The sequence below is a fragment of the Oncorhynchus keta genome, chromosome 20 (genome assembly GCF_023373465.1).
Source record: "Oncorhynchus keta strain PuntledgeMale-10-30-2019 chromosome 20, Oket_V2, whole genome shotgun sequence".
NCBI lineage: Eukaryota > Metazoa > Chordata > Actinopteri > Salmoniformes > Salmonidae > Oncorhynchus > Oncorhynchus keta.
Window position 1 is genome coordinate 43,557,037 of NC_068440.1, and position 132,557 is coordinate 43,689,593.

General features: G+C 41.6%; 2 protein-coding genes and 2 long non-coding RNA genes across 87 annotated transcripts in view; 1 reads left to right on the top strand and 3 right to left on the bottom strand.

The window, feature by feature from the left end:
- Positions 1-28,293: 28,293 nt before the first annotated feature.
- On the top strand, positions 28,294-81,832 carry pip4p2 (phosphatidylinositol-4,5-bisphosphate 4-phosphatase 2). 3 transcript variants are annotated; one of them, XM_052472987.1, is made up of 8 exons: positions 28,294-28,754; positions 64,204-64,352; positions 70,217-70,336; positions 71,193-71,299; positions 73,019-73,142; positions 75,523-75,575; positions 76,032-76,122; positions 80,472-81,832. In XM_052472987.1, the coding sequence occupies exons 1-8, from the start codon at positions 28,646-28,648 to the stop codon at positions 80,613-80,615; spliced, it is 897 nt and encodes a 298-aa protein (XP_052328947.1). In that variant the 5' UTR covers positions 28,294-28,645; the 3' UTR covers positions 80,616-81,832. The 3 variants fall into 3 exon arrangements, with proteins under 3 accessions (XP_052328947.1, XP_052328948.1, XP_052328949.1); XM_052472988.1 differs by lacking the exon at positions 70,217-70,336 and adding an exon at positions 74,931-74,993 and having other exon boundaries at positions 28,299-28,754; positions 80,472-81,622; XM_052472989.1 differs by lacking the exon at positions 70,217-70,336 and having other exon boundaries at positions 28,303-28,754; positions 80,472-81,619.
- On the bottom strand, positions 74,099-74,922 carry LOC127910050 (uncharacterized). 3 transcript variants are annotated; one of them, XR_008073795.1, is made up of 4 exons: positions 74,533-74,922; positions 74,422-74,495; positions 74,274-74,384; positions 74,193-74,236 (listed from the first exon to the last, which is right to left on the bottom strand). It is a non-coding gene; the product is annotated as an uncharacterized LOC127910050 (long non-coding RNA). The 3 variants fall into 3 exon arrangements; XR_008073796.1 differs by having other exon boundaries at positions 74,099-74,495; positions 74,533-74,643; positions 74,718-74,922; XR_008073793.1 differs by having other exon boundaries at positions 74,099-74,495; positions 74,533-74,643; positions 74,681-74,922.
- LOC127910049 (uncharacterized) lies at positions 81,308-85,499 on the bottom strand. 49 transcript variants are annotated; one of them, XR_008073792.1, is made up of 9 exons: positions 85,313-85,499; positions 84,733-85,007; positions 84,603-84,647; positions 84,238-84,487; positions 83,423-84,037; positions 82,925-83,039; positions 82,375-82,724; positions 82,070-82,329; positions 81,469-81,608 (listed from the first exon to the last, which is right to left on the bottom strand). It is a non-coding gene; the product is annotated as an uncharacterized LOC127910049 (long non-coding RNA). The 49 variants fall into 49 exon arrangements; XR_008073781.1 differs by having other exon boundaries at positions 84,238-84,522; positions 84,598-84,647; XR_008073791.1 differs by having other exon boundaries at positions 83,423-83,707; positions 83,958-84,037; positions 84,238-84,522; positions 84,598-85,007.
- Positions 85,500-106,055: 20,556 nt separating this feature from the next.
- The window catches only part of necab1 (N-terminal EF-hand calcium binding protein 1), a 147,128-nt gene continuing 120,626 nt past the window's right edge, over positions 106,056-132,557 (bottom strand). The window contains exons 10-16 of one of the 32 annotated variants that reach the window (XM_052473005.1): positions 120,518-120,630; positions 114,402-114,479; positions 114,018-114,109; positions 108,319-111,033; positions 108,101-108,190; positions 107,711-108,010; positions 106,056-107,620 (exon numbers count right to left, since the gene is read on the bottom strand). In XM_052473005.1, the coding sequence (XP_052328965.1) occupies positions 111,005-111,033; positions 114,018-114,109; positions 114,402-114,479; positions 120,518-120,630 (312 nt within the window). In that variant the 3' untranslated portion in view covers positions 106,056-107,620; positions 107,711-108,010; positions 108,101-108,190; positions 108,319-111,004. Of the gene's footprint in view, positions 107,681-107,710; positions 108,191-108,318; positions 111,034-114,017; positions 114,110-114,401; positions 114,480-120,517; positions 120,631-132,557 lie in introns of all 32 variants that reach the window. The other 31 variants (XM_052473003.1, XM_052473007.1, XM_052472999.1 and 28 more) reach the window with 31 other exon arrangements.

The window sequence follows — 132,557 nt, forward strand, 5'->3', positions numbered from 1 at the left end:
ATGGTAACTATTCTCTCAGTCCTCACATAGTTAGTTGGTGGTATTATTTTCAGTCTCTCTGCCTTTCTCTCCTCCTATCGAATTCCTTGGATGGCAAGTCTGTGTGTATGCAGGGAGTCTTCATTCCACAGAACGGAACATTCTAATGGAAGCAGTAGCAGCTTGGCCCATTCCACAGAACGGAACATTCTAATGGAAGCAGTAGCAGCTTGGCCCATTCCACAGAACTGAACATTCTAATGGAAGCAGTAGCAGCTTGGCCCATGACACAGAACTGAACATTCTAATGGAAGCAGTAGCAGCTTGGCCCATTCCACAGAACTGAACATTCTAATGGAAGCAGTAGCAGCTTGGCCCATTCCACAGAACTGAACATTCTAATGGAAGCAGTAGCAGCTTGGCCCATTCCACAGAACTGAACATTCTAATGGAAGCAGTAGCAGCTTGGCCCATTCCACAGAACTGAACATTCTAATGGAAGCAGTAGCAGCTTGGCCCATTCCACAGAACTGAACATTCTAATGGAAGCAGTAGCAGCTTGGGCCATTCCACAGAACTGAACATTCTAATGGAAGCAGTAGCAGCTTGGCCCATTCCACAGAACTGAACATTCTAATGGAAGCAGTAGCAGCTTGGCCCATTCCACAGAACTGAACATTCTAATGGAAGCAGTAGCAGCTTGGCCCATTCCACAGAACTGAACATTCTAATGGAAGCAGTAGCAGCTTGGCCCATTCCACAGAACTGAACATTCTAATGGAAGCAGTAGCAGCTTGGCCCATTCCACAGAACTGAACATTCTAATGGAAGCAGTAGCAGCTTGGCCCATTCCACAGAACTGAACATTCTAATGGAAGCAGTAGCAGCTTGGCCCATTCCACAGAACTGAACATTCTAATGGAAGCAGTAGCAGCTTGGCCCATTCCACAGAACTGAACATTCTAATGGAAGCAGTAGCAGCTTGGCCCATTCCACAGAACTGAACATTCTAATGGAAGCAGTAGCAGCTTGGCCCATTCCACAGAACTGAACATTCTAATGGAAGCAGTAGCAGCTTGGCCCATGACACAGAACTGAACATTCTAATGGAAGCAGTAGCAGCTTGGCCCATTCCACAGAACTGAACATTCTAATGGAAGCAGTAGCAGCTTGGCCCATTCCACAGAACTGAACATTCTAATGGAAGCAGTAGCAGCTTGGCCCATTCCACAGAACTGAACATTCTAATGGAAGCAGTAGCAGCTTGGCCCATTCCACAGAACTGAACATTCTAATGGAAGCAGTAGCAGCTTGGCCCATTCCACAGAACTGAACATTCTAATGGAAGCAGTAGGAGCTTGGCCCATTCCACAGAACTGAACATTCTAATGGAAGCAGTAGCAGCTTGGCCCATTCCACAGAACTGAACATTCTAATGGAAGCAGTAGCAGCTTGGCCCATTCCACAGAACTGAACATTCTAATGGAAGCAGTAGCAGCTTGGCCCATTCCACAGAACTGAACATTCTAATGGAAGCAGTAGCAGCTTGGCCCATTCCACAGAACTGAACATTCTAATGGAAGCAGTAGCAGCTTGGCCCATTCCACAGAACTGAACATTCTAATGGAAGCAGTAGCAGCTTGGCCCATGACACAGAACTGAACATTCTAATGGAAGCAGTAGCAGCTTGGCCCATTCCACAGAACTGAACATTCTAATGGAAGCAGTAGCAGCTTGGCCCATTCCACAGAACTGAACATTCTAATGGAAGCAGTAGCAGCTTGGCCCATTCCACAGAACTGAACATTCTAATGGAAGCAGTAGCAGCTTGGCCCATTCCACAGAACTGAACATTCTAATGGAAGAAGTAGCAGCTTGGCCCATTCCACAGAACTGAACATTCTAATGGAAGCAGTAGCAGCTTGGCCCATGACACAGAACTGAACATTCTAATGGAAGCAGTAGCAGCTTGGCCCATGACACAGAACTGAACATTCTAATGGAAGCAGTAGCAGCTTGGCCCATTCCACAGAACTGACACAGAACAGAACTGAACATTCTAATGGAAGCAGTAGCAGCTTGGCCCATTCCACAGAACTGAACATTCTAATGGAAGCAGTAGCAGCTTGGCCCATTCCACAGAACTGAACATTCTAATGGAAGCAGTAGCAGCTTGGCCCATTCCACAGAACTGAACATTCTAATGGAAGAAGTAGCAGCTTGGCCCATTCCACAGAACTGAACATTCTAATGGAAGCAGTAGCAGCTTGGCCCATGACACAGAACGGAACATTCTAATGGAAGCAGTAGCAGCTTGGCTCATTCCACAGAACTGAACATTCTAATGGAAGCAGTAGCAGCTTGGCCCATTCCACAGAACGGAACATTCTAATGGAAGCAGTAGCAGCTTGGCCCATTCCACAGAACTGAACATTCTAATGGAAGCAGTAGCAGCTTGGCCCATTCTACAGAACTGAACATTCTAATGGAAGCAGTAGCAGCTTGGCCCATTCCACAGAACTGAACATTCTAATGGAAGCAGTAGCAGCTTGGCCCATTCTACAGAACTGAACATTCTAATGGAAGCAGTAGCAGCTTGGCCCATTCCACAGAACTGAACATTCTAATGGAAGCAGTAGCAGCTTGGCCCATTCTACAGAACTGAACATTCTAATGGAAGCAGTAGCAGCTTGGCCCATTCCACAGAACTGAACATTCTAATGGAAGCAGTAGCAGCTTGGCCCATGACACAGAACGGAACATTCTAATGGAAGCAGTAGCAGCTTGGCTCATTCCACAGAACTGAACATTCTAATGGAAGCAGTAGCAGCTTGGCCCATTCCACAGAACGGAACATTCTAATGGAAGCAGTAGCAGCTTGGCCCATTCCACAGAACGGAACATTCTAATGGAAGCAGTAGCAGCTTGGCCCATTCCACAGAACTGAACATTCTAATGGAAGCAGTAGCAGCTTGGCCCATTCCACAGAACTGAACATTCTAATGGAAGCAGTAGCAGCTTGGCCCATTCCACAGAACTGAACATTCTAATGGAAGCAGTAGCAGCTTGGCCCATTCCACAGAACTGAACATTCTAATGGAAGCAGTAGCAGCTTGGCCCATTCCACAGAACTGAACATTCTAATGGAAGCAGTAGCAGCTTGGCCCATTCCACAGAACTGAACATTCTAATGGAAGCAGTAGCAGCTTGGCCCATTCCACAGAACTGAACATTCTAATGGAAGAAGTAGCAGCTTGGCCCATTCCACAGAACTGAACATTCTAATGGAAGCAGTAGCAGCTTGGCCCATGACACAGAACTGAACATTCTAATGGAAGCAGTAGCAGCTTGGCCCATTCCACAGAACTGAACATTCTAATGGAAGCAGTAGCAGCTTGGCCCATTCCACAGAACTGAACATTCTAATGGAAGCAGTAGCAGCTTGGCCCATTCCACAGAACTGAACATTCTAATGGAAGCAGTAGCAGCTTGGCCCATTCCACAGAACTGAACATTCTAATGGAAGCAGTAGCAGCTTGGCCCATTCCACAGAACTGAACATTCTAATGGAAGCAGTAGCAGCTTGGCCCATGACACAGAACTGAACATTCTAATGGAAGCAGTAGCAGCTTGGCCCATGACACAGAACTGAACATTCTAATGGAAGCAGTAGCAGCTTGGCCCATGACACAGAACGGAACATTCTAATGGAAGCAGTAGCAGCTTGGCCCATTCCACAGAACTGAACATTCTAATGGAAGCAGTAGCAGCTTGGCCCATTCCACAGAACTGAACATTCTAATGGAAGCAGTAGCAGCTTGGCCCATTCCACAGAACTGAACATTCTAATGGAAGAAGTAGCAGCTTGGCCCATTCCACAGAACTGAACATTCTAATGGAAGCAGTAGCAGCTTGGCCCATGACACAGAACGGAACATTCTAATGGAAGCAGTAGCAGCTTGGCTCATTCCACAGAACTGAACATTCTAATGGAAGCAGTAGCAGCTTGGCCCATTCCACAGAATGGAACATTCTAATGGAAGCAGTAGCAGCTTGGCCCATTCCACAGAACTGAACATTCTAATGGAAGCAGTAGCAGCTTGGCCCATTCCACAGAACTGAACATTCTAATGGAAGCAGTAGCAGCTTGGCCCATTCCACAGAACTGAACATTCTAATGGAAGCAGTAGCAGCTTGGCCCATTCCACAGAACTGAACATTCTAATGGAAGCAGTAGCAGCTTGGCCCATTCCACAGAACTGAACATTCTAATGGAAGCAGTAGCAGCTTGGCCCATTCCACAGAACTGAACATTCTAATGGAAGCAGTAGCAGCTTGGCCCATTCCACAGAACTGAACATTCTAATGGAAGCAGTAGCAGCTTGGCCCATTCCACAGAACTGAACATTCTAATGGAAGCAGTAGCAGCTTGGCCCATTCCACAGAACTGAACATTCTAATGGAAGCAGTAGCAGCTTGGCCCATTCCACAGAACTGAACATTCTAATGGAAGCAGTAGCAGCTTGGCCCATTCCACAGAACTGAACATTCTAATGGAAGCAGTAGCAGCTTGGCCCATGACACAGAACGGAACATTCTAATGGAAGCAGTAGCAGCTTGGCTCATTCCACAGAACTGAACATTCTAATGGAAGCAGTAGCAGCTTGGCCCATTCCACAGAATGGAACATTCTAATGGAAGCAGTAGCAGCTTGGCCCATTCCACAGAACTGAACATTCTAATGGAAGCAGTAGCAGCTTGGCCCATTCCACAGAACTGAACATTCTAATGGAAGCAGTAGCAGCTTGGCCCATTCCACAGAACTGAACATTCTAATGGAAGCAGTAGCAGCTTGGCCCATTCCACAGAACAGAACTGAACATTCTAATGGAAGCAGTAGCAGCTTGGCCCATTCCACAGAACTGAACATTCTAATGGAAGCAGTAGCAGCTTGGCCCATTCCACAGAACTGAACATTCTAATGGAAGCAGTAGCAGCTTGGCCCATTCCACAGAACTGAACATTCTAATGGAAGCAGTAGCAGCTTGGCCCATTCCACAGAACTGAACATTCTAATGGAAGAAGTAGCAGCTTGGCCCATTCCACAGAACTGAACATTCTAATGGAAGCAGTAGCAGCTTGGCCCATGACACAGAACTGAACATTCTAATGGAAGCAGTAGCAGCTTGGCCCATTCCACAGAACTGAACATTCTAATGGAAGCAGTAGCAGCTTGGCCCATTCCACAGAACTGAACATTCTAATGGAAGCAGTAGCAGCTTGGCCCATTCCACAGAACTGAACATTCTAATGGAAGCAGTAGCAGCTTGGCCCATTCCACAGAACTGAACATTCTAATGGAAGAAGTAGCAGCTTGGCCCATTCCACAGAACTGAACATTCTAATGGAAGCAGTAGCAGCTTGGCCCATGACACAGAACTGAACATTCTAATGGAAGCAGTAGCAGCTTGGCCCATGACACAGAACTGAACATTCTAATGGAAGCAGTAGCAGCTTGGCCCATGACACAGAACGGAACATTCTAATGGAAGCAGTAGCAGCTTGGCCCATTCCACAGAACTGAACATTCTAATGGAAGCAGTAGCAGCTTGGCCCATTCCACAGAACTGAACATTCTAATGGAAGCAGTAGCAGCTTGGCCCATTCCACAGAACTGAACATTCTAATGGAAGAAGTAGCAGCTTGGCCCATTCCACAGAACTGAACATTCTAATGGAAGCAGTAGCAGCTTGGCCCATGACACAGAACGGAACATTCTAATGGAAGCAGTAGCAGCTTGGCTCATTCCACAGAACTGAACATTCTAATGGAAGCAGTAGCAGCTTGGCCCATTCCACAGAACTGAACATTCTAATGGAAGCAGTAGCAGCTTGGCCCATTCCACAGAACTGAACATTCTAATGGAAGCAGTAGCAGCTTGGCCCATTCCACAGAACTGAACATTCTAATGGAAGCAGTAGCAGCTTGGCCCATTCCACAGAACTGAACATTCTAATGGAAGCAGTAGCAGCTTGGCCCATTCCACAGAACTGAACATTCTAATGGAAGCAGTAGCAGCTTGGCCCATTCCACAGAACTGAACATTCTAATGGAAGCAGTAGCAGCTTGGCCCATTCCACAGAACTGAACATTCTAATGGAAGCAGTAGCAGCTTGGCCCATTCCACAGAACTGAACATTCTAATGGAAGCAGTAGCAGCTTGGCCCATCCACAGAACTGAACATTCTAATGGAAGCAGTAGCAGCTTGGCCCATTCCACAGAACTGAACATTCTAATGGAAGCAGTAGCAGCTTGGCCCATTCCACAGAACTGAACATTCTAATGGAAGCAGTAGCAGCTTGGCCCATTCCACAGAACTGAACATTCTAATGGAAGCAGTAGCAGCTTGGCCCATTCCACAGAACTGAACATTCTAATGGAAGCAGTAGCAGCTTGGCCCATTCCACAGAACTGAACATTCTAATGGAAGCAGTAGCAGCTTGGCCCATTCCACAGAACTGAACATTCTAATGGAAGCAGTAGCAGCTTGGCCCATGACACAGAACTGAACATTCTAATGGAAGCAGTAGCAGCTTGGCCCATTCCACAGAACTGAACATTCTAATGGAAGCAGTAGCAGCTTGGCCCATTCCACAGAACTGAACATTCTAATGGAAGCAGTAGCAGCTTGGCCCATTCCACAGAACTGAACATTCTAATGGAAGCAGTAGCAGCTTGGCCCATTCCACAGAACTGAACATTCTAATGGAAGAAGTAGCAGCTTGGCCCATTCCACAGAACTGAACATTCTAATGGAAGCAGTAGCAGCTTGGCCCATGACACAGAACTGAACATTCTAATGGAAGCAGTAGCAGCTTGGCCCATGACACAGAACTGAACATTCTAATGGAAGCAGTAGCAGCTTGGCCCATGACACAGAACGGAACATTCTAATGGAAGCAGTAGCAGCTTGGCCCATTCCACAGAACTGAACATTCTAATGGAAGCAGTAGCAGCTTGGCCCATTCCACAGAACTGAACATTCTAATGGAAGCAGTAGCAGCTTGGCCCATTCCACAGAACTGAACATTCTAATGGAAGCAGTAGCAGCTTGGCCCATTCCACAGAACTGAACATTCTAATGGAAGCAGTAGCAGCTTGGCCCATGACACAGAACGGAACATTCTAATGGAAGCAGTAGCAGCTTGGCTCATTCCACAGAACTGAACATTCTAATGGAAGCAGTAGCAGCTTGGCCCATTCCACAGAACGGAACATTCTAATGGAAGCAGTAGCAGCTTGGCCCATTCCACAGAACTGAACATTCTAATGGAAGCAGTAGCAGCTTGGCCCATTCCACAGAACTGAACATTCTAATGGAAGCAGTAGCAGCTTGGCCCATTCCACAGAACTGAACATTCTAATGGAAGCAGTAGCAGCTTGGCCCATTCTACAGAACTGAACATTCTAATGGAAGCAGTAGCAGCTTGGCCCATTCCACAGAACTGAACATTCTAATGGAAGCAGTAGCAGCTTGGCCCATTCTACAGAACTGAACATTCTAATGGAAGCAGTAGCAGCTTGGCCCATTCCACAGAACTGAACATTCTAATGGAAGCAGTAGCAGCTTGGCCCATGACACAGAACGGAACATTCTAATGGAAGCAGTAGCAGCTTGGCTCATTCCACAGAACTGAACATTCTAATGGAAGCAGTAGCAGCTTGGCCCATTCCACAGAACGGAACATTCTAATGGAAGCAGTAGCAGCTTGGCCCATTCCACAGAACGGAACATTCTAATGGAAGCAGTAGCAGCTTGGCCCATTCCACAGAACTGAACATTCTAATGGAAGCAGTAGCAGCTTGGCCCATTCCACAGAACTGAACATTCTAATGGAAGCAGTAGCAGCTTGGCCCATGACACAGAACTGAACATTCTCATGGAAGCAGTAGCAGCTTGGCCCATTCCACAGAACTGAACATTCTAATGGAAGCAGTAGCAGCTTGGCCCATTCTACAGAACTGAACATTCTAATGGAAGCAGTAGCAGCTTGGCCCATTCCACAGAACTGAACATTCTAATGGAAGCAGTAGCAGCTTGGCCCATTCCACAAAACTGAACATTCTAATGGAAGCAGTAGCAGCTTGGCCCATGACACAGAACTGAACATTCTAATGGAAGCAGTAGCAGCTTGTCCCATGACACAGAACTGAACATTCTAATGGAAGCAGTAGCAGCTTGGCCCATGACACAGAACTGAACATTCTAATGGAAGCAGTAGCAGCTTGGCCCATTCCACAGAACTGAACATTCTAATGGAAGCAGTAGCAGCTTGGCCCATTCCACAGAACTGAACATTCTAATGGAAGCAATAGCAGCTTGGCCCATTCCACAGAACTGAACATTCTAATGGAAGCAGTAGCAGCTTGGCCCATTCCACAGAACTGAACATTCTAATGGAAGCAGTAGCAGCTTGGCCCATGACACAGAACTGAACATTCTAATGGAAGCAGTAGCAGCTTGGCCCATTCCACAGAACTGAACATTCTAATGGAAGCAGTAGCAGCTTGGCCCATTCCACAGAACTGAACATTCTAATGGAAGCAGTAGCAGCTTGGCCCATTCCACAGAACTGAACATTCTAATGGAAGCAGTAGCAGCTTGGCCCATTCCACAGAACTGAACATTCTAATGGAAGCAGTAGCAGCTTGGCCCATTCCACAGAACTGAACATTCTAATGGAAGCAGTAGCAGCTTGGCCCATTCTACAGAACTGAACATTCTAATGGAAGCAGTAGCAGCTTGGCCCATTCCACAGAACTGAACATTCTAATGGAAGCAGTAGCAGCTTGGCCCATTCCACAGAACTGAACATTCTAATGGAAGCAGTAGCAGCTTGGCCCATGACACAGAACTGAACATTCTAATGGAAGCAGTAGCAGCTTGGCCCATTCCACAGAACTGAACATTCTAATGGAAGCAGTAGCAGCTTGGGCCCATTCCACAGAACTGAACATTCTAATGGAAGCAGTAGCAGCTTGGCCCATGACACAGAACTGAACATTCTAATGGAAGCAGTAGCAGCTTGGCCCATTCCACAGAACTGAACATTCTAATGGAAGCAGTAGCAGCTTGGCCCATTCCACAGAACTGAACATTCTAATGGAAGCAGTAGCAGCTTGGCCCATTCCACAGAACTGAACATTCTAATGGAAGCAGTAGCAGCTTGGCCCATTCCACAGAACTGAACATTCTAATGGAAGCAGTAGCAGCTTGGCCCATTCCACAGAACTGAACATTCTAATGGAAGCAGTAGCAGCTTGGCCCATTCCACAGAACTGAACATTCTAATGGAAGCAGTAGCAGCTTGGCCCATTCCACAGAACGGAACATTCTAATGGAAGCAGTAGCAGCTTGGCCCATTCCACAGAACTGAACATTCTAATGGAAGCAGTAGCAGCTTGGCCCATTCTACAGAACTGAACATTCTAATGGAAGCAGTAGCAGCTTGGCCCATTCCACAGAACTGAACATTCTAATGGAAGCAGTAGCAGCTTGGCCCATTTTCCTCAGTTGTGATCGGTAGTGTAGCTAGCTAGCCAACAGTTATCTTGGGTGCTTGGTTGGGACAGGCTTGCGTTGGCAGGCAAGCTGCAGAAGGACGAGCAGTCTACTATTCCCCATCATTTATAAGTGCAATTTTGACGGGCAACTAGCTGAAACAGTTTGAGAGGGTTTTTCTAATGTTCCTTAATTAGATTTTAGCTCATATTGTTCTGGCTAACGTTAGTTGTTGATCTTGTTGTTGTTGATGTGCATAACAGAGGGAGAGAGACCCTACCTTTTTATGGTTGTTTTATCAATAGGATTATGAAGTTCTCCTGGGGGTGTTACAGGTTTTAATTGCTAAAATGCTGTCAGTTCCAATTTAAAGGGACAAAGTACTTTTTCCCAGAGAACTGGACAAAAAGAATTCCCTAGCTCTGTCGGTGCCTGTTCGGTACCCACAACACAGTCATGTGAGCGCAGATTTTTAAATCTTGTCGACTCCGGGATTCGAACCAGCTGACATTCGGTTATAACCAAGTAGCCTTACTATTACAGTATGTAACCCAGGGGTTCCTAAACTTTTAAGTCCGGCGAACCCATTTTGTTATTTAAAAAAAAAAATCGTAACCCACCATGTGAAAAAAGTGAGGTAATCAACGAACAATGTTTTTTTCATTTGGACTTTTTTTTTTTTTCATTTGGACTAATGACAGGCTAATTACAAATCAGACAGTACCTTTTGACAGTATAACAATCCGAACGAAGAATGGTTTTGAAAGGTGTTGGGAAGTTCAGTTTGATCTTCTGTGTAGAAAAGATCATCATTTTGTTATTTTTCCCCCAGTCTGATGTCGTGCCTAGACGTGCCCACTCGAGTCCTCCGCAGCTTGTGGACATTGTACAGGGAAACAATAGTATAAAATATAACTATTTAACAATAGTATAAAATATAATTATATAACAATAGTATAAAATATAATTATATAACAATAGTATAAAATATAACTATATGACAATAGTATAAAATATAACTATATGACAATAGTATAAAATATAACTATATAACAATAGTATAAAATATAACTATATGACAATAGTATAAAATATAACTATATAACAATAGTATAAAATATAACTATATAACAATAGTATAAAATATAATTATATAACAATAGTATAAAATATAACTATATGACAATAGTATAAAATATAACTATATGACAATAGTATAAAATATAACTATATAACAATAGTATAAAATATAACTATATGACAATAGTATAAAATATAACTATATGACAATAGTATAAAATATAACTATATAACAATAGTATAAAATATAACTATATAACAATAGTATAAAATATAACTATATAACAATAGTATAAAATATAACTATATGACAATAGTATAAAATATAACAATAGTATAAAATATAATTATATAACAATAGTATAAAATATAACTATATAACAATAGTATAAAATATAACTATATAACAATAGTATAAAATATAACTATATAACAATAGTATAAAATATAACTATATAACAATAGTATAAAATATAATTATATAACAATAGTATAAAGTTTAAACAGTTTAAAAGAAAACAGAAAGCTCTTTATTACAACCACATCTTCTGGAGGTTACTGACGTAACCCCGGTACTATGAACCAAGCGTGACTTCATTTATTTTATTTCAGAGGTTCTCTCGCCACCCCATTTTTACAGTAGTCATATGGCCATAACACTAGTCTACAGTAGTCAAACCTCTATAACACTAGTCTACAGTAGTCAAACCTCTATAACACTAGTCTACAGTAGTCAAACCTCTATAACACTAGTCTACAGTAGTCAAACCTCCATAACACTAGTCTACAGTAGTCAAACCTCTATAACACTAGTCTACAGTAGTCAAACCTCTATAACACTAGTCTACAGTAGTCAAACCTCCATAACACTAGTCTACAGTAGTCAAACCTCTATAACACTAGTCTACAGTAGTCAAACCTCTATAACACTAGTCTACAGTAATCAAACCTCCATAACACTAGTCTACAGTAGTCATACCTCTATAACACTAGTCTACAGTAGTCAAACCTCTATAACACTAGTCTACAGTAGTCATATGGCCATAACACTAGTCTACAGTAGTCAAACCTCTATAACACTAGTCTACAGTAGTCAAACCTCTATAACACTAGTCTACAGTAGTCAAACCTCTATAACACTAGTCTACAGTAGTCAAACCTCTATAACACTAGTCTACAGTAGTCAAACCTCTATAACACTAGTCTACAGTAGTCAAACCTCTATAACACTAGTCTACAGTAGTCAAACCTCTATAACACTAGTCTACAGTAGTCAAACCTCTATAACACTAGTCTACAGTAGTCAAACCTCTATAACACTAGTCTACAGTAGTCAAACCTCCATAACACTAGTCTACAGTAGTCAAACCTCTATAACACTAGTCTACAGTAGTCAAACCTCTATAACACTAGTCTACAGTAGTCAAACCTCTATAACACTAGTCTACAGTAGTCAAACCTCCATAACACTAGTCTACAGTAGTCAAACCTCTATAACACTAGTCTACAGTAGTCAAACCTAGTCTATAACACTAGTCTACAGTAGTCAAACCTCTATAACACTAGTCTACAGTAGTCAAACCTCTATAACACTAGTCTACAGTAGTCAAACCTCTATAACACTAGTCTACAGTAGTCAAACCTCAGTATAACACTAGTCTACAGTAGTCAAAGTCTATAACACTAGTCTACAGTAGTCAAACCTCTATAACACTAGTCTACAGTAGTCAAACCTCTATAACACTAGTCTACAGTAGTCAAACCTCTAGTAACAGTAGTCTACAGTAGTCAAACCTCTATAACACTAGTCTACAGTAGTCAAACCTCTATAACACTAGTCTACAGTAGTCAACCTCTACACTAGTAACACTAGTCTACAGTAGTCAAACCTCTATAACACTAGTCTACAGTAGTCAAACCTCTATAACACTAGTCTACAGTAGTCAAACCTCTATAACACTAGTCTACAGTAGTCAAACCTCTATAACACTAGTCTACAGTAGTCAAACCTCTATAACACTAGTCTACAGTAGTCAAACCTCTATAACACTAGTCTACAGTAGTCAAACTCTATAACACTAGTCTACAGTAGTCAAACCTCTATAACACTAGTCTACAGTAGTCAAACCTCTATAACACAGTCTACAGTAGTCAAACCTCTATAACACTAGTCTACAGTAGTCATATGGCCATAGTCACTAGTCTACAGTAGTCAAACCTCTATAACACTAGTCTACAGTAGTCAAACCTCTATAACACTAGTCTACAGTAGTCGTATGGCCATAACACTAGTCTACAGTAGTCAAACCTCTATAACACTAGTCTACAGTAGTCGTATGGCCATAACACTAGTCTACAGTAGTCAAACCTCTATAACACTAGTCTACAGTAGTCAAACCTCTATAACACTAGTCTACAGTAGTCAAACCTCTATAACACTAGTCTACAGTAGTCAAACCTCTATAACACTAGTCTACAGTAGTCATATGGCCATAACACTAGTCTACAGTAGTCATATGGCCATAACACTAGTCTACAGTAGTCAAACCTCTATAACACTAGTCTACAGTAGTCAAACCTCCATAACACTAGTCTACAGTAGTCATATGGCCATAACACTAGTCTACAGTAGTCAAACCTCTATAACACTAGTCTACAGTAGTCAAACCTCCATAACACTAGTCTACAGTAGTCAAACCTCTATAACACTAGTCTACAGTAGTCAAACCTCTATAACACTAGTCTACAGTAGTCAAACCTCTATAACACTAGTCTACAGTAGTCAAACCTCTATAACACTAGTCTACAGTAGTCATATGGCCATAACACTAGTCTACAGTAGTCAAACCTCTATAACACTAGTCTACAGTAGTCATACCTCTATAACACTAGTCTACAGTAGTCAAACCTCTATAACACTAGTCTACAGTAGTCAAACCTCTATAACACTAGTCTACAGTAGTCAAACCTCTATAACACTAGTCTACAGTAGTCATATGGCCATAACACTAGTCTACAGTAGTCAAACCTCTATAACACTAGTCTACAGTAGTCAAACCTCTATAACACTAGTCTACAGTAGTCAAACCTCTATAACACTAGTCTACAGTAGTCAAACCTCCATAACACTAGTCTACAGTAGTCAAACCTCTATAACACTAGTCTACAGTAGTCAAACCTCCATAACACTAGTCTACAGTAGTCAAACCTCTATAACACTAGTCTACAGTAGTCATATGGCCATAACACTAGTCTACAGTAGTCAAACCTCCATAACACTAGTCTACAGTAGTCAAACCTCTATAACACTAGTCTACAGTAGTCATATGGCCATAACACTAGTCTACAGTAGTCAAACCTCTATAACACTAGTCTACAGTAGTCAAACCTCTATAACACTAGTCTACAGTAGTCAAACCTCTATAACACTAGTCTACAGTAGTCAAACCTCATAACACTAGTCTACAGTAGTCAAACCTCTATAACACTAGTCTACAGTAGTCATATGGCAGTCTATAACACTAGTCTACAGTAGTCTACCTCTAGTAACACTAGTCTACAGTAGTCAACGTGTCAGTCTCTATAACACTAGTCTACAGTAGTCAAACCTCTATAACACTAGTCTACAGTAGTCAAACCTCTATAACACTAGTCTACAGTAGTCAAACCTCTATAACACTAGTCTACAGTAGTCAAACCTCTATAACACTAGTCTACAGTAGTCAAACCTCTATAACACTAGTCTACAGTAGTCATATGGCCATAACACTAGTCTACAGTAGTCAAACCTCCATAACACTAGTCTACAGTAGTCAAACCTCTATAACACTAGTCTACAGTAGTCAAACCTCTATAACACTAGTCTACAGTAGTCAAACCTCTATAACACTAGTCTACAGTAGTCAAACCTCTATAACACTAGTCTACAGTAGTCAAACCTCTATAACACTAGTCTACAGTAGTCAACCTCTATAACACTAGTCTACAGTAGTCAACATGTCAGTCTACCATAACACTAGTCTACAGTAGTCAACATGTCAGTCTACTAGTAACACTAGTCTACAGTAGTCAAACCTCCATAACACTAGTCTACAGTAGTCAAACCTCTATAACACTAGTCTACAGTAGTCAAACCTCCATAACACTAGTCTACAGTAGTCAAACCTCCATAACACTAGTCTACAGTAGTCAAACCTCTATAACACTAGTCTACAGTAGTCAAACCTCTATGTCAGTCTACAGTAGTCACTAGTCTACAGTAGTCAAACCTCTATAACACTAGTCTACAGTAGTCAAACCTCTATAACACTAGTCTACAGTAGTCAACATGTCAGTCTAACAGTAGTCACAGTAGTATAACACTAGTCTACAGTAGTCAAACCTCCATAACACTCAGTCTACAGTAGTCAAACCTCCATAACACTAGTCTACAGTAGTCAAACCTCTATAACACTAGTCTACAGTAGTCACATAGTCATAACACTAGTCTACAGTAGTCAAATGTCAGTCTATAACACTAGTCTACAGTAGTCATATGGCCATAACACTAGTCTACAGTAGTCAAACCTCATAACACTAGTCTACAGTAGTCAAACCTCTATAACACTAGTCTACAGTAGTCAAACCTCTATAACACTAGTCTACAGTAGTCAAACCTCTATAACACTAGTCTACAGTAGTCAAACCTCTATGTCACTAGTCTACAGTAGTCATATGGCCATAACACTAGTCTACAGTAGTCAAACCTGTCAGTAACACTAGTCTACAGTAGTCAAACCTCTATAACACTAGTCTACAGTAGTCAAACAGTCTCTATAACACTCAGTCTACAGTAGTCAAACATAACACTAGTCTACAGTAGTCAAACCTCTATAACACTAGTCTACAGTAGTCAAACCTCTATAACACTAGTCTACAGTAGTCAAACCTCAGTAACACTAGTCTACAGTAGTCAAACAGTCTAGTAACACACTAGTCTACAGTAGTCAAAGTCATAACACTAGTCTACAGTAGTCAAAGTCTATAACACTAGTCTACAGTAGTCAAACCTCAGTAACAGTAGTCTACAGTAGTCAAACCTCCATAACACTCAGTCTACAGTAGTCAAACCTGTCAGTAACACTAGTCTACAGTAGTCAAAGTCTATAACACTAGTCTACAGTAGTCAAACCTCTATAACACTAGTCTACAGTAGTCAACCAGTCTATAACACTAGTCTACAGTAGTCAAACCTCTATAACACAGTCTACAGTAGTCAAACCTCTATAACACTAGTCTACAGTAGTCAAACCTCCATAACACTAGTCTACAGTAGTCAAACCTCCATAACACAGTCTACAGTAGTCAAACCTCTATAACATGTAGTCTACAGTAGTCAAACCTCTATAACAGTAGTCAACAGTAGTCAAAGTCTCTATAACACAGTCTACAGTAGTCAAACCTCTATAACACTAGTCTACAGTAGTCAAACCTCTATAACACTAGTCTACAGTAGTCAAACCTCCATAACACTAGTCTACAGTAGTCAAACCTCCATCAGTCTACAGTAGTCAAATGTCAGTCTATAACACTAGTCTACAGTAGTCAGTCTACAGTAGTCAACACTCAGTCTACAGTAGTCAACATGTCAACACTAGTCTACAGTAGTCATATGGCCATAACACTAGTCTACAGTAGTCAACTCTATAACACTAGTCTACAGTAGTCAAACCTCTATAACACTAGTCTACAGTAGTCAAACCTCTCATAACACTAGTCTACAGTAGTCAACATGTCTATAACAGTAGTCTACAGTAGTCAAAGTCTCTATAACATGTCTAGTCTACAGTAGTCAATGGCCATGTCAGTCTACAGTAGTCAAACCTGTAACACTAGTCTACAGTAGTCAACCTCATAACACTAGTCTACAGTAGTCAAACCTCTATAACACTCAGTCTACAGTAGTCAAACCTCTATAACACTAGTCTACAGTAGTCAAACCTCTATAACACTAGTCTACAGTAGTCAAACCTCTATAACACTAGTCTACAGTAGTCAAACCTCTATAACATGTCAGTCTACAGTAGTCAAATGTCAGTCTACAGTAGTCAACAGTAGTCAAGTCTCAGTAGTCAACATGTCAGTCTACAGTAGTCAAACAGTCTACATAACACTCAGTCTACAGTAGTCAAACCTCTATAACACTCAGTCTACAGTAGTCAACCTCCATAACACTAGTCTACATGTAGTCAAAGTAGTCAACACTCAGTCTACAGTAGTCAAACCTCTATAACACTAGTCTACAGTAGTCAAGTCTCAGTATCAACACTCAGTCTACAGTAGTCAAACCTCTATAACACAGTCTACAGTAGTCAAACCTCTATAACACAGTCTACAGTAGTCAAACAGTCTATAACACTAGTCTACAGTAGTCAAACCTCCATAACACTAGTCTACAGTAGTCAAACCTCCATAACACTAGTCTACAGTAGTCAAACAGTCTATAACACTAGTCTACAGTAGTCATATGGTATAACACTAGTCTACAGTAGTCAAACAGTCTATAACACTAGTCAACATGTAGTCAAACCTCTATAACACTAGTCTACAGTAGTCAAACCTCTATAACACTAGTCTACAGTAGTCAAATGTCAGTCTATAACACTAGTCTACAGTAGTCATATAGTCCATAACACTAATCTACAGTAGTCAAACCTCCATAACACTAGTCTACAGTAGTCAAACCTCTATAACACTAGTCTACAGTAGTCAAACAGTCTCTATAACACTAGTCTACAGTAGTCATATGGCCATAACACTAGTCTACAGTAGTCAAGTCTCTATAACACTAGTCTACAGTAGTCAAACCTCATAACACTAGTCTACAGTAGTCAAACCTCTATAACACTAGTCTACAGTAGTCAACGTGTCCTCTATAACACTAGTCTACAGTAGTCAACCTCAGTAGTCAACACTAGTCTACAGTAGTCAAACAGTCTATAACACTAGTCTACAGTAGTCAAACCTCTATAACACTAGTCTACAGTAGTCAAACCTCCATAACAGTAGTCTACAGTAGTCAAACCTCTATAACACTAGTCTACAGTAGTCAAACCTCTATAACACAGTCTACAGTAGTCAAACCTCCATAACACTAGTCTACAGTAGTCAAACCTCCATAACACTAGTCTACAGTAGTCAAACCTCTATAACATGTCAGTCTACAGTAGTCAAACCTCTATAACACTAGTCTACAGTAGTCATATGGCCATAACACTAGTCTACAGTAGTCACACCTCCATAACACTAGTCTACAGTAGTCAAACCTCTAGTAACAGTAGTCTACAGTAGTCATATGGCCATAACACTAGTCTACAGAATGACCTTCTTGATCCTAATCAGTCAGGTTTCAAGACTAGTCATTCAACTGAGTCTGCAGTAGTCTCTGTAGTCACGTAGGCGCTCCGCACTGCTAAAGTCTAACTCTCTCTCCTCTGCTCTCATCTTCTAGACCTATCGGCTGCCTTCATACTGTGAACCATCAGTCTACAGTAGTCCACCTCTCAGTCTACAGTAGCATCTCCGGTCAGTCCCACGTAGATTGCGTCCTCACCTGACAGGTAGTCACCAGGTGTCGTGGCGAGAATCTGTCTCTCAGTAGTCGCATGTCAGTCCACTGGTAGTCCCCATGGCTCTGTTCAGGCCCTCTCATTCTCGCTATACACCAAGTCACTTGGCTCTGTCATAACCTCACATGGTCTCTATCATTGTCTATGCAGTCTACACACAATTAATCTTCTCCTTTCCCCTGTCAGATGACCAGGTGGCAGTCGCAGTAGTCTGCATGTCTGTCAGACATAGTCAGTGTGTCTGACGGATCACCACCTCAAGCTGAACCTCAGCAAGACGGAGCTCCTCTTCAGTCTCCAGTAGTCAGGACTGTCAGTCTCCATGATCTCGCCATCACGGTAGTCAACTCCATTGTGTCCTCCTCCCAGAGCGCTAAGAGTTGGCGTGATCTGGACACACCATGTCACGTCTCAAGTAACATCAAGGCGGTGTCCAGTTCCTGTAGGTTCATGCTCTACAACATCCGCAGTAGTCACCCTGCCTCACACAGTCTAGCGGCGCATGTCCTAGTCCAGGCACTTGTCATCTCAGTCTACAGTAGTGCAACTCGCTGTTGGCTGGGCTCCCTGCCTGTGCCATTAAACCCCTAGTCAACTCAGTCCAGTAGTCAACAGCCAGTCTGGTAGTCAACCTTCAGTCTCAGTAGTCACGTCACCCCGTCCTCCGCTCTCTCCACTGGCTTCCAGTTCAGTCTCGCATCCGTCAAGACCATGGTGCTCGCCACGGAGTCTACAGTAGTCAACATGTCAGTCTCAGTAGTCAGGCTCTGTCAGTCTACAGTAAACAAGGGCACTGCGTTCATCCAGTCTGGCCTGCTCGCCTCCCTACCACTGAGGAAGTACAGTTCAGTCAGCAGTAGTCAAAACTGTTCGCTGTCTGGCCCCCCAATGGTGGAACAAACTCCCTCACGACGCCAGGACAGCGGAGTCAATCACCACCTTCCGGAGACACCTGAAACCCCACCTCTTCAAGGAATACCTAGGATAGTCAGTCAGGGTAGGTAGTCCTTCTGTCAGTCTACAAGATTTAGATGCAAGTGGCTGTTCACTGGTCTGTCAGTAAGGTGTATGCACCAATTTGTAAGTCGCTCTGGTAAGAGCGTCTGCTAAATGACTTAAATGTCAAATGTAAGTCTACAGTAGTCAAAGTCTCTATAACACAGTCTACAGTAGTCAAACCTCTATAACACTAGTCTACAGTAGTCAAACTATAACACTAGTCTACAGTAGTCAAACCTCCATGTCAGTCTACAGTAGTCAACTCTGTCTAGTCTACAGTAGTCAAACCTCTATAACACTAGTCTACAGTAGTCAAACCTCTATAACAGTAGTCTACAGTAGTCAAACCTCTATAACACTAGTCTACAGTAGTCAAACCTCTATAACACTAGTCTACAGTAGTCAAACCTCCATAACACTAGTCTACAGTAGTCAAACCTCTATAACACTAGTCTACAGTAGTCAAATGTCAGTCTCTATAACACTAGTCTACAGTAGTCAAACCTCAGTCTAGTCTACAGTAGTCAACATAACACTAGTCTACAGTAGTCAAACCTCTATAACACAGTCTACAGTAGTCAAATGTCAGTCTATAACAGTAGTCTACAGTCAGTCATATGGTCAACACTAGTCTACAGTAGTCAAACAGTCTACATAACACTCAGTCTACAGTAGTCAAAGTCCTCTATAACACTAGTCTACAGTAGTCATGTCAGTCTACAGTAGCCAGTAACACTAGTCTACAGTAGTCAAACCTCTATAACACTAGTCTACAGTAGTCAACCTCTATAACACTAGTCTACAGTAGTCAAACTCTATAACACTAGTCTACAGTAGTCAAACCTCTATAACACTAGTCTACAGTAGTCAAACCTCTATAACACTAGTCTACAGTAGTCAAACCTCTATAACACTAGTCTACAGTAGTCAAACAGTCTCAGTAGTAACACTAGTCTACAGTAGTCAAACCTCCATAACACTAGTCTACAGTAGTCAAACCTCCATAACACTAGTCTACAGTAGTCACGTGTCAGTCTCTATAACACTAGTCTACAGTAGTCATATGGCCATAACACTAGTCTACAGTAGTCAAACCTCTATAACACTAGTCTACAGTAGTCAAACCTCTAGTAACACTAGTCTACAGTAGTCAAATGTCTCTATAACACTAGTCTACAGTAGTCAAACCTCTATAACAGTAGTCTACAGTAGTCACAGTGGCCATAACACTCAATCTACAGTAGTCAAACCTCCATAACACTAGTCTACAGTAGTCAATGTGTCAGTCTATAACACTAGTCTACAGTAGTCAAACCTCTGTAACACTAGTCTACAGTAGTCATATCAGTCCATAACACTAGTCTACAGTAGTCAAACCTCTATAACACTAGTCTACAGTAGTCAAACCTCCATAACACTAGTCTACAGTAGTCAAACCTCTATGTCTAGTCTACAGTAGTCAACATGTCAGTCTACAGTAGTCAACATGTCAGTCTCAGTATAACACTAGTCTACAGTAGTCAAACCTCTATAACACTAGTCTACAGTAGTCAACCTCTATGTCAGTCTACAGTAGTCAAACCTCCATAACACTAGTCTACAGTAGTCAAACTCTATAACATGTCAGTCTACAGTAGTCAAACCTCTATAACGTGTCAGTCTACAGTAGTCAACCTCCATGTCAGTCTACAGTAGTCAACCTCCATAACACTAGTCTACAGTAGTCAAACCTCTATAACACTAGTCTACAGTAGTCAAACCTCTATAACACTAGTCTACAGTAGTCACAGTAGTGGCCATAACACAGTCTACAGTAGTCAAACCTCCAGTAACACTAGTCTACAGTAGTCAAACCTCTATAACACTCAGTCTACAGTAGTCATATGGCCATAACATGTAGTCTACAGTAGTCAAACCTCAGTAGTCAACACTCAGTCTACAGTAGTCAAACCTCTATAACACTAGTCTACAGTAGTCAAACCTCTATAACACTCAGTCTACAGTAGTCAATGTCTCTATAACACTAGTCTACAGTAGTCAAACCTCTATAACACTAGTCTACAGTAGTCAAATGTCAGTCTATAGTAGTCACTAGTCTACAGTAGTCAAACAGTCTATAACACTAGTCTACAGTAGTCAACATGTCAGTCTACAGTAGTCAACATGTCAGTATAACAGTAGTCAACAGTAGTCAAACCTCAGTATAACACTAGTCTACAGTAGTCAAACCTCTATAACACTAGTCTACAGTAGTCAAACCTCTATAACACTAGTCTACAGTAGTCAAACCTCCATAACACTAGTCTACAGTAGTCAAACCTCCATAACACTAGTCTACAGTAGTCAAACCTCTATAACACTAGTCTACAGTAGTCAAACCTCTATAACACTAGTCTACAGTAGTCATATGGCCATAACACTAGTCTACAGTAGTCAAACCTCCATAACACTAGTCTACAGTAGTCAAACCTCTATAACACTAGTCTACAGTAGTCAATGCCAGTAACAGTAGTCTACAGTAGTCAAACCTCTATAACACTAGTCTACAGTAGTCAAACCTCTATAACACTAGTCTACAGTAGTCAAACCTCTATAACACTAGTCTACAGTAGTCAAACCTCTATAACACTAGTCTACAGTAGTCAAACCTCTATAACACTAGTCTACAGTAGTCAAACCTCTATAACACTAGTCTACAGTAGTCAAACCTCTCAGTAACACTAGTCTACAGTAGTCAAACCTAGTCATAACACTAGTCTACAGTAGTCAAACCTCTATAACACTAGTCTACAGTAGTCAAACAGTCTCTATAACACTAGTCTACAGTAGTCAAACCTCTATAACACTAGTCTACAGTAGTCAAACCTCTATAACACTAGTCTACAGTAGTCAAACCTCATAACACTAGTCTACAGTAGTCAAACCTCTATAACACTAGTCTACAGTAGTCATATGGTCCATAGTCTAACACTAGTCTACAGTAGTCATGTCAGTCTCAGTAGTCATGTCAGTCTACAGTAGTCAACATAACACAGTCTACAGTAGTCAAACTCCATAACACTAGTCTACAGTAGTCAAACCTCTATAACACAGTCTACAGTAGTCAAACCTCAGTCTAACACTAGTCTACAGTAGTCAAGTCTCTATAACACTAGTCTACAGTAGTCAAACAGTCTACAGTAGTAACACTAGTCTACAGTAGTCAAACCTCTATAACACTAGTCTACAGTAGTCAAACCTCATAACACAGTCTACAGTAGTCAAACCTCCATAACACTAGTCTACAGTAGTCAAACCTCTATAACACTAGTCTACAGTAGTCAAACCTCCATAACACTAGTCTACAGTAGTCAAACCTCTATAACACTAGTCTACAGTAGTCAAACCTCCATAACACTAGTCTACAGTAGTCAAACCTCCATAACACTAGTCTACAGTAGTCAAACCTCTATAACACTAGTCTACAGTAGTCAAACCTCCATAACACTAGTCTACAGTAGTCAAACCTCCATAACACTAGTCTACAGTAGTCAAACCTCTATAACACTAGTCTACAGTAGTCATATGGCCATAACACTAGTCTACAGTAGTCAAACCTCTATAACACTAGTCTACAGTAGTCAAACCTCTATAACACTAGTCTACAGTAGTCAAACCTCTATAACACTAGTCTACAGTAGTCAAACCTCTATAACACTAGTCTACAGTAGTCATATGGCCATAACACTAATCTACAGTAGTCAAACCTCCATAACACTAGTCTACAGTAGTCAAACCTCTATAACACTAGTCTACAGTAGTCAAACCTCTATAACACTAGTCTACAGTAGTCATATGGCCATAACACTAGTCTACAGTAGTCAAACCTCTATAACACTAGTCTACAGTAGTCAAACCTCCATAACACTAGTCTACAGTAGTCAAACCTCTATAACACTAGTCTACAGTAGTCAAACCTCTATAACACTAGTCTACAGTAGTCAAACCTCTATAACAGTAGTCACTAGTCTACAGTAGTCAAACCTCTATAACACTAGTCTACAGTAGTCAAATGTCAGTCTATAACACTAGTCTACAGTAGTCAAACCTCCATAACACTAGTCTACAGTAGTCAAACCTCTATAACACTAGTCTACAGTAGTCAAACCTCTATAACACTAGTCTACAGTAGTCAAACCTCCATAACACTAGTCTACAGTAGTCAAACCTCCATAACACTAGTCTACAGTAGTCAAACCTCTATAACACTAGTCTACAGTAGTCAAACCTCTATAACACTAGTCTACAGTAGTCATATGGCCATAACACTAGTCTACAGTAGTCAAACCTCCATAACACTAGTCTACAGTAGTCAAACCTCTATAACACTAGTCTACAGTAGTCATATGGCCATAACACTAGTCTACAGTAGTCAAACCTCTATAACACTAGTCTACAGTAGTCAAACCTCTATAACACTAGTCTACAGTAGTCAAACCTCTATAACACTAGTCTACAGTAGTCAAACCTCCATAACACTAGTCTACAGTAGTCAAACCTCTATAACACTAGTCTACAGTAGTCAAACCTCTATAACACTAGTCTACAGTAGTCAAACCTCTATAACACTAGTCTACAGTAGTCAAACCTCTATAACACTAGTCTACAGTAGTCAAACCTCTATAACACTAGTCTACAGTAGTCAAACCTCCATAACACTAGTCTACAGTAGTCAAACAGTCTCTATAACACTAGTCTACAGTAGTCAAATGTCAGTCTACATAACACTAGTCTACAGTAGTCAACGTGTCAGTCTACAGTAGTAACACTAGTCTACAGTAGTCAAACCTCCATAACACTAGTCTACAGTAGTCAAACCTCTATAACACTAGTCTACAGTAGTCAAAGTCTCTATAACACTAGTCTACAGTAGTCATATGGCCATAACACTAGTCTACAGTAGTCAAACCTCCATAACACTAGTCTACAGTAGTCAAACCTCTATAACACTAGTCTACAGTAGTCATATGGTCATAACACTAGTCTACAGTAGTCAAACCTCTATAACACTAGTCAAACCTCTATAACACTAGTCTACAGTAGTCAAACCTCTATAACACTAGTCTACAGTAGTCAAACCTCTATAACACTAGTCTACAGTAGTCAAACCTCTATAACACTAGTCTACAGTAGTCAAACCTCTATAACACTAGTCTACAGTAGTCAAACCTCCATAACACTAGTCTACAGTAGTCAAACCTCTATAACACTAGTCTACAGTAGTCAAACCTCTATAACACTAGTCTACAGTAGTCAAACCTCTATAACACTAGTCTACAGTAGTCAAACCTCTATAACACTAGTCTACAGTAGTCAAACCTCTATAACACTAGTCTACAGTAGTCAAACCTCTATAACACTAGTCTACAGTAGTCATATGGCCATAACACTAGTCTACAGTAGTCAAACCTCCATAACACTAGTCTACAGTAGTCATATGGCCATAACACTAGTCTACAGTAGTCAAACCTCTATAACACTAGTCTACAGTAGTCATATGGCCATAACACTAGTCTACAGTAGTCATATGGCCATAACACTAGTCTACAGTAGTCAAGAGATGCTCGTCTGTCTCTACCTTCTCCATGACTGTATATGGAACATATCTATGTTAACGTTATGATTTTGTTGTTATGTAGAATCAGATCAAATTGAACGTCAGCTGGCCGCCCAGTACAATTTAAACGTGTTGCTGATATAAGAATATATCCACGGCTTTCAGCATTCATGGCACAAACCACCCAGTTTATAATTTATTATATAATCAGGGTTGAGACATGGTAAATCCATTGCCATCAAGTAACTTGGGCAGAAGTTCTCCTATATATATATATATATATATATATATACACAATCCTTTCAGTCCACAGTACAGTGAATCGAGTGGCTAAGTGAAAACTAACAAAGCCTAGTTTCCCAGAGAATTAGCCTTGTAATCCCTGTGCAGTGATTTCCTAAATGGTTAAGAACAGTGAAGTAACTGCTGAAAGAACAGAACCTGTAAATACTTCTCAAATACAGATTGATTTTTGAGCTTATTAAAGTTGGAAATAAAAAAAAAAAGTTTTTTTATTAACAGAATGGGTTATTTTGTCAGTACACAGACAAATCCAAAACAGTTAATAAGGGTAAAATGCCACGTGTTTTATCCAGGCTTATAGCTCATAAAGAGAGAGCTCAGACCTTCAGCAGAAATGAAGCAACCCTCATCTTTCTTCCTCGACATTTGCCCCCAAAACGCTTCCATACTTCTGCGCGAAAGAGGAACATTCATTTCAGAAGGCATTTCTCTACCACTGAATGACCGCTAAAAGGATAATAATTACTTGTGGGGATGACAGATGACACATTTGGGTGATATACATACGCATAGGGATAGAGTTTCAGCAGAACACATGATGAAATATCAAATCAAATTTTATTTATATAGCCCTTCGTACATCCGCTGATATCTCAAAGTGCTGTACAGAAACCCAGCCTAAAACCCCAAACAGCAAGCAATGCAGGTGTAGAAGCACAAATATGTTTATGCTCAATGGTAACATGGGATTTATATAGACATTAAAATGTGTTGAGTATCACGGTAAAGCTGGTGTGTTTTAGTGCCTTAACCCCTTTTAAAACATTGCATTGTATTCGTCTATTTCTTCTGCGATCAACAGCGGCTGAGCTGGAGCTGTGTTTGAGACAAGACAGTTCTCACAAACATGTCTAAAGTCTGAACGGTTTGACTAATAATAAATAATATAATAATATATGCCATTTCGCAGACGCTTTTATCCAAAGCGACTTACAGTCATGTGTGCATACATTCTACTACAAACTTATGACTCCACTATGAAACTCTTGAGATACCTACAAAACATGCACTGTTTTGCTCACAAGCCAAAATAGTCGTTAGAAGGTAAAGGCTCTTCTACATTGATTGGACATCCCAGGACATAGTGTCTATAATACTGTGATAAGCTCACAGTTGCTGCCACAAATTCCACACAGCTGTCACTGAATAGTTGGATATTTTATTTCCAACTGAGAAAACAATTTCTATACTTACAGCAATTTTATAAATTCATTTTCTATAAGGTTTTTGCTTGGTGAACCTTGTTTTCATTGACATTTGTGAATAAAACAACAACAAACAAAAAAATTAAACGTGTTGCGCTGCATACTTCCGGTTATTGAAATATCGCGATTTTCATTGGTCGTCACATCACAACAGGCTCCTTAGTTGATTGGTCAGGTCTAGTTGACGGAGTTCGTTTTAACTTGACGTTCAGTCCACCATTCACGTTCAATTTCAAGTTGATATTCTTTTTTTTTCAGGACTCTTTAAAACGTTAGATTCTCAAAGACCGATTATACGGGATTGGCAATGAACAAAACGACAGTGAAGCTTTAACTAAATAACAAATATGTCCAAAAACTTCATTGCCCAGAAATGTTTTCACCGTTCGAAGACTGTCTTCAACATCAATCACAGAATGATTGATTTTAATGTATCGTTCTTCATGGTTGGTAGATATATGGTCGATACCAGTGGTGTAAAGTACTTAAGTACAATATACTGAACAAAGATATAAACGCGACATGCAACAATTTAAATAATTTAACTGAGTTTCAGATCATATAAAGAAATCTGTCAATTAAAATAAATAGATATGGCCCTTGATGGACATGACTGGGAAGAGGGGCGCATTTTAGGCAGGGTTGAAGACTGCGGCGTTTTCTGAGCTAAACTGACCAAGACGCACCTCGAACAACACAAAAACTCACATAATTCTCCCCAAAAACAATTACAATTTCTCTCAGCTTTTTAGGTGAGAAACAGAGAACATCCTTGGTCCTCCCTACTGCCTCTGATCTGGAGGACTCACTAAACACAGAACATCCCTGGTCATCCCTACTGCCTCTGATCCGGAGGACTCACTAAACACAAAACATCCCTGGTCATCCCTACTGCCTCTGAGCCGGAGGACTCACTAAACAGAGAACCCTGGTCATCCCTACTGTCTCTGATCCGGAGGACTCACTAAACACAGAACATCCCTGGTCATCCCTACTGCCTCTGATCTGGAGGACTCACTAAACACAGAACATCCCTGGTCATCCCTACTGCCTCTGATCTGGAGGACTCACTAAACACAGAACATCCCTGGTCATCCCTACTGCCTCTGATCTGGAGGACTCACTAAACAGAGAACATCCCTGGTCATCTCTACTGCCTCTGATCTGGAGGACTCACTAAACAGAGAACATCCTTGGTCATCCCTACTGCCTCTGATCTGGAGGACTCACTAAACAGAGAATATCCCTGGTCATCCCTACTGTCTCTGATCTGGAGGACTCACTAAACAGAGAACATCCCTGGTCATCCCTACTGTCTCTGATCCGGAGGACTCACTAAACAGAGAACATCCCTGGTCATCCCTACTGTCTCTGATCTGGAGGACTCACTAAACACAGAACATCCCTGGTCATCTCTACTGCCTCTGATCTGGAGGACTCACTAAACACAGAACATCCCTGGTCATCCCTACTGCCTCTGATCTGGAGGACTCACTAAACAGAGAACATCCCTGGTCATCCCTACTGTCTCTGATCTGGATGACTCACTAAACAGAGAACATCCCTGGTCATCAACCAAACCTCATTGTTTTAGAAAACACACCTATATCATTCAGACAGCATACCAGGGACGTCACTAGAGATTCATGGATACGGGGGACGAGGCCTCTTTTAGGGAGGTCTGGCCCTTCTCCCTGCGACGTCCCTGCAGCATAACGTTCAGTGTCGTTCTACTGTTAAACATAGAACATATATCGGACGAGAATAGAATCAAATAGAATGGCTCATGAATTGATTTGGATTTATATCGCGAGTTTTTTTCTAGACACTTACCACATGTTTTTTTTTTTACAAGGGAACTCACCTCGTCTATCACCAAGATCAGAATATAATATTGTAGATTCTTAGGTAGTTTTGTTGAATATTTTAAAACAAAGAATAGAATCAAGGCTATCAACAGTAGTTTATTAGGCCTACAATCGATCTTTTGGAGGATGCAAACTGTATAAATGAGAATTATTATAAGATCTACTTTGCAGGCCTACTAAATGTCATGTCACCACTGTGCATGAGGGTAACGGGTTGGTTTGGGGGGATTTCGCTCTCTCTGCATTCCGTTGCTCATATCCCTCCCACAGCGGGTCCGGTTTAGGTCTCTGTAGCTCCACCTCCGAGGAACTGGTCTCGCCAGAACAGTAGGCTACCGCCGATTAGCTGGCCGCCCCCCTCCCAAGGAAACACTGGCCAGAAGAGAGGCTCTGCCGCAGTTCAGCTCGTTGTTTATTCGTCTGGGTCGGGTGAACTGCTGACGCCATGGCCGAAGAAGGCATGGATGAACGGTCTCCGCTGCTCTCAGCACCGAACTCCGGGAATGTCTCACCGTTGGAACCGCCGGCATACCTGCAGGACACGAGTCCAAGAGGTAAACCAACGTTAGGCTATGACTCCCCCCATGTGTGCTGAATCGTTTTTGGGCGTATCGTGTTGAGCAATGTTTTGCATGGTGCGTTAAATTATAACCGGGAAGAAGACACCGGCATCAGTCTAACAAAATCAATCCGACCGGCAGAAAAACCGAAATCAGAAGGTGGAGTTTGCAGTGTTTAGAAGAACAACGCAGGAGAAGGCCTACTCGAATAATTTCACAACAATTCCTGTTGTAGTTGTGTATTCTGTAGTGATGCATCACGATCTGTTGTTGTTGCTGCTGGGTAATACTGTTTACACCTCCCCTCCTCCCCCCTTTCTACAAATATCTATAAGGATATAAGTGATGTTGTCAGAACATAAACAACGTAGCCATGACTTGAGATGAGCAAGAAGGACATTATCAAATCAGAGGATACAATTATAATTTTTACAATCCCCTCTGAACATTGTGTTTGTTGTGGTTGTAAGACAAGAGGCCCATTCACATTTAACATGGCAGGTTATACCTGAGTCTGTGGTTGTAAGACACGAGGCCCATTCACATTTAACGTGGCAGGTTATACCTGAGTCTGTGGTTGTAAGACACGAGGCCCATTCACATTTAACATGGCAGGTTATACCTGAGTCTGTGGTTGTAAGACACGAGGCCCATTCACATTTAACATGACAGGTTATACCTGAGTCTGTGGTTGTAAGACACGAGGCCCATTCACATTTAACGTGGCAGGTTATACCTGAGTCTGTGGTTGTAAGACACTCGGCCCATTCACATTTAACATGACAGGTTATACCTGAGTCTGTGGTTGTAAGACACGAGGCCCATTCACATTTAACATGGCAGGTTATACCTGAGTCTGTGGTTGTAAGACACGAGGCCCATTCACATTTAACATGGCAGGTTATACCTGAGTCTGTGGTTGTAAGACACGAGGCCCATTCACATTTAACATGGCAGGTTATACCTGAGTCTGTGGTTGTAAGACACGAGGCCCATTCACATTTAACATGGCAGGTTATACCTGAGTCTGTGGTTGTAAGACACGAGGCCCATTCACATTTAACGTGGCAGGTTATACCTGAGTCTGTGGTTGTAAGACACGAGGCCCATTCACATTTAACATGACAGGTTATACCTGAGTCTGTGGTTGTAAGACACTAGGCCCATTCACATTTAACATGACAGGTTATACCTGAGTCTGTGGTTGTAAGACACGAGGCCCATTCACATTTAACATGGCAGGTTATACCTGAGTCTGTGGTTGTAAGACACGAGGCCCATTCACATTTAACATGGCAGGTTATACCTGAGTCTGTTTTATAACCCATGTATCATTCAGTGCTTTCCATTCATTTGATTGGACCATAAAACACATATGAAACATATGTGTTTAGTACAGTATTCCTATCCCTTCAATCCATGCATGACCCATAGACCCAGAGACCCATAGACCCATAGACCCAGAGACCCATAGACCCATAGACCCAGAGACCCAGAGACCCATAGACCCAGAGACCCATAGACCCAGAGACCCAGAGACCCATAGACCCATAGACCCAGAGACCCAGAGACCCATAGACCCATAGACCCATAGACCCATAGACCCAGAGACCCAGAGACCCATAGACCCAGACCCATAGACCCAGACCCATAGACCCAGACCCATAGACCCAGACCCATAGACCCAGACCCATAGACCCAGACCCATAGACCCAGACCCATAGACCCAGACCCATAGACCCAGTAGTGCATGTTGTTGAGGATCATTTCACTGTGTGCTTTCTGGAAACACAATACCCCCGTATAGTGTTGTAATATTCAGATGATTTTCAGATGTGTGTGTGTGGGGGGTGAATGCTCCCATCATTCACCCTGTTTATCACAGTGATATTCAGATGATGAGCCTATAGAGCCATGATACAGTACTATACACGTCCCTGTTGTTCCAGCTGGAATGACTGGACAGTCTACTGACCTACAGTAAACCACACATCTTTGTCAAGAAAGCTTTTCTACTGAGCTGGCTTGATCAAATCTCAGAACACAGAGGCTACGTTCCTCTCAGACAGAACAGAGGCTACGTTCCTCTCAGACAGAACAGAGGCTACGTTCCTCTCAGACAGAACAGAGGCTACGTTCCTCTCAGACAGAACAGAGGCTACGTTCCTCTCAGACAGAACAGAGGCTACGTTCCTCTCAGTTAGAACAGAGGCTACGTTCCTCTCAGTTAGAACAGAGGCTACGTTCCTCTCAGACAGAACAGAGGCTACGTTCCTCTTTAATTTTGAGTGTGACTCCAAATCCAGACCTCCATGGGTTGATAAATTTGATTTCCATTGATAATTCTAGTGTGATTTTGTTGTCAGCACATTCAACTATGTAAAGAAAAAAGTATCTAATAAGAATATTTCATTCATTCAGATCTAGGATGTGTTATTTTAGTGTTCACTTTATTTTTTTGAGCAGTGTATATTTCTGGGTATAGTTTGGATTGGCTCCAGGTCATGTCGTCATTTGTCGTAACATTGTTCTGCCCTGCTAGTTTTCTTCAACAAAACGAGATATTATTCAGGAAAAGGAGTGTAAACTGATTTATTTACACCAGGGATGCATCCCAAATAGCACCCCATTTCATACATGTAGTGCACTACTTTCTACCAGAGCCCTATGAGTCCTGGTGAAAAGTAGTGCACTATATAGAGAACTGAGAGTCAGACATAATGCACCTTCGGTACATTCTGGAGCGCATAGCCAGCCAACAGCCATTTAATGTAGACTGAATGGGTTTATTTTAATGTAGACTGAATGGGTTTATTTTATTTTAATGTAGACTGAATGGGTTTATTTTATTTTAATGTAGACTGAATGGGTTTATTTTATTTTAATGTTGACTGAATGGGTTTATTTTATTTTAATGTACTGAATGGGTTTATTTTAATGTAGACTGAATGGGTTTATTTTAATGTAGACTGAATGGGTTTATTTTAATGCATACTGAATGGGTTTATTTTATTTTAATGTACTGAATGGGTTTATTTTATTTTAATGTAGACTGAATGGGTTTATTTTATTTTAATGTAGACTGAATGGGTTTATTTTAATGTAGACTGAATGGGGTTATTTTAATGTAGACTGAATGGGTTTATTTTAATGTAGACTGAATGGGTTTATTTTAATGTAGACTGAATGGGTTTATTTTAATGTAGACTGAATGGGTTTATTTTAATGTAGACTGAATGGGATTATTTTAATGTAGACTGAATGGGATTATTTTATTGTAGACTGAATGGGTTTATTTTAATGTAGACTGAATGGGTTTATTTTATTTTAATGTAGACTGAATGGGATTATTTTATTGTAGACTGAATGGGTTTATTTTAATGCAGACTGAATGGGTTTATTTTATTGTAGACTGAATGGGTTTATTTTATTGTAGACTGAATGGGTTTATTTTAATGTAGACTGCATGGGTTTATTTTAATGTAGACTGAATGGGTTTATTTTAATGCAGACTGAATGGGTTTATTTTATTGTAGACTGAATGGGTTTATTTTAATGTAGACTGAATGGGTTTATTTTAATGTAGACTGAATGGGTTTATTTTAATGTAGACTGAATGGGTTTATTTTAATGTAGACTGAATGGGTTTATTTTAATGTAGACTGAATGGGTTTATTTTAATGTAGACTGAATTGGTTTATTTTAATGTAGACTGAATGGGTTTATTTTAATGCAGACTGAATGGGTTTATTTTAATGTAGACTGAATGGGTTTATTTTAATGTAGACTGCATGGGTTTATTTTAATGTAGACTGAATGGGTTTATTTTATTTTAATGTAGACTGAATGGGTTTATTTTATTTTAATGTAGACTGAATGGGTTTATTTTAATGTAGACTGAATGGGTTTATTTTAATGCAGACTGAATGGGTTTATTTTAATGTAGACTGAATGGGTTTATTTTAATGTAGACTGAATGGGTTTATTTTAATGTAGACTGAATGGGTTTATTTTAATGTAGACTGAATGGGTTTATTTTAATGTAGACTGAATGGGTTTATTTTAATGTAGACTGAATGGGTTTATTTTAATGTAGACTGAATGGGTTTATTTTAATGTAGACTGAATGGGTTTATTTTAATGTAGACTGAATGGGATTATTTTAATGTAGACTGAATGGGTTTATTTTATTTTAATGTAGACTGAATGGGTTTATTTTAATGTAGACTGAATGGGTTTATTTTATTTTAATGTAGACTGAATGGGTTTATTTTATTTTAATGTAGACTGAATGGGTTTATTTTATTTTAATGTAGACTGAATGGGTTTATTTTATTTTAATGTAGACTGAATGGGTTTATTTTATTTTAATGTAGACTGAATGGGTTTATTTTAATGTAGACTGAATGGGTTTATTTTAATGTAGACTGAATGGGTTTATTTTAATGTAGACTGAATGGGTTTATTTTAATGAAGACTGAATGGGTTTATTTTAATGTAGACTGAATGGGTTTATTTTAATGTAGACTGAATGGGTTTATTTTAATGTAGACTGAATGGATTTATTTTAATGTAGACTGAATGGGTTTATTTTAATGTAGACTGAATGGGTTTATTTTAATGTAGACTGAATGGGTTTATTTTAATGCAGACTGAATGGGTTTATTTTAATGTAGACGGCATGGGTTTATTTTAATGTAGACTGAATGGGTTTATTTTAATGTAGACTGAATGGGTTTATTTTAATGTAGACTGAATGGGTTTATTTTAATGTAGACTGAATGGGTTTATTTTAATGTAGACTGAATGGGTTTATTTTAATGTAGACTGAATGGGTTTATTTTAATGTAGACTGAATGGGTTTATTTTAATGTAGACTGAATGGGTTTATTTTAATGTAGACTGAATGGGATTATTTTATTTTAATGTAGACTGAATGGGTTTATTTTAATGTAGACTGAATGGGTTTATTTTATTTTAATGTAGACTGAATGGGTTTATTTTAATGTAGACTGAATGGGTTTATTTTATTTTAATGTAGACTGAATGGGTTTATTTTAATGCAGACTGAATGGGTTTGTTATTTTAATGTAGACTGAATGGGTTTATGTTATTTTAATGTAGACTGAATGGGTTTATTTTATTTTAATGTAGACTGAATGGGTTTATTTTAATGCAGACTGAATGGGTTTATTTTAATGCAGACTGAATGGGTTTATTTTATTTTAATGTAGACTGAATGGGTTTATTTTAATGCAGACTGAATGGGTTTATTTTATTTTAATGTAGACTGAATGGGTTTATTTTATTTTAATGTTGACTGAATGGGTTTATTTTATTTTAATGTACTGAATGGGTTTATTTTAATGTAGACTGAATGGGTTTATTTTAATGTAGACTGAATGGGTTTATTTTATTTTAATGCAGACTGAATGGGTTTATTTTAATGTAGACTGAATGGGTTTATTTTAATGTAGACTGAATGGGTTTATTTTAATGTAGACTGCATGGGTTTATTTTAATGTAGACTGCATGGGTTTATTTTAATGTAGACTGCATGGGTTTATTTTAATGTAGACTGCATGGGTTTATTTTAATGTAGACTGAATGGGTTTATTTTATTTTAATGTAGACTGAATGGGTTTATTTTAATGTAGACTGAATGGGTTTATTTTAATGCAGACTGAATGGGTTTATTTTAATGTAGACTGAATGGGTTTATTTTAATGTAGACTGAATGGGTTTATTTTAATGTAGACTGAATGGGTTTATTTTAATGTAGACTGAATGGGTTTATTTTAATGTAGACTGAATGGGTTTATTTTAATGTAGACTGAATGGGTTTATTTTAATGCAGACTGAATGGGTTTATTTTAATGTAGACTGAATGGGATTATTTTAATGTAGACTGAATGGGATTATTTTAATGTAGACTGAATGGGATTATGTAATTTTAATGTAGACTGAATGGGTTTATTTTAATGTAGACTGAATGGGTTTATTTTAATGTAGACTGAATGGGTTTATTTTAATGTAGACTGAATGGGTTTATTTTAATGTAGACTGAATGGGTTTATTTTAATGTAGACTGAATGGGTTTATTTTAATGTAGACTGAATGGGTTTATTTTAATGTAGACTGAATGGGTTTATTTTAATGTAGACTGAATGGGTTTATTTTAATGTAGACTGAATGGGTTTATTTTAATGTAGACTGAATGGGATTATTTTATTTTAATGTAGACTGAATGGGTTTATTTTAATGTAGACTGAATGGGTTTATTTTATTTTAATGTAGACTGAATGGGTTTATTTTAATGTAGACTGAATGGGTTTATTTTATTTAATGTAGACTGAATGGGTTTATTTTAATGCAGACTGAATGGGTTTGTTATTTTAATGTAGACTGAATGGGTTTATGTTATTTTAATGTAGACTGAATGGGTTTATTTTATTTTAATGTAGACTGAATGGGTTTATTTTAATGCAGACTGAATGGGTTTATTTTATTTTAATGTAGACTGAATGGGTTTATTTTATTTTAATGTAGACTGAATGGGTTTATTTTAATGCAGACTGAATGGGTTTATTTTATTTTAATGTAGACTGAATGGGTTTATTTTAATGCAGACTGAATGGGTTTATTTTATTTTAATGTAGACTGAATGGGTTTATTTTATTTTAATGTAGACTGAATGGGTTTATTTTAATGTAGACTGAATGGGTTTATTTTAATGCAGACTGAATGGGTTTATTTTAATGTAGACTGAATGGGTTTATTTTAATGTAGACTGAATGGGTTTATTTTAATGTAGACTGAATGGGTTTATTTTAATGTAGACTGAATGGGTTTATTTTATTTTAATGTAGACTGAATGGGTTTATTTTAATGTAGACTGAATGGGTTTATTTTAATGTAGACTGAATGGGTTTATTTTAATGTAGACTGAATGGGTTTATTTTAATGCAGACTGAATGGGTTTATTTTAATGCAGACTGAATGGGTTTATTTTAATGCAGACGGCATGGGTTTATTTTAATGTAGACGGCATGGGTTTATTTTAATGTAGACTGAATGGGTTTATTTTAATGTAGACTGAATGGGATTATTTTATTTTAATGTAGACTGAATGGGTTTATTTTAATGTAGACTGAATGGGTTTATTTTATTTTAATGTAGACTGAATGGGTTTATTTTAATGTAGACTGAATGGGTTTATTTTATTTTAATGTAGACTGAATGGGTTTATTTTAATGCAGACTGAATGGGTTTGTTATTTTAATGTAGACTGAATGGGTTTATTTTATTTTAATGTAGACTGAATGGGTTTATTTTAATGCAGACTGAATGGGTTTATTTTATTTTAATGTAGACTGAATGGGTTTATGTAATTTTAATGTAGACTGAATGGGTTTATTTTATTTTAATGTAGACTGAATGGGTTTATTTTAATGTAGACTGAATGGGTTTATTTTAATGTAGACTGAATGGGTTTATTTTAATGCAGACTGAATGGGTTTATTTTATTTTAATGTAGACTGAATGGGTTTATTTTATTTTAATGTAGACTGAATGGGTTTATTTTAATGCAGACTGAATGGGTTTATTTTAATGCAGACTGAATGGGTTTATTTTAATGCAGACTGAATGGGTTTATTTTAATGCAGACGGCATGGGTTTATTTTAATGTAGACGGCATGGGTTTATTTTAATGCAGACTGAATGGGTTTATTTTATTTTAATGTAGACTGAATGGGTTTATTTTAATGCAGACTGAATGGGTTTATTTTATTTTAATGTAGACTGAATGGGTTTATTTTATTTTAATGTAGACTGAATGGGTTTATTTTAATGCAGACTGAATGGGTTTATTTTATTTTAATGTAGACTGAATGGGTTTATTTTATTTTAATGTAGACTGAATGGGTTTATTTTAATGTAGACTGAATGGGTTTATTTTAATGTAGACTGAATGGGTTTATTTTAATGTAGACTGAATGGGTTTATTTTAATGTAGACTGAATGGGTTTATTTTATTTTAATGGACTGAATGGGTTTATTTTATTTTAATGTAGTGAATGGGTTTATTTTATTTTAATGTAGACTGAATGGGTTTATTTTAATGTAGACTGAATGGGTTTATTTTAATGTAGACTGAATGGGTTTATTTTAATGTAGACTGAATGGGTTTATTTTAATGTAGACTGAATGGGTTTATTTTAATGTAGACTGAATGGGTTTATTTTAATGTAGACTGAATGGGTTTATTTTAATGTAGACTGAATGGGTTTATTTTAATGTAGACTGAATGGGTTTATTTTAATGTAGACTGAATGGGTTTATTTTAATGTAGACTGAATGGGTTTATTTTAATGGAGACTGAATGGGTTTATTTTAATGGAGACTGAATGGGTTTATTTTAATGTAGACTGAATGGGTTTATTTTAATGTAGACTGAATGGGTTTATTTTAATGCAGACTGAATGGGTTTATTTTAATGCAGACTGAATGGGTTTATTTTAATGCAGACTGAATGGGTTTATTTTAATGCAGACGGCATGGGTTTATTTTAATGTAGACGGCATGGGTTTATTTTAATGTAGACTGAATGGGTTTATTTTAATGTAGACTGAATGGGATTATTTTATTTTAATGTAGACTGAATGGGTTTATTTTAATGTAGACTGAATGGGTTTATTTTATTTTAATGTAGACTGAATGGGTTTATTTTAATGCAGACTGAATGGGTTTATTTCATTTTAATGTAGACTGAATGGGTTTATTTTAATGCAGACTGAATGGGTTTGTTATTTTAATGTAGACTGAATGGGTTTATTTTATTTTAATGTAGACTGAATGGGTTTATTTTAATGCAGACTGAATGGGTTTATTTTATTTTAATGTAGACTGAATGGGTTTATTTTAATGCAGACTGAATGGGTTTATTTTAATGTAGACTGAATGGGTTTATTTTAATGCAGACTGAATGGGTTTATTTTATTTTAATGTAGACTGAATGGGTTTATTTTATTTTGAATGGGTTTATTTTAATGTAGACTGAATGGGTTTATTTTAATGTAGACTGAATGGGTTTATTTTATTTTAATGCAGACTGAATGGGTTTATTTTATTTTAATGTAGACTGAATGGGTTTATTTTATTTTAATGTAGACTGAATGGGTTTATTTTATTTTAATGTAGACTGAATGGGTTTATTTTATTTTAATGCAGACTGAATGGGTTTATTTTATTTTAATGTAGACTGAATGGGTTTATTTTATTTTAATGTAGACTGAATGGGTTTATTTTATTTTAATGTAGACTGAATGGGTTTATTTTATTTTAATGTAGACTGAATGGGTTTATTTTAATGCAGACTGAATGGGTTTATTTTATTTTAATGTAGACTGAATGGGTTTATTTTATTTTAATGTAGACTGAATGGGTTTATTTTAATGTAGACTGAATGGGTTTATTTTAATGTAGACTGAATGGGTTTATTTTAATGTAGACTGCATGGGTTTATTTTAATGTAGACTGAATGGGTTTATTTTATTTTAGACTGAATGGGTTTATTTTATTTTAATGTAGACTGAATGGGTTTATTTTAATGTAGACTGAATGGGTTTATTTTAATGTAGACTGAATGGGTTTATTTTAATGTAGACTGAATGGGTTTATTTTAATGGAGACTGAATGGGTTTATTTTAATGTAGACTGAATGGGTTTATTTTAATGTAGACTGAATGGGTTTATTTTAATGTAGACTGAATGGGTTTATTTTAATGTAGACTGCATGGGTTTATTTTATTTTAATGTAGACTGAATGGGTTTATTTTATTTTAATGTAGACTGAATGGGTTTATTTTATTTTAATGCAGACTGAATGGGTTTATTTTATTTTAATGTAGACTGAATGGGTTTATTTTAATGTAGACGGAATGGGTTTATTTTAATGTAGACTGAATGGGTTTATTTTAATGTAGACTGAATGGGTTTATTTTATTTTAATGTAGACTGAATGGGTTTATTTTATTTTAATGTAGACTGAATGGGTTTATTTTAATGTAGACTGAATGGGTTTATTTTATTTTAATGTAGACTGAATGGGTTTATTTTAATGTAGACTGAATGGGTTTATTTTAATGTAGACTGAATGGGTTTATTTTAATGTAGACTGAATGGGTTTATTTTAATGTAGACTGAATGGGTTTATTTTAATGTAGACTGAATGGGTTTATTTTAATGTAGACTGAATGGGTTTATTTTAATGTAGACTGAATGGGTTTATTTTAATGTAGACTGAATGGGTTTATTTTAATGTAGACTGAATGGGTTTATTTTAATGTAGACTGAATGGGTTTATTTTAATGTAGACTGAATGGGTTTATTTTAATGTAGACTGAATGGGTTTATTTTAATGTAGACTGAATGGGTTTATTTTAATGTAGACTGAATGGGTTTATTTTAATGTAGACTGAATGGGTTTATTTTAATGCAGACTGAATGGGTTTGTTATTTTAATGTAGACTGAATGGGTTTATTTTATTTTAATGTAGACTGAATGGGTTTATTTTAATGCAGACTGAATGGGTTTATTTTATTTTAATGTAGACTGAATGGGTTTATTTTAATGCAGACTGAATGGGTTTATTTTATTTTAATGTAGACTGAATGGGTTTATTTTATTTTAATGTAGACTGAATGGGTTTATTTTATTTTAATGTAGACTGAATGGGTTTATTTTAATGTAGACTGAATGGGTTTATTTTAATGCAGACTGAATGGGTTTATTTTATTTTAATGCAGACTGAATGGGTTTATTTTATTTTAATGTAGACTGAATGGGTTTATTTTATTTTAATGTAGACTGAATGGGTTTATTTTAATGTAGACTGAATGGGTTTATTTTATTTTAATGCAGACTGAATGGGTTTATTTTAATGTAGACTGAATGGGTTTATTTTATTTTAATGTAGACTGAATGGGTTTATTTTATTTTAATGTAGACTGAATGGGTTTATTTTAATGTAGACTGAATGGGTTTATTTTATTTTAATGTAGACTGAATGGGTTTATTTTATTTTAATGTAGACTGAATGGGTTTATTTTAATGTAGACTGAATGGGTTTATTTTAATGTAGACTGAATGGGTTTATTTTAATGTAGACTGAATGGGTTTATTTTAATGTAGACTGAATGGGTTTATTTTATTTTAGACTGAATGGGTTTATTTTATTTTAATGTAGACTGAATGGGTTTATTTTAATGTAGACTGAATGGGTTTATTTTAATGTAGACTGAATGGGTTTATTTTAATGGAGACTGAATGGGTTTATTTTAATGGAGACTGAATGGGTTTATTTTAATGTAGACTGAATGGGTTTATTTTAATGTAGACTGAATGGGTTTATTTTAATGTAGACTGCATGGGTTTATTTTAATGTAGACTGCATGGGTTTATTTTAATGTAGACTGCATGGGTTTATTTTATTTTAATGTAGACTGAATGGGTTTATTTTATTTTAATGCAGACTGAATGGGTTTATTTTATTTTAATGTAGACTGAATGGGTTTATTTTAATGTAGACGGAATGGGTTTATTTTAATGTAGACTGAATGGGTTTATTTTAATGTAGACTGAATGGGTTTATTTTATTTTAATGTAGACTGAATGGGTTTATTTTAATGTAGACTGAATGGGTTTATTTTATTTTAATGTAGACTGAATGGGTTTATTTTAATGTAGACTGAATGGGTTTATTTTATTTTAATGTAGACTGAATGGGTTTATTTTAATGTAGACTGAATGGGTTTATTTTAATGTAGACTGAATGGGTTTATTTTAATGTAGACTGAATGGGTTTATTTTAATGTAGACTGAATGGGTTTATTTTAATGTAGACTGAATGGGTTTATTTTAATGTAGACTGAATGGGTTTATTTTAATGTAGACTGAATGGGTTTATTTTAATGTAGACTGAATGGGTTTATTTTAATGTAGACTGAATGGGTTTATTTTAATGTAGACTGAATGGGTTTATTTTAATGTAGACTGAATGGGTTTATTTTAATGTAGACTGAATGGGTTTATTTTAATGTAGACTGAATGGGTTTATTTTAATGTAGACTGAATGGGTTTATTTTAATGTAGACTGAATGGGTTTATTTTAATGTAGACTGCATGGGTTTATTTTAATGTAGACTGAATGGGTTTATTTTAATGTAGACTGAATGGGTTTATTTTAATGTAGACTGAATGGGTTTATTTTAATGTAGACTGAATGGGTTTATTTTATTTTAATGTAGACTGAATGGGTTTATTTTAATGTAGACTGAATGGGTTTATTTTATTTTAATGTAGACTGAATGGGTTTATTTTAATGTAGACTGAATGGGTTTATTTTAATGTAGACTGCATGGGTTTATTTTAATGTAGACTGAATGGGTTTATTTTAATGTAGACTGAATGGGTTTATTTTAATGTAGACTGAATGGGTTTATTTTAATGTAGACTGAATGGGTTTATTTTAATGTAGACTGAATGGGTTTATTTTATTTTAATGTAGACTGAATGGGTTTATTTTATTTTAATGTAGACTGAATGGGTTTATTTTATTTTAATGTAGACTGCATGGGTTTATTTTAATGTAGACTGAATGGGTTTATTTTAATGGGTTTATTTTAATGTAGACTGCATGGGTTTATTTTAATGTAGACTGCATGGGTTTATTTTAATGTAGACTGCATGGGTTTTGTTACCTACCTTTTGTACGGCGTGAGATTTAACTGTGATGTGTAATCCATATTTCACCACTGGATTAACGGTAGACGTTGATCTGTAGTGCGCTGGGGGAAGTGACTGCCTTCTCCAGGGTGGCCTAGTGGTTAGAGCGTTCGTAACCGAAAGGGTGCAAGTTCAAATCCCCGAGCTGACAAGGTACAAATCTGTCGTTCTGCCCCATGAACAAGGCAGTTAACCCACTGTTCCCAGGCCGTCATTGAAAATAAGAATTTGTTCTTAACTGACTTGCCTGGTTAAATAAAGGATAAAAAAATAAACTTCCTGGATCCAGTTCCATACTGTTTCTGAACAGACTTTTCATTTGTTTTCACGCTTGAAGACCAGAAAAAAAAAAAGTTGATCCGGAATTTGTCAGACATTCCCAGCGTATAGTGATGGCCTAGTTATTTCCCCAATCCTTACTCAGGATTATGGCACATTCTCCGGGTTTATTGGGTTCTGGTTAACTACAAACCTCTATCATTCGCAACAGGGATTGGCACGGGTCAGAGAGGGTAGGACTGCTGAACTAGGCTCTAGTCTGTAGGTTAGTGAATACACAGCTGATTGGTGGTTATTTAATGGTTGTTGTAGTGAGTACACAGCTGGGTTATTTAATGGTTGTTGTAGTGAGTACACAGCTGGGTTATTTAACGGTTGTTGTAGTGAGTACACAGCTGGGTTATTTAATGGTTGTTGTAGTGAGTACACAGCTGGGTTATTTAACGGTTGTTGTAGTGAGTACACAGCTGGGTTATTTAAAGGTTGTTGTAGTGAGTACACAGCTGGGTTATTTAAAGGTTGTTGTAGTGAGTACACAGCTGGGTTATTTAAAGGTTGTTGTAGTGAGTACACAGCTGGGTTATTTAATGGTTGTTGTAGTGAGTACACAGCTGGGTTATTTAATGGTTGTTGTAGTGAGTACACAGCTGGGTTATTTAAAGGTTGTTGTAGTGAGTACACAGCTGGGTTATTTAACGGTTGTTGTAGTGAGTACACAGCTGGGTTATTTAATGGTTGTTGTAGTGAGTACACAGCTGGGTTATTTAATGGTTGTTGTAGTGCGTACACAGCTGGGTTATTTAATAGTTGTTGTAGTGAGTACACAGCTGGGTTATTTAATGGCTGTTGTAGTGAGTACACAGCTGGGTTATTTAAAGGTTGTTGTAGTGAGTACACAGCTGGGTTATTTAAAGGTTGTTATTCTAGAATATAACCGTTTATAGGGTTGACACAAACAGTATTGCGATATTATAAGGTATTGTGGCTTGGAAAGAAAACATATAGAGAACTTAATTTCCTGTGGAAAACACTCCTAATGTTGTAAACAAGCAGCCTTACGTTGTCACCCAGATTCACGTTTGTATTCCAACCTATAACACAAACTGTACATACGCAAGGTTGTAAAGGACCAAAGAGTTTAGTCTGCTTTGGGTTTTCCTTTTTGCCATGGAAGATCAGGTATCATGGTATCTGTCACCATACTGGAATCATGACAACCCTAGAAAACAACAATAGAATAACCGATAGAATAGAATACCCGATAGAATAGAATACCCGGTAGAATAGAATACCCGGTAGAATAGAATAGAATACCTGGTAGAATAGAACAGAATAGAATACCCGGTAGAATAGAATAGAATACCCGGTAAAATAGAATAGAATACCCGGTAGAATAGAATAGAATACCTGGTAGAATAGAATAGAATACCTGATAGAATAGAATACCCGGTAGAATAGAATACCCGGTAGAATAGAATAGAATACCCGGTAGAATAGAATAGAATACCCGGTAGAATAGAATAGAATACCCGGTAGAATAGAATAGAATACCCGGTAGAATAGAATAGAATACCTGGTAGAATAGAACAGAATAGAATACCCGGTAGAATACCTTGTAGAATAGAACAGAATAGAATACCCGATAGAATAGAATACCCAGTAGAATAGAACAGAATAGAATACCTTGTAGAATAGAACAGAATAGAATAACCTGTAGAATAGAATACCCAGTAGAATAGAACAGAATAGAATACCTTGTAGAATAGAATATAATACCTTGTAGAATAGAACAGAATAGAATACCCAGTAGAATAGGAATACCTTGTAGAATAGAATATAATACCCAGTAGAACAGAACAGAATAGAATACCCAGTAGAATAGAACAGAATAGAATACCCCGTAGAATAGAATAGAATACCCAGTAGAATAGAATACATTGTAGAATAGAACAGAATAGAATACCCAGTAGAATAGAAAACCTTGTAGAATAAAAAAATAATAGAATACCTTGTAGAACAGAATACCCTGTAGAATAGAATAGAATAGAATACCCTGTAGAACAGAATAGAATACCCTGTAGAATAGAATACCCAGTAGAATAGGAATACCCAGTAGAATAGAATAGAATACCCAGTAGAATAGAACAGAATAGAATACCCAGTAGAATAGAACAGAATAGAATACCCAGTAGAATAGAACAGAATAGAATACCTTGTAGAATAGAACATAATAGAATACCCTGTAGAATAGAACAGAATATAATACCTTGTAGAATATAATAGAATACCCTGTAGAATAGAATACCCAGTAGAATAGAACAGAATAGAATAACCCGTAGAATAGAATAGAATACCCAGTAGAATAGAACAGAATAGAATACCCAGTAGAATAGAATAGAATACCCAGTAGAATAGAACAGAATAGAATACCCAGTAGAATAGAACCAAATATAATACCCAGTAGAATAGAATAGAATACCCAGTAGAATAGAACAGAATAGAATACCCAGTAGAATAGAACATAATAGAATACCCAGTAGAATAGAACCGAATATAATACCCAGTAGAACAGAATAGAATACCTCATAGAATAGAACAGAATAGAATAACCCGTAGAATAGAATAGAATACCCAGTAGAATAGAACAGAATAGAATACCCAGTAGAATAGAACCGAATATAATACCCAGTAGAATAGAATAGAATACCCAGTAGAATAGAACAGAATAGAATACCCAGTAGAATAGAACAGAATAGAATACCTCATAGAATAGAACAGAATAGAATAACCCATAGAATAGAATACCCAGTAGAATAGAACAGAATAGAATACCCAGTAGAATAGAACCAAATATAATACCCAGTAGAATAGAATAGAATACCCAGTAGAATAGAACCAAATATAATACCCAGTAGAATAGAATAGAATACCCAGTAGAATAGAACAGAATAGAATACCCAGTAGAATAGAACATAATAGAATACCCAGTAGAATAGAACAGAATAGAAAACCTTGTAGAATAGAACAGAATAGAATACCCTGTAGAATAGAACAGAATAGAATAACCAGTAGAATAGAACCAAATATAATACCCAGTAGAATAGAATAGAATACCCAGTAGAATAGAACAGAATAGAATACCCAGTAGAATAGAACAGAATAGAATACCCAGTAGAATAGAACATAATAGAATACCCAGTAGAATAGAATACCCAGTAGAATAGAACAGAATAGAATACCCAGTAGAATAGAACCAAATAGAATACCCAGTAGAATAGAATAGAATACCCAGTAGAATAGAACAGAATAGAATACCCAGTAGAATAGAACATAATAGAATACCCAGTAGAATAGAACAGAATAGAAAACCTTGTAGAATAAAAAATAATAGAATACCTTGTAGAACAGAATAGAATAGAATACCCTGTAGAATAGAACAGAACAGAATACCTTGTAGAATAGAATAGAATACCTTGTAGAATAGAACAGAATAGAATACCCAGTAGAATAGAATACCTTGTAGAATAGAATACCTTGTAGAATAGAACATAATAGAATACCCAGTAGAATAGAATACCCAGTAGAATAGAACATAATAGAATACCCAGTAGAATAGAATACCTTGTAGAATAGAACAGAATAGAATACCCAGTAGAATAGAATACCTTGTAGAATAGAATACCTTGTAGAATAGAACATAATAGAATACCCTGTAGAATAGAATACCTTGTAGAATAGAATACCCAGTAGAATAGAATAGAACAGAACAGAATACCTTGTAGAATAGAATAGAATACCTTGTAGAATAGAACAGAATAGAATACCCAGTAGAATAGAATACCTTGTAGAATAGAACATAATAGAATACCCAGTAGAATAGAATACCTTGTAGAATAGAACATAATAGAATACCCAGTAGAATAGAATACCTTGTAGAATAGAATACCCAGTAGAATAGAACAGAACAGAATACCTTGTAGAATAGAATAGAATACCTTGTAGAATAGAACAGAATAGAATACCCAGTAGAATAGAATACCTTGTAGAATAGAATACCCTGTGGAATAGAACATAATAGAATACCCTGTAGAATAGAACAGAATACCCAGTAGAATATAATACCTTGTAGAATAGAATACCTTGTAGAATAGAACAGAATAGAATACCCAGTAGAATAGAACAGAATAGAAAACCTTGTAGAATAAAAAATAATAGAATACCTTGTAGAACAGAATAGAATACCCAGTAGAACAGAACAGAATAGAATAACAAGTAGAATAGAATACCCTGTAGAATAGAACAGAATAGAATAACCTGTAGAACAGAACAGAATAGAATAACAAGTAGAATAGAATACCCTGTAGAATAGAACAGAATAGAATAACAAGTAGAATAGAACAGAATAGAATACCCAGTAGAATAGAATACCCAGTAGAATAGAACAGAATAGAATACCCTGTAGAATAGAATACCCAGTAGAATAGAATACCCAGTAGAATAGAACAGAATAGAATACCCAGTAGAATAGAATACCCAGTAGAATAGAATACCCAGTAGAATAGAACAGAATAGAATACCCAGTAGAATAGAATACCCAGTAGAATAGAATACCCAGTAGAATAGAATACCCAGTAGAATAGAATACCCAGTAGAATAGAACAGAATAGAATACCCAGTAGAATAGAATACCCAGTAGAATAGAACAGAATAGAATACCCAGTAGAATAGAATACCCAGTAGAATAGAACAGAATAGAATACCTTGTAGAACAGAATACCCTGTAGAATAGAATAGAATAGAATACCCTGTAGAATAGAATACCCTGTAGAATAGAATACCCAGTAGAATAGAATACCCAGTAGAATAGAATACCCAGTAGAATAGAACAGAATAGAATACCCAGTAGAATAGAACAGAATAGAATACCAAGTAGAATAGAATACCCTGTAGAATAGAACAGAATAGAATAACCTGTAGAACAGAACAGAATAGAATAACAAGTAGAATAGAATACCCTGTAGAATAGAACAGAATAGAATAACAAGTAGAATAGAACAGAATAGAATACCCAGTAGAATAGAATACCTTGTAGAATAGAATACCCTGTGGAATAGAACATAATATAATACCTTGTAGAATAGAACAGAATACCCAGTAGAATAGAACAGAATAGAAAACCTTGTAGAATAAAAAATAATAGAATACCTTGTAGAACAGAATACCCTGTAGAATAGAACAGAACAGAATACCTTGTAGAATAGAACAGAATAGAATACCCTGTAGAATAGAACAGAATAGAATACCTTGTAGAATAGAACAGAATAGAATACCCTGTAGAATAGAATACCTTGTAGAACAGAATAGAATAACCAGTAGAATAGAATACCTTGTAGAACAGAATAGAATAACCAGTAGAGTAGAACAGAATAGAATACCTTGTAGAATAGAACAGAATAGAATACCCAGTAGAATATAACAGAATAGAATACTCTGTAGAATAGAACAGAATAGAATACCTTGTAGAATAGAACAGAATAGAATACCCTGTAGAATAGAACAGAATAGAATACTCTGTAGAATAGAACATAATAGAATACCCTGTAGAATAGAACAGAATAGAATACCTTGTAGAATAGAATAGAATACCTTGTAGAATAGAACAGAATAGAATAACCTGTAGAATAGAACAGAATACCCTGTAGAATAGAACAGAATAGAATACCCTGTAGAATAGAACAGAATGGAATACCTTGTAGAATAGAACAGAATAGAATAACCTGTAGAATAGAACAGAATACCCTGTAGAATAGAACAGAATAGAATACCCTGTAGAATAGAACAGAATGGAATACCTTGTAGAATAGAATACCTTGTAGAATAGAACAGAATAGAATACCCTGTAGAATAGAACAGAATAGAATACCTTGTAGAATAGAATACCCTGTAGAATAGAACAGAATAGAATACCCTGTAGAATAGAACAGAATAGAATACCTTGTAGAATATAATACCCAGTAGAATAGAATACCCTGTAGAATAGAACAGAATAGAATACCTTGTAGAATAGAACAGAATAGAATACCTTGTAGAATAGAACAGAATAGAATACCTTGTAGAATAGAATACCCTGTAGAATAGAACAGAATAGAATACCTTGTAGAATAGAACAGAATAGAATACCTTGTAGAATAGAACAGAATAGAATACCCTGTAGAATAGAACAGAATAGAATACCTTGTAGAATAGAACAGAATAGAATACCTTGTAGAATAGAACAGAATAGAATACCCTGTAGAATAGAACAGAATAGAATACCCTGTAGAATAGAACAGAATAGAATACCCTGTAGAATAGAACAGAATAGAATACCCAGTAGAATAGAACAGAATAGAATACCTTGTAGAATAGAATACCTTGTAGAATAGAATACCTTGTAGAATAGAACAGAATAGAATACCCTGTAGAATAGAACAGAATGGAATACCTTGTAGAATAGAATACCTTGTAGAATAGAATATAATATAATACCCAGTAGAATAGAATACCCTGTAGAATAGAACAGAATACCCAGTAGAATAGAACAGAATATAATATCCCGTAGAATAGAACAGAATAGAATATCCAGTAGAATAGAATACCCAGTAGAATAGAACAGAATAGAATGGCCGGTAGAAACGAACAGAATTGAAGCTAGCTGTCCTGCATGAGACTGAGACTACCAACTGGCTAGTTGCCCTCCATGAGACTACCAGCTGGCGAGCTGCTCTCCATGATGCTGAGACTACCAGCAAGCTAGCTGTCCACCATTAGACTGCCAGCTGGCTAGCTGCCCTCCATTAGACTGAGACTACCAGATGGCTAGCTGCCCTCCATTAGACTGAGACTACCAGCTGGCTCGCTGTCCACCATGAGACTGAGACTACCAGCTGGCTCGCTGCCCACCATGAGTGTCCCAGGTGGCTTGCTGCCCTACATGAGACTGAGACTACCAGCTGGCTCGCTGTCCACCATGAGACTGAGACTACCAGCTGGCTAGCTGTCCACCATGAGTGTCCCAGGTGGCTTGCTGCCCTCCATGAGACTGAGACTACCAGCTGGCTAGCTGTCCACCATGAGACTGAGACTACCAGCTGGCTCGCTGCCCACCATGAGTGTCCCAGGTGGCTTGCTGCCCTACATGAGACTGAGACTACCAGCTGGCTAGCTGCCCTCCATTAAAGCTATTCAGCCAACTAGCTGCCCTCCATGAGACTGAGACTACTAGCTGGCTAGCTGCCCACCATCAGTGGCCCAAGATGCTAGCAGCCCTCCACGAGACTGAGACTACCAGCTGGCTAGCTGCCCTCCATTAAAGCTATTCAGCCAACTAGCTGCCCTCCATTAAAGCTATTCAGCCAACTAGCTGCCCTCCATTAAAGCATTTCACTTGTTTGTCATCATTTCCAAACTGTGCCACCTAGGGCTGCATAATATGTAGGAAATTAATTGCTGAACTGTTGTAATCATGAAAATGTAATGTATATTCTAATTCTATTGTTGGAATATAGTGGGCTGCACTTTGAATACATTGTTGTTTGACCTGACAGCACATGGAAAAAGCCAGGGAGGAATGATTGTGACAGGGTAGGAACCGAAGTGTTAGTCAGTGTTTTCAGAGGACCCTAATTACATTTACATTACATTTAAGTCAATTAGCAGACGCTCTTATCCAGAGCGACTTACAAATTGGTGCATTCACCTTATGACATCCAGTAGAACAGTCACTTTACAATAGTGCATCTAAATCTTAAAGGGGGGTGAGAAGGATTACTTATCCTATCCTAGGTATTCCTTAAAGAGGTGGGGTTTCAGGTGTCTCCGGAAGGTGGTGATTGACTCCGCTGTCCTGGCGTCGTGAGGGAGTTTGTTCCACCATTGGGGGGCCAGAGCAGCGAACAGTTTTGACTGGGCTGAGCGGGAACTGTACTTCCTCAGTGGTATGGAGGCGAGCAGGCCAGAGGTGGATGAACGCAGTGCCCTTGTTTGGGTGTAGGGCCTGATCAGAGCCTGGAGGTACTGAGGTGCTGTTCCCCTCACAGCTCCGTAGGCAAGCACCATGGTCTTGTAGCGGATGCGAGCTTCACCTGGAAGCCAGTGGAGAGAGCGGAGGAGCGGGGTGACGTGAGAGAACTTGGGAAGGTTGAACACCAGACGGGCTGCGGCGTTTAGATGTTACATTACATGTTCTCCCTTACTTAGATAGCGCTAGCTAACGTATTCATGCTTCGCCTCTTCCTCTCTTGATTTAGAAGATAACGTTGCACAAACAACATGCTGATCTAGACCTGCACAGCACTGGTACCAGAGTGTATTAGCTAGCTACATTTGCTCTGACTATAATAGTATATTTAGCTAGCTGGCTAGCCAGCTAACTGGAGACAATCATTAGTTAATCGCACCATTTATTTTATCCACTATTTGCTAAGAAAAGTCCAACTTGCTGTTTGTGGACAGTAAGACACACATAGTGTAGACGCTTGTGGATTTATATTAAGCAAGTGTTATTATATATATATATTAGCAAGCAAGTGTATTCGGCATTGTTGTCACCAACACCATGTTGTGTTACCACGTAGACAGAGTGAACAGCATGGCATGACGGCAAGGCCTCGTCACAACAGGGTTCCCAGGTTTAGCAAAAATGTTTCAGCAAGAGTTGAGTTGCCACATGGGAGAACTATGTAGCTAGCTATGAGTTGCCATGTGGGAGAACTATGTAGCTAGCTATGAGTTGCCATGTGGGAGAACTATGTAGCTAGCTATGAGTTGCCATGTGGGAGAACTATGTAGCTAGCTATGAGTTGCCATGTGGGAGAACTATGTAGCTAGCTATGAGTTGCCATGTGGGAGAACTATGTAGCTAGCTATGAGTTGCCATGTGGGAGAACTATGTAGCTAGCTATGAGTTGCCATGTGGGAGAGCTATGTAGCTAGCTATGAGTTGCCATATGGGAGAACTATATAGCTAGCTATGAGTTGCCATGTGGGAGAACTATGTAGCTAGCTATGAGTTGCCATGTGGGAGAGCTATATAGCTAGCTATGAGTTGCCATGTGGGAGAACTATGTAGCTAGCTATGAGTTGCCATGTGGGAGAACTATGTAGCTAGCTATGAGTTGCCATGTGGGAGAACTATGTAGCTAGCTATGAGTTGCCATATGGGAGAGCTATATAGCTAGCTATGAGTTGCCATGTGGGAGAACTATGTAGCTAGCTATGAGTTGCCATGTGGGAGAACTATGTAGCTAGCTATGAGTTGCCATGTGGGAGAACTATGTAGCTAGCTATGAGTTGCCATGTGGGAGAACTATGTAGCTAGCTATGAGTTGCCATGTGGGAGAACTATGTAGCTAGTTATGAGTTTCCAAGTGGGAGAACTATGTAGCTAGCTATGAGTTGCCATGTGGGAGAGCTATGTAGCTAGCTATGAGTTGCCATGTGGAAGAGCTATGTAGCTAGCTATGAGTTTCCAAGTGGGAGAACTATGTAGCTAGCTATGAGTTGCCATGTGGGAGAACTATGTAGCTAGCTATGAGTTGCCATGTGGGAGAACTATGTAGCTAGCTATGAGTTGCCATGTGGGAGAGCTATGTCGCTAGCTATGAGTTGCCATGTGGGAGAACTATGTAGCTAGCTATGAGTTTCCAAGTGGGAGAGCTATGTAGCTAGCTATGAGTTGCCATGTGGGAGAGCTATGTAGCTAGCTATGAGTTGCCATGTGGGAGAGCTATGTAGCTAGCTATGAGTTTCCATGTGGGAGAACTATGTAGCTAGCTATGAGTTGCCATGTGGGAGAGCTATGTAGCTAGCTATGAGTTGCCATGTGGGAGAACTATGTAGCTAGCTATGAGTTGCCATGTGGGAGAACTATGTAGCTAGTTATGAGTTTCCAAGTGGAAGAGCTATGTAGCTAGCTATGAGTTTCCAAGTGGGAGAACTATGTAGCTAGCTATGAGTTTCCATGTGGAAGAGCTATGTAGCTAGCTATGAGTTTCCAAGTGGGAGAACTATGTAGCTAGCTATGAGTTTCCATGTGGGAGAACTATGTAGCTAGCTATGAGTTGCCATGTGGGAGAGCTATGTAGCTAGCTATGAGTTTCCATGTGGGAGAGCTATGTAGCTAGCTATGAGTTGCCATGTGGGAGAACTATGTAGCTAGCTATGAGTTGCCATGTGGGAGAACTATGTAGCTAGCTATGAGTTGCCATGTGGGAGAACTATGTAGCTAGCTATGAGTTTCCACATGGAAGAGCTATGTAGCTAGCTATGAGTTGCCATGTGGGAGAACTATGTAGCTAGCTATGAGTTTCCACATGGAAGAGCTATGTAGCTAGCTATGAGTTGCCATGTGGGAGAGCTATGTAGCTAGCTATGAGTTGCCATGTGGGAGAACTATGTAGCTAGCTATGAGTTGCCATGTGGGAGAGCTATGTAGCTAGCTATGAGTTGCCATGTGGGAGAGCTATGTAGCTAGCTATGAGTTGCCATGTGGGAGAACTATGTCGCTAGCTATGAGTTGCCATGTGGGAGAGCTATGTAGCTAGCTATGAGTTGCCATGTGGGAGAACTATGTAGCTAGCTATGAGTTGCCATGTGGGAGAGCTATGTAGCTAGTTATGAGTTTCCAAGTGGGAGAGCTATGTAGCTAGCTATGAGTTTCCATGTGGGAGAACTATGTAGTTAGCTATGAGTTGCCATGTGGGAGAGCTATGTAGCTAGCTATGAGTTGCCATGTGGGAGAGCTATGTAGCTAGCTATGAGTTGCCATGTGGGAGAACTATGTCGCTAGCTATGAGTTGCCATGTGGGAGAGCTATGTAGCTAGCTATGAGTTGCCATGTGGGAGAACTATGTAGCTAGCTATGAGTTGCCATGTGGGAGAACTATGTAGCTAGTTATGAGTTTCCAAGTGGAAGAGCTATGTAGCTAGCTATGAGTTTCCATGTGGGAGAACTATGTAGCTAGCTATGAGTTTCCATGTGGGAGAGCTATGTAGCTAGCTATGAGTTGCCATGTGGGAGAACTATGTAGCTAGCTATGAGTTGCCATGTGGGAGAACTATGTAGCTAGCTATGAGTTGCCATGTGGGAGAACTATGTAGCTAGCTATGAGTTGCCATGTGGGAGAGCTATGTAGCTAGCTATGAGTTGCCATGTGGGAGAACTATGTAGCTAGCTATGAGTTGCCATGTGGGAGAACTATGTAGCTAGCTATGAGTTGCCATGTGGGAGAACTATGTAGCTAGCTATGAGTTGCCATGTGGGAGAGCTATGTAGCTAGCTATGAGTTGCCATGTGGGAGAACTATGTAGCTAGCTATGAGTTTCCAAGTGGGAGAACTATGTAGCTAGCTATGAGTTGCCATGTGGGAGAACTATGTAGCTAGCTATGAGTTGCCATGTGGGAGAACTATGTAGCTAGCTATGAGTTGCCATGTGGGAGAGCTATGTAGCTAGCTATGAGTTGCCATGTGGGAGAACTATGTAGCTAGCTATGAGTTGCCATGTGGGAGAACTATGTAGCTAGCTATGAGTTGCCATGTGGGAGAACTATGTAGCTAGCTATGAGTTGCCATGTGGGAGAACTATGTAGCTAGCTATGAGTTGCCATGTGGGAGAACTATGTAGCTAGTTATGAGTTTCCAATTGGGAGAACTATGTAGCTAGCTATGAGTTGCCATGTGGGAGAACTATGTAGCTAGCTATGAGTTGCCATGTGGGAGAACTATGTAGCTAGCTATGAGTTGCCATGTGGGAGAACTATGTAGCTAGCTATGAGTTGCCATGTGGGAGAACTATGTAGCTAGCTATGAGTTGCCATGTGGGAGAACTATGTAGCTAGCTATGAGTTGCCATGTGGGAGAGCTATGTAGCTAGCTATGAGTTTCCAAGTGGGAGAACTATGTAGCTAGCTATGAGTTTCCAAGTGGGAGAACTATGTAGCTAGCTATGAGTTGCCATGTGGGAGAGCTATGTAGCTAGCTATGAGTTTCCAAGTGGGAGAACTATGTAGCTAGCTATGAGTTTCCAAGTGGGAGAACTATGTAGCTAGCTATGAGTTTCCAAGTGGGAGAACTATGTAGCTAGCTATGAGTTTCCAAGTGGGAGAACTATGTAGCTAGCTATGAGTTTCCAAGTGGGAGAACTATGTAGCTAGTTATGAGTTTCCAAGTGGGAGAACTATGTAGCTAGTTATGAGTTTCCAAGTGGGAGAACTATGTAGCTAGCTATGAGTTGCCATGTGGGAGAGCTATGTAGCTAGCTATGAGTTTCCAAGTGGGAGAACTATGTAGTTAGCTGTGAGTTTCCAAGTGGGAGAGCTATGTAGCTAGCTATGAGTTTCCAAGTGGGAGAACTATGTAGCTAGCTATGAGTTTCCAAGTGGGAGAACTATGTAGCTAGTTATGAGTTTCCAAGTGGGAGAACTATGTAGCTAGCTATGAGTTGCCATGTGGGAGAACTATGTAGCTAGTTATGAGTTGCCATGTGGGAGAGCTATGTAGCTAGCTATGAGTTTCCAAGTGGGAGAACTATGTAGTTAGCTGTGAGTTTCCAAGTGGGAGAGCTATGTAGCTAGCTATGAGTTTCCAAGTGGGAGAGCTATGTAGCTAGCTATGAGTTTCCAAGTGGGAGAACTATGTAGCTAGCTATGAGTTGCCATGTGGGAGAACTATGTAGCTAGTTATGAGTTTCCAAGTGGGAGAACTATGTAGCTAGCTATGAGTTTCCAAGTGGGAGAACTATGTAGCTAGTTATGAGTTGCCATGTGGGAGAGCTATGTAGCTAGCTATGAGTTTCCAAGTGGGAGAACTATGTAGTTAGCTATGAGTTTCCATGTGGGAGAGCTATGTAGCTAGCTATGAGTTTCCAAGTGGGAGAACTATGTAGTTAGCTATGAGTTGCCATGTGGGAGAGCTATGTAGCTAGCTATGAGTTTCCAAGTGGGAGAACTATGTAGCTAGCTATGAGTTGCCATGTGGGAGAGCTATGTAGCTAGCTATGAGTTTCCAAGTGGGAGAGCTATGTAGCTAGCTATGAGTTTCCAAGTGGGAGAGCTATGTAGCTAGTTATGAGTTTCCAAGTGGGAGAACTATGTAGTTAGCTATGAGTTTCCAAGTGGGAGAACTATGTAGCTAGTTATGAGTTTCCAAGTGGGAGAACTATGTAGCTAGCTATGAGTTTCCAAGTGGGAGAACTATGTAGCTAGTTATGAGTTTCCAAGTGGGAGAACTATGTAGCTAGCTATGAGTTTCCAAGTGGGAGAACTATGTAGCTAGTTATGAGTTTCCAAGTGGGAGAACTATGTAGCTAGTTATGAGTTTCCAAGTGGGAGAACTATGTAGCTAGTTATGAGTTTCCAAGTGGGAGAGCTATGTAGCTAGTTATGAGTTTCCAAGTGGGAGAACTATGTAGCTAGCTATGAGTTTCCAATTGGGAGAACTATGTAGCTAGTTATGAGTTTCCAAGTGGGAGAACTATGTAGCTAGTTATGAGTTTCCAAGTGGGAGAACTATGTCGCTAGCTATGAGTTCTTTGGATACACATACTCATTCAAGGGTTTTTCTTTTTGAAAAAATGGCTACAATATATAATGTATAATAATAGTGAAGACATCAAAACTATGAAATAACACACATGGAATCATGTAGTAACCCAAAAAGTATTAAACAAATAAAAAAATATTATAGTTTCTTCAAAGGCCACCCTTTGCCTCGATGACATTTTTGCACACTCTTGGCATTCTCTCAACCAGCTTCACCTGGAATGCTATTCCAACATATGCTAAGCACTCTGCTGCTTTTCCTTCACTCTTTGGTTCAACCATCTCAATTAAATTGAGGTCACAGGTGATTGTGGAGGCCAGGACATCTGATGTATCACCATCACTCTCCTTCTTGATCAAATAGACCTGGAGGTGTGTTTTGGGTTCATTGTCCTGTTGAAAAACAAATGATAGTCCCACTAAGCGCATCTCACAAAGACACAGCGGTTGGAACTAAAAGTCTAAAATTTAGACTCATCAGACCAAAGGACAGATTTCCACCAGTCTAATGTCCATTGCTTGTGTTTCTTGGCCCAAACAAGTCTCTTCTTCTTATTGACTTGCTTTAGTAGTGGTTTCTTTGCAGCAATTAGATCATGAAGGCCTGATTCTGATGGACGCGTCATAATAGCCATAACGTAGCGGCCAAACACGGAAATAGTTTCAAATGTTTTTCCACCATACATTTTCCCCATGGGATTTTAAAACCACTTCAAATAAGTTTTCAAGGTGTCATGTTTTGATAACCGTGTCAATCTCTTCCGGACAAGGTGTTTTTTGTTAATATATATTTTTTAATTTGACCCCTTTTTCTCCCCAATTTCGTGGTATCCAATTGTTTTAGTAGCTACTATCTTGTCTCATCGCTACAACTCCTGTACGGGCTCGGGAGAGATGAAGGTTGAAAGTCATGCGTCCTCCGATACACAACCCAACCAGCCATACTGCTTCTTAACACAGAGCACATCCAACCCAGAAGCCAGCCGCACCAATGTGTCGGAGGAGACACGGTGCACCTGGCAACCTTGGTTAGCGCACACTGCACCCGGCCCGCCGCAGGAGTCGCTGGTGCGCGATGAGACAAGGACATCCCTACTGGCCAAGCCCTCCCTAACCTGGACGACGCTAGGCCAATTGTGTGTCCTCCCTCCCGGTCGCGGCCGGTTACGACAGAGCGCAAACCCAGAGTCTCTGGTGGCACAGCTGGCGCTGCAGTACAGCACCCTTAACCACTGCGCCACCCAGGAGGCCGGACAAGGGGACTTTTATCAATATATTTGATTCTATTTACTGTCAGATTTGAAAAATGCTAATTAGCATCAAACTAAACATAATGCAAGAATAGAAATCCCTGCAAGCTCCTGCAAGTCATCTCTAGCGGACACTTTTCTGTCCGCTAGCAAGCTAATAGCTAACTTGATCCAAAACTAAATATATATATATATATATATTAATGTATGCTATATTTGATCTAATATTTATTGTCTTAATTATGCATTTGGTGTTGTCTTGTACATAATAATAATAATTATAATAATACCCTAGTAGCAGTCAGATATTTACAATGTAACATGAAAACAAGGCTCGTTTTTTGTTGATGTTGCAAAGAAGCTAGCCAGATGATTATTAGCAACATATCCTTATTTTACCAGATCCTCTTCTCCTTCAGCCGGCGGAGGTCTATATTTCACCCCTTATCATTTCTGCCAACTATATGAACGAGGTGAAATGCATTTTAATTTCTTGTGTCAGAATGCACTGCTGCATTAAAGCGATTCAGAACTAACTTGACCTGTTCTGTTGCAGGTTCAATGCCAGATTAACTCATTGTATCCAAGATCATGAATGAATAAGTATATTTATTTGTCAATAATGTACCTAGTCACCCATCAATCACGTCAAAAACCTGAAACAATGCATACACACAGTATGCCATTTATACATAACATATAGACATTTGACTTTGAAGTAAAGATAAAATGATTTATTCATCATTGCCACAAACCTGGGACATTGAAGATTACCAGATGAACTGTGATTACTATCCTGGGACATTACCTATTATTACTATCAGAGAGAGCACAGATTATTCTGCTTTTCCATTTGGGGAATTAGACCAGCACAAATAACACAGACCAGCACAAATAACACAGACCAGCACAAATAACACAGACCAGCACAAATAACACAGACCAGCACAAATAACACAGCATGTAAAATGTATTCATGTCTCAACACAGCTATATCAACACCCTATATCAAATACTCTATATCAACACCCTATATCAAATACTCTATATCAACACCCTATATCAACACACTATATCAACACCCTATATCTACACCCTATATCAAATACTCTATATCAACACACTATATCAACACTATATCAACTCTATACCAACACACTATATCAACACCCTATATCAACACCCTATACAACACACTATATCAAATACTCTATATCTACACCCTATATCAACACCCTATACCAACACACTATATCAACACCCTATATCAACACCCTATATCAACACTATACCAACACACTATATCAACACACTATGCCAACACACTATATCAACACACAATGCCAACACCCTATATCAACACTATACCAACACTATATCAACACACTATGCCAACACCCTATATCAACACTATATATAAACACCCTATATCAACACACTATATAAACATCCTATATCAACACTATATATAAACACACTATATCAACACACTATATAAACATCCTATATCAACACTATATATAAACACACTATATCAACACACTATATAAACATCCTATATCAACACTATATATAAACACACTATATCAACATCCTATATCAACACTATATATAAACACACTATATAAACATCCTATATCAACACTATATATAAACACCCTATATCAACACTATATATAAACACACTATATCAACACACTATGTAAACATCCTATATCAACACTATATATAAACACCCTATATCAACACACTATATAAACATCCTATATCAACACATGTTGCTGCTGTCAATTGTGAGCAGCACATTTACCACTGCATGGAGTCTGAACCTCAGAATGAGGAGGAGGACAGCATTACACAGGTTGATATAAGGTAGCAAAAACAGTACACAGCAACACTGTTCCTCTCCAGGTTCTGTCTTTCAAGGGAGTTTTTCCTAGCCACCCCTCAGAGCCTGGTTCCTCTAGGTTTCTTCCTAGGTTCTGTCTTTCTAGGGAGTTTTTCCTAGCCACCCCTCAGAGCCTGGTTCCTCTAGGTTTCTTCCTAGGTTCTGTCTTTCTAGGGAGTTTTTCCTAGCCACCCCTCAGAGCCTGGTTCCTCTAGGTTTCTTCCTAGGTTCTGTCCTTTCCAGGGAGTTTTTCCTAGCCACCCCTCAGAGCCTGGTTCCTCTAGGTTTCTTCCTAGGTTTTGGCCTTTCTAGGGAGTTTTTCCTAGCCACCCCTCAGAGCCTGGTTCCTCCAGGTTTCTTCCTAGGTTTTGGCCTTTCTAGGGAGTTTTTCCTAGCCACCCCTCAGAGCCTGGTTCCTCTAGGTTTCTTCCTAGGTTTTGGCCTTTCTAGGGAGTTTTTCCTAGCCACCCCTCAGAGCCTGGTTCCTCTAGGTTTCTTCTTAGGTTCTGTCTTTCTAGGGAGTTTTTCCTAGCCACCCCTCATAGCCTGGTTCCTCTCTAGGTTTCTTCCTCGGTTCTCACCTTTCTAGGGAGTTTTTCCTTGCCGTCGTGCTTCTACATCTGCATTGCTTGCTGTTTGGGGTTTTAGGATGAGTTTCTGTACAGCACTTTGTGACATCAGCTGATGTAAGCCGATCAGGGCTTTATAAATACATTTGATTGATTTTTAACGTGTTACTGAGTCAAGATGTTATCACATCAGGAGAAGAACAAGCGAAGGAAGCAGCATAGGGGAAGGTAGGGTGGGTTTATAAAGACAAGATGGAGAGTTCCACAGTGAGTGAAGTTGAGGGACCACGGGGCATAAAAGGGGTAACGAGAGGGATGGTTGGCCGTGGGATTAACATAACATGGGGTGCTTCTGTCTAGAGGGATGGTTGGCCGTGGGATTAACATAACATGCTTCTGTCTAGAGGGATGGTTGGCTGTGGGATTAACATAACATGCTTCTGTCTAGAGGGATGGTTGGCCGTGGGATTAACATAACATGCTTCTGTCTAGAGGGATGGTTGGCCGTGGGATTAACATAACATGCTTCTGTCTAGAGGGATGGTTGGCCGTGGGATTAACATAACATGCTTCTGTCTAGAGGGATGGTTGGCTGTGGGATTAACATAACATGCTTCTGTCTAGAGGGATGGTTGGCTGTGGGATTAACATAACATGGGGTGCTTCTGTCTAGAGGGATGGTTGGCTGTGGGATTAACATAACATGCTTCTGTCTAGAGGGATGGTTGGCTGTGGGATTAACATAACATGCTTCTGTCTAGAGGATGGTTGGCCGTGGGATTAACATAACATGCTTCTGTCTAGAGGGATGGTTGGTTTTGGCTGTGGGATTAACATAACATGCTTCTGTCTAGAGGGATGGTTGGCTGTGGGATTAACATAACATGCTTCTGTCTAGAGGGATGGTTGGCTGTGGGATTAACATAACATGCTTCTGTCTAGAGGGATGGTTGGCTGTGGGATTAACATAACATGCTTCTGTCTAGAGGGATGGTTGGCTGTGGGATTAACATAACATGGGGTGCTTCTGTCTAGAGGGATGGTTGGCTGTGGGATTAACATAACATGCTTCTGTCTAGAGGGATGGTTGGCTGTGGGATTAACATAACATGCTTCTGTCTAGAGGGATGGTTGGCTGTGGGATTAACATAACATGCTTCTGTCTAGAGGGATGGTTGGCTGTGGGATTAACATAACATGGGGTGCTTCTGTCTAGAGGGATGGTTGGCTGTGGGATTAACATAACATGCTTCTGTCTAGAGGGATGGTTGGCTGTGGGATTAACATAACATGGGGTGCTTCTGTCTAGAGGGATGGTTGGCTGTGGGATTAACATAACATGCTTCTGTCTAGAGGGATGGTTGGCTGTGGGATTAACATAACATGGGGTGCTTCTGTCTAGAGGGATGGTTGGCTGTGGGATTAACATAACATGCTTCTGCCTAGAGGGATGGTTGGCTGTGGGATTAACATAACATGCTTCTGTCTAGAGGGATGGTTGGCTGTGGGATTAACATAACATGCTTCTGTCTAGAGGGATGGTTGGCTGTGGGATTAACATAACATGCTTCTGTCTAGAGGGATGGTTGGCCGTGGGATTAACATAACATGCTTCTGTCTAGACGGATGGTTGGCTGTGGGATTAACATAACATGGGGTGCTTCTGTCTAGACGGATGGTTGGCTGTGGGATTAACATAACATGCTTCTGTCTAGAGGGATGGTTGGCCGTGGGATTAACATAACATGCTTCTGTCTAGACGGATGGTTGGCTGTGGGATTAACATAACATGCTTCTGTCTAGAGGGATGGTTGGCCGTGGGATTAACATAACATGCTTCTGTCTAGAGGGATGGTTGGCTGTGGGATTAACATAACATGGGGTGCTTCTGTCTAGACGGATGGTTGGCTGTGGGATTAACATAACATGCTTCTGTCTAGAGGGATGGTTGGCTGTGGGATTAACATAACATGCTTCTGTCTAGAGGGATGGTTGGCTGTGGGATTAACATAACATGGGGTGCTTCTGTCTAGAGGGATGGTTGGCTGTGGGATTAACATAACATGCTTCTGTCTAGAGGGATGGTTGGCTGTGGGATTAACATAACATGCTTCTGTCTAGAGGGATGGTTGGCCGTGGGATTAACATAACATGCTTCTGTCTAGAGGGATGGTTGGCCGTGGGATTAACATAACATGGGGTGCTTCTGTCTAGAGGGATGGTTGGCCGTGGGATTAACATAACATGCTTCTGTCTAGAGGGATGGTTGGCTGTGGGATTAACATAACATGCTTCTGTCTAGAGGGATGGTTGGCCGTGGGATTAACATAACATGCTTCTGTCTAGAGGGATGGTTGGCTGTGGGATTAACATAACATGCTTCTGTCTAGAGGGATGGTTGGCTGTGGGATTAACATAACATGCTTCTGTCTAGAGGGATGGTTGGCTGTGGGATTAACATAACATGCTTCTGTCTAGAGGGATGGTTGGCTGTGGGATTAACATAACATGCTTCTGTCTAGAGGGATGGTTGGCTGTGGGATTAACATAACATGCTTCTGTCTAGAGGGATGGTTGGCCGTGGGATTAACATAACATGCTTCTGTCTAGAGGGATGGTTGGCTGTGGGATTAACATAACATGCTTCTGTCTAGAGGGATGGTTGGCTGTGGGATTAACATAACATGGGGTGCTTCTGTCTAGAGGGATGGTTGGCTGTGGGATTAACATAACATGCTTCTGTCTAGAGGGATGGTTGGCTGTGGGATTAACATAACATGCTTCTGTCTAGAGGGATGGTTGGCCGTGGGATTAACATAACATGCTTCTGCCTAGAGGGATGGTTGGCTGTGGGGTTAACATAACATGCTTCTGCCTAGAGGGATGGTTGGCTGTGGGATTAACATAACATGCTTCTGTCTAGAGGGATGGTTGGCTGTGGGATTAACATAACATGGGGTGCTTCTGTCTAGAGGATGGTTGGCTGTGGGATTAACATAACATGCTTCTGCCTAGAGGGATGGTTGGCTGTGGGATTAACATAACATGGGGTGCTTCTGTCTAGAGGGATGGTTGGCTGTGGGATTAACATAACATGCTTCTGTCTAGAGGGATGGTTGGCTGTGGGGTTAACATAACATGCTTCTGCCTAGAGGGATGGTTGGCTGTGGGATTAACATAACATGCTTCTGTCTAGAGGGATGGTTGGCTGTGGGATTAACATAACATGCTTCTGTCTAGAGGGATGGTTGGCCGTGGGATTAACATAACATGCTTCTGTCTAGAGGGATGGTTGGCCGTGGGATTAACATAACATGCTTCTGTCTAGAGGGATGGTTGGCTGTGGGATTAACATAACATGCTTCTGTCTAGAGGGATGGTTGGCTGTGGGATTAACATAACATGCTTCTGTCTAGAGGGATGGTTGGCCGTGGGATTAACATAACATGCTTCTGCCTAGAGGGATGGTTGGCTGTGGGATTAACATAACATGCTTCTGCCTAGAGGGATGGTTGGCCGTGGGATTAACATAACATGCTTCTGCCTAGAGGGATGGTTGGCCGTGGGATTAACATAACATGGGGTGCTTCTGCACCTCTATTAGATCATTATAGAATAGAGAAGATGAAAATAAGGTTTGCCGTTCGGCATCAATAACATGATCGTAGTTCTACCTCAAAAACAAACATGTGAATACCAATTCATTTCTCATGCGTTTAAATAACTAGACAAATTGACCGGCTAATGTAGCCATCTCGCCAGTCTAAAGTTGCTAACCATGAGCTAGTGTAGCCGATGTGAAATGGCTAGCCAGTTAGCGGTGGTGCGCGCTAGTGGCGTTTCAATCGGTGACGTCACTTGCTCTGAGACCTTGAAGTAGTAGTTCCCTTTGCTCTGCAAGGGCCGGGCAGAGCTTGTTGTGGGAAGTGCCTGCTGGAGGACAGGGAGAGAGACGACTCAAGTAGCAAACGGACAAAACTATAGAAACTGACATTATTTGACCGCTAGGTTTATGACTCAAGCTGTGGTACTCTATATATTTCACCCATGACATCCGAGCCTGTTTTGACAGGAAAACTACAGACATGGCAACCCTGGCGAAAATGTCTCTCCGTAACTGACATTATATATCGGTATATAGTAATATACGGTATTTACCGCCCAGCCTTGCTCTGTAGGGTATAGGTCTCCATTTGGGTGGTGGTGCAATGGGAACCCTCCATGGCACCACCCTGATTGAACTAGCTGTTTAAGGTGACATTGTGCCTGTGTTGTAACCCTGTTATTACTATAAATATATATATAAATATAGAGACAGAGAGAGAGAGAGAGAGAGAGACTCAGATTCTAGTGGGGTCTAGTGTGGCCCAGAGTCTGATGTGGTGTAGTGTGGCCCAGAGTCTAGTGTGGCCCAGAGTCTGATGTGGTGTAGTGTGGCCCAGAGTCTAGTGTGGCCCAGAGTCTAGTGTGGCCCAGAGTCTAGTGTGGCCCAGAGTCTAGTGTGGCCCAGAGTCTAGTGTGGCCCAGAGTCTAGTGTGGCCCAGAGTCTAGTGTGGCCCAGAGTCTAGTGTGGCCCAGAGTCTAGTGTGGCCCAGAGTCTAGTGTGGCCCAGAGTCTAGTGTGGCCCAGAGTCTAGTGTGGCCCAGAGTCTAGTGTGGCCCAGAGTCTAGTGTGGCCCAGAGTCTAGTGTGGCCCAGATTCTAGTGTGGCCCAGAGTCTAGTGTGGCCCAGAGTCTAGTGTGGCCCAGAGTCTAGTGTGGCCCAGAGTCTAGTGTGGCCCAGAGTCTAGTGTGGCCCAGAGTCTAGTGTGGCCCAGATTCTAGTGTGGCCCAGAGTCTAGTGTGGCCCAGAGTCTAGTGTGGCCCAGAGTCTAGTGTGGCCCAGAGTCTAGTGTGGCCCAGAGTCTAGTGTGGCCCAGAGTCTAGTGTGGCCCAGAGTCTAGTGTGGCCCAGAGTCTAACTCTTTGTGTCTTTGTATTACAGAGTAATGGATCATATGTGTCATGTCTGATATTTGCACAGTGTGTGTATCTAATGTGCCTGTAGGGCTGAACCTACATCATGAACCAGCTGCTGTGTCTCTCCCCTCCAGCTGAACTCCCTCCCCCCTACACAGCCATCGCCAGTCCCGACCCAGGGGGGGTACCCGTCATCAACTGCCGGGTGTGTCAGTCTCTCATTAACCTGGATGGCAAGCTGCAGCAGCACGTGGTGAAGTGCACTGTGTGCAACGAGGCCACGGTAAGACTCACCTGCACCTGTGTGTGTGTGTGTGTCTCTCTGTGTGTGTGTGTGTGTCTCTCTGTGTGTGTGTCTCTCTCTGTGTGTGTGTCTCTGTGTGTGTGTGTGTGTCTCTCTGTGTGTGTCTCTCTGTGTGTGTGTCTGTGTGTGATATGTGTGTGTGTGTGTGTGTCTGTGTGTGATATGTGTGTGTGTGTGTGTGTGTGTGTGTGTGTGTGTGTGTGTGTGTGTGTGTGTGTGTGTGTGTGTGTGTGTGTGTGTGTGTGTGTGTGTGTGTGTGTCTGTGTGTGTGTCTGTGTGTGTGTCTGTGTGTGTGTGTCTGTGTGTGTGTGTGTGTGTGTGTCTCTCTGTGTGTGTCTCTCTGTGTGTGTGTGTGTGTGTGTGTCTCTCTGTGTGTGTGTGTCTCTGTGTGTGTGTGTGTGTGTGGTGAACTACAGTAGGGACTGGCAGACCTTTGTAGGCCCACAGATCCATTTTATTTTGGGGAACTCACTCATGGTCAAAGAAATGTGGTTGTTTTTTCTCTCTTGTTTTTCACTGATGATCAGTATTTTGATGAACCAGTTAAAATGATTTAGATTGGTAAGTTAGTCTATTATCTAAACGTGTTATCATGTTTGAGTTACCGTAAGTTAGTCTAGTTGCCAGTTATCTAAACCGGGGAGGGGGGGGGGGCTTCATTGATTTTGTTATTCACTTTCAATCAGATCCAAAGGTAAGTGAACATCTGCTCGTCCAACATCTCTTTCCAAAATCATGGGCATTAATATGGAGTCGGTCCCCCTTTGCTGCTATAACAGCCTCCACTCTTCTGGGAAGGCTTTCCACTAGATGTTGGAACATTGCTGCTATAACAGCCTCCACTCTTCTGGGAAGGCTTTCCACTAGATGTTGGAACATTGCTGCTATAACAGCCTCCACTCTTCTGGGAAGGCTTTCCACTAGATGTTTGAACATTGCTGCTATAACAGCCTCCACTCTTCTGGGAAGGCTTTCCACTAGATGTTGGAACATTGCTGCTATAACAGCCTCCACTCTTCTGGGAAGGCTTTCCACTAGATGTTGGAACATTGCTGCTATAACAGCCTCCACTCTTCTGGGAAGGCTTTCCACTAGATGTTGGAACATTGCTGCTATAACAGCCTCCACTCTTCTGGGAAGGCTTTCACTAGATGTTGGAACATTGCTGCTATAACAGCCTCCACTCTTCTGGGAAGGCTTTCCACTAGATGTTGGAACATTGCTGCTATAACAGCCTACACTCTTCTGGGAAGGCTTTCCACTAGATGTTGGAACATTGCTGCTATAACAGCCTCCACTCTTCTGGGAAGGCTTTCCACTAGATGTTGGAACATTGCTGCTATAACAGCCTCCACTCTTCTGGGAAGGCTTTCCACTAGATGTTGGAACATTGCTGCTATAACAGCCTCCACTCTTCTGGGAAGGCTTTCCACTAGATGTTGGAACATTGCTGCTATAACAGCCTTCACTCTTCTGGGAAGGCTTTCCACTAGATGTTGGAACATTGCTGCTATAACAGCCTCCACTCTTCTGGGAAGACTTTCCACTAGATGTTGGAACGTTGCTGCTATAACAGCCTCCACTCTCCTGGGAAGGCTTTCCACTAGATGTTGGAACATTGCTGCTATAACAGCCTCCACTCTTCTGGGAAGGCTTTCCACTAGATGTTGGAACATTGCTGCTATAACAGCCTCCACTCTTCTGGGAAGGCTTTCCACTAGATCTAGGAACATTGCTGCTATAACAGCCTCCACTCTTTTGGGAAGACTTTCCACTAGATGTTGAACGTTGCTGCTATAACAGCCTCCAAACTCTCCTGGGAAGGCTTTCCACTAGATGTTGGAACATTGCTGCTATAACAGCCTCCACTCTTCTGGGAAGGCTTTCCACTAGATGTTGGAACATTGCTGCTATAACAGCCTCCACTCTTCTGGGAAGGCTTTCCACTAGATGTAGGAACATTGCTGCTATAACAGCCTCCACTCTTCTGGGAAGACTTTCCACTAGATGTTGGAACATTGCTGCTATAACAGCCTCCACTCTTCTGGGAAGGCTTTCCACTAGATGTTGGAACATTGCTGCTATAACAGCCTCCACTCTTCTGGGAAGGCTTTCCACTAGATGTAGGAACATTGCTGCTATAACAGCCTCCACTCTTCTGGGAAGACTTTCCACTAGATGTAGGAACATTGCTGCAGGGACTTGCTTCCATTCAGCCACAAGCATTAGTGATGTCGGACACTGATGTTGGGTGATTAGGACTGGCTCACAGTCGGGGTTCCAATTCATCCCAAAGGTGTTCGATGGGGTTGAGGTCAGGGCTCTGTGTATACCAGTCAAGTTCTTCCACACCGATCTCGACAAACCATTTCTGTGTGGACCTCGCTTTGTGCACGGGGTCATTGTCATGCTGAAACAGGAAAGGACCTTCCCCAAACTGTTGCCACAAAGTTGGAAGCACAAAATCATCTGGAATGTCATTGTATGTTGTAGCATTAAGATTTTCCTTCACTGGAACTAATGGGCCCGAACCATGAAAAACAGCCCCAGTCCATTATTCCTCCTCCACCAAACTTTACAGCTGGCACTATGCATTGGGGCAGGTAGTGTTCTCCAGGCATCCTCCAAACCCATTTTCGTCCGTCGGACTGCCAGATGGTGACGCGTGATTCATAATTCCAGAGAACGTGTTTCCAATGACGAAGAGTATTACACCACTCCAACCGACACTTGGCATTGGTGATCTGAGGCTTGTGTGCGGCTGCTCGGCCACGGAACCAATTTGATGAAGCTCCCGACGAACAGTTCTTGCGCTGACGTTGCTTCTAGAGGCAGTTTGGAACTCGGTAGTGAGTGTTCTGTGTCCTACCACTTCGCCATTGTTCCTCCGAGATGTTTTCACTTCGTAATGACAGCACTTACAGTTGACCGGGGCAGAAACTGACTTGTTGGAAAGGTGGCATCCTATTTATGGTGCCACTTTAAAAGTCACCGAGCTCTTCAGTACGGCTAATCTACTGCCACTTGGTGAACCTGTACTACAGACCCTACTGTACTACAGACCCTACAGTACTACAGACCCTACAGTACTACAGACCCTACAGTACTACAGACCCTACTGTACTACAGTACTACAGACCCAACAGTACTACAGACCCTACAGTACTCCAGACCCTACAGTACTACTGTACTACAGACACTACAGTACTACAGACCCTACAGTACTACAGACCCTACAATACTACAGTATTACAGACCCTACAGTACTACAGACCCTACAGACCCTACTGTACTACAGACCCTACAGTACTACAGACCCTACTGTACTACAGACCCTACAGTACTACAGACCCTACTGTACTACAGTATTACAGACCCTACAGTACTACAGACCCTACAGACCCTACTGTACTACAGACCCTACAGTACTACAGACCCTACAGTACTACAGACCCTACTGTACTACAGACCCTACAGTACTACAGACCCTACAGTACTACAGACCCTACTGTACTACAGTATTACAGACCCTACAGTACTACAGACCCTACAGACCCTACTGTACTACAGACCCTACAGTACTACATACTCTACAGTACTACAGACCCTACAGTACTACAGACCCTACTGTACTACAGACCCTACAGTACTACAGACCCTACAGTACTACAGACCCTACAGTACTACAGACTGTACTACAGACCCTACAGTACTACAGACCCTACTTTACTACAGACCCTACAGACCCTACAATATTACAGACCCTACAGTACTACAGACCCTACAGACCCTACAGTACTACAGACCCTACAGTACTACAGTACTGCAGACCCTACAGTACTACAGACCCCAGTACTACAGTACTACAGACCCTACAGTACTACTGTACTACATACCCAACAGTACTACAGACCCTACAGTACTACAGACCCTACAGTACTACAGTAATACAGACCCTACAGTACTACAGACCCTACAGTACTACAGACCCTACAGTACTACTGTACTACAGACCCTACAGTACTACAGACCCTACAGTACTACTGTACTACAGACCCTACAGTACTACAGACCCTACAGTACTACCGTACTACAGACCCTACAGTACTACAGACCCTACAGTACTCCAGACCCCAGTACTACTGTACTACAGACCCTACAGTACTACAGTACTACAGACCCTACAGTACTACAGACCCTACAGTACTACAGTACTACAGACCCTACAGTACTACAGACCCTACAGTACTACAGACCCTACAGTACTACAGACCCTACAGTACTACAGACACTACAGTACTACAGACCCTACAGTACTACAGACCCTACAATACTACGTCTCAGCTGAGAAGGATTGTCTGTCAGTCGATCCCATCGGCCTGGGGCTGACCTCAATAAGAGGCTATTAGTAGCAGTGCTGCTCTGCTCTGCTCTGTCTAGACTCAACCGAAACCTGCTGGGGTTGATACACTTAAATCCATAGCCATGACTGGGCAGAATTTGGACTAGTCAGAAAGGGACTGGATGTGTCGCAAATGTATACACATGGGATGTAAAATGCCTTAAAGAAAGTATTCATACCCCTTGACTTATTCAACATTTTGTTGTAACAGCCTGAATAAAATAAAATATTCAATATTTCTCACCCATCTACACATAATTCCCCATAATGACATCACAATACCCCATAATGACATCACAATTCCCCATAATGACATCACAATAACCCATAATGACATCACAATACCCCATAATGACAAACATGTCTGTAGACATTTTTCAAAACTTTTGAAAAAGAATTGCAGAAATATCTTCTGGGTAATACTCTAAGAGCTGTGAGTCTTTCTGGGTAATTCTCTAAGATCTTTCCACACCTGGATTGTGCAACATTTGCCCATTTTATTATTTTCTAAATTCTTCAAGCTCTGTCCAATTGGTTGTTGATCATTACTAGACAACTATTTTCAGGCCTTCTCAAAGATTTCCAAGTAGATTTAAGTCAACCTGTAAACATGGCCACTGAAGAACATTCACTGTCTTCTTGATAAGTAACTCCGGTGTAGATGTGGCCTTGTGTTGTAGGTTATTGTCCTGCTGAAAGGTGAATTCATCTCCCATCGTCTGGTGGAAAGCAGACTGAAGCAGGTTTTCCTCTTAAGATTTTGACTGTGCTTAGCTCCATTCCATTTATTTTTTTCATCCTGAACAGTCCTTAATGATTACAAGCATACCCATAACATGATGCAGCCACCACTATGCTTGAAAATATGGAGAGTGGTACTCAATAATGTATTGCCCCAAACATAAAAAGTGAATTGCTTTGGCAAACGTTTTGTAGTATTCATTTAGGGCCCAGTTGGAATCTAATATATATTTTCCCGTTCAGGCTTCCTTCCTTTCACTCTGTCAGTTAGGTTAGTATTGTGGAGTAACTACAATGTTGTTGATCCATCCTCAGTTTTCTCTTATCACAACCATTCAACTCTGTTGCTGTTTTAAAGTCACCATTGGCCTCATGGTTAAATCGCTGAGCGGTTTCCTTCCTCTCCGGCAACTGAGTTTGGAAGGATACCTTTTATCTTTTTAGTGACTGGGTGTATTTATAAGGGCACAGGACGAGACCCAGATGCAGACACGGGAGGCAGATGGTTCAAGTCTCTGATATTTATTAGTATCCAAGGGGCAGGCAAGAGACAGGTTGTGGACAGACAACATATCATGACACGGTCAGAGTACAGGAGGTACAGAGTGACAGGCAGGCTGGAGGTCAGGGCAGGCATTATCACCATGCTCAAAAGGATATTCAATGTCTGTTTTCTTTTTTTTTACCCATCTACCAATAGGTGCCCTTCCTTCCGAGGCATTGGAAAACCTTCCTGGTCTTTGTGGATGAATCTGTGTTTGAAATTCACTGCTCAACTGAGGGACTACAGATAATTGTATGTGTGGGGTACAGAGATGAGGTAGTCATTCAACCATCATGTTCAACACTATTATTGCACACAGAGTGAGTCCATGTAACTTATTGTGACTTTTTCAGACATTTCAGCTTTTCTTTTTTTAAATGAATTTGTAAAACATTACAAAAAAAATCATTCTAATTTGACATTGTGGGGTATTGGTTGTAGGCCAAGTGTCAAACAAAAGCTCCATTTAATACATTTTAATTACAGGTTTTAACACAACAAAATATGGGAAAAGTCAAGGGGTGTGAAAACCTTCTGACGGCTCTGTAGCTACAGCAGCTGTGTTTATTCAATGACATTTGGTGTGAAGGTCTCCATTTGGTGTGAAGGTCTCCATTTGGTGTGAAGGTCTCCACTTGGTGTGAAGGTCTCCATTTGGTGTGAAGGTCTCCACTTGGTGTGAAGGTCTCCACTTGGTGTGAAGGTCTCCACTTGGTGTGAAGGTCTCCACTTGGTGTGAAGGTCTCCATTTGGTGTGAAGGTCTCCATTTGGTGTGAAGGTCTCCATTTGGTGTGAAGGTCTCCACTTGGTGTGAAGGTCTCCATTTGGTGTGAAGGTCTCCATTTGGTGTGAAGGTCTCCATTTGGTGTGAAGGTCTCCATTTGGTGTGAAGGTCTCCATTTGGTGTGAAGGTCTCCATTTGGTGTGAAGGTCTCCATTTGGTGTGAAGGTCTCCATTTGGTGTGAAGGTCTCCACTTGGTGTGAAGGTCTCCACTTGGTGTGAAATCCTCCACTTGGTGTGAAATCCTCCACTTTGATGCACTTTGAGCTTTGATGCAAACCAAAGGAATTGTTGAAGTTTACATAAACGTTTATTTCAATCACCCTTAGGGTTGTTCTCTTTCTTTCAGCCCATCAAAAACCCCCCGACTGGGAAGAAGTATGTACGCTGTCCCTGTAACTGCCTCCTCATCTGCAAAGACTCATCTAGGAGGATAGGATGCCCCAGACCCAACTGGTAGGTGATAGGATGCCCCAGACCCAACTGGTAGGTGATAGGATGCCCCAGACCCAACTGGTAGGTGATAGGATGCCCCAGACCCAACTGGTAGGTGATAGGATGCCCCAGACCCAACTGGTAGGTGATAGGATGCCCCAGACCCAACTGGTAGGTGATAGGATGCCCCAGACCCAACTGGTAGGTGATAGGATGCCCCAGACCCAACTGGAAGGTGATAGGATGCCCCAGACCCAACTGGTAGGTGATAGGATGCCCCAGACCCAACTGGTAGGCGATAGGATGCCCCAGACCCAACTGGTAGGCGATAGGATGCCCCAGACCCAACTGGAAGGTGATAGGATGCCCCAGACCCAACTGGTAGGTGATAGGATGCCCCAGACCCAACTGGTAGGTGATAGGATGCCCCAGACCCAACTGGAAGGTGATAGGAAGCCCCAGACCCAACTGGAAGGTGATAGGATGCCCCAGACCCAACTGGTAGGTGATAGGATGCCCCAGACCCAACTGGAAGGTGATAGGATGCCCCAGACCCAACTGGTAGGTGATAGGATGCCCCAGACCCAACTGGTAGGTGATAGGATGCCCCAGACCCAACTGGTTGGTGATAGGATGCCCCAGACCCAACTGGTTGGTGATAGGATGCCCCAGACCCAACTGGTTGGTGATAGGATGCCCCAGACCCAACTGGAAGGTGATAGGATGCCCCAGACCCAACTGGTAGGTGATAGGATGCCCCAGACCCAACTGGTAGGTGATAGGATGCCCCAGACCCAACTGGTAGGTGATAGGATGCCCCAGACCCAACTGGTAGGTGATAGGATGCCCCAGACCCAACTGGTTGGTGATAGGATGCCCCAGACCCAACTGGTAGGTGATAGGATGCCCCAGACCCAACTGGTAGGTGATAGGATGCCCCAGACCCAACTGGTAGGTGATAGGATGCCCCAGACCCAACTGGTAGGTGATAGGATGCCCCAGACCCAACTGGAAGGTGATAGGATGCCCCAGACCCAACTGGAAGGTGATAGGATGCCCCAGACCCAACTGGTAGGTGATAGGAAGCCCCAGACCCAACTGGAAGGTGATAGGATGCCCCAGACCCAACTGGAAGGTGATAGGATGCCCCAGACCCAACTGGTTGGTGATAGGAAGCCCCAGACCCAACTGGAAGGTGATAGGATGCCCCAGACCCAACTGGTTGGTGATAGGAAGCCCCAGACCCAACTGGAAGGTGATAGGAAGCCCCAGACCCAACTGGTAGGTGATAGGATGCCCCAGACCCAACTGGTAGGTGATAGGATGCCCCAGACCCAACTGGAAGGTGATAGGAAGCCCCAGACCCAACTGGAAGGTGATAGGAAGCCCCAGACCCAACTGGAAGGTGATAGGATGCCCCAGACCCAACTGGTAGGTGATAGGATGCCCCAGACCCAACTGGAAGGTGATAGGATGCCCCAGACCCAACTGGTAGGTGATAGGATGCCCCAGACCCAACTGGTTGGTGATAGGATGCCCCAGACCCAACTGGTTGGTGATAGGATGCCCCAGACCCAACTGGTAGTGATAGGATGCCCCAGACCCAACTGGTTGGTGATAGGATGCCCCAGACCCAACTGGAAGGTGATAGGATGCCCCAGACCCAACTGGTAGTGATAAGAACAACCTCATCAACCTGTATGGTAACCCCTCCCCCTCTGTGTGCCCCGCCCCCTACAGCAGACGCATCATCAACCTGAGCCCGGTGATGGTGATTCCAGAGGAGCAGCCGGCCCAGCCAGCCCTGCCAGTCCAGCCTGAGGGCACGAGGGTGGTCTGTGGCCACTGTGGAAACACTTTCCTCGTATGTGGCCAATCAGTGTGCCCTCTGAGCAGCAGTCAGCACCTTCTGGCCTGTCAGAGACTAGCCTGTATTCAGGTGTCTCAGAGTGGTAGTGCTGGCCCGGGATCAGGCCTCCCGTGTCCATTCCTTATAATTGAAAAGGCACAACTGATCCTAAACCAGGACTACTAAACTGAGACACTTAATGAATGTGTTGTGCAGTCTTGCCAACGACAGTGGTCATAGAAGTTTGGCAAGACGGAACAAACTGATCTGGGACCAGGCTAGTCAGAGACTGACTTGCCTCTCAAATCGGTTTGGTTGGTTGGGTTGTGTTGGTTGGGTTGGTTGGGTGGGTTGGGTTGGGTTGGGTTGGTTGGGTGGGTTGGGTTGGGTGGGTTGGGTTGGTTGGGTTGTGTTGGTTGGGTTGGTTGGGTTGGGTTGGGTTGGGTTGGGTTGGGTTGGGTTGGGTTGGTTGGTTGGTTGGTTGGGTTGGGTTGGGTTGGGTTGGGTTGGGTGGGTGGGTTGGGTTGGTTGGGTTGGGTTGGTTTGGTGGGTTGGTTTGGGTGGGTTGGTTTGGGTGGGTTGGGTTGGTTGGTTGGGTTGGGTTGGGTTGGTTGGTTGGGTTGGGTGGGTTGGGTTGGTTGGTTGGTTGGGTTGGGTGGGTTGGGTTGGGTTGGTTGGTTGGGTTGGGTGGGTTGGTTGGGTTGGTTGGGTGGGTTGGGTGGGGTGGGTTGGGTTGGGTTGGTTGGGTGGGTTGGTTGGGTTGGTTTGGGTTGGGTTGGGTTGGGTTGGTTGGGTTGGGTTGGGTGGGTTGGTTTGGGTTGGGTTGGGTTGGTTGGTTGGGTGGGTTGGTTGGGTTGGTTGGGTTGGTTGGGTTGGGTTGGTTGGGTTGGTTGTGAATGCTTAGAGTGTAGTACACCAAACACACGTGTTTCAACTTGGACCAATATAAGCACTACCTATTTGACCTTTGACCTTTTGCAGTAGAGTAGTTGGTACTTTGTAGCAGGTCGTAGTGATACATGCAGTTGGTATGCATCCTTAATGGCACCCTATACCCTACATAGTGCACTACCTTGACCAGGCACCCTGTTCCCTACATAGTGCACTACCTTGACCAGGCACCCTATACCCTACATAGTGCACTACCTTGACCAGGCACCCTGTTCCCTACATAGTGCACTACCTTGACCAGGCACCCTGTTCCCTACATAGTGCACTACCTTGACCAGGCACCCTGTTCCCTACATAGTGCACTACCTTGACCAGGCACCCTATTCCCTACATAGTGCACTACCTTGACCAGGCACCCTGTTCCCTACATAGTGCACTACCTTGACCAGGCACCCTGTTCCCTACATAGTGCACTACCTTGACCAGGCACCCTATACCCTACATAGTGCACTACCTTGACCAGGCACCCTATTCCCTACATAGTGCACTACCTTGACCAGGCACCCTGTTCCCTACATAGTGCACTACCTTGACCAGGCACCCTGTTCCCTACATAGTGCACTACCTTGACCAGGCACCCTATTCCCTACATAGTGCACTACCTTGACCAGGCACCCTATTCCCTACATAGTGCACTACCTTGACCAGGCACCCTGTTCCCTACATAGTGCACTACCTTGACCAGGCACCCTGTTCCCTACATAGTGCACTACCTTGACCAGGCACCCTGTACCCTACATAGTGCACTACCTTGATCAGAACCCATAGGGTGCCATTTGTGACACAGCCTACCTACAGTAACGGTACCCTGGTGTGTTAAGGTTGTTGCCCGTTATGCTTCTTGGTGTCTAGGGTAACGAGGACTCTGCCACGGCCCCTCCTGATCTCCATGACAACAGCACCTCCACAGACCAGGTCTCTATGAGCTGGGGGTTACCACGGCACCTTGGGGCTCCAATAAACCATTACATAAACAATACACAATAATAATAATAATAATAACTAATTCAGCTAATAACACCCTTTGTCTAACCCCTGATCAATCACGTCAAATTGATGAGCAACATGGAATGAATGGGCCTCGTACTAATGTTCATCATGTAATGGGTGCGTCAGGTCCCCTAATAGTGCCACTTTACGGCGGCATCACAGACAACAAAAAGAAAAATGGTGGATTATGTTTGTCGAGATAAAGTTGACTGTCGAGTAGAATTCAGTGTGTGAGTTTGAAAATGTGTTTGTCTGTATTCCTGTGTTATTTGTGTGTGTGTGTGTGTGTGTGTGTGTGTGTGTGTGTGTGTGTGTGTGTGTGTGTGTGTGTGTGTGTGTGTGTGTGTGTGTGTGTGTGTGTGTGTGTGTGTGTGTGTGTGTGTGTGTGTTTGAGAGAGAGGTCTGAAAACTGTATACTATCTAACACAAACTGTTCTTGTCTTTTCCTCTGCAGTGGATGGAGCTCCGATTTAACACGCTAGCAAAATGCCCTCACTGCAAAAAAATGTAAATTCCTCAAACTTCAAATCATTCAACATTCTGTTTGGTTACTTGGTGGTTGGAGTTTACCCAGACTCCACTAGGGACTTCAGCAGCTGCTTCTCAGACTCTAGTCCTTAGTTAGAGAGAGAGAGAGACAGAGAGAAAGAGAGAGAGAAAGAGAGTCTCTCTCCTCTCCCTCCCTCCCCCATCTATCGCTCGCTCTCCTCTCTTTCTCCCTCCCTCATCTGTCGGTAGTTACCTTGGTCGTGCCCTTCTTTGACCACTCAGTGATAACCTAACCAATGTCTTTGTGCCCTCCACCCTACAGATCGTCTGTGGGTAGTGCCCTTCTTTGACCACTCAGTGATAACCTAACCAATGTCTTTGTGCCCTCCACCCTACAGATCGTCTGTGGGTAGTGCACTTCTTTGACCACTCAGTGATAACCTAACCAATGTCTTTGTGCCCTCCACCCTACAGATCGTCTGTGGGTAGTGCTCTTCCAAGGAGGCGTTGTTGTGCCTACATCACTGTGGGAATGATCTGCATCTTTGTCGGAGTGGGATTAACAGTGAGTACAACCGTATTAGAGTTCCTTTGAGTGGCACAGAGGTCTAAGGCACTGCATCTCAGTGCTAGAGGCGTCACTACTGACCCTGGTTCAGAGGTCACTGCATCTCAGTGCTAGAGGCGTCACTACTGACCCTGGTTCAGAGGTCACTGCATCTCAGTGCTAGAGGCGTCACTACTGACCCTGGTTCAGAGGTCACTGCATCTCAGTGCTAGAGGCGTCACTACTGACCCTGGTTCAGAGGTCACTGCATCTCAGTGCTAGAGGCGTCACTACAGACCCTGGTTCAGAGGTCACTGCATCTCAGTGCTAGAGGCGTCACTACTGACCCTGGTTCAGAGGTCACTGCATCTCAGTGCTAGAGGCGTCACTACTGACCCGGGGTTCAGAGGTCACTGCATCTCAGTGCTAGAGGCGTCACTACTGACCCTGGTTCAGAGGTCACTGCATCTCAGTGCTAGAGGCGTCACTACTGACCCTGGTTCAGAGGTCACTGCATCTCAGTGCTAGAGGCGTCACTACTGACCCGGGGTTCAGAGGTCACTGCATCTCAGTGCTAGAGGCGTCACTACTGACCCTGGTTCAGAGGTCACTGCATCTCAGTGCTAGAGGCGTCACTACTGACCCTGGTTCAGAGGTCACTGCATCTCAGTGCTAGAGGCGTCACTACTGACCCTGGTTCAGAGGTCACTGCATCTCAGTGCTAGAGGCGTCACTACAGACCCTGGTTCAGAGGTCTAAGGCACTGCATCTCAGTGCTAGAGGCATCACTACAGACCCTGGTTCAGAGGTCTAAGACACTGCATCTCAGTGCTAGAGGCGTCACTACAGACCCTGGTTCAGAGGTCTAAGACACTGCATCTCAGTGCTAGAGGCGTCACTACTGACCCTGGTTCAGAGGTCACTGCATCTCAGTGCTAGAGGCGTCACTACTGACCCTGGTTCAGAGGTAACTGCATCTCAGTGCTAGAGGCGTCACTACAGACCCTGGTTCAGAGGTCTAAGACACTGCATCTCAGTGCTAGAGGCGTCACTACTGACCCTGGTTCAGAGGTCACTGCATCTCAGTGCTGGAGGCATCACTACAGACCCTGGTTCAGAGGTCTAAGACACTGCATCTCAGTGCTAGAGGCGTCACTACAGACCCTGGTTCAGAGGTCTAAGACACTGCATCTCAGTGCTAGAGGCGTCACTACTGACCCTGGTTCAGAGGTCACTGCATCTCAGTGCTAGAGGGGTCACTACTGACCCTGGTTCAGAGGTCACTGCATCTCAGTGCTAGAGGCGTCACTACAGACCCTGGTTCAGAGGTCTAAGACACTGCATCTCAGTGCTAGAGGCGTCACTACTGACCCTGGTTCAGAGGTCACTGCATCTCAGTGCTAGAGGCGTCACTACAGACCCTGGTTCAGAGGTCTAAGACACTGCATCTCAGTGCTAGAGGCGTCACTACAGACCCTGGTTCAGAGGTCACTGCATCTCAGTGCTAGAGGAGTCACTACAGACCCTGGTTCAGAGGTCTAAGACACTGCATCTCAGTGCTAGAGGCGTCACTACTGACCCTGGTTCAGAGGTCACTGCATCTCAGTGCTAGAGGCGTCACTACAGACCCTGGTTCAGAGGTCTAAGACACTGCATCTCAGTGCTAGAGGCGTCACTACTGACCCTGGTTCAGAGGTCACTGCATCTCAGTGCTAGAGGCGTCACTACAGACCCTGGTTCAGAGGTCTAAGACACTGCATCTCAGTGCTAGAGGCGTCACTACAGACCCTGGTTCAGCGGTCTAAGGCACTGCCTCTCAGTGCATCGCTACAGACCCTGGTTCAGTGGTCTAAGGTACTGCATCTCAGTGCTAGAGGCATCTCTACTGACCCTGGTTCAGAGGTCACTGCATCTCAGTGCTAGAGGTGTCACTACAGACCCTGGTTCAGCGGTCTACGGTACTGCATCTCAGTGCTAGAGTCCCCATAGGGAATAGGGTTCCAGGGCCCATAGGAAACAGGGCCCATAGGGAATAGGGCCCATAGGGAATAGGGTTCCAGAGCCCATAGGAAATAGGGCCCATAGGGAATAGGGTACCAGGGCCCATAGGAAATAGGGCCCATAGGGAATAGGGTTCCAGAGCCCATAGGAAATAGGGCCCATAGGGAATAGGGTTCCAGAGCCCATAGGAAATAGGGCCCATAGGGAATAGGGCCCATAGGGAATAGGGTACCAGGGCCCATAGGAAATAGGGCCCATAGGGAATAGGGTTCCAGAGCCCATAGGAAATAGGGCCCATAGGGAATAGTGTTCCAGGGCCCATAGGAAATAGGGCCCATAGGGAATAGGGCCCATAGGGAATAGGGTTCCAGAGCCCATAGGAAATAGGGCCCATAGGGAATAGGGTGCCAGGGCCCATGGGGCTCTTATCAAAAGTAGTGCACTATAAGGGACATGGGGTGCCATTTGTGATGCTGACTAACCCATATTTAACAGACTAAGACATTGTGATGCTGACTAACCCATATTTAACAGACTAGGACATTGTGATGCTGACTAACCCATATTTACCAGACTAGAACATGTGTGATGCTGACTAACCCATATTTACCAGACTAGGACATTGTGATGCTGACTAACCCATATTTACCAGACTAGGACATGTGTGATGCTGACTAACCCATATTTACCAGACTAGAACATGTGTGATGCTGACTAACCCATATTTACCAGACTAGGACATTGTGATGCTGACTAACCCATATTTACCAGACTAGGACATGTGTGATGCTGACTAACCCATATTTACCAGACTAGGACATTGTGATGCTGACTAACCCATATTTACCAGACTAGGACATTGTGATGCTGACTAACCCATATTTACCAGACTAGGACATTGTGATGCTGACTAACCCATATTTACCAGACTAGAACATGTGTGATGCTGACTAACCCATATTTAACAGACTAAGACATTGTGATGCTGACTAACCCATATTTACCAGACTAGGACATTGTGATGCTGACTAACCCATATTTACCAGACTAGGACATTGTGATGCTGACTAACCCATATTTACCAGACTAAGACATTGTGATGCTGACTAACCCATATTTACCAGACTAAGACATTGTGATGCTGACTAACCCATATTTACCAGACTAGGACATTGTGATGCTGACTAACCCATATTTACCAGACTAGGACATTGTGATGCTGACTAACCCATATTTACCAGACTAGGACATTGTGATGCTGACTAACCCATATTTACCAGACTAGAACATGTGTGATGCTGACTAACCCATATTTACCAGACTAGGACATTGTGATGCTGACTAACCCATATTTACCAGACTAGGACATTGTGATGCTGACTAACCCATATTTACCAGACTAGAACATGTGTGATGCTGACTAACCCATATTTACCAGACTAGGACATTGTGATGCTGACTAACCCATATTTACCAGACTAGGACATTGTGATGCTGACTAACCCATATTTACCAGACTAGGACATTGTGATGCTGACTAACCCATATTTACCAGACTAGGACATTGTGATGCTGACTAACCCATATTTACCAGACTAGGACATTGTGATGCTGACTAACCCATATTTACCAGACTAGGACATTGTGATGCTGACTAACCCATACAACATATTATTACTCAGATGATAATAATGTAAAGGTGATATCAGAGTTACCGTGACAACATCACCTCAATCTACACTTAACTAATCACCAGGAACAGTGTTAATACAGGAATAGATCATTCTGTTCTGTCAGAGCTGTGATGAACCTCTTTCTTTATTTCTCCCTCCCTTTCACTGTCAATCCCTCCCTCTCACCCTCTCTCCATCTCTCCCTCTCACCCTCTCTCCCTCTCACTCTCTCCCTCTCACTCTCTCCCTCTTTCTCTCTCACTCTTTCTCTCTCACTCTTTCTCTCTCTCTCTCTCTCTCTCTCTCTCTCTCTCTCTCTCTCTCTCTCTTTCTCTCTCTCCCCCTCTCTCTCTCTCCCTCTCTACCTCTCTCCCTCCCTACCTCTCTCCCTTTCTCGTTCTCTCCCTCTCACTCTCTTTCTCTCTCTCACTCTCTCCCTTTCTCGTTCTCTTCCTCCCGCTCTCTGTCTGTCTGTCTGTCTGTCTGTCTGTCTGTCTGTCTGTCTGTCTGTCTGTCTGTCTGTCTCTCTCTCTCTCTCTCTCTGTCTCTCTCTCTCTCTCTCTCTCTCTCTCTCTCTCTCTCTCTCTCTCTCTCTCTCTCTCTCTCTCTCTCTCTCTCTCTCTCTCTCTCTCTCTCTCTCTCTCTCTCTCTCTCTCTCTCTCTCTCTCTCTCTCTCTCTCTCTGCCTCTCTAGGTGGGGACTCAGGACTTTGCCAGTCGTTACCATGCCACCTATGTGTCCTGGGCGTTCTCCTACCTCCTCGGTCTGATCTGTCTGATACGAGCTTGTTACTGGGGCGCCATTAAAGTCAGCTATCCAGAGAACAGCTTTTCCTAGACAGACAGACCATCAAAGTCAGCTATCCAGAGAACAGCTTTTCCTAGACAGACAGACCATCGAAGTCAGCTATCCAGAGAACAGCTTTTCCTAGACAGACAGACAGACAGAGCGACAGACAGACAGACAGACAGACAGACAGACAGACAGACAGACAGACAGACAGACAGACAGACAGACCGTTGTACTGTGTTTCTACCTTTTAATTGTTTATGTTGTTATTATTCAGATGAAGACGGAGGTCAGTCTGGTCCTGATCCAGGAGAAAACAGATATCCAGTCCTGATCCAGGAGAAAACAGATATCCAGTCCTGGTTTTGTAATTAACTCTGATTTTTTTTTATTTTTTATGCAGATCAGGAATTGAGATCTTTATAATTGTTTAATTGGTTTGATTTATCATATATAGTGATGTAATTAACATTGAAACTGGACTTATATGATATGATAATATGATTTTAATCGGAAACCGGACAGCTGGGCTGTCTCTCTCCTGGACCAGGTAAAGGTTTTGACTGACTGACAAACATGGCGTTCCCAACCAGACCAAATTAAATTAACAACAATTTTGACAATTGCACTACAATTATATTCAATGATTCTGTTCAGTTGCTGCTAGTTACCCCAGCTCCAAAAGCTGTCCTCCTCGCTCTCTCTCCATACTTTATGTAACCCTAGTAACGCCCTGCCGGTATAATACACAGTACTGGTCCTGATGTTTAATGCTTTTAAATCTTCCTCCTTCAAGCCGTGTGTGCTGACGCTGCTGACCAAGTACATTTCCCAAGTGTGTTTCATTCTGCCTTCACTATACTGTTATCATGTCCTAGTGTTTCACCTTCACTATACTGTTATCATGTCCTAGTGTTTCACTCTACCTTCACTATACTGTTATCATGTCCTAGTGTTTCACTCTGCCTTCACTATATTGTTATCATGTCCTAGTGTTTCAGTCTGCCTTCACTATACTGTTATCATGTCCTAGTGTTTCACCTTCACTATACTGTTATCATGTCCTAGTGTTTCAGTCTGCCTTCACTATACTGTTATCATGTCCTAGTGTTTCACCTTCACTATACTGTTATCATGTCCTAGTGTTTCACTCTGCCTTCACTATACTGTTATCATGTCCTAGTGTTTCACTCTGCCTTCACTATACTGTTATCATGTCCTAGTGTTTCACTCTGCCTTCACTATACTGTTACTGTCCTAGTGATTCAGTCTGCCTTCACTATACTGTTATCATGTCCTAGTGTTTCAGTCTGCCTTCACTATACTGTTATCATGTCCTAGTGTTTCACCTTCACTATACTGTTATCATGTCCTAGTGTTTCTCTGCCTTCACTATACTGTTATCATGTCCTAGTGTTTCACTCTGCCTTCACTATACTGTTATCATGTCCTAGTGTTTCACTCTGCCTTCACTATACTGTTATCATGTCCTAGTGTTTCACTCTGCCTTCACTATACTGTTATCATGTCCTAGTGTTTCACTCTGCTTTACCTTCACTATACTGTTATCATGTCCTAGTGTTTCACTCTGCTTTACCTTCACTATACTGTTATCATGTCCTAGTGTTTCAGTCTGCCTTCACTATACTGTTATCATGTCCTAGTGTTTCACTCTGCTTTACCTTCACTATACTGTTATCATGTCCTAGTGTTTCAGTCTGCCTTCACTATACTGTTATCATGTCCTAGTGTTTCAGTCTGCCTTCACTATACTGTTATCATGTCCTAGTGTTTCACTCTGCTTTACCTTCACTATACTGTTATCATGTCCTAGTGTTTCACTCTGCCTTCACTATACTGTTATCATGTCCTAGTGTTTCACCTTCACTATACTGTTATCATGTCCTAGTGTTTCACTCTGCCTTCACTATACTGTTATCATGTCCTAGTGTTTCACCTTCACTATACTGTTATCATGTCCTAGTGTTTCAGTCTGCCTTCACTATACTGTTATCATGTCCTAGTGTTTCACCTTCACTATACTGTTATCATGTCCTAGTGTTTCACTCTGCCTTCACTATACTGTTATCATGTCCTAGTGTTTCACTCTGCCTTCACTATACTGTTATCATGTCCTAGTGTTTCACTCTGCTTTACCTTCACTATACTGTTATCATGTCCTAGTGTCTCACTCTGCCTTCACTATACTGTTATCATGTCCTAGTGTTTCACTCTGCCTTCACTATACTGTTATCATGTCCTAGTGTTTCACTCTGCTTTACCTTCACTATACTGTTATCATGTCCTAGTGTTTCAGTCTGCCTTCACTATACTGTTATCATGTCCTAGTGTTTCACCTTCACTATACTGTTATCATGTCCTAGTGTTTCATTCTGCCTTCACTATACTGTTATCATGTCCTAGTGTTTCACCTTCACTATACTGTTATCATGTCCTAGTGGTTCAGTCTGCCTTCACTATACTGTTATCATGTCCTAGTGTTTCACCTTCACTATACTGTTATCATGTCCTAGTGTTTCACTCTGCCTTCACTATACTGTTATCATGTCCTAGTGTTTCACTCTGCCTTCACTATACTGTTATCATGTCCTAGTGTTTCACTCTGCCTTCACTATACTGTTACTGTCCTAGTGATTCAGTCTGCCTTCACTATACTGTTATCATGTCCTAGTGTTTCAGTCTGCCTTCACTATACTGTTATCATGTCCTAGTGTTTCACCTTCACTATACTGTTATCATGTCCTAGTGTTTCACTCTGCCTTCACTATACTGTTATCATGTCCTAGTGTTTCATTCTGCCTTCACTATACTGTTATCATGTCCTAGTGTTTCACCTTCACTATACTGTTATCATGTCCTAGTGTTTCAGTCTGCCTTCACTATACTGTTATCATGTCCTAGTGTTTCACTCTGCCTTCACTATACTGTTATCATGTCCTAGTGTTTCACTCTGCTTTACCTTCACTATACTGTTATCATGTCCTAGTGTTTCAGTCTGCCTTCACTATACTGTTATCATGTCCTAGTGTTTCACTCTGCCTTCACTATACTGTTATCATGTCCTAGTGTTTCACTCTGCCTTCACTATACTGTTATCATGTCCTAGTGTTTCAGTCTGCCTTCACTATACTGTTATCATGTCCTAGTGTTTCACTCTGCTTTACCTTCACTATACTGTTATCATGTCCTAGTGTTTCATTCTGCCTTCACTATACTGTTATCATGTCCTAGTGTTTCACTCTGCCTTCACTATACTGTTATCATGTCCTAGTGTTTCACTCTGCCTTCACTATACTGTTATCATGTCCTAGTGTTTCAGTCTGCCTTCACTATACTGTTATCATGTCCTAGTGTTTCACTCTGCTTTACCTTCACTATACTGTTATCATGTCCTAGTGTTTCACTCTGCCTTCACTATACTGTTATCATGTCCTAGTGTTTCACTCTACCTTCACTATACTGTTATCATGTCCTAGTGTTTCAGTCTGCCTTCATTATACTGTTATCATGTCCTAGTGTTTCAGTCTGCCTTCACTATACTGTTATCATGTCCTAGTGTTTCACCTTCACTATACTGTTATCATGTCCTAGTGTCTCACTCTGCCTTCACTATACTGTTATCATGTCCTAGTGTTTCACTCTGCTTTACCTTCACTATACTGTTATCATGTCCTAGTGTTTCACTCTGCCTTCACTATACTGTTATCATGTCCTAGTGTTTCACTCTGCTTTACCTTCACTATACTGTTATCATGTCCTAGTGTCTCACTCTGCTTTACCTTCACTATACTGTTATCATGTCCTAGTGTTTCACTCTGCCTTCACTATACTGTTATCATGTCCTAGTGTTTCACTCTGCCTTCACTATACTGTTATCATGTCCTAGTGTTTCACTCTACCTTCACTATACTGTTATCATGTCCTAGTGTTTCACCTTCACTATACTGTTATCATGTCCTAGTGTTTCACTCTTCCTTCACTATACTGTTATCATGTCCTAGTGTTTCACTCTACCTTCACTATACTGTTATCATGTCCTAGTGTTTCACTCTGCTTTACCTTCACTATACTGTTATCATGTCCTAGTGTCTCACTCTGCTTTACCTTCACTATACTGTTATCATGTCCTAGTGTTTCACTCTACCTTCACTATACTGTTATCATGTCCTAGTGTTTCACTCTGCCTTCACTATACTGTTATCATGTCCTAGTGTTTCACTCTACCTTCACTATACTGTTATCATGTCCTAGTGTTTCACTCTGCCTTCACTATACTGTTATCATGTCCTAGTGTTTCACTCTGCCTTCACTATACTGTTATCATGTCCTAGTGTTTCTCTCTGCCTTCACTATACTGTTATCATGTCCTAGTGTTTCACTCTGCCTTCACTATACTGTTATCATGTCCTAGTGTTTCACCTTCACTATACTGTTATCATGTCCTAGTGTTTCACTCTGCCTTCACTATACTGTTATCATGTCCTAGTGTTTCACCTTCACTATACTGTTATCATGTCCTAGTGTTTCACCTTCACTATACTGTTATCATGTCCTAGTGTTTCAGTCTGCCTTCACTATACTGTTATCATGTCCTAGTGTTTCACTCTGCCTTCACTATACTGTTATCATGTCCTAGTGTTTCACTCTGCCTTCACTATACTGTTATCATGTCCTAGTGTTTCACTCTGCCTTCACTATACTGTTATCATGTCCTAGTGTTTCACTCTGCCTTCACTATACTGTTATCATGTCCTAGTGTTTCACTCTACCTTCACTATACTGTTATCATGTCCTAGTGTTTCACCTTCACTATACTGTTATCATGTCCTAGTGTCTCATTCTACCTTCACTATACTGTTAATGTCCTAGTGTTTCACTCTGCCTTCACTATACTGTTATCATGTCCTAGTGTTTCACCTTCACTATACTGTTATCATGTCCTAGTGTTTCACTCTGCCTTCACTATACTGGTATCTGATTCAGAAAGGAAAGGTACTGTTGAAATGTTCTGGGCCCAAAAACACCCTAAGGCTTTAGTTCATGGTTAGAACCATAGGATGCTTTAGGTAAACCGGGCCCCTTATCGTTATCCTTACCTGTCCAGCTCTCTGCTCCTAGAATGTCGCTGACTTCCTGCTTATTGCCTGATTGTTTCCTGAAGCCAGTGAAACCTTGCTAGTGTTGCGGTAGATATGCAATCCTGTCAAGACAAAATAATAAAAATCTCTAAACTAATCTTGTTCTGAATGTGATGATGAAACAGAAGTCTCTTCTTGTACATAGTTAATTCAGCGCATTGAAACTGAGGCTTGGAATAATAAAACATTTAAAAACATAATTTATCAATAAAATTAACAAATGTTAAACTCGTTCTCCGTTTCTGTTTCTGATGGCTCATTGTTTTTGGCACAAATTATAATACCAGCTCTATCTCTCTATAATAGACACCAGTGAAGGGTTTATAATACCAGCTCTATCTCTCTATAATAGACACCAGTGAAGGGTTTATAATACCAGCTCTATCTCTCTATAATAGACACCAGTGAAGGGTTTATAATACCAGCTCTATCTCTCTATAATAGACACCAGTGAAGGGTTTATAATACCAGCTCTATCTCTCTATAATAGACACCAGTGAAGGGTTTATAATACCAGCTCTATCTCTCTATAATAGACACCAGTGAAGGGTTAGGGTTTATAATACCAGCTCTATCTCTCTATAATAGACACCAGTGAAGGGTTTATAATACCAGCTCTATCTCTCTATAATAGACACCAGTGAAGGGTTTATAATACCAGCTCTATCTCTCTATAATATACACCAGTGAAGGGTTTATAATACCAGCTCTATCTCTCTATAATAGACACCAGTGAAGGGTTAGGGTTTATAATACCAGCTCTATCTCTCTATAATAGACACCAGTGAAGGGTTAGGGTTTATAATACCAGCTCTATCTCTCTATAATAGACACCAGTGAAGGGTTTATAATACCAGCTCTATCTCTCTATAATAGACACCAGTGAAGGGTTTATAATACCAGCTCTATCTCTCTATAATAGACACCAGTGAAGGGTTTATAATACCAGCTCTATCTCTCTATAATAGACACCAGTGAAGGGTTTATAATACCAGCTCTATCTCTCTATAATAGACACCAGTGAAGGCTTTATAATACCAGCTCTATCTCTCTATAATAGACACCAGTGAAGGCTTTATAATACCAGCTCTATCTCTATAATAGACACCAGTGAAGGGTTTATAATACCAGCTCTATCTCTCTATAATAGACACCAGTGAAGGGTTTATAATACCAGCTCTTATAATAGACACCAGTGAAGGGTTTATAATACCAGCTCTATCTCTATAATAGACACCAGTGAAGGGTTTATAATACCAGCTCTATCTCTCTATAATAGACACCAGTGAAGGCTTTATAATACCAGCTCTATCTATAATAGACACCAGTGAAGGCTTTATAATACCAGCTCTATCTCTCTATAATAGACACCAGTGAAGGGTTTATAATACCAGCTCTATCTCTCTATAATAAACACCAGTGAAGGGTTTATAATACCAGCTCTATCTCTCTATAATAGACACCAGTGAAGGGTTAGGGTTTATAATACCAGCTCTATCTCTCTATAATAGACACCAGTGAAGGGTTTATAATACCAGCTCTATCTCTCTATAATAGACACCAGTGAAGGGTTTATAATACCAGCTCTATCTCTCTATAATAGACACCAGTGAAGGGTTTATAATACCAGTTAGACACCAGTGAAGGGTTTATAATACCAGCTCTATCTCTCTATAATACCAGTGAAGGGTTTATAATACCAGCTCTATCTCTCTATAATAGACACCAGTGAAGGGTTTATAATACCAGCTCTATCTCTCTATAATAGACACCAGTGAAGGGTTTATATAAGCTCTATCTCTCTATAATAGACACCAGTGAAGGGTTTATAATACCAGCTCTATCTCTCTATAATAGACACCAGTGAAGGGTTTATAATACCAGCTCTATCTCTCTATAATAGACACCAGTGAAGGGTTTATAATACCAGCTCTATCTCTCTATAATAGACACCAGTGAAAGTGAAGGGTTTATAATACCAGCTCTATCTCTCTATAATAGACACCAGTGAAGGGTTTATAATACCAGCTCTATCTCTATAATAGACACCAGTGAAGGGTTTATAATACCAGCTCTATCTCTCTATAATAGACACCAGTGAAGGGTTTATAATACCAGCTCTATCTCTCTATAATATACACCAGTGAAGGGTTTATAATACCAGCTCTATCTCTCTATAATAGACACCAGTGAAGGGTTTATAATACCAGCTCTATCTCTCTATAATAGACACCAGTGAAGGGTTTATAATACCAGCTCTATCTCTCTATAATAGACACCAGTGAAGGGTTTATAATACCAGCTCTATCTCTCTATAATTTATAATAGACACCAGTGAAGGGTTTATAATACCAGCTCTATCTCTCTATAATAGACACCAGTGAAGGGTTTATAATACCAGCTCTATCTCTCTATAATAGACACCAGTGAAGGGTTTATAATACCAGCTCTATCTCTCTATAATAGACACCAGTGAAGGGTTTATAATACCAGCTTATATAATACCAGTGAAGGGCTCTCTCTATAATAGACACCAGTGAAAGGGTTTATAATCAGCTCTATCTCTCTATAATAGACACCAGTGAAGGGTTTATAATACCAGCTCTATCTCTCTATAATAGACACCAGTGAAGGGTTTATAATACCAGCTCTATCTCTCTATAATAGACACCAGTGAAGGGTTTATAATACCAGCTCTATCTCTCTATAATAGACACCAGTGAAGGGTTTATAATACCAGCTCTATCTCTCTATAATAGACACCAGTGAAGGGTTTATAATACCAGCTCTATCTCTCTATAATAGACACCAGTGAAGGGTTTATAATACCAGCTCTATCTCTCTATAATAGACACCAGTGAAGGGTTTATAATACCAGCTCTATCTCTCTATAATAGACACCAGTGAAGGGTTTATAATACCAGCTCTATCTCTCTATAATAGACACCAGTGAAGGGTTTATAATACCAGCTCTATCTCTTATAATAGACACCAGTGAAGGGTTTATAATACCAGCTCTATCTCTCTATAATAGACACCAGTGAAGGGTTTATAATACCAGCTCTATCTCTCTATAATAGACACCAGTGAAGGGTTTATAATACCAGCTCTATCTCTCTATAATAGACACCAGTGAAGGGTTTATAATACCAGCTCTATCTCTCTATAATAGACACCAGTGAAGGGTTTATAATACCAGCTCTATCTCTCTATAATAGACACCAGTGAAGGGTTTATATAGCTCTATATAATAGACACCAGCTCTATCTCTCTATAATAGACACCAGTGAAGGGTTTATAATACCAGCTCTATCTCTCTATAATAGACACCAGTGAAGGGTTTATAATACCAGCTCTATCTCTCTATAATAGACACCAGTGAAGGGTTTATAATACCAGCTCTATCTCTCTATAATAGACACCAGTGAAGGGTTTATAATACCAGCTCTATCTCTCTATAATAGACACCAGTGAAGGGTTTATAATACCAGCTCTATCTCTATAATAGACACCAGTGAAGGGTTTATAATACCAGCTCTATCTCTCTATAATAGACACCAGTGAAGGGTTTATAATACCAGCTCTATCTCTCTATAATAGACATCAGTGAAGGGTTTATAATACCAGCTCTATCTCTCTATAATAGACACCAGTGAAGGGTTTATAATACCACCAGCTCTATCTCTCTATAATAGACACCAGTGAAGGGTTTATAATACCAGCTCTATCTCTATAATAGACACCAGTGAAGGGTTTATAATACCAGCTCTATCTCTCTATAATAGACACCAGTGAAGGGTTTATAATACCAGCTCTATCTCTCTATAATAGACACCAGTGAAGGGTTTATAATACCAGCTCTATCTCTCTATAATAGACACCAGTGAAGGGTTTATAATACCAGCTCTATCTCTCTATAATAGACACCAGTGAAGGGTTTATAATACCAGCTCTATCTCTCTATAATAGACACCAGTGAAGGGTTTATAATACCAGCTCTATCTCTCTATAATAGACACCAGTGAAGGGTTTATAATACCAGCTCTATCTCTCTATAATAGACACCAGTGAAGGGTTTATAATACCAGCTCTATCTCTATAATAGACACCAGTGAAGGGTTTATAATACCAGCTCTATCTCTCTATAATAGACACCAGTGAAGGGTTTATAATACCAGCTCTATCTCTCTATAATAGACACCAGTGAAGGGTTTATAATACCAGCTCTATCTCTCTATAATAGACACCAGTGAAGGGTTTATAATACCAGCTCTATCTCTCTATAATAGACACCAGTGAAGGGTTTATAATACCAGCTCTATCTCTCTATAATAGACACCAGTGAAGGGTTTATAATACCAGCTCTATCTCTCTATAATAGACACCAGTGAAGGGTTTATAATACCAGCTCTATCTCTCTATAATAGACACCAGTGAAGGGTTTATAATACCAGCTCTATCTCTCTATAATAGACACCAGTGAAGGGTTTATAATACCAGCTCTATCTCTCTATAATAGACACCAGTGAAGGGTTTATAATACCAGCTCTATCTCTCTATAATAGACACCAGTGAAGGGTTTATAATACCAGCTCTATCTCTCTATAATAGACACCAGTGAAGGGTTTATAATACCAGCTCTATCTCTCTATAATAGACACCAGTGAAGGCTTTATAATACCAGCTCTATCTCTCTATAATAGACACCAGTGAAGGGCAGTGCCATGAAGGTTTATTCTAATGAAAAGAGGTAGAGAGGACAGAGTGAAGAAATGCTGCTGGAAGTCAGACTTCTGAAATATCATCTGTATTTCAACATGTATTCAGTTTGCTACATTAAATATCAGACAGACATAGAAATAACTAAATGTCCCATTATCACAAGCCAAGATGGTCTCTTATCAGTCTGTCTTAACAACATTATCTTGATATTCATTTACCTTTTGGTAATGTACAGTATTTACCCGTTACTAAATATCACTGCACCCCTTGACTGCTTGTGCTGAATATAAACATTTGGCAGTCTGTCCTTGCCATTAGTGGGTGTTGTATTTCCAGTGTCCACCAGGTGGCAGTGAGGGATCTCTTTTTGAACGACGCCTGCCCTGTCAGTGACTGAATGACTCATGTTTGAACAGGCTTTATGTAACATTTGAGAGGACATGGAACAGCTCCTACAACTGGCCATACCATTACGGTGTGACAAAGTGGTAGCTCGCTAGATCACTCTTAGAAAATGGAGGAAGAGCAATTCCCAAGCCGTTCACTAAGTCTCACGTTGTAGCCCACAGAAGGGGTTCCCAAACATTTTGGCTCGGCGAGTCAAAATGACATCTGAGTGGTGAGCCGACACCAACACACAGACGATGTTTACATAACAATACTTCCTAAAATACATATTACCAGACATCATCAAAATGGAATGTACCTAACCTATCAACCTTTGACATCATATGAAATAAGGATGTTGAGGATTATACATAATACGTGTTCAATCATCAGAATGCAATGGTCCTGTATCCTAGTTCACCAATGTTTGGATTTGGGGATAATGGGATAACCCAACATTTTGGGGTAATGTGACTCTCAGTGACAGGTCATTTTGGGGTAATGTGACTCTCAGTGACAGGTCATTTGGGGTAATGTGACTCTCAGTGACAGGACATTTTGGGGTAATGTGACTCTCAGTGACAGGTCATTTTGGGGTAATGTGACTCTCAGTGACAGGTCATTTTGGGGTAATGTGACTCTCAGTGACAGGTCATTTTGGGGTAATGTGACTCTCAGTGACAGGACATTTTGGGGTAATGTGACTCTCAGTGACAGGTCATTTTGGGGTATTGTGACTCTCAGTGACAGGACATTTTGGGGTAATGTGACTCTCAGTGACAGGTCATTTTGGGGTAATGTGACTCTCAGTGACAGGTCATTTTGGGGTAATGTGACTCTCAGTGACAGGTCATTTTGGGGTAATGTGACTCTCAGTGACAGGTCATTTTGGGGGATTGTGACTCTCAGTGACAGGTCATTTTGGGGTAATGTGACTCTCAGTGACAGGTCATTTTGGGGGATTGTGACTCTCAGTGACAGGACATTTTGGGGTAATGTGACTCTCAGTGACAGGTCATTTTGGGGGAGTGTGACTCTCAGTGACAGGTCATTTTGGGGTAATGTGACTCTCAGTGACAGGTCATTTGGGGATAATGGGATAACCCAACATTTTGGGGTAATGTGACTCTCAGTGACAGGTCATTTTGGGGTAATGTGACTCTCAGTGACAGGTCATTTTGGGGTAATGTGACTCTCAGTGACAGGTCATTTTGGGGTAATGTGACTCTCAGTGACAGGTCATTTTGGGGTAATGTGACTCTCAGTGACAGGTCATTTTGGGGTAATGTGACTCTCAGTGACAGGTCATTTTGGGGTAATGTGACTCTCAGTGACAGGACATTTTGGGGTAATGTGACTCTCAGTGACAGGTCATTTTGGGGTAATGTGACTCTCAGTGACAGGTCATTTTGGGGTAATGTGACTCTCAGTGACAGGACATTTTGGGGTAATGTGACTCTCAGTGACAGGTCATTTTGGGGGATTGTGACTCTCAGTGACAGGTCATTTGAGGATAATGGGATAACCCAACACTTTGGGGTAATGTGACTCTAAGTGACAGGACATTTTGGGGTAATGTGACTCTCAGTGACAGGACATTTTGGGGTAATGTGACTCTCAGTGGCAGGTCATTTTGGGGGATTGTGACTCTCCGTGACAGGTCATTTGAGGATAATGGGATAACCCAACACTTTGGGGTAATGTGACTCTCAGTGACAGGTCATTTTGGGGGATTGTGACTCTGTGACAGGACATTTTGGGGTAACGTGACTCTCAGTGACAGGTCATTTTGGGGTAATGTGACTCTCAGTGACAGGTCATTTTGGGGTAATGTGACTCTCAGTGACAGGTCATTTTGGGGGATTGTGACTCTCGGTGACAGGACATTTTGGGGTAATGTGACTCTCAGTGACATGTCATTTTGGGGGATTGTGACTCTCAGTGACAGGTCATTTTGGGGGAATGTGACTCTCAGTGACAGGTCATTTGGGGATAATGGGATAACCCAACATTTTGGGGTAATGTGACTCTAAGTGCCAGGACATTTTGGGGTAATGTGACTCTCAGTGACAGGACAATTTGGGGTAATGTGACTCTCAGTGACAGGTCATTTTGGGGTAATGTGACTCTCAGTGACAGGTCATTTTGGGGTAATGTGACTCTCAGTGACAGGTCATTTTGGGGTAATGTGACTCTCAGTGACAGGTCATTTTGGGGTAATGTGACTCTCAGTGACAGGTCATTTTGGGGGATTGTGGCTCTCAGTGACAGGTCATTTGGGGATAATGGGATAACCCAACATTTTGGGGTAATGTGACTCTCAGTGACAGGTCATTTTGGGGTAATGTGACTCTCAGTGACAGGTCATTTTGGGGTAATGTGACTCTCAGTGACAGGACATTTTGGGGTAATGTGACTCTCAGTGACAGGTAATTTTGGGGGATTGTGACTCTCAGTGACAGGTCATTTGAGGATAATGGGATAACCCAACACTTTGGGGTAATGTGACTCTAAGTGACAGGACATTTTGGGGTAATGTGACTCTCAGTGACAGGACATTTTGGGGTAATGTGACTCTCAGTGGCAGGTCATTTTGGGGGATTGTGACTCTCCGTGACAGGTCATTTGAGGATAATGGGATAACCCAACACTTTGGGGTAATGTGACTCTCAGTGACAGGTCATTTTGGGGGATTGTGACTCTCAGTGACAGGACATTTTGGGGTAATGTGACTCTCAGTGACAGGTCATTTGGGGGATTGTGACTCTGTGACAGGACATTTTGGGGTAACGTGACTCTCAGTGACAGGTCATTTTGGGGTAATGTGACTCTCAGTGACAGGTCATTTTGGGGTAATGTGACTCTCAGTGACAGGTCATTTTGGGGGATTGTGACTCTCAGTGACAGGACATTTTGGGGTAATGTGACTCTCAGTGACAGGTCATTTTGGGGGATTGTGACTCTCAGTGACAGGACATTTTGGGGTAATGTGACTCTCAGTGACAGGTCATTTTGGGGTAATGTGACTCTCAGTGACAGGACATTTTGGGGTAATGTGACTCTCAGTGACAGGTCATTTTGGGGGATTGTGACTCTCAGTGACAGGTCATTTGAGGATAATGGGATAACCCAACACTTTGGGGTAATGTGACTCTAAGTGACAGGACATTTTGGGGTAATGTGACTCTCAGTGACAGGACATTTTGGGGTAATGTGACTCTCAGTGGCAGGTCATTTTGGGGGATTGTGACTCTCCGTGACAGGTCATTTGAGGATAATGGGATAACCCAACACTTTGGGGTAATGTGACTCTCAGTGACAGGTCATTTTGGGGGATTGTGACTCTCAGTGACAGGACATTTTGGGGTAATGTGACTCTCAGTGACAGGTCATTTTGGGGGATTGTGACTCTGTGACAGGACATTTTGGGGTAACGTGACTCTCAGTGACAGGTCATTTTGGGGTAATGTGACTCTCAGTGACAGGTCATTTTGGGGTAATGTGACTCTCAGTGACAGGTCATTTTGGGGGATTGTGACTCTCGGTGATAGGACATTTTGGGGTAATGTGACTCTCAGTGACATGTCATTTTGGGGGATTGTGACTCTCAGTGACAGGTCATTTTGGGGTAATGTGACTCTCAGTGACAGGTCATTTGGGGATAATGGGATAACCCAACATTTTGGGGTAATGTGACTCTCAGTGACAGGTCATTTTGGGGTAATGTGACTCTCAGTGACAGGACATTTTGGGGTAATGTGACTCTCAGTGACAGGTCATTTTGGGGTAATGTGACTCTCAGTGACAGGTCATTTTGGGGTAATGTGACTCTCAGTGACAGGTCATTTTGGGGTAATGTGACTCTCAGTGACAGGACATTTTGGGGTAATGTGACTCTCAGTGACAGGTCATTTTGGGGGATTGTGACTCTCAGTGACAGGTCATTTGGGAATAATGGGATAACCCAACATTTTGGGGTAATGTGACTCTCAGTGACAGGTCATTTTGGGGTAATGTGACTCTCAGTGACAGGTCATTTTGGGGTAATGTGACTCTCAGTGACAGGTCATTTTGGGGTAATGTGACTCTCAGTGACAGGTCTTTTTGGGGGATTGTGACTCTCAGTGACAGGACATTTGAGGATAATGGGATAACCCAACACTTTGGGGTAATGTGACTCTAAGTGACAGGACATTTTGGGGTAATGTGACTCTCAGTGACAGGACATTTTGGGGTAATGTGACTCTCAGAGACAGGTCATTTTGGGGTAATGTGACTCTCAGTGACAGGTCATTTTGGGGTAATGTGACTCTCAGTGACAGGTCATTTTGGGGGATTGTGACTCTCCGTGACAGGTCATTTGAGGATAATGGGATAACCCAACACTTTGGGGTAATGTGACTCTAAGTGACATGACATTTTGGGGTAATGTGACTCTCAGTGACAGGACATTTTGGGGTAATGTGACTCACAGTGACAGGACATTTTGGGGTAATGTGACTCTCAGAGACAGGTCATTTTGGGGTAATGTGACTCTCAGTGACAGGTCATTTTGGGGTAATGTGACTCTCAGTGACAGGTCATTTTGGGGATTGTGACTCTCAGTGACAGGACATTTTGGGGTAATGTGACTCTCAGTGACAGGACATTTTGGGGTAATGTGACTCTCAGTGACAGGTCATTTTGGGGATTGTGACTCTCAGTGACAGGTCATTTGGGGATAATGGGATAACCCAACATTTTGGGGTAATGTGACTCTCAGTGACAGGTCATTTTGGGGTAATGTGACTCTCAGTGACAGGTCATTTTGGGGTAATGAGACTCTCAGTGACAGGACATTTTGGGGTAATGTGACTCTCAGTGACAGGTCATTTTGGGGGATTGTGACTCTCAGTGACAGGTCATTTGAGGATAATGGGATAACCCAACACTTTGGGGTAATGTGACTCTAAGTGACAGGACATTTTGGGGTAATGTGACTCTCAGTGACAGGACATTTTGGGGTAATGTGACTCTCAGAGACAGGTCATTTTGGGGTAATGTGACTCTCAGTGACAGGTGATTTTGGGGTAATGTGACTCTCAGTGACAGGTCATTTTAAGGGATTGTGACTCTCCGTGACAGGTCATTTGAGGATAATGGGATAACCCAACACTTTGGGGTAATGTGACTCTAAGTGACAGGACATTTTGGGGTAATGTGACTCTCAGTGACAGGACATTTTGGGGTAATGTGACTCTCAGTGACAGGACATTTTGGGGTAATGTGACTCTCAGAGACAGGTCATTTTGGGGTAATGTGACTCTCAGAGACAGGTCATTTTGGGGTAATGTGGTGACAGGTCATTTTGGGGGATTGTGACTCTCAGTGACAGGACATTTTGGGGTAATGTGACTCTCAGTGACAGGTTATTTTGGGGGATTGTGACTCTGTGACAGGACATTTTGGGGTAATGGGATAACCCAACATTTTGGGGTAATGTGACTCTAAGTGACAGGACATTTTGGGGTAATGTGACTCTCAGTGACAGGTCATTTTGGGGTAATGTGACTCTCAGTGACAGGTCATTTTGGGGGATTGTGACTCTCGGTGACAGGACATTTTGGGGTAATGTGACTCTCAGTGACATGTCATTTTGGGGGATTGTGACTCTCAGTGACAGGTCATTTTGGGGTAATGTGACTCTCAGTGACAGGTCATTTGGGGATAATGGGATAACCCAACATTTTGGGGTAATGTGACTCTAAGTGCCAGGACATTTTGGGGTAATGTGACTCTCAGTGACAGGACAATTTGGGGTAATGTGACTCTCAGTGACAGGTCATTTTGGGGTAATGTGACTCTCAGTGACAGGTCATTTTGGGGTAATGTGACTCTCAGTGACAGGTCATTTTGGGGTAATGTGACTCTCAGTGACAGGTCATTTTGGGGGATTGTGACTCTCAGTGACAGGACATTTTGGGGTAATGTGACTCTCAGTGACAGGTCATTTTGGGGGATTGTGACTCTGTGACAGGACATTTTGGGGTAATGGGATAACCCAACATTTTGGGGTAATGTGACTCTAAGTGACAGGACATTTTGGGGTAATGTGACTCTCAGTGACAGGTCATTTTGGGGTAATGTGACTCTCAGTGACAGGTCATTTTGGGGGATTGTGACTCTCGGTGACAGGACATTTTGGGGTAATGTGACTCTCAGTGACATGTCATTTTGGGGGATTGTGACTCTCAGTGACAGGTCATTTTGGGGTAATGTGACTCTCAGTGACAGGTCATTTGGGGATAATGGGATAACCCAACATTTTGGGGTAATGTGACTCTAAGTGACAGGACATTTTGGGGATAATGGGATAACCCAACACTTTGGGGTAATGTGACTCTAAGTGACAGGACATTTTGGGGTAATGTGACTCTCAGTGACAGGACATTTTGGGGTAATGTGACTCTCAGAGACAGGTCATTTTGGGGTAATGTGACTCTCAGTGACAGGTCATTTTGGGGTAATGTGACTCTCAGTGACAGGTCATTTGGGGATAATGGGATAACCCAACATTTTGGGGTAATGTGACTCTAAGTGACAGGACATTTTGGGGATAATGGGATAACCCAACACTTTGGGGTAATGTGACTCTAAGTGACAGGACATTTTGGGGTAATGTGACTCTCAGTGACAGGACATTTTGGGGTAATGTGACTCTCAGAGACAGGTCATTTTGGGGTAATGTGACTCTCAGTGACAGGTTATTTTGGGGGATTGTGACTCTGTGACAGGACATTTTGGGGTAATGGGATAACCCAACATTTTGGGGTAATGTGACTCTAAGTGACAGGACATTTTGGGGTAATGTGACTCTCAGTGACAGGTCATTTTGGGGTAATGTGACTCTCAGTGACAGGTCATTTTGGGGGATTGTGACTCTCGGTGACAGGACATTTTGGGGTAATGTGACTCTCAGTGACATGTCATTTTGGGGGATTGTGACTCTCAGTGACAGGTCATTTTGGGGTAATGTGACTCTCAGTGACAGGTCATTTGGGGATAATGGGATAACCCAACATTTTGGGGTAATGTGACTCTAAGTGCCAGGACATTTTGGGGTAATGTGACTCTCAGTGACAGGACAATTTGGGGTAATGTGACTCTCAGTGACAGGTCATTTTGGGGTAATGTGACTCTCAGTGACAGGACATTTTGGGGTAATGTGACTCTCAGAGACAGGTCATTTTGGGGTAATGTGACTCTCAGTGACAGGTCATTTTGGGGTAATGTGACTCTCAGTGACAGGTCATTTTGGGGGATTGTGACTCTCAGTGACAGGACATTTTGGGGTAATGTGACTCTCAGTGACAGGTCATTTTGGGGGATTGTGACTCTGTGACAGGACATTTTGGGGTAATGGGATAACCCAACATTTTGGGGTAATGTGACTCTAAGTGACAGGACATTTTGGGGTAATGTGACTCTCAGTGACAGGTCATTTTGGGGTAATGTGACTCTCAGTGACAGGTCATTTTGGGGATTGTGACTCTCAGTGACAGGACATTTTGGGGTAATGTGACTCTCAGTGACAGGACATTTTGGGGTAATGTGACTCTCAGTGACAGGTCATTTTGGGGATTGTGACTCTCAGTGACAGGTCATTTGGGGATAATGGGATAACCCAACATTTTGGGGTAATGTGACTCTCAGTGACAGGTCATTTTGGGGTAATGTGACTCTCAGTGACAGGTCATTTTGGGGTAATGAGACTCTCAGTGACAGGACATTTTGGGGTAATGTGACTCTCAGTGACAGGTCATTTTGGGGGATTGTGACTCTCAGTGACAGGTCATTTGAGGATAATGGGATAACCCAACACTTTGGGGTAATGTGACTCTAAGTGACAGGACATTTTGGGGTAATGTGACTCTCAGTGACAGGACATTTTGGGGTAATGTGACTCTCAGAGACAGGTCATTTTGGGGTAATGTGACTCTCAGTGACAGGTGATTTTGGGGTAATGTGACTCTCAGTGACAGGTCATTTTGGGGGATTGTGACTCTCCGTGACAGGTCATTTGAGGATAATGGGATAACCCAACACTTTGGGGTAATGTGACTCTAAGTGACAGGACATTTTGGGGTAATGTGACTCTCAGTGACAGGACATTTTGGGGTAATGTGACTCTCAGTGACAGGACATTTTGGGGTAATGTGACTCTCAGAGACAGGTCATTTTGGGGTAATGTGACTCTCAGAGACAGGTCATTTTGGGGTAATGTGGTGACAGGTCATTTTGGGGGATTGTGACTCTCAGTGACAGGACATTTTGGGGTAATGTGACTCTCAGTGACAGGTTATTTTGGGGATTGTGACTCTGTGACAGGACATTTTGGGGTAATGGGATAACCCAACATTTTGGGGTAATGTGACTCTAAGTGACAGGACATTTTGGGGTAATGTGACTCTCAGTGACAGGTCATTTTGGGGTAATGTGACTCTCAGTGACAGGTCATTTTGGGGGATTGTGACTCTCAGTGACAGGACATTTTGGGGTAATGTGACTCTCAGTGACATGTCATTTTGGGGGATTGTGACTCTCAGTGACAGGTCATTTTGGGGTAATGTGACTCTCAGTGACAGGTCATTTGGGGATAATGGGATAACCCAACATTTTGGGGTAATGTGACTCTAAGTGCCAGGACATTTTGGGGTAATGTGACTCTCAGTGACAGGACATTTTGGGGTAATGTGACTCTCAGTGACAGGTCATTTTGGGGTAATGTGACTCTCAGTGACAGGACATTTTGGGGTAATGTGACTCTCAGAGACAGGTCATTTTGGGGTAATGTGACTCTCAGTGACAGGTCATTTTGGGGTAATGTGACTCTCAGTGACAGGTCATTTTGGGGGATTGTGACTCTCAGTGACAGGACATTTTGGGGTAATGTGACTCTCAGTGACAGGTCATTTTGGGGGATTGTGACTCTGTGACAGGACATTTTGGGGTAATGGGATAACCCAACATTTTGGGGTAATGTGACTCTAAGTGACAGGACATTTTGGGGTAATGTGACTCTCAGTGACAGGTCATTTTGGGGTAATGTGACTCTCAGTGACAGGTCATTTTGGGGGATTGTGACTCTCGGTGACAGGCCATTTTGGGGTAATGTGACTCTCAGTGACATGTCATTTTGGGGGATTGTGACTCTCAGTGACAGGTCATTTTGGGGTAATGTGACTCTCAGTGACAGGTCATTTGGGGATAATGGGATAACCCAACATTTTGGGGTAATGTGACTCTAAGTGACAGGACATTTTGGGGATAATGGGATAACCCAACACTTTGGGGTAATGTGACTCTAAGTGACAGGACATTTTGGGGTAATGTGACTCTCAGTGACAGGACATTTTGGGGTAATGTGACTCTCAGTGACAGGACATTTTGGGGTAATGTGACTCTCAGTGACATGTCATTTTGGGGGATTGTGACTCTCAGTGACAGGTCATTTTGGGGTAATGTGACTCTCAGTGACAGGTCATTTGGGGATAATGGGATAACCCAACATTTTGGGGTAATGTGACTCTAAGTGCCAGGACATTTTGGGGTAATGTGACTCTCAGTGACAGGACATTTTGGGGTAATGTGACTCTCAGTGACAGGTCATTTTGGGGTAATGTGACTCTCAGTGACAGGACATTTTGGGGTAATGTGACCTCAGAGACAGGTCATTTTGGGGTAATGTGACTCTCAGTGACAGGTCATTTTGGGGTAATGTGACTCTCAGTGACAGGACATTTTGGGGTAATGTGACTCTCAGAGACAGGTCATTTTGGGGTAATGTGACTCTCAGTGACAGGTCATTTTGGGGGATTGTGACTCTCAGTGACAGGACATTTTGGGGTAATGTGACTCTCAGTGACAGGACATTTTGGGGTAATGGGATAACCCAACATTTTGGGGTAATGTGACTCTAAGTGACAGGACATTTTGGGGTAATGTGACTCTCAGTGACAGGTCATTTTGGGGTAATGTGACTCTCAGTGACAGGTCATTTTGGGGGATTGTGACTCTCGGTGACAGGACATTTTGGGGTAATGTGACTCTCAGTGACATGTCATTTTGGGGATTGTGACTCTCAGTGACAGGTCATTTTGGGGTAATGTGACTCTCAGTGACAGGTCATTTGGGGATAATGGGATAACCCAACATTTTGGGGTAATGTGACTCTAAGTGCCAGGACATTTTGGGGTAATGTGACTCTCAGTGACAGGACATTTTGGGGTAATGTGACTCTCAGTGACAGGTCATTTTGGGGTAATGTGACTCTCAGTGACAGGACATTTTGGGGTAATGTGACTCTCAGTGACAGGTCATTTTGGGGTAATGTGACTCTCAGTGACAGGTCATTTTGGGGTAATGTGACTCTCAGTGACAGGTCATTTTGGGGGATTGTGACTCTCAGTGACAGGACATTTTGGGGTAATGTGACTCTCAGTGACAGGTCATTTTGGGGGATTGTGACTCTGTGACAGGACATTTTGGGGTAATGGGATAACCCAACATTTTGGGGTAATGTGACTCTAAGTGACAGGACATTTTGGGGTAATGTGACTCTCAGTGACAGGTCATTTTGGGGTAATGTGACTCTCAGTGACAGGTCATTTTGGGGGATTGTGACTCTCGGTGACAGGCCATTTTGGGGTAATGTGACTCTCAGTGACATGTCATTTTGGGGGATTGTGACTCTCAGTGACAGGTCATTTTGGGGTAATGTGACTCTCAGTGACAGGTCATTTGGGGATAATGGGATAACCCAACATTTTGGGGTAATGTGACTCTAAGTGACAGGACATTTTGGGGATAATGGGATAACCCAACACTTTGGGGTAATGTGACTCTAAGTGACAGGACATTTTGGGGTAATGTGACTCTCAGTGACAGGACATTTTGGGGTAATGTGACTCTCGGTGACAGGACATTTTGGGGTAATGTGACTCTCAGTGACATGTCATTTTGGGGGATTGTGACTCTCAGTGACAGGTCATTTTGGGGTAATGTGACTCTCAGTGACAGGTCATTTGGGGATAATGGGATAACCCAACATTTTGGGGTAATGTGACTCTAAGTGCCAGGACATTTTGGGGTAATGTGACTCTCAGTGACAGGTCATTTTGGGGTAATGTGACTCTCAGTGACAGGTCATTTTGGGGTAATGTGACTCTCAGTGACAGGTCATTTTGGGGTAATGTGACTCTCAGTGACAGGTCATTTTGGGGTAATGTGACTCTCAGTGACAGGTCATTTTGGGGTAATGTGACTCTCAGTGACAGGTCATTTTGGGGGATTGTGACTCTCAGTGACAGGACATTTTGGGGTAATGTGACTCTCAGTGACAGGTCATTTTGGGGGATTGTGACTCTGTGACAGGACATTTTGGGGTAATGGGATAACCCAACATTTTGGGGTAATGTGACTCTAAGTGACAGGACATTTTGGGGTAATGTGACTCTCAGTGACAGGTCATTTTGGGGTAATGTGACTCTCAGTGACAGGTCATTTTGGGGGATTGTGACTCTCGGTGACAGGCCATTTTGGGGTAATGTGACTCTCAGTGACATGTCATTTTGGGGGATTGTGACTCTCAGTGACAGGTCATTTTGGGGTAATGTGACTCTCAGTGACAGGTCATTTGGGGATAATGGGATAACCCAACATTTTGGGGTAATGTGACTCTAAGTGACAGGACATTTTGGGGATAATGGGATAACCCAACACTTTGGGGTAATGTGACTCTAAGTGACAGGACATTTTGGGGTAATGTGACTCTCAGTGACAGGACATTTTGGGGTAATGTGACTCTCAGAGACAGGTCATTTTGGGGTAATGTGACACTCAGTGACAGGTCATTTTGGGGTAATGTGACTCTCAGTGACAGGTCATTTGGGGATAATTGGATAACCCAACATTTTGGGGTAATGTGACTCTAAGTGACAGGACATTTTGGGGATAATGGGATAACCCAACACTTTGGGGTAATGTGACTCTAAGTGACAGGACATTTTGGGGTAATGTGACTCTCAGTGACAGGACATTTTGGGGTAATGTGACTCTCAGAGACAGGTCATTTTGGGGTAATGTGACTCTCAGTGACAGGTTATTTTGGGGGTTTGTGACCATGTGACAGGACATTTTGGGGTAATGGGATAACCCAACATTTTGGGGTAATGTGACTCTAAGTGACAGGACATTTTGGGGTAATGTGACTCTCAGTGACAGGTCATTTTGGGGTAATGTGACTCTCAGTGACAGGTCATTTTGGGGGATTGTGACTCTCGGTGACAGGACATTTTGGGGTAATGTGACTCTCAGTGACATGTCATTTTGGGGGATTGTGACTCTCAGTGACAGGTCATTTTGGGGTAATGTGACTCTCAGTGACAGGTCATTTGGGGATAATGGGATAACCCAACATTTTGGGGTAATGTGACTCTAAGTGCCAGGACATTTTGGGGTAATGTGACTCTCAGTGACAGGACAATTTGGGGTAATGTGACTCTCAGTGACAGGTCATTTTGGGGTAATGTGACTCTCAGTGACAGGACATTTTGGGGTAATGTGACTCTCAGAGACAGGTCATTTTGGGGTAATGTGACTCTCAGTGACAGGTCATTTTGGGGTAATGTGACTCTCAGTGACAGGTCATTTTGGGGGATTGTGACTCTCAGTGACAGGACATTTTGGGGTAATGTGACTCTCAGTGACAGGTCATTTTGGGGGATTGTGACTCTGTGACAGGACATTTTGGGGTAATGGGATAACCCAACATTTTGGGGTAATGTGACTCTAAGTGACAGGACATTTTGGGGTAATGTGACTCTCAGTGACAGGTCATTTTGGGGTAATGTGACTCTCAGTGACAGGTCATTTTGGGTGATTGTGACTCTCGGTGACAGGACATTTTGGGGTAATGTGACTCTCAGTGACATGTCATTTTGGGGATTGTGACTCTCAGTGACAGGTCATTTTGGGGTAATGTGACTCTCAGTGACAGGTCATTTGGGGATAATGGGATAACCCAACATTTTGGGGTAATGTGACTCTAAGTGACAGGACATTTTGGGGATAATGGGATAACCCAACACTTTGGGGTAATGTGACTCTAAGTGACAGGACATTTTGGGGTAATGTGACTCTCAGTGACAGGACATTTTGGGGTAATGTGACTCTCAGAGACAGGTCATTTTGGGGTAATGTGACTCTCAGTGACAGGTCATTTTGGGGTAATGTGACTCTCAGTGACAGGTCATTTTGGGGTAATGTGACTCTCAGTGACAGGTCATTTGGGGATAATGGGATAACCCAACATTTTGGGGTAATGTGACTCTCAGTGACTGGTCATTTTGGGGGTAATGTAACTCTCAGTGACAGGTCATTTTGGGGTACCGCAAATCTCAGTGACAGGTCATTTTGGGATAATGTAACTCTCAGTGACAGGTCATTTTGGGGGTAATGTGACTCTCAGTGACAGGTCATTTTGGGGTAATGGTAGGATAATTCTCAGTGACAGGTCATTTTGGGGTAATGTAACTCTCAGTGACAGGTCATTTTGGGGGTATCGGTAGGATAACTCTCAGTGACAGGTCATTTCAGGCTAACATAACTCTCAGTGACAGGTAATTTCAGGCTAACATAACTCTCAGTGACAGGTAATTTCGGGCTAACATAACTCTCGGTGACAGGTCATTTCAGGCTAATGGTAGGTTAACTCTCAGTGACAGGTTATTTCAGGCTAACGGTAGGTTAACACACTCAGTGACAGGTAATTTCAGGCTAACGTCACACTCAGTGACAGGTAATTTCAGGCTAACGGTAGGTTAACTCTCAGTGACAGGTAATTTCAGGCTAACGTCACACTCAGTGACAGGTAATTTCAGGCTAACGGTAGGTTAACTCTCAGTGACAGGTAATTTCAGGCTAACGTCACACTCAGTGACAGGTAATTTCAGGCTAACGGTAGGTTAACTCTCAGTGACAGGTAATTTCAGGCTAACGGTAGGTTAACTCTCAGTGACAGGTAATTTCAGGCTAACATAACTCTCAGTGACAGGTCATTTCAGGCTAACGGTAGGTTAACTCTCAGTGACAGGTAATTTCAGGCTAACGGTAGGTTAACTCTCAGTGACAGGTAATTTCAGGCTAACGTCACACTCAGTGACAGGTAATTTCAGGCTAACGTCACACTCAGTGACAGGTAATTTCAGGCTAACGGTAGGTTAACTCTCAGTGACAGGTAATTTCAGGCTAACGTCACACTCAGTGACAGGTAATTTCAGGCTAACGGTAGGTTAACTCTCAGTGACAGGTAATTTCAGGCTAATGGTAGGTTAACTCTCAGTGACAGGTAATTTCAGGCTAATGGTAGGTTAACTCTCAGTGACAGGTAATTTCAGGCTAACGGTAGGTTAACTCTCAGTGACAGGTAATTTCAGGCTAACGGTAGGTTAACTCTCAGTGACAGGTAATTTTTCAGGGCTCAGTGATAGGTAATTTCAGGCTAACAGTGACAGGTAATTTTAGGCTAACGGTAGGTTAACTCTCAGTGACAGGTAATTTCAGGCTAACGGTAGGGTAACTCTCAGTGATAGGTAATTTCAGGCTAACGTCACACTCAGTGACAGGTAATTTCAGGCTAACGGTAGGTTAACTCTCAGTGACAGGTAATTTCAGGCTAACGGTAGGTTAACTCTCAGTGACAGGTCATTTCAGGCTAACGGTAGGTTAACACTCAGTGACAGGTAATTTCAGGCTAACGGTAGGTTAACTCTCAGTGACAGGTAATTTCAGGCTAACGGTAGGTTAACTCTCAGTGACAGGTAATTTCAGGCTAACGGTAGGTTAACTCTCAGTGACAGGTAATTTCAGGCTAACAGTAGGTTAACTCTCAGTGACAGGTAATTTCAGGCTAACGGTAGGTTAACTCTCAGTGACAGGTAATTTCAGGCTAACAGTAGGTTAACTCTCAGTGACAGGTAATTTCAGGCTAACGGTAGGTTAACTCTCAGTGACAGGTAATTTCAGGCTAACGGTAGGTTAACTCTCAGTGACAGGTAATTTCAGGCTAACGGTAGGTTAACTCTCAGTGACAGGTAATTTCAGGCTAACGGTAGGTTAACTCTCAGTGACAGTATGAGTATTGAACAACCTGATTGAAATAAGATACAGAGACAGACAACAATATATTTTCTTTATTTCTTACCACTGAATGATTTACACACATTAAAATACATCCAATAACTATAGAATCCATCGTGTCCAGAAATGTACGGTGACCTGTTGGTTAGCTTGGGTTGTTCTCATCCTCCCAAGCACTGATACTACACAGGGATAGCCTCTAACACACAGACACACACGGACACACACACACAGACAAACCCACAGACACAAACCCTCCCTGTACAGTACAGCCATGTCCAGTACCAGTCAAAAGTGTTACAGCACCTACTCATTCAAGGGTTTTTATTTATTCTTACTAATTTCTACATTGTAGAATAATAGTGAAGACATCAAAACAATGAAATAACAGATATGGAATCATGTAGTAACCAAAAAAGTGTTAAACAAATCCAACTATATGTTATACACACTGTATATGGACTTTCTACTTTTCTATTGTGTTGTTGACTGTACGCTTCTTTACTCCATGTGTAACTCTGTGTTGTTGCTTGTGTCGCACTGCTTTGCTTTATCTTGGCCAGGCCGCAGTTGTAAATGAGAACTGGTTCTCAACCAGCTTACCTGGTTAAATAAAGGGAAACAAATCTTCATCTTTGCCTTGATGACAGCTTTGGCATTCTATTAACCATATTCAGCTGGAATGCTTTTTCCAACAGGAGTTCCCTCATATGCTGAGCACTTGTTGGCTGCTTTTCCTTCACTCTGCAGTCCAACTCATCCCAAACCATCTCAATTTGGTTGAGGTCGGGTGATTGTGGAGGCCAGGTCATCTGATGCAGCACTCCATCACTCTCCTCCTTGGTCAAATAGCCCTTACACAGCCTGGAGGTGTGTTGGGTCATTGTCCTGTTGAAAAACAAATGATAGTCCCACTAAGCACAAACCAGATAGGATGGCGTATCGCTGCAGAATACTATGGTAGCCATGCTGGTTAAGTATTCCTTGAATTCTAAATAAATCACAGACAGTGGCACCATCACACCATAACACCATCACACCATCACACCTCCTCCTCTATGCTTTACGGTGGGAAAAACACACGCAGAGACCGTCCGTTCACCCACATCGTGTCTCACAAAGACACGGCGGTTGGAACCAAAAATCTCCAATTTGGACTCCAGAACAAAAGACACATTTCCACCAGTCTAATATCCATTGCTTATGTTTCTTGGCCCAAGCAAGTCTCTTCTTCCTGTTGGTGTCCTTTAGTAGTGGTTTCCTTGCAGCAATTTGACCAAGAAGGCCTAATTCAACAGTTGATATGGAGATGTGTCTGTTACTTAATAAACTCTCTGAAGCATTTATTTTATTTTGCCATTTCTGGGGCTGGTAACTCTAATGAACTTATCCTCTGCAGCAGAGGTAACTCTGGGTCTTCCTTTCCTGTGGCGGTCCTCATGAGAGCCAGTTAACTCTAATGAACTTATCCTCTGCAGCAGAGGTAACTCTGGGTCTTCCTTTCCTGTGGCGGTCCTCATGAGAGCCAGTTTCATCACATCTTGATGGTTTTTGCGACTGCACTTGAAGAAACGTTCAAAGTTCTTGAAATGTTCCATATGGACTGACCTTCATGTCTTACAGTAATGATGGACTGACCTTCATGTCTTAAAGTAATGATGGACAGACCTTCATGTCTTACAGTAATGATGGACTGACCTTCATGTCTTAAAGTAATGATGGACTGACCTTCATGTCTTACAGTAATGATGGACTGACCTTCATGTCTTAAAGTAATGATGGACTGACCTTCATTTCTTACAGTAATGATGGACTGACCTTCATGTCTTAAAGTAATGATGGACTGACCTTCATGTCTTAAAGTAATGATGGACTGACCTTCATGTCTTAAAGTAATGATGGACTGACCTTCATGTCTTAAAGTAATGATGGACTGACCTTCATGTCTTAAAGTAATGATGGACTGACCTTCATGTCTTACAGTAATGATGGACTGACCTTCATGTCTTAAAGTAATGATGGACTGACCTTCATGTCTTAAAGTAATGATGGACTGACCTTCATGTCTTAAAGTAATGATGGACTGACCTTCATGTCTTAAAGTAATGATGGACTGACCTTCATGTCTTACAGTAATGATGGACTGACCTTCATGTCTTAAAGTAATGATGGACTGACCTTCATGTCTTAAAGTAATGATGGACTGACCTTCATGTCTTAAAGTAATGATGGACTGACCTTCATGTCTTAATGTAATGATGGACTGACCTTCATGTCTTCAGTAATGATACTGTTGATTGACTGACCTTCATGTCTTAAAGTAATGATGGACTGTTGTATTGACTGACCTTCATGTCTTAAAGTAATGATGGACTGTTGTATTGACTGACCTTCATGTCTTAAAGTAATGATGGACTGTTGTATTGACTGACCCTCATGTCTTAAAGTAATGATGGACTGTTGTTTCTCTTTGCTTATTTGAGCTGTTCTTGCCATAATATGGACTTGGTCTTTTACCAAATAGGGTTATGTTCTGTATACCACCCCTACCTTGTCACAACTCAACTGATTGGCTCAAATGCATTAAGAAGGAAATCAATTCCACAAATTAACTTTTAAGAAGTCACACCTGTTAATTGAAATGCATTCCGGGTGATTACCTCATGAATCTGGTTGAGAGAATGTCATGATTGTGCAACGCTGTCATCAAGGCAAAAGGTGGCTACTTTGACGAGTCTTAAATACAAAATATATTTTAATTTACCACTTTATAGGTTACTACATGATTCCATATGTGTTATTTCATAGTTTTGATGTCTTCACTATTATTCTACAATGTAGAAAATAGTAAAAATAAAGAAAAACCCCGTTGTTTTCTAAAACTTGTGACCGGTAGTGTGGAGGACATACTACTACTGACAGGTGGCATGCATTCCAAATGACACAATATTCCCTGCAGAGTGGGCTCTGGTCTAAAGTAGTGCACTATATAGGGTATAGGGCTCTGGTCTAAAGTAGTGCACTATATAGGGAATAGGGCTCTGGTATATAGTAGTACCACTATATAGGGAATAGGGCTCTGGTCTAAAGTAGTGCACTATATAGGGTATAGGGCTCTGGTCTAAAGTAGTGCACTATATAGGGAATAGGGCTCTGGTCTAAAGTAGTGCACTATATAGGGAATAGGGCTCTGGTCTAAAGTAGTGCACTATATAGGGAATAGGGCTCTGGTCTAAAGTAGTGCACTATATAGGGAATAGGGCTCTGGTCTAAAGTAGTGCACTATATAGGGAATAGGGTTCTGGTCTAAAGTAGTACAACTATATAGGGAATAGGGTGCCGTACGGCTCTGGTCTAAAGTAGTGCACTATATAGGGAATAGGGTTCCATATGGCTCTGGTCTAAAGTAGTGCACTATATAGGGAATAGGGTTCCATATGGCTCTGGTCTAAAGTAGTGCACTATATAGGGAATAGGGTGCCATTTGAGACACATGCCTGGAATCTCTGCTGATGTAAACATCTAGGAGCATGACACAGCATCATCCTAACAGGGTGAACATCTAGGAGCATGACACAGCATCATCCTAACAGGGTAAACATCTAGGAGCATGACACAGCATCATCCTAACAGTGTAAACATCTAGGAGCATGACACAGCATCATCCTAACAGGGTAAACATCTAGGAGCATGACACAGCATCATCCTAACAGGGTAAACATCTAGGAGCATGACACAGCATCATCCTAACAGGGTAAACATCTAGGAGCATGACACAGCATCATCCTAACAGGGTAAACATCTAGGAGCATGACACAGCATCATCCTAACAGGGTAAACATCTAGGAGCATGACACAGCATCATCCTAACAGGGTGAACATCTAGGAGCATGACACAGCATCATCCTAACAGGGTGAACATCTAGGAGCATGACACAGCATCATCCTAACAGGGTAAACATCTAGGAGCATGACACAGCATCATCCTAACAGGGTGAACATCTAGGAGCATGACACAGCATCATCCTAACAGGGTAAACATCTAGGAGCATGACACAGCATCATCCTAACAGGGTAAACATCTAGGAGCATGACACAGCATCATCCTAACAGGGTAAACATCTAGGAGCATGACACAGCATCATCCTAACAGGGTGAACATCTAGGAGCATGACACAGCATCATCCTAACAGGGTGAACATCTAGGAGCATGACACAGCATCATCCTAACAGGGTAAACATCTAGGAGCATGACACAGCATCATCCTAACAGGGTAAACATCTAGGAGCGTGACACAGCATCATCCTGACAGGGTAAACATCTAGGAGCATGACACAGCATCATCCTAACAGGGTAAACATCTAGGAGCATGACACAGCATCATCCTAACAGGGTAAACATCTAGGAGCATGACACAGCATCATCCTAACAGGGTAAACATCTAGGAGCATGACACAGCATCATCCTAACAGGGTGAACATCTAGGAGCATGAAACAGCGTCATCCTAACAGGGTAAACATCTAGGAGCATGACACAGCATCATCCTAACAGGGTAAACATCTAGGAGCATGACACAGCATCATCCTAACAGGGTAAACATCTAGGAGCATGACACAGCATCATCCTAACAGGGTGAACATCTAGGAGCATGACACAGCATCATCCTAACAGGGTGAACATCTAGGAGCATGACACAGCATCATCCTAACAGGGTGAACATCTAGGAGCATGACACAGCATCATCCTAACAGGGTAAACATCTAGGAGCATGACACAGCATCATCAATACACAGCTAATGAGGAAGGGACACAAAGGTCTGATACATAATAATTCAGAATGACTTCACAGTACAAGTTGACAGTATTGTGTGTGTGTGCGTGCGTGAGTGTGTGTGTGTGTGCACTTCTTCCCAATGCTAATGATAGACGATAGACTACAAACTACGTTTCTGATCGATAGCGGTCCTCAGTCGGCCTGGCGTGATGTCATTTAGTTGTTGTTCAGGACCCACCAGGAGGCTGAGAAGAGAGGGAGAGAAGAGAGAGAGAGAAAATAGGGAGAGGAGGGAGGGAGAGAAGAGAGAAGAGAGGGAGAGAAGAGAGAGAGAGGAGGGAGGGAGGGAGAGAAGAGAGGGAGAGAAAATAGGGAGAGTAGGGATGGAGAGAAGAGAGAAGAGAGGGAGAGGAGAGAGAGAGGAGGGAGGGAGAGAAGAGAGAAGAGAGGGAGAGAAAAGAGAGAGAGGAGGGAGGGAGAGAAGAGAGGGAGAGAAAATAGGGAGAGTAGGGATGGAGAGAAGAGAGAAGGGAGGGAGAGGAGGGAGAGAAGAGAGAAAATAGGGTGAGGAGGGAGGGAGAGAAGAGAGAATGGAGGGAGAGGAGGGAGAGAAGGGAGGGAGAGGAGGGAGGGAGAGAAGAGAGAAGGGAGGGAGAGGAGGGAGAGAAGAGAGAAGGGAGGGAGAGGAGGGAGGGAGAGAAGAGAGAAGGGAGGGAGAGGAGGGAGAGAAGAGAGAAAATAGGGTGAGGAGGGAGGGAGAGAAGAGAGAAGATTGTGTTCAAGAAAAGAAAATACTATATTGATTGAGCTGGCAAGATGGAATCAATGGAGGTCCTCTGTAGCTCAGTAGGTAGAGCATGGCACTTGAAATGCCAGGGTAGTGGGTTCAATTCCCTGGAACTTGCTTTGTATAAAAGTGTCTGGTTAATGGCATATAGTTAGTCAATAGCCATGTGTCTCCACCCCTGTGCACACTCTAGCCATGCAGTCTCTCCAGGTCCTGATTGGCTAGCCAGCCTGACCCAGGCTCTCAAAGGGAGTAAATATTGACCAGAACTGTTTGTTGTTTTGTACATAAGAAGTGTGAGAAAAACTTAATCCCCAAGTTCATCTTCCTCAGTGTGTTTAAATGAACTTCCTGTGTGTTAATTCTTAGGCTGTTTTATTCACAAACCAGTCCAAAGGCTTAAAGGTCAATTGCAGTCCAAAAAAATATATATATTTTCTGTGTTTTGTATCATATTGTACAACAGCTGATAAAACTAAACACTGTAAAAGTGTGAAAACATTTGATCAGTGTTTATTTCCTGATAGTTGATTGGTTGAAAATACAATCACCTCAGGACCTTCTAATCAGCAGGTTTACATGGGGCGGGAGTTACAGCTTGCCTGGTGACATCACCATGCGGTAAATTGGTTAATAGACCAATAGCAAAGAGAGTTCCAAACCTCTCTGCCAATAACAAAGAGAGTTCCAAACCTCTCTGCCAATAACAAAGAGAGTTCCAAACCTCTCTGCCAATAACAAAGAGAGTTCCAAACCTCTCTGCCAATAACAAAGAGAGTTCCAAACCTCTCTGCCAATAGCAAAGAGAGTTCCAAACCTCTCTGCCAATAACAAAGAGAGTTCCAAACCTCTCTGCCAATAGCAAAGAGAGTTCCAAACCTCTCTGCCAATAACAAAGAGAGTTCCAAACCTCTCTGCCAATAACAAAGAGAGTTCCAAACCTCTCTGCCAATAACAAAGAGAGTTCCAAACCTCTCTGCCAATAACAAAGAGAGTTCCAAACCTCTCTGCCAATAACAAAGAGAGTTCCAAACCTCTCTGCCAATAACAAAGAGAGTTCCAAACCTCTCTGCCAATAACAAAGAGAGTTCCAAACCTCTCTGCCAATAGCAAAGAGAGTTCTAAACCTCTCTGCCAATAGCAAAGAGAGTTCCAAACCTCTCTGCCAATAGCAAAGAGAGTTCCAAACCTCTCTGCCAATAACAGCTAACGTTCAGTTTTTTCGCTCCCCACAGTCCTAGCAAAATTCTTACTTGAGAAATAGTATTTAGCTAAAAAATATATTTTGTCCAGTTTTAATGGAAAAATATTAGGGTAGCTAGGTTTCCATACAATATGCGACAGATTTTCATGCGAATATTCAAAAATATGCTAATCTTCCCACCAGAGATGGGTTTCCATCAAACGGACTTTTTGCAGATAAAAGGCTGTGATACACATAACATAACTTTTTGCATTGCCCGTGTACCAAATTAAAAACACAATTTAGATGGGTTTCCTCTAGTTTTATCACAAAGATTTTGAGGTATATAACGTATGTGCCCACTCAGGATTCCACATTTGTATTTGTCAAAATGGCAGCCAAGCAATTCATCATCCTGTCTGTCACCAGAATTAAGACTCTCAATATTTATTGGAAAGGAGCATCAAGCTCATCACCTTTCACCATGGTCATCATTTATTTCCTCTGTAATCTAATCATCTGCATCCCAAGTCTTAGTGACTCCAACTTTCCTTTGATTTTGATGGTTATTATATCAATATTTACGCATTAATTACGACTAATTCATTGTGCCGACACAGAAACATCCCATCGTGTCAAATGAACAAATTGTCAGGCTTGTGTAATATAATTATTGTACCGGCCTTTCACGTTTCCATCAGCCCCAGTCGTAACATTGTTTCGTCAGGTCGCCCCCAAAATCTGGTTAATAAGGAACTACATTGTCACCCACAAAAAAGGATTTGATATTGATGTAAAAACGGATGCATTGGACCTTTAAGACAATGTTCAGAACATGTGAAGTATGTATGTATGTATGTGTGTATGTATGTGTGTATGTATGTATGTATGTATGTATGTGTGTGTGTGTATGTGTGAATGTGTGTGTATGTATGTATGTATGTATGTATGTATGTATGTATGTGTGTGTGTGTGTGTGTGTGTGTGTGTGTGTGTGTGTGTGTGTGTGTGTGTGTGTGTGTGTGTGTGTGTGTGTGTGTGTGTGTATGTATGTATGTAAGTGTGTGTGTGTGTGTGTGTGTGTGTGTGTGTGTGTGTGTGTGTGTGTGTGTGTGTGTGTGTGTGTGTGTGTGTGTGTGTGTGTGTGTGTATGTATGTATGTATGTATGTATGTATGTATGTATGTATGTATGTATGTATGTATGTATGTATGTATGTATGTATGTATGAAACCCCAGGTGTGTTATTGATTGACGTACCAGGCACCAGCATGGTGGTCATGAGCTCTGGTGTCTCCAGGAAGTCCACGTTACCTCTCTGGAAAGTCTTACTGTAGTTTGTCTGGAGATGGCTACATAGAAAAGACAGAAACACACTTCCATTTTCCAAGTGCTTTTACATTCAAGTCATAGAGTTTAGGGTTTATAACAACCCCCCCCCCCCCAAAAAAAGGATGAATTCCTGGTAAACAAGTTGGAGCCGAAAGACACATGTTCTTATCTCAGGTTTTATTTAATGAGCAGTTCAACTGATGTTTCGACTTCACATGATACCTTCCTCTTCCTCAGAGGAAGTGTCACAACACGTCAAGTGATCTAATTTAGTTTCCACTGATAATGACTGTGAGCCGGAGAGAAACTTACTTCTTCCACACGTGGTTGTGTTCCCAGAACTCGTACAGGATGAAACGCGACTCATTAGCCAGTCGCTGAACTGCCACACTGACAAAAGCAACAACAAAAATAAAATGTGTCCAAGTAAGTGACATATATGTAACGATTATACAGCCTGTACCTTTAATAACACTTCGCTTCTTTTGTTCGGGTTTGTTTTCCACTAAGTAGATTTGTCAACATGTTCATCAACTATGTTTTCCTTCCAGGTTCCTTCCAGGTGTTTTATTCATTAGGATTTACTCAAACATCAGCAGGAAACTTGTTGTTAATGACAAGACTTCTTTAATGTCATTCCATCATGTAGGCTACTCACTCACAGTCTGTCTCTCTGTGTGTCTCTGTGTGTCTCTGTGTGTCTCTGTGTGTCTCTGTGTGTCTCTGTCTCTCTGTGCAGGGTGGCTGCTGCCAACACACTGTCATTGACACTGACCCAACTCCAGCCATTTTAATAATGGGAATTGATGGGAATTATGTAAATATATCACTAGCCACTTTAAACAATGCTACCTTATATAATGTTACTTACCCTACATTATTCATCTCATATGCATATGTATATACTGTACTCTACATCATCGACTGCATCCTTATGTAACACATGTATCACTAGCCACTTTAACTATGCCACTTTGTTTACTTTGTCTACATACTCATCTCATATGTATATACTGTACTCGATACCATCTACTGTATGCTGCTCTGTACCATCACTCATTCATATATCCTTATGTACATATTCCTTATCCCCTTACACTGTGTATAAGACAGTAGTTTTGGAATTGTTAGTTAGATTACTTGTTGGTTATCACTGCATTGTCGGAACTAGAAGCACAAGCATTTCGCTACACTCGCATTTAACATCTGCTAACCATGTGTATGTGACAAATAAAATTTGATTTGATTTGATTTGATTTTGTCTCTGTGTGTCTCTGTGTGTCTCTCTGTCTCTCTGTGTGTCTCTCTGTGTGTCTGTGTGTCTCTGTGTGTCTGTGTGTCTCTGTGTGTCTCTGTGTGTCTGTGTGTCTCTGTGTGTCTCTGTGTGTCTCTGTCTGTCTCTCTGTGTGTCTCTGTGTCTCTCTGTGTGTCTCTGTGTCTCTCTGTGTGTCTCTGTCTCTCTGTGTGTCTCTGTGTGTCTCTGTGTCTCTCTGTGTCTCTGTGTCTCTCTGTGTCTCTGTCTCTCTGTGTGTCTCTGTCTCTCTGTGTGTCTCTCTGTGTGTCTCTGTGTGTCTGTGTGTCTCTGTCTGTCTCTCTGTGTGTCTCTCTGTGTGTCTCTGTGTGTCTCTGTGTCTCTCTGTGTCTCTCTGTGTGTCTCTGTGTCTCTCTGTGTGTCTCTGTGTCTCTCTGTGTCTCTGTCTCTCTGTGTCTCTGTGTCTCTCTGTGTCTCTGTCTCTCTGTGTGTCTCTGTCTCTCTGTGTGTCTCTCTGTGTGTCTGTGTGTCTCTGTGTGTCTGTGTGTCTCTGTCTGTCTCTCTGTGTGTCTCTGTGTGTCTCTGTGTCTCTCTGTGTCTCTCTGTGTCTCTCTGTGTGTCTCTGTGTCTCTCTGTGTGTCTCTGTGTCTCTCTGTGTCTCTCTGTGTCTCTCTGTGTCTCTCTGTGTGTCTCTGTCTCTCTGTGTGTCTGTGTGTCTCTGTGTGTCTGTGTGTCTCTGTGTGTCTCTCTGTGTGTATCTGTCTCTCTGTGTGTCTATCTGTGTGTCTCTGTGTCTCTCTGTGTCTCTCTGTGTCTCTCTGTGTGTCTCTGTGTCTCTCTGTGTGTCTCTGTGTATCTCTGTGTGTCTCTGTCTCTCTGTGTCTCTGTGTGTCTCTGTGTCTCTCTGTGTCTCTCTCTGTCTCTCTGTGTGTCTCTGTGTGTCTCTGTGTCTCTCTGTGTGTCTCTGTGTGTCTCTGTGTGTCTCTGTCTCTCTGTGTGTCTCTGTCTCTCTGTGTGTCTCACAGTCTGTCTCTCTGTGTGTCTCTGTGTGTCTCTGTGTCTCTGTGTGTCTCTGTGTCTCTGTGTGTCTCTGTCTCTCTGTGTGTCTCTGTGTGTCTCACAGTCTGTCTCTCTGTGTGTCTCTGTGTGTCTCTGTGTCTCTGTGTGTCTCTGTGTCTCTGTGTGTCTCTGTCTCTCTGTGTGTCTCTGTGTGTCTCACAGTCTGTCTCTCTGTGTGTCTCTGTGTGTCTCTGTATCTCTGTGTGTCTCTGTGTGTCTCAGTCTGTCTCTCTGTGTGTCTCTGTGTCTCTGTTTCTCTGTGTGTCTCTGTGTCTCTGTGTGTCTCTGTGTCTCTGTGTGTCTCACAGTCTGTCTCTCTGTGTGTCTCTGTGTCTCTGTGTGTCTCTGTGTCTCTCTGTGTGTCTCTGTGTCTCTGTGTGTCTCTGTGTCTCTCTGTGTCTCTCTGTGTGTCTCTCTGTGTGTCTCTGTGTGTCTCTGTGTCTCTCTGTGTCTCTCTGTGTGTCTCTGTGTCTCTCTGTGTGTCTCTGTGTCTCTGTGTGTCTCTGTGTGTCTCTGTGTCTCTGTGTGTCTCTGTGTCTCTCTGTGTCTCTCTGTGTCTCTGTGTGTCTCTGTGTGTCTCTGTGTCTCTGTGTGTCTCTGTGTCTCTGTGTGTCTCTGTGTGTCTCTGTGTGTCTCTGTGTCTCTCTGTGTCTTTCTGTGTGTCTCTGTGTCTCTCTGTGTGTCTCTGTGTCTCTGTGTGTCTCTGTGTCTCTCTGTGTGTCTCTGTGTCTCTGTGTCTCTGTGTGTCTCTGTGTCTCTCTGTGTCTCTGTGTGTCTCTGTGTCTCTCTGTGTGTCTCTGTGTCTCTCTGTGTGTCTCTGTGTCTCTGTGTGTCTCTGTGTGTCTCTGTGTGTCTCTGTGTCTCTGTGTGTCTCTCTGTGTCTCTCTGTGTCTCTCTGTGTGTCTCTGTGTCTCTGTGTCTCTCTGTGTCTCTCTGTGTGTCTCTGTGTCTCTGTGTCTCTCTGTGTGTCTCTGTGTCTCTGTGTGTCTCTGTGTCTCTGTGTGTCTCTGTGTGTCTCTGTGTCTCTCTGTGTGTCTCTGTGTCTCTGTGTCTCTGTGTGTCTCTGTGTGTCTCTGTGTGTCTCTGTGTCTCTCTGTGTGTCTCTGTGTGTCTCACAGTCTGTCTCTCTGTGTGTCTCTGTGTGTCTCTGTGTGTCTCTGTGTGTCTCTGTGTGTCTCTGTGTCTCTCTGTGTGTCTCTGTGTGTCTCTGTGTCTCTTAGTGTGTCTCTGTGTGTCTCTCTGTGTGTCTCTGTGTGTCTCTGTGTGTCTCACAGTCTGTCTCTCTGTGTGTCTCTGTGTGTCTCTGTGTCTCTTAGTGTGTCTCTCTGTGTGTCTCTGTGTGTCTCTGTGTGTCTCTCTGTGTGTCTCTCTCTGTGTCTCTCTCTGTGTCTCTGTGTGTCTCTCTGTGTGTCTCTCTGTGTCTCTCTCTGTGTCTCTGTGTGTCTCTCTGTGTGTCTCTCTGTGTGTCTCTCTCTGTGTGTGTCTCTGTGTGTCTCTGTGTGTCTCTCTCTGTGTCTCTGTGTGTGTCTCTCTGTGTGTCTCTCTCTGTGTCTCTCTGTGTGTCTCTCTGTGTCTCTCTGTGTGTCTCTCTCTCTGTGTGTCTCTCTGTGTGTCTCTGTGTGTCTCTGTGTGTCTCTCTGTGTGTCTCTGTGTCTCTGTGTCTCTGTGTGTCTCTGTGTGTCTCTCTGGTCTCTGTGTCTCTTAGTGTGTCTGTGTGTCTCTCTGTGTGTCTCTGTGTGTCTCTGTGCCTCTTAGTGTGTCTCTGTGTGTCTCTGTGTCTCTGTGTGTCTCTGTGTCTCTGTGTGTCTCTGTGTGTCTCTGTGTGTCTCTGTGTCTCTCTGTGTCTTTCTGTGTGTCTCTGTGTCTCTCTGTGTGTCTCTGTGTCTCTGTGTGTCTCTGTGTCTCTCTGTGTCTCTGTGTCTCTCTGTGTCTCTCTGTGTCTCTCTGTGTGTCTCTGTGTCTCTCTGTGTCTCTGTGTCTCTCTGTGTCTCTCTGTGTCTCTCTGTGTGTCTCTGTGTCTCTGTGTCTCTCTGTGTGTCTCTGTGTCTCTCTGTGTCTCTGTGTCTCTCTGTGTGTCTCTGTGTCTCTCTGTGTGTCTCTGTGTCTCTGTGTCTCTCTGTGTCTCTCTGTGTCTGTGTCTCTGTGTCTCTCTGTGTGTCTCTGTGTGTCTCTGTGTCTCTGTGTCTCTCTGTGTCTCTGTGTCTCTCTGTGTGTCTCTGTGTCTCTCTGTGTGTCTCTGTGTCTCTGTGTCTCTGTGTGTCTCTGTGTGTCTCTGTGTGTCTCTGTGTCTCTCTGTGTGTCTCTGTGTGTCTCACAGTCTGTCTCTCTGTGTGTCTCTGTGTGTCTCTGTGTGTCTCTGTGTGTCTCTGTGTCTCTCTGTGTGTCTCTGTGTGTCTCTGTGTCTCTTAGTGTGTCTCTGTGTGTCTCTCTGTGTGTCTCTGTGTGTCTCTGTGTGTCTCACAGTCTGTCTCTCTGTGTGTCTCTGTGTGTCTCTGTGTCTCTTAGTGTGTCTCTCTGTGTGTCTCTGTGTGTCTCTGTGTGTCTCTCTGTGTGTCTCTCTCTGTGTCTCTCTCTGTGTCTCTGTGTGTCTCTCTGTGTGTCTCTCTGTGTGTCTCTCTCTGTGTCTCTGTGTGTCTCTCTGTGTGTCTCTCTCTGTGTCTCTCTGTGTGTCTCTGTGTGTCTCTCTGTGTGTCTCTGTGTGTCTCTCTCTGTGTCTCTCTGTGTGTCTCTGTGTGTCTCTGTGTGTCTCTCTGTGTGTCTCTGTGTCTCTGTGTCTCTGTGTGTCTCTGTGTGTCTCTGTGTGTCTCTGTGTGTCTCTGTGTCTCTTAGTGTGTCTCTGTGTCTCTCTGTGTGTCTCTGTGTGTCTCTGTGCCTCTTAGTGTGTCTCTGTGTGTCTCTGTGTCTCTCTGTGTGTCTCTGTGTGTCTCTGTGTGTCTGTGTCTCTGTGTGTCTCTGTGTGTCTCTGTGTGTCTCTGTGTGTCTCTGTGTGTCTCTGTGTCTCTCTGTGTCTCTGTGTCTCTGTGTGTCTCTGTGTGTCTCTCTCTATATATATATATCTATATATATACAGTGGGGAGAACAAGTATTTGATACACTGCCGATTTTGCAGGTTTTCCTACTTACAAAACATGTAGAGGTCTGTAATCTTTTATCATAGGTACACTTCAACTGTGAGAGATAAATCAAATCAAATCAAATGTATTTATATAGCCCTTCGTACATCAGCTGATATCTCAAAGTGCTGTACAGAAACCCAGCCTAAAACCCCCAAACAGCAAGCAATGCAGGTGTAGAAGCACGACGGCAAGGAGAAACTCCCTAGAAAGGCCAAAACCTAGGAAGAAACCTAGAGAGGAACCAGGCTATGTGGGGTGGCCAGTCCTCTTCTGGCTGTGCCGGGTAGAGAGGAACCAGGCTATGAGGGGTGGCCAGTCCTCTTCTGGCTGTGCCGGGTAGAGAGGAACCAGGCTATGTGGGGTGGCCAGTCCTCATTCTTCAAGATGTTCAGACGTTCATAGGTGACCAGCAGGGTCAAATAATAATAATCACAGTGGTTGTAGAGGGTGCAACAGGTCAGCACCTCCATGAGTAAATGTCAGTTGGCTTTTCATAGCCGAGCATTCAGAGTTTGAGACAGCAGGTGCAGTAGAGAGAAAGATGACTGTCAGTGAGACTGAGTCACCCTGCTGTGCCTCATGGCATTTCTAAAGGCTCTGTGGCTATACAACACAACCACACATACCATCTGTATTTCCCCTCTCTCCTGCCTCCTCCACACACAGATTATACGTACTATACATACGCACGCTGTCCTTTACTGTGTAAACACCACGTATCTCTCTGAGTGTACCGACGAGGGGTGTCGGGCCAGTAACCCAAAGGTCGCTAGTTTGAATCCCCGAGCCAAACAAGGTGAAAAAAAATCTGTTGATTTGTGTCTCAATGTACACCCGTGAAGTAGCATATAAACACCCACCAAGCTATTAAACAGGCTTTTAAACCTGTTAAACCTTAAACCTTAAAGTATGAGGTTTAATGGTTCTGAAAAACGAAACTCTTTATATTTACTACAGGAAGTTGTTATGCAAACACAGAGTTGTAGTGTATGAGCTCTTACTGCAGACAGCCCGTCTGGGCGCAGGCACACTCCATGTACTGCCTGAGAGACAGGCGGAACTCCTTCAGCTCCTCCTCCAACACATTCAGCTGTCTCTGGACTATCAGGATGTGCTGAGAGGGGACAGACAGGGCAGAGGACAGACAGGGCAGGGGACAGGGGACAGACAGGGCAGGGGACAGACAGGGCAGGGGACAGACAGGGCAGAGGACAGACAGGGCAGGGGACAGACAGGGCAGAGGACAGACAGGGCAGGGGACAGACAGGGCAGAGGACAGACAGGGCAGGGGACAGGGGACAGACAGGGCAGGGGACAGACAGGGCAGGGGACAGACAGGGCAGAGGACAGACAGGGCAGGGGACAGACAGGGCAGAGGACAGACAGGGCAGGGGACAGGGGGCAGGGGACAGACAGGGCAGGGGACAGACAGGGCAGGGGACAGAGGACAGGGGACAGACAGGGCAGGGGACAGACAGGACAGGGGACAGACAGGGCAGGGGACAGACAGGGCAGAGGACAGACAGGACAGGGGACAGACAGGGCAGGGGACAGACAGGGCAGAGGACAGACAGGGCAGGGGACAGGGGGCAGGGGACAGACAGGGCAGGGGACAGACAGGGCAGGGGACAGAGGACAGGGGACAGACAGGGCAGGGGACAGACAGGACAGGGGACAGACAGGGCAGGGGACAGACAGGGCAGAGGACAGACAGGGCAGAGGACAGAGGACAGGGGACAGACAGGGCAGGGGACAGACAGGGCAGGGGACAGAGGACAGGGGACAGACAGGGCAGGGGACAGACAGGACAGGGGACAGACAGGGCAGGGGACAGACAGGGCAGAGGACAGACAGGGCAGAGGACAGAGGACAGGGGACAGACAGGGCAGGGGACAGACAGGACAGAGGACAGGGGACAGACAGGGCAGGGGACAGACAGGGCAGGGGACAGACAGGACAGGGGACAGGGGGCAGGGGACAGACAGGGCAGAGGACAGACAGGGCAGGGGACAGACAGGACAGGGGACAGGGGGCAGGGGACAGACAGGGCAGGGGACAGACAGGACAGGGGACAGACAGGGCAGGGGACAGACAGGACAGAGGACAGGGGACAGACAGGGCAGGGGACAGACAGGACAGAGGACAGACAGGACAGAGGACAGACAGGACAGAGGACAGGGGACAGACAGAGCAGGGGACAGACAGGGCAGGGGACAGACAGGACAGAGGACAGGGGACAGACAGGGCAGGGGACAGACAGGGCAGGGGACAGACAGGACAGGGGACAGGGGGCAGGGGACAGACAGGGCAGGGGACAGACAGGACAGGGGACAGACAGGGCAGGGGACAGACAGGGCAGGGGACAGACAGGGCAGGGGGCAGGGGACAGACAGGGCAGGGGACAGACAGGGCAGGGGACAGACAGGGCAGGGGACAGACAGGGCAGGGGACAGACAGGGCAGGGGACAGACAGGGCAGGGGACAGGGGGCAGGGGACAGACAGGGCAGGGGACAGACAGGGCAGGGGACAGACAGGGCAGGGGACAGGGGGCAGGGGACAGACAGGACAGGGGACAGACAGGGCAGGGGACAGACAGGGCAGGGGACAGACAGGGCAGGGGACAGACAGGGCAGGGGACAGGGGGCAGGGGACAGACAGGACAGGGGACAGACAGGGCAGGGGACAGACAGGGCAGGGGACAGACAGGACAGAGGACAGACAGGACAGAGGACAGAGGACAGACAGGGCAGGGGACAGACAGAGCAGGGGACAGACAGGGCAGGGGATAGACAGGGCAGAGGACAGACAGGGCAGGGGACAGACAGGGCAGGGGACAGACAGGGCAGGGGACAGACAGGGCAGGGGACAGACAGGGCAGGGGACAGACAGGACAGAGGACAGGGGACAGAGGACAGACAGGGCAGGGGACAGACAGGGCAGGGGACAGACAGGGCAGGGGACAGACAGGACAGAGGACAGGGGACAGACAGGGCAGGGGACAGACAGGGCAGGGGACAGACAGGGCAGGGGACAGACAGGGCAGGGGACAGACAGGGCAGAGGACAGACAGGGCAGGGGACAGACAGGGCAGGGGACAGACAGGGCAGGGGACAGACAGGGCAGGGGACAGACAGGACAGAGGACAGGGGACAGACAGGGCAGGGGACAGACAGGGCAGGGGACAGACAGGGCAGGGGACAGACAGGGCAGGGGACAGACAGGGCAGGGGACAGACAGAGCAGGGGACAGACAGGACAGGGGACAGACAGGACAGAGGACAGGGGACAGACAGGACAGAGGACAGGGGACGGACAGGACAGAGGACAGGGGACAGACAGGACAGAGGACAGGGGACAGACAGAGCAGGGGACAGACAGGGCAGGGGACAGACAGGGCAGGGGACAGGGGGCAGGGGACAGAGTATATTAGACAGAAATAGAAATACAACCACTAGAATGGCCATAGCCCTTACAGACCCATTACAGAACAACACATAAACAACAACATAACAACACATAAACAACAACATAACAACACATAAACAACAACATAACAACAACATAACAACACATAGACAACAACATAACAACACATAAACAACAACATAACAACACATAAACAACAACATAACAACACATAAACAACAACATAACAACAGCACATAAACAACAACATAACAACACATAGACAACAACATAACAACACATAAATAACAACATAACAACACATAAACAACAACATAACAACACATAAACAACAACATAACAACACATAAATAACAACATAACAACATAACAACACATAAACAACAACATAACAACACATAGACAACAACATACCAACACATAAACATAACAACATAACAACACATAAACAACAACATAACAACACATAAACAACAACATAACAACACATAAACAACAACATAACAACACATAAACAACAACATAACAACACATAAACAACAGCATAACAACACATAAACAACAACATAACAACACATAGACAACAACATAAAACCACATAGACACCAACATACCAACACATAAACATAACAACATAACAACACATAAACAACAACATAACAACACATAAACAACAACATAACAACACATAAACAACAACATAACAACACATAAACAACAACATAACAACACATAAACAACAACATAACAACACATAAACAACAACATAACAACACATAAACAACAACATAACAACACATAAACAACAACATAACAACAACATAACAACACATAGACAACAACATAACAACACATAGACAACAACATAACAACACATAAACAACAACATAACAACACATAAACAACAACATAACAACACATAAACAACAACATAACAACACATAAACAACAACATAACAACACATAAACAACAACATAACAACACATAAATAACAACATAACAACACATAAACAACAACATAACAACACATAAACAACAACATAACAACACATAAACAACAACATAACAACACATAGACAACAACATAACAACACATAAACAACAACATAACAACACATAAATAACAACATAACAACACATAAACAACAACATAACAACACATAAACAACAACATAACAACACATAAACAACAACATAACAACACATAGACAACAACATAACAACACATAAATAACAACATAACAACACATAAATAACAACATAACAACACATAGACAACAACATAACAACACATAAACAACAACATAACAACACATAAACAACAACATAACAACACATAGACAACAACATAACAACACATAAACAACAACATAACAACACATAAACAACAACATAACAACACATAAACAACAACATAACAACACATAAATAACAACATAACAACACATAAATAACAACATAACAACACATAAACAACAACATAACAACACATAAATAACAACATAACAACACATAAACAACAACATAACAACACATAAACAACAACATAACAACACATAAACAACAACATAACAACACATAGACAACAACATAACAACACATAAATAACAACATAACAACACATAAATAACAACATAACAACACATAGACAACAACATAACAACACATAAACAACAACATAACAACACATAAACAACAACATAACAACACATAGACAACAACATAACAACACATAAATAACAACATAACAACACATAAATAACAACATAACAACACATAAACAACAACATAACAACACATAAATAACAACATAACAACACATAAACAACAACATAACAACACATAAACAACAACATAACAACACATAGACAACAACATAACAACACATAAACAACAACATAACAACACATAAACAACAACATAACAACACATAGACAACAACATAACAACACATAAACAACAACATAACAACACATAAATAACAACATAACAACACATAAACAACAACATAACAACACATAAATAACAACATAACAACACATAAACAACAACATAACAACACATAGACAACAACATAACAACACATAAACAACAACATAACAACACATAAACAACAACATAACAACACATAGACAACAACATAACAACACATAAATAACAACATAACAACACATAAATAACAACATAACAACACATAAACAACAACATAACAACACATAAATAACAACATAACAACACATAAACAACAACATAACAACACATAAACAACAACATAACAACACATAGACAACAACATAACAACACATAAACAACAACATAACAACACATAAACAACAACATAACAACACATAGACAACAACATAACAACACATAAACAACAACATAACAACACATAGACAACAACATAACAACACATAAACAACAACATAACAACACATAGACAACAACATAACAACACATAAATAACAACATAACAACACATAAACAACAACATAACAACACATAAATAACAACATAACAACACATAAACAACAACATAACAACACATAAACAACAACATAACAACACATAAATAACAACATAACAACATAACAACACATAAACAAGAACATAACAACACATAGACAACAACATAACAACACATAAACAACAACATAACAACACATAAACAACAACATAACAACATAACAACACATAAACAACAACATAACAACACATAGACAACAACATAACAACACATAAACATAAGAACATAACAACACATAAACAACAACATAACAACACATAAATAACAACATAACAACACATAGACAACAACATAACAACACATAGACAACAACATACCAACACATAAACATAACAACATAACAACACATAAACAACAACATAACAACACATAAACAACAACACAACAACATAACAACACATAAACAACAACATAACAACAACATAACAACAATAAACAACAACATAACAACAACATAACAACACATAAACAACAACATAACAACACATAAACAACAACACAACAACATAACAACACATAAACAACAACATAACAACAACATAACAATAAACAACAACATAACAACACATAAACAACAACATAACAACATAACAACACATAAACAACAACATAACAACATAACAACACATAAACAACAACATAACAACATACCAACACATAAACATAACAACACAACAACACATAAACAACAACATAACAACACATAAACAACAACATAACAACATAACAACACATAAGCAACAACATAACAACATAACAACACATAAACAACAACATAACAACACATAAACAACAACATAACAACATAACAACACATAAACAACAACATAACAACATAACAACACATAAACAACAACATAACAACATAACAACACATAAACAACAACATAACAACATAACAACACATAAACAACAACATAACAACACGTAAACAACAACATAACAACATAACAACACATAAACAACAACATAACAACACATAAACAACAACATAACAACATAACAACACATAAACAACAACATAACAACACATAAACAACAACATAACAACACATAAACAACAAAATAACAACATAACAACACATAAACAACAACATAACAACACATAAACAACAACATAACAACATGACAACACATAAACAACAACATAACAACACATAAACAACAACATAACAACACATAAACAACAACATAACAAGACATAAACAACAACATAACAACATAACAACACATAAACAACAACATAACAACATAACAACACATAAACAACAACATAACAACACATAAACAACAACATAACAACACATAAACAACAACATAACAACATAACAACACATAAACAACAACATAACAACACATAAATAACAACATAACAACACATAAATAACAACATAACAACACATAAACAACAACATAACAACACATAAATAACAACATAACAACACATAAACAACAACATAACAACACATAAACAACAACATAACAACACATAAACAACAACATAACAACACATAGACAACAACATAACAACACATGAATAACAACATAACAACACATAAATAACAACATAACAACACATAGACAACAACATAACAACACATAAACAACAACATAACAACACATAAACAACAACATAACAACACATAGACAACAACATAACAACACATAAATAACAACATAACAACACATAAATAACAACATAACAACACATAAACAACAACATAACAACACATAAATAACAACATAACAACACATAAACAACAACATAACAACACATAAACAACAACATAACAACACATAGACAACAACATAACAACACATAAACAACAACATAACAACACATAAACAACAACATAACAACACATAGACAACAACATAACAACACATAAACAACAACATAACAACACATAAATAACAACATAACAACACATAAACAACAACATAACAACACATAAATAACAACATAACAACACATAAACAACAACATAACAACACATAGACAACAACATAACAACACATAAACAACAACATAACAACACATAAACAACAACATAACAACACATAGACAACAACATAACAACACATAAATAACAACATAACAACACATAAATAACAACATAACAACACATAAACAACAACATAACAACACATAAATAACAACATAACAACACATAAACAACAACATAACAACACATAAACAACAACATAACAACACATAGACAACAACATAACAACACATAAACAACAACATAACAACACATAAACAACAACATAACAACACATAGACAACAACATAACAACACATAAACAACACCATAACAACACATAGACAACAACATAACAACACATAAACAACAACATAACAACACATAGACAACAACATAACAACACATAAATAACAACATAACAACACATAAACAACAACATAACAACACATAAATAACAACATAACAACACATAAACAACAACATAACAACACATAAACAACAACATAACAACACATAAATAACAACATAACAACATAACAACACATAAACAAGAACATAACAACACATAGACAACAACATAACAACACATAAACAACAACATAACAACACATAAACAACAACATAACAACATAACAACACATAAACAACAACATAACAACACATAGACAACAACATAACAACACATAAACAACAACATAACAACACATAAACAACAACATAACAACACATAGACAACAACATAACAACACATAAACAACAACATAACAACACATAGACAACAACATACCAACACATAAACATAACAACATAACAACACATAAACAACAACATAACAACACATAAACAACAACACAACAACATAACAACACATAAACAACAACATAACAACAACATAACAACAATAAACAACAACATAACAACAACATAACAACACATAAACAACAACATAACAACACATAAACAACAACACAACAACATAACAACACATAAACAACAACATAACAACAACATAACAATAAACAACAACATAACAACACATAAACAACAACATAACAACATAACAACACATAAACAACAACATAACAACATAACAACACATAAACAACAACATAACAACATACCAACACATAAACATAACAACACAACAACACATAAACAACAACATAACAACACATAAACAACAACATAACAACACATAAACAACAACATAACAACATAACAACACATAAGCAACAACATAACAACATAACAACACATAAACAACAACATAACAACACATAAACAACAACATAACAACATAACAACACATAAACAACAACATAACAACATAACAACACATAAACAACAACATAACAACATAACAACACATAAACAACAACATAACAACATAACAACACATAAACAACAACATAACAACACGTAAACAACAACATAACAACATAACAACACATAAACAACAACATAACAACACATAAACAACAACATAACAACATAACAACACATAAACAACAACATAACAACACATAAACAACAACATAACAACACATAAACAACAAAATAACAACATAACAACACATAAACAACAACATAACAACACATAAACAACAACATAACAACATGACAACACATAAACAACAACATAACAACACATAAACAACAACATAACAACATAACAACACATAAACAACAACATAACAAGACATAAACAACAACATAACAACATAACAACACATAAACAACAACATAACAACATAACAACACATAAACAACAACATAACAACACATAAACAACAACATAACAACACATAAACAACAACATAACAACACATAAACAACAACGTAACAACACATAAACAACAACATAACAACAAATAAACAACAACATAACAACACATGAACAACAACATAAACAACAACATAACAACACATAAACAACAACATAACAACACATAAACAACAACATAAACAACAACATAACAACACATAAACAACAACATAACAACAAATAAACAACAACATAAACAACAACATAACAACACATAAACAACAACACAACAACACATAAACAAAAACATAACAACAACATAACAACAACATAACAACAACATAACAACATAACAAGACATAAACAACAACATAACAACACATAAACAACAATATAACACATAAACAACAACATAACAACACATAAACAACAACATAACACATAAACAACAACATAACAACATATAAACAACAACATAACAACAACATAAACAACAACATAACACCATAACAAGACATAAACAACAACATAACAACACATAAACAACAACATAACAACACATAAACAACAACATAACAACATATAAACAACAACATAACAACACATAAACAACAACATAACAACATAACAACACATAAACAACAACATAACAACATAACAACACAAACAACAACAGAACAACATATAAACAACAACACAACAACATATAAACAACAACATAACAACAACATAACAACATATAAACAACAACAGAACAACACATAAACAACAACACAACAACATATAAACAACAACAGAACAACACATAAACAACAACACAACAACATATAAACAACAACATAACAACAAATAAACAACAACATAACAACATATAAACAACAACAGAACAACACATAAACAACAACACAACAACATATAAACAACAACAGAACAACACATAAACAACAACACAACAACATATAAACAACAACATAACAACAAATAAACAACAACACAAAAACATATAAACAACAACAGAACAACACATAAACAACAACACAACACCACATAAACAACAACATAACAACAAATAAACAACAACATAACAACACATAAACAACAACGTAACAACACATAAACAACAACATAACAACAAATAAACAACAACATAACAACACATGAACAACAACATAAACAACAACATAACAACACATAAACAACAACATAAACAACAACATAACAACACATAAACAACAACATAACAACACATAAACAACAACACAACAACACATAAACAAAAACATAACAACAACATAACAACAACATAACAACAACATAACAAACATAACAAGACATAAACAACAACATAACAACACATAAACAACAACATAACAACACATAAACAACAACATAACACATAAACAACAACATAACAACATATAAACAACAACATAACAACAACATAAACAACAACATAACACCATAACAAGACATAAACAACAACATAACAACACATAAACAACAACATAACAACACATAAACAACAACATAACAACATATAAATAACCACATAACAACATATAGACAACAACATAACAACAACGTTGAGGCAGCCTATAGGGAGGAGGTCAGAGACCTGGCAGTGTGGTGCCAGGACAACAACCTGTCCTACAACAATGAGGAAGCCTATAGGGAGGTCAGAGACCTGGCAGTGTGGTGCCAGGACAACAACCTGTCCTACAACAATGAGGAAGCCTATAGGGAGGTCAGAGACCTGGCAGTGTGGTGCCAGGACAACAACCTGTCCTACAACAATGAGGAAGCCTATAGGGAGGTCAGAGACCTGGCAGTGTGGTGCCAGGACAACAACCTGTCCTACAACAATGAGGAAGCCTATAGGGAGGTCAGAGACCTGGCAGTGGTGCCAGGACAACAACCTGTCCTACAACAATGAGGAAGCCTATAGGGAGGTCAGAGACCTGGCAGTGTTGTGCCAGGACAACAACCTGTCCTACAACAATGAGGAAGCCTATAGGGAGGTCTCTGGCAGTGTGGTGCCAGGACAACAACCTGTCCTACAACAATGAGGAAGCCTTTAGGGAGGTCAGAGACCTGGCAGTGTGGTGCCAGGACAACAACCTCTCCCTCAACAATGAGGAAGCCTTTAGGGAGGTCAGAGACCTGGCAGTGTGGTGCCAGGACAACAACCTGTCCTACAACAATGAGGAAGCCTATAGGGAGGTCAGAGACCTGGCAGTGTGGTGCCAGGACAACAACCTGTCCTACAACAATGGGGAAGCCTATAGGGAGGTCAGAGACCTGGCAGTGTGGTGCCAGGACAACAACCTGTCCTACAACAATGAGGAAGCCTATAGGGAGGTCAGAGACCTGGCAGTGTGGTGCCAGGACAACAACCTGTCCTACAACAATGAGGAAGCCTATAGGGAGGTCAGAGACCTGGCAGTGTGGTGCCAGGACAACAACTTGTCCTACAACAATGAGGAAGCCTATAGGGAGGTCAGAGACCTGGCAGTGTGGTGCCAGGACAACAACCTGTCCTACAACAATGAGGAAGCCTTTAGGGAGGTCAGAGACCTGGCAGTGTGGTGCCAGGACAACAACCACTCCCTCAACAATGAGGAAGCCTATAGGGAGGTCAGAGACCTGGCAGTGTGGTGCCAGGACAACAACCTGTCCTACAACAATGAGGAAGCCTATCGGGAGGTCTCTGGCAGTGTGGTGCCAGGACAACAACCTCTCCCTCAACAATGAGGAAGCCTATGGCGAGGTCAGAGACCTGGCAGTGTGTTGCCAGGACAACAACCTGTCCTACAACATGATCAAGACAAAGGAGATGTTCGTGGACCACAGCAAAAGCAGGGCCGGGCACGCCCTCATTCTCATTGATGAGGCTGGAGTAGAGCAGGTTGAGGGCTTCAAGGTCCTTGGCGTCCACGTCAACAACAAACTAGAAAAAGAGAGTTGTGAAGAGGGCTCAGTGTACGAACCCTATTTAGTGTACTAACCAGGGCCCCTGGTCTAAAGTAGTGCACTAAATAGGGAATAGGGTTTCATTTGGGTCATAACCAGTCTGTTGTTGAGAGAGGCAGGGTTTGTTGACAGTAGCAGAAGGGACTGATGGGTACAGTAAGTGAAAGCTTTCTCCCCTGGGTCACCAGTGACCTCTGAGCTGGTTCTGCACTAATACCATGCCCTTTAACTGTGGCTCTCTGTCTCTCTCTCCTCTACAGGCTAATTGGAGCCCGCATGGCTCACAAACAGACTCACACGAGGCTCACAAACAGACTCACAAACAGACTCACAAACAGACTCACAAACAGACTCACACGAGGCT

What these genes read in the sequence shown, in the direction of transcription:
- pip4p2 (XM_052472987.1), top strand. Translation starts at nt 28,646, where the DNA reads ATGGCCGAAGAAGGCATGGATGAACGGTCTCCGCTGCTCTCAGCACCG. An exon ending in GTGTGGGGTACAGAGATGAG is followed by an intron (nt 70,337 to 71,192) that starts GTAGTCATTCAA and finishes TCTTTCTTTCAG; the next exon opens with CCCATCAAAAACCCCCCGAC. An exon ending in TGCCCTCACTGCAAAAAAAT is followed by an intron (nt 75,576 to 76,031) that starts GTAAATTCCTCA and finishes TCCACCCTACAG; the next exon opens with ATCGTCTGTGGGTAGTGCTC.